Below are 134256 nucleotides of genomic sequence, written 5' to 3' on the forward strand. Positions count from 1 at the left end.
ATGTAGACTGCATCGTAGCGTTTTATGGCATTTTTTTTTATTTGTAGTTTAACATAATTTTATGTTATTAGATAATACATAATAATAAATTAACACTCTAACTTTATTTTTATAGGCTACCTCAGTTCAGTTCGGAATAGTAAAATATAAAGTCACCTAATTTCCATCCGCAATGTTAGTAAAATGCCAATACAATATAGCAGCTTTTCCAACACATAGCTCACGTCTTTAAAATCTTTTTTTTTAATCTTTCTCCAATTACTTACTGCACGCGGTGAATTTAAAATGGCTTTATAAATGATATACTCCAAGCATACATCGATTAAACAGGTTTGTTTTGAATTATAGCGCAGCGCAAGCTGTGTCTTTAAGCGGGGACTTGTGTTCGCCCGACAGGAGGCGTGTCTCCTCCACAGAGCCGAGCGAGCCGGCTCCTCCATCTGAACACATGAACTACTGCTCCCACTGTACTCACACTTCATCAGCTTGAGCTGCTCTCAACAACCGAGGTAAGGGCATTTATCTTCACCGTCACCACATTTTTAGCGGCTCTTACGTTGCTTTTAAATTGTTATCTAATTTAGACGCTGAAACGACTAAAGTCCATCTTAAATTTCACAGATGAGACGGAACAGTTGATCTGATGTGACAGCTGCATGTGCTTATTTTTTAACTTAAAAACACAAATAAAATAAAAGGTTTGTGGTTGTGGCACCTTTTTTTCCCGTCTCTCGTCCACCGTAATTACAAAGAGGGTTATGATGATTTGTAAGTTAATAAATCATATTAAGACCTGCAAAATCTGCACCGACCCCCCCCCCCCCCCCACTCCTTCTGAATCCACATGCACGTTATGTCTGTTGAGAGGCTGAAAGAAGCAACACTAAGTTATTCACTGTGCCCTTGCCATGAAATAGTGTGACTGCTGTTGATGAGTCTTTTATCATCACTTGAATGACTTTTGTGGGAACCATCACTTATGGAGAGACGTTTCATTTCAGACTTTAACAACGATCTTCTGAATGTTTGAGCAGATGAAAAAATAGCCTATAACACAGAAGTGTAAGAGATCCAAAAGCAAAACTATGGGTAAAATAACGTATATCCTTAGACTATACTCAGCAAACATGACGTGTCATACTGTATGAGTTGTCAGAGTGATTAGTTAGCAGATCATCATCTGGTATGAAAACACACACACACACACACACACACACACACACACACACACATTTATCATTATGAAATAAAATAGTTTTACTATTTTCTTAAACATAAAAGTTTAATACATTTTTATTTCCGTATTTTGCAGAAAATTTAAATCAAAGAACACACCTCTTAAATTGACACATAAGGTGAATTCATTTCGTTTGCATTTTATTGGTTTGGCCTGTATACAATACTCGGACATTTCTTGGAACAAAACAAGATCTTAATGGTCTATCTGAAAGGATAAAAAGAGTGTGTGTTCCTGCAGCTGTGAGGGGATGTCAGCTGATTCCGTACAAAGGGACGTGAATGTGGATACTGATGAAATACAGTATAGTGGATTGAGGAGCGTCTGTCGTCGCTGTCCGTGGTGCTGAAAGCCACCAGCGCTGCCTTGAGCTCAAGGCAGTCTATTCTAGTGCACATCTTAAGCCTACTTTGAAAATAGGGGCACAATCGAGGTCTTTTTAATTTAAATAGAAGAAGGGCTCCTCCTCATTAGTCTCTTTCCTGCTTTTAAAGGCCCCCAGACCTCAAAGAGCTGTCGTCATATATGTATGTATATGACATGACAGAAATTAACAGTTCTGAGACCTCGTGTGTGTGTATGTGTGTGTGTGTGTGTAGCAAGTTCGTCGGAGACAGCGTTGGTAGTTCAGACAACCTTTTTGTGGAATTATAAAACAGCAGAAGAACTTGCACGCACGCAGATGCACACACACACACTCACACACACACACACACGAGGTCACATAACTGTTACTTTATGTCATGTCATCAGATATATTTACCATGGAAAACAATTAGGTTTCAGACGTTGTTTAGTTATTGTTATATGCATGAAAAACATGATACAAATAATAAATCATGAAAAATACATGGGATCACCTTTCCGAATACTGATCAACAACAGTGAACAATAGCAAGTTATAATTAGTTTTATTGTAGCTAACCTGTGTGCATTAATGACCCCCCCCCCCCTTAAAAAAAAAAAAAACATAAACAACAAAAAATATTAAGCTATTTGGTATTATTAGTCTATTATTTGCAAAGTAATCGCAGTTTACGAGATATGTAAAAAAAAAAAAATAATCATAATAAAAAAGTGTAATTTCAACATTGCCACGAAAACACGTGCGCTGTAGGGTTTCGTCTGACCCAACTGTAATAATTTGTTTCTAAAACTATGTGAAAAAAAAAAAAATATCTCGTATGAAATACACGAGACAGCTGCGGGCACAGCAGAGAGCTCACGGACAAACGGCTGCGCATCAAGCATCAAGTGAACATGTTGTCCATGAACAGAGATGTTACATCCATGAGCAGCATTCTCTTTGAGATGTGAAGCATGTTAGAGTAGGAAATGGATGTTGTGAGTGGTCAGTGTGGCGCTCGCGTTGCTCTCGGCGCGACGTCAGTGTGAGTGCAGCAGTGCAGTAGACAGCATTACATGAGCAGCCCGCGCTCCTCGCTGCCGCTCCTGCCTTCTGCATGTCAAGGTATCCGCTACACTAGCTCGCATCACTCATTCTCGTATTGCTCCGCTCTTTCAGGCCACCCGTACATGGATTTCTCCTGGATTTCCCATCTCTAACATGGACGCCCGGGCGGAAGGTTGCTCCTTTGCGCAGTGAGACGGACATGCGGAGCATCGCTGATACGGAGTGTCCTCTTCTGTCTCAGTGACCATGCCGTGATCACATCGCTGACAAAAACACCTCCAAAGCAGAAATAAGTGGGAATCTTACGATCCATCCAGTGGAATGACATGCAGTGTATCGCAGGCTTCATGAAGATGTGCTCTCCTCTGGTAACTCATCAGAGATGGCTTGGACTGTTGCTGCTCTTACTGTGTGTGGGATATTCTCACGGGATGCCACATGTGTTGAGATTCGGTAAGAGCCTTTTAAAACACATTTACAGGGCGACTTTTTTCCGTTTTCGCCGCGAAGCTCTTGCTGTTTAAATGTTGCCGCTCCGTGTGCATTTCATCTAAAGCTTGGATGTTGATTGAAAGATGCCATCTTACCTTAACTTCCCACTCAAAAGAATTAAAAGTCTTTAAAAGGATTTGTAGAGAACGCTACTTTTCCAAACACAGAACTTTCTGAGCCTCAATCACACATGCAAAAGTTGCGTACAGGTTGTGACGCAAACCCCCTTCCAAACACTGAATACAATGCGTTGCATATTGCATCGTCTCTTGTTGTTGCATCTTATCTTGTTTCATATCGTTTCTGAATGTTTCATGAGGCTGTGTGGCTGTGAGGTATTGCAATGACATATTTTGTTCCGTTCTTGCCTAAGGGGATAAATTCTATTCTATTCTATTCTATTCTATTCTATTCTATTGTTCAGGTTACACTAAAAGTCACAAATTGTAAAAATTGGCAGCATATTGGTAATATATCAGTGATTTTAATTCATATTTTTGACTAGAATAAAACCAGTAAATACATACCTTGCCAATATAGGTTCCTATTTTTCTTTTGACTTTCAGTGCAGATAATACTTTTTGATAAATACAGTTTTGCATTGTACTGTCGTGGCATTTTCTATGATTAATATTTTAGACATCACAGAAAAAGTTAGACACGATCTAGTGCTTTCCCTGCATAGATGTTCTCTTGCATGTTGCTATTAGCAACCATTTAATGAATGCTTTGAGGAAGGCCATCCAAGCTCAGCATCACCAGCATCACCTCCCGGAACTGAGTCACAAGGTGTTTTTTTTTTTTTTTTGCTTCAGTCTTATTATGGTCAACAATGAAATAGGAAATTTCCCTGCGAGAGGAAATGTCAAAAAAAAGAAGAAGAAGAAAAAAAAAGAAATCCTTCAGCAGACTAGTATCAAAGCTGTTGCTCTCTGGGGTGAGGCCTGTCTGATGTGCTCCTATTCCAGTCTCAATCAATATACTCAAATGATGTCAAATGCACCTCAGGGATTCCCATTGCATAGCCCAGGGCTTCCTTTAATTATGTGATGTAATAAGCTGTTTTTCTCACTCCAGGACACCAGCACAAACTCAAAACGCATCACATAATCACACACACCAGCAAGATTTAGCCTTCAAGTCCTGTTTCCTTAACTGATTTCCTCAGACGCTGCCTTAAACTGTGGAACTAATGTAACATAATGGAGAGATTTTCCAAATTTAGTTTATCATTACACTGTGCATGGTTTGCAATTAGCGGAATGGGTAAGTACGCTTCGTGCCACAAGGGAATTATTTGAAGCCTGCAAACAAACATTCACAGCTTTTGCGCTTTAATTGTTAGAACGCATTTGAAGAAAGAAGCCTGTATGTATTTAAAAAAAAAGTTGCAAATATATAACTGAAAAATTTTGCATGTTTTTACACATTGTAAAGTATGCCTTCTCTAAAATCGTATATCATCTTCCACTTTTTCATTTAATTAGACATTTATTTGCCATGGGATTGTAAAAAACAGTAACAGTGATTTTAACTGGCAGAGATGCACATATATGTTACACTTATTATTGTGGCTATTGTTCATGTTGGTTTTTTCTCATTATATGCTGATATCCACTGCAGAGCGACTGGATGGTGTGTGTGTGTGTGTGCGTGTAAAAATAGTACGGTAGATTGCATTTCTTCCTAGTTCTGGTGGGAAGTATTCTTGTGGGTGTGTAAGTGGCACAGGTTTGTGTATCTGCGTTATTATATCATATCCACAGGACCACAGCCATGTAGGTAGGACAGTTGAGGTCTCCTCTTCTTGTGCAGAGAAAATACACAATGTTGGATGATGGGGAGAAGGGAAAACTGAACGAGTGCAACTGAAAGTGAAAAAAGTGAAAGTGACAAAAAAAAGTGAAAGTGACGTGACATTCAGCCAAGTATGGTGACCCATACTCAGAATGTGTGCTCTGCATTTAACCCATCCAAAGTGCACACACACAGAGCAGTGAACACACACACACACTGTGAACACACACCAGTCTGTCTTTTGTATGTGTCATCACATTCTCCATCCCTACATTAGGAAGCAGCTGTCTGTGAAAACATCTGGCTCACAGCCACCGTCCCACCGTCCTTTGTGATTCCAGCTGCCCTTCTCTCACTCTCACACACAATTCTCTCCACGCCTGGATACACGTTTTATATTTATTTCTGACAAATACTGCTTTTATTTCAAACCATTTGATACATTTACACTCAGAATTTTAAATGGAAATGCATTTTAGTTAAATAATAACATTCCTAAGGAGAACATGTACACTGTAAAAAGTGGTAACTTGTAATTGTTATCGTAAAGAGCCATTTTATACCTGATTTAATGCATAAAATGAATTATGTTGGTATAATTCATGTATTAAGGTGAGCTCAGTAATGTCAGGTAACATTTTATGACATTAGTAAAGCTAATTAATCCAGATAATTTATAGGTTACCACTATTACAGTGTAGTATGTATATAATGTTGTTTTTATGCTCTTGCTTTTTTTTTTTTTTTTTTTTTTGAGGAAATGAGGGAAGGCTAATTAGCTCTTAATGTGCTGACTCATATTAGTTTTTGTCTCCCTTCTTTTATTTGGAGACATTGCATCTTTGCGTTTGCAATCACAATAAACTTCTAATGTCAAGAGAAAATGTTACAGAATAATGTTGCGTTAATGTCAAGAATAAGATAGAAGTGAGAAAGTCTATATATATATATATATATATATATATATATATATATATATATATATATATATATATATATATATATATATATATATATATTTCACATTTAAAAATATTGGCATTCTTAACAGTACATACAATGCATTTTCCAGCTTAATTGAGTTGCATCTGAGAAAAGAAATGCAGTAGAGACAGAGCTGCATTGCTATTAACAATGATCTCTTTAGCAAATATTAACAATGATGTTCCACAGAGAGAGCTGATCAGGTACTATTACAACATAAACATAATCAAAACAAAGAGCTGTCTGGTCAAAAACAACACAATTCACCAGGGCACATTCTTAATGAGCACAGCCAGGCTATCAAGACATGAAAAGTCTTTGTCTCTACTGTGTTAGGAGTGCAAGGAAAAAAGAGCTAAAATGACTTAAAGTGCTCATACATTCGCTGCATGCAGAATATTATAATATGTAAATCCATTTCCATTTTCAGTTCAACCCCATGATCAAAACAAAAAACTTTTTAACAAAAGACAATACAACACAAATGCATCTTTATTCGGAACTATGCAATGTTTTTATTTAAATTAATTTATCCTTTGATGTGTCATTGCCAGTATTCTTAAGGATAATGCCTCTACAACATCAAACAGATCTGCAAAACATTTCCAAACACATCCCTTATACGTCCTTTTTAAAGCAGGTCATCCCACCTCAAACTCATAACATTAGTTGAACCCTAAGTTGATATATTTATGATTGCGATTCCATTTGATGGAATTTCCACTTCAAATCAGGACAACCACATTGAATTGAAAGAGCCTAATTGTTAAACACATTTAAAGTAGCAAGTGTTTCCCATCAGTGAGGATGTATGCTGTCCTTCAGTAGTGCTGATTCCATGACCTCAAGGTGGAGGCATACTTCATCAAGGACATACGAGAACCTGAGAGACAAAGGAGAGCATGTCACAGCCATCTATATTTGTTTATATGCTGAGCACAAAGCTTACAGTTCATATCTCATGGTTCAATGTTGTTCCTAAAGACACAAAAGTGTGTTGTTATATTACTGTCCACTGAAACACTCTGAAGACTTTAGAACAAGCCTTTTTGTGTGTGTGTGTGGTTGCTTAGCTCCAGTAATACTGAGTCTGCATTTGTCATTTAAATAAATAAATTGTGAATGGATCATAACTGATGAGTAAGAAGAGTAATTTCCATGTTAGTCCTAACACTAAAAAAAAACCCTCTGCAAAAATGAATATCTGCTGATAAAGGTTTTTAATCCAACCAGTTTTTTGTTACTTTGTTTTGTGTATTTTTTGTTTGCCAATATCAACACGAGGCGAGCCAGTCTATGGAGTGCTTGTCGCTTGCACTACCAGGAGTTTGGAGTTTCTCCAGCAATAACAAATAATTAGTGTTATGGTTTCTGTCCAGTGGGCCGCCAAAGCACAGCCCACATCATTTTTCCTGCAAACTACTACACAGCAGAGTGATGGTAGTCCAGTTCACTTCAGTTAAAACCATTTTTACCCTCCCACAGAACTTTTTAGATGAATTTGACAGAATAGACTTTGTTTTAGATGTTTTAGAGTCTAGCACCGTATCTTCAAAGCTTCCTACTGCCTCTTTTCCACTTTGTGCACTTGTTATATGCACCTTTATATGCATGTGTTGTGATGATGACAGTATTCCTCATCATGGGCTGATTGGAAACATGTATCTGAATTTTTCAAAACTCCAAAAAACATATTACACACAGTACAATTCACTGGGATTTCTATGTGAAACGAACACTAGAGGCAGTAAAAAACCCAACAACCTTTATTCCTTTTAACACAAATTATAATTATATGGCAGATAATTCATAGAGACTTATTTCTACATGTTATTTGCATAAAATTATGTTTTTACCTCAAAACACTTTTTACCATATTGTTGATTTCTAAGCGAATACATTTTTATGTTTGTGGCACATAACCAGCTCCGTATGCCTTTTCTCACATTCTAAACATTCTAAAATAAGTAAAACAGTCCAGTGAAACACCAGTCACACTAAAAGAGCTCAAAGACTTGTAGAAGCTAACTAAAACTGCATGATTTATTTAGCAGATGTGTTGCAGTCTCACATTTGTTTTTGTTAACACTATCCAATTAGGTTTAGGATAAGTAAGAAATACATTATTTTCAAATGCAGTATAGTTTTAATCACTTAATCACATGAGACATATTACCTTGAAAGTGTTGAAATGCATGGAAGAAGCAACCAGTTTTGGGGAAATTAATTTTAAAAGTAATGCATTACTAATTGCGTATCAGTGAGCTTGGATATGTCTTTCATCCCCTGAATAATGCACAACGCTCACAACCACCAAAGTCTTGATCTTCCAGTTATATTGCACCTATTACAATCCTTTCCCTCAATCCCCATTGTGTCCTCATACTGTTTCTATTTGCCCAACTACAGGTTTGTCCCTGGGTAGAGCTTAATGTAATAGTGTCTCTGCGAGCAGCAGTGGCTCCAATTCTATTTACCTTTGGTATCCTTGAAGCCCTTGTGTCTGTACTTCCATCCTCGTACAAGCTGGACTTTGAGGCATTGGCCATGTATTGCCTCTTGTTTCCACTCGTTTTTACTCTCCACTAGACCACTTATTGAACAAAAACAAAACCTAGATTTAATCACTATCATCAAGCCACGTGAATCCATTTTACTCTCTTCAGTTATTCAGTTGTTCCGATCTTTCTCTGGATCAGTGATCATAGCCGCACTCAAAGGTTTGCCATGCTTCAAGGCACAACCAAACAGCTTCTCATTTAAAACCTGCTCAACAAGCACTCATTTCATAGTTGTCAGTTATTATTCTCTCTTAGCAGTCAGTAAACCGCAATAAGCCATCTTTTTTTTTTCTTTCTTCAGGGCAAAGCAAAGCTCTTCGCGTATTGTTGATAATACTCATCCTGTAGCCACTGATACACATTACCTGCTCTGGAGTTCAGTTTGCAGCTGCATGTTGAAATCTCTTTACCGTTCTTCTACACACCTAGTCTGTACTGACCTCATTTTAGTCATGTAAACTTCCAACAGCTACCTTAACCGACACAACACGTCTACTTCAAAACCCCTGAAACTGATACAGCACCAGAGATTCTCTTTAGGAAGCTTCTCCAACTAAATTATAGACAGACAGCTAAACATGCTGATTTTTTTTTCTACACCCCGAATGTGATTTTCTAAAACGAACTTCCACAAAAATGTTCAGAATTGTTTATACAGTCCCACATAACAAAATGCTAACCAGTGTTGTAGTTAAGATTAGCTCATTCAAAAGGTACAAATATAGACCATTTAGGTACTAATACGTACTTCTTTGCACCCTTTAGGAGTTAATATGGCACAAAGGTGTACCTTTTGAAAAAATACTACTCTGTTGACAGCTGAGAGTGTTGAGTCCCAGTCAAGAATGAAACATAAAGAAAATATTGAGTCTAGAGTCCAAAGGCTGCTGAGTCCGTGACAAAACCAACACTATAAAAATATGGTCTTGGACTCGGACTTTGATTACAACTCCCCCCACCGCCTTTTAATGTAGCCATGTTGGATGCTGTAAAAAGTGGCAGTGATTGGTGTTAAAAGTTTTATTTGCCAAACAACAAAGCTAACTGTCTAGCAAATCTTCATATGTGTATAACAAAAGGTCAGAATATTTTATTTTAGTAGCATTATGAGGTTGAAACATAACCTTGTTTTCCTAATCTTTGAGATTTCCTTGGGTCAGTTTCTAGACTTTGCTCAGTAAGCATAAATAATACATGTTAGATGATAACAGATTAGTTTTGTACAGTGTGTAAAGTGATGGACCTGAGGATGTGCCACAGGGATATAAATCTGGAGCAGTTTGCTATTTGCAGTGGCGGTCTCACGGCAGAGAATTACTGCAGGTGTGCAATCGGCACATGAAACCTGCAGGACGATCAGCCGTATAAATAGGAGCTAAGCTGCACCATTTGATGAGACCAAAATATAGTATAAGAGGATGGGCAGCACAAAAACACTGGAAGTGCAGGACACGTTTGAATATGATGAATATTAAAGTGCTTTTTCTTGGCTCTGAGAGAACTGAAGGTTCTGCAGCTCTGTTGGAGGATTACCGAACAGGAGCAAAAGAGTTAATGCAGATTTACTGATGCACATAATTCAAGAATTGTTTGGATCTTGTAATACTTGTTGGTTTGTTCCTTGTGAAAAAGTGCACTTTAGCTTATATATATATATTTTTTTTATGGAAATATGTTTTAAAAATAATAAACCTAAATGTGATCTGAATATAATGGTTCATTTAATTATGATAATTGCAATTAAAGTAAAATCTGATTCTGTTGTAGATTTAATTAGTATTAAAAACATATTTGCCTGCATTTGTTTCTGAAGTAGGACCCAAGTATATCTTTATTTGTAAATTGGTTATTGCTTCTGTAGATTTTGAAATGTGGTTTAAGTGTACTGCTGAATATGAATTTATGCTGAACTAGAAATACTCTAAAGTCAGTTCAATTGAAACTTGTCATGTATTTACAGCCTGGACTGTTATACAAATGTTAATGCAGGGATTTCAGTATTCATAATGATTCATTTGTGAGTCTATAAACTTGTTCATATGTCAGTATTGTACATTTTAGTGTCTGTGCAAACGTAAGTAAATGTAATCTAGGTTACGTTTTGCAGAACCACATTTTACGTAAATTACATACCAATTGTTGGTATTTAACTATTTGTAATTACACATGATGAAGTTGCAATTTACTACATTTACTATAAATGAACTTTAATACTGACTAACACACTACGATGTAATCAAGTTCTTTGCATCTGCTTTGGCATATTAGTCAGCACAAGTTTTCTTCTAACACAATGATTTCAAATGTACTTTGAAGTAAAACTTTAATTATGAAGTTCACTCTTTAAAAATCTTGTGTCTTTAACTGTGTCAAGAAAGTGTACTCATGAAAGTGTACTCTCTGTAAGTAATCTTAAGTGCCCTTTTATCTCAATAATAAATTATCTGCAAGTACAGTTTTATTTGTATTTTTCTTTTACAATTTGAAATACTAAGTGCACATTCAGTACCATTAAGCACCCTTCTTTTTCACCAGGGGTGGCTTGTTTGTAGCATGTTACATCATTAGTTGAATGTGTCATGTTTTACTCTGGAGCAGAAACTTGTGAGGGACTAGTGGTAAATACAAAAAATAAAATAAAATGTTCATTCTTAAATGAGATAAAAATAATTAGTTAAGATAGGGGCAACTGCAATACAGCAAGTACTAGACCGGCTGGCTCCACAGCAGGAGTTGCATTGGAATTGCTTTAGAGGCAGAGTTGCAGGCGACGAAGCAAATGGTAATTCCATTTCAGTTCACAATATTTCGTTCTCAGGTTGGCTGAGTTGAAGAGCTCTGTGGGTAAAAATGTTCTGTTCCTGGGTTATGAAGAGGCTCATGTCGCAAATCTGTGAGTGCGTATATGTGGCTGACCAGGGAAAGATTTATATGTGGAGTATTTTCTAAGCTCAAGGCCATTTAAAATATAAAACAAAAACAAAATCACACGTGTATGAATATTAACTAGACAACAATTTAGATGTGTGTCAAATTAACCAAAGATACCATTGCTGGCCAGTAGTGTTGGATATTTTAGTCTTTCCCTATTAACACAGAAAAGGAGCTTTGCTTGCATGACTGTAAATAATGGGGAAGTATATGACTGCACAGTGGACTTGCCTTATCCAGACTTTGATATGATATCAGCAAGTTGATAAGCAAATAGATCTCTGAAATGTAAATTTGGTCAAATGCACTGATCTGTTAAGACTAAGAACACAAAGACGGGAATAAATTAAAACACTGGTGTGAATCTGCAGGAAGATATAAAATACATAGCATATTCTAACATAAGACTTCACCCTTAGATTGATGGGATTGAATTATTGGAATTCCTTTTTTTGTGTGTGTGTTTCTGTAATGAACACAAAACTTGATGTGCATTTTGAAGAATGTTCCTTGAATAAGAAGCGGTCAGAATCACAAACAGACCCACAGTGTTCTATGATTCAGTCAATAATTCATCTTGATGAATTTGAATAATCTCACTGTAGGGTATGTACACTCAGGCCTGTGTTCACTACAGAAACATGATTTAAAATCTGCTCCAAGAAATCAGTATGGATGCAACGCCAAAGGGCTAGATATCGGAAAGTCGTTCTTTCACTCTGACTAGGTAGTCTTGGGAATTTCTGCTCATATGCTATAAATCCAATCTGAAATGTCATATTAAATGTGGGATCTGCGTTTAGAATGTTAGCAGTTCTCTGAAGACATGAGGTGCATGCCAGTACCTTTTTTGACACTTGTTGGCCACTTCTTGAAGAAGTTTCAAAAAGACTTTTAAACTGAGATTTGACACATTATGAAGGGAATGATGAATGTGTGGTATTTACCTTGTTTGTAGGAATCACTGATGTTCCCTATTCACTGCAGTTGCTAGACTGTACACAGTCGAATATCCAAACTGAGTAAAGTTTTATGATGTATTAAATGATTGCTATTTATTATTTTCTTTATATTCACTGAATATTTTTATCTGAAGTGCATTTTCCCCCTCAGTTTGTTTAAAAGCAAAACTGTGCTCAGAACACATATTGGCTAGCTTTTTTGTAGATAACAGAAAATATGTAGTATATTTTAAAAAGACATTACAATGGGCATTTATGTAATTTGAAGTCTTTATTTATAGTAAATTAACTAAATTAAAAATACAAAGATTGTATATTATAGTTAATTTAGCTTTTGTTTAAGGCGTTTATTACTCTGCTGGTGATAGCACTTTATGGAGCCAGTTCCAGTTTTCTTAGTTTAGTGATAGTCGTGCCTTGCCTGTTTTCCTGTGTTCATATTCTTGCCTGTGTTTTCGGGTTACCCTTTTTTGTCTTCCTGTTTCTGTGGTGGGCAGAGCGAGGCTTCATGAAACACTGAAACAGTCGAAGCAAATGTGCCAAGGCTTTGAAACAATTTGAAACCCGTCTCTAACCTAGTGGTCAGTTTCCAGTATTACCTGTTGGATACTGTTCACCATCAATCGATCCACGCCTGTTTATTGGACTGCTCTTGTGTTTTGCCTGTACCATGCCTGTTCGCTGGTGTTTCAACCCTGTCTGTGTTTGTGCTTTGCAAATGGATCTGCACGTCTCTTGTCTTGTCGGCTACATGTATCAAGAACATATATCTAGTATGGTCTTTAAGATAAATTATATGATTAATACAATATGTAATTTTATTTTATATCAAAATAAAATTTAAGGATTGATTCAATGTAAATATATTATTTGAGACTTTTGTCTTTTTCTTTATTTTTTCTGTTGTTCTGAAGTACAATTTCTTTCAATGTGTTTAGTTTGTTTTTAAATATCTTCTGCCGGACATCAAAGTCATCGCATTATGTCAGTAATTCTGTTCTGTTCTCAAAACTAGCATTACTGTAGGTCTTTTTAACCGAGTTTTTTGGTCGGCGTTGTTCCTTTGTGATATGTTACTATGTAGCAACTATGTAATAACACAGTCGGTTACATCATCTATTGGTTTCCAGGTCAGAGTAAATGAGAGCTGGTTCTGAAAGATGTCCACAGATCCCCCGGCTGATCATCAGCCCCATTTCAGTGGAGAGAAGATCTTTAAACCTTTCTTTGTTTTCATCATTCTCCCCCTCACCCCAAAATCAATAGCATGTCCAGTACCCTACAGCCCAAACAGAATCATCACATTCACCAGCAGATGGGAGCGAATCAGGGTGCTTATTAAACCCGACATTTTCGACAAAGATCTGAAAACAACAGGAAGGGAAAGATGGAATCACAGACGGAGAGGCTAAAAGAGACACTTACATTTTTTTTGAACAGCTCAGAATTTGAGATGTTCTTCTCTCACAGGCCTTGTGGGAAACATAGATCTGACGTAAACCATCTGCCTTTGTGCCCTGACTATCAGGTCACACTCTGCGGAAATTTCACTTGCCGAATGTCGATAGGTCAAGCGTAGTGTAAGCACTTTCATTCCAGACCATTTGCATCATACAGGCATTTAGAAAGGTCATGAGTGTGTGTGCATGTGAGGTTTGCTGTGGTACATGGTAGTTTGTGTGGATATGGGAAATTGTATAGAATTATTTGAACATATGTATATTCCTCATGTTGTTCCACACTGATCTCCTGTTGAACAATAACGTAGAAGTTTTGATGAATGTTCACACTCTTTTCTACACAATGGAAATGGATGTTGATCTATAATGTCAAGCTCTAGAAAAGGCAAGAAATACAGGCATAAGTAGCACTTTGTGTGCTCTCTTCCATGTGTTTGAAAGCATTTTACTAGATCGTTGTGATTAGCCTTTAGTCCCATCTGATGTGAATTGCAGGCAAAACTGGGACTTACGTTCAATCGGCCTAGTAAGCTCAAATCTGATTGGTTGTCTTATTGGTTGAAATCTTCTTGTTTTGACATTCTGGAAACTAAAATGAAGCTGATACAACAAATGCTTCTTAGCTCGCTCTCATCAATCTTTAAACAGTTTTATTTTTACTATTATTTGGATGCTTTGCATTGCAAATGCAAGGTTTACTGCATCTTCTATGTGATACAATCTACAATCTGCCCCTGTAATCATATTTTGTTTAAAAAGGAACAAAAGTTGTTTGTGGTTTATTGCCACTAGTATTTATGTGAATTGAATCTATATATATGTTTTAGGCATTTTGCCAAACACTCACTTTTGTGTGTGCATGTCTCCACCAGTTTCTTGTCAAAACAATTTTACAGTTTTGTCGTTAATGCTGTAATCTAGTTTCTCTGGAAGCCCGCAGAGAATGCTATCAGCCTGGGAGAAAGAGAACTCAATATGACTCCTCGAGCATTCAGGGTTGGGTTGAGAGGAATCACGGATTGAAAGCAGTGTGCTTTCATGTGTGTGCACATTTGTGTGTGTGTGTGTGTAAGTGGGTTCTTTTACCATAGGACTCTTTGTTTTGATTTCCCCAGATGTCACAGTCAGGCTTCATCAGTCCTTTGGAGGAGAAGACTTTAGAGGAGCGAGACTTGATAGAGAGAGACAGTTAGAGCTAGAGAAAGAGACAGAAAGAGAGAGGGAGAGAGAAAGAGAGAGAGAGAGATAAATAAAGGATGTTTCCCCTTAAATTAAACATAATTCTAAAATGCTTGGAGAGACTTTGGGGACTCCTATAGCTCAGTACTTTCTCGACTAGAGAGCGTGCTGTTTATCTCGAGTGTCTCAGATTATGTGTGCAGTTGAAAAATGTTGGGGAATGTAAATAAGTGCTGTATACTTCAGGGAATTCAGCAGAGTGGATGTTTGAAAATCTCAACAGATCTGTAGCGCAGTAATAGGATATTGAGTCAGATTTTACTGCTACGATTGTAACGATTCATCTCCACTGTGATACAACTTGATTCAGATTCTGTTTAATGTGATGTGGATGCTGTTTTATGTGGTGCTCTTGGCAGACCAAACAGCCTTACATTGAGATTAGAAAATAAAAAATCACTTCATAGAGCTAAACTATTTGTCATAGGTGTTTGTTTTCTTAACTTTAAATGAATACATGGCAAAAAATCAATGTAGAGCAATAGTGATAAATATGGATAGACTGCAGGTTATCTAGTGATGAATGAATGTTGTCAAGACAGTGGTGTTGTAATACAAAGCCACCATAAAAATAGCCAATCGTGTGCCATGCTAAATTATTCTTACTGGTGTATCATTGTATTGTATTCATTGATTCCTTAAATGCAGTTTACTCATTTACTTGATATGAAACTATAACATTTCATCTTTTCTGTGTGACTTCTACTGACAACTCATTTCAAAGGAATACAAAATGATAAACAGGAATACAATTGAAAACTGTAGTGACATAAAATATTTGTAAATATTTATGTTTCTTTAGCTGTATATGCATTATAATGTTTATGTTTTGGATGTTATCATTTACATTACATTTATTCATTTAGCAGACGCTTTTATCCAAAGCGACTTACAGATGAGGACAGTGGAAGCAATCAAAAACAACAAAAAGAGCAATGATATATAAGTGCCATAACAAGTCTCAATATGTACATATTTTATGCTTCAGAATCTATCCAAAGCCATTTTTCCACCATCAAGCCGAACAATTCTCGTTGCTTAACCATTTCATAGACATACTTTAGTTTTCAACAGGGGGGCTGGTAACAGAAAAGGTATGATATGTAAATAAAAATCATTTTATGGAGGATGATCAGATATTTTGGGTTTTATGAAACCACGATAACGGACTGAACTGAAATGTGTGAATGAATCGTGACTTTAGGCAACTGTTGTTATGTGTAATCTGTATTTTTTGACAAAAGCTTTTGGTAGCCTTTTTTTTTTTTTACCTACTAGATGTTTCCTGTACTTTACCTAAATGTAATTCGTTCATTAGTGTTGAAGGATATGCGAGTACATTGAGCTCTCCCCTCCTGACAGCTGATCTTTAAACTCTTTCTGTTGGTAAATGAGTGTTACATGATATTACGCACATGTCACAGCTATTGGGATCATTCACAGCTCATTATTACATGGGTGATGATACCTGCTACATAATTCAACTCACAGAGGCCTGTGCTGCATGACTGGAAGAATCTGTCAAATGTTTAGCCGTGTATGGGACTAGCCTTCATTAAGAATCACATTGCCACATTATGAGGAGAGTTCAATAATTATGAACTGCCCGCTGATACACTGTGTTGTTTTAGCAACACAGAAGGAATTATGCAAATCAGGTTCAGGCTCTTAAAAGGTGTGCTTATTTACACACACATCTGGATATTTGCCTGGCAGGGGCATTTCATACGAGGAGGCAAGGGAGGCATTGCCTCATCAAATTATTAGATGAGAAAAAAATATTTCAGATATTACAAAATATACGATTAAAAAGTGTATAAAAAGTGTATTTTTTTTCAAAGAAATACCGTCCAATGGCAACACCAACAGGTAAAGTAAAAAAAAAAAAAAAAAAGTTTATATATATATATATATATATATATATATATATATATATATATATATATATATATATATATATATTTCTGATAGTGTAAGCAATGTTTATTTAACCAAGAAAATGTGACTAGGACATGAATTAATATTTGATAATAATAATAATAAATGCTCTTCTCCATTGTTTGATCATCATTTGACAAATTACTGTTGTCATGTTCAGTAGTAAATGTACAGAAGCTGAATGTTAAAATAAATTCTGTATTGATGAGGGACAGAGTAAACAAGTCAACTGACAAGAAATTGTGAGAAATATGCAAAACAGGTGGGATGAAATATTTTGTTTTCATAAGCATAAAAATAAAATAAACCTTTCAATCAATATAAAGGGAAAGGCATAGGAGAGATTGATACCTCAGTACAGTAGCTTTTTATTTATTATTGTATTTTTGAAGCATAACCATTGTAATTGTTCCATACAAATGTAAAGCACTGGGTGAGTTCACTGAATAATTGTTGCACTTCTGCATGCTGTATCTCAGGATAAAAACACTGTGTTTAGTTTGACCAGCTAAATGTGCTGAAATAATGTGCTGAAATTGAGACATTATTATTCTCTTATGCACAAAAAACATCTTGTTTCTATGGACAATGTGCTATTACTGCAAAAACAGACAATTGTTCATAGAAACAAGAGGATAATAATGTCTTAATTTAAAAAAATTAAGCTCATACATACAAGCCTGAATTGGCTTCCAAAAGCTCTTCACATTCCCTTCAACATTTCTATTTGTGTTGATTTATGCTGATCGGTCTTTTACTTGATAAATAATAATAATGATAATAACTGATACAACTAAAACTATTTTAGAATAAATGATATACAAAAAAATGATAAATTCTCAATTGCAGACTTTAAGTGAATTCATATGGGATGTTTGTGGCAAAAGCCAATAAGTGAGTGTGAAGTGGAGTTAAAGCGCATAGTTGTCCTTCTTTCTGCTCATCAGGTAGAATTTCCTATTCTGCCACACGCTTGACCAGTCGGATTCACTCGGCTAACAGATCAATGCTGAAAACCCAAGCATAGCTAAATGAAATTACTCTTACCCAGTTGCATGAGGCAAAAAATAAAATAAAAGGACAAAGCATGAACACAATGCAAACAGCTTTCTTTTCAGGTTCAGGAAACACACAAAAATAATCTCAAGGACAGTACACATGCATCCACGTAAGTAACAACAAGCACAACTTTGTCTACCTTTCATCCATTTGTTCTTAACATTATATTTTATTCAGAACTCCTTTCCACATTTATTTTATTTTCTCTTTTATCTGGGCATTGAGCTTGAATTTCTGTCCTCAAAAAACTATGTAAATAAACCTTTCAGCAGATTGTAAATCAGTCTGTCCATTACTTACCCGACCAAGTGTTTCCTCTCTTCTACTTATTTGCAGTTGTTTTGGCCATATTTTGTTGTGTTGTCATGCTTTTGACTCATGCATATGCTGCATGATTCTAATTTTGTGTGCTCCAACATCCTGTTTCCAGCATTAAGGCCTATTAAAATTCCAAAACAGATGTTGATGTCAGTTCCAACGGCACGGTCAGTCAATAATCTTATTATTTCTACAGCCCTCCCTCTGTTCTTCTGGTCTTCTATCATTATCTTCAGCTGCTCAAATTTGCTTTAATTATGACCAACTTGTCTCATTCCCTTTCACTTTCGAATCCTGAACCTCTTAATAATGGATGCCAGAAAACATTAAGTACATTAGCACAGAAATTAGCACTTGACCTTTGCTTTCAAAAGACGATAACGTCTGCTCTGCCACTGAGGAGAAAAGCTGGCCATTTCCTCCCATGAGGTTAAGACGAAAGACATTACCATTCTCACCTTTGACGAGAGACAGAACTGACGGCAAGCAAGAAGGTGAAAGAAGGGGGAAAAAAAAGAGCAGACGAGATGACTTCAGTCTTTCAGCTTTCTTGTTTCTTTCTTTTGATTGATATTACCCCCAGAGGTTCCGGTTTACATTTCCGGCACATCCGGAGACTTTTTAAGCTGTCGTCGAGCTAATACCGAGCACTAATATTATGAGATATACACGGGTGACCAAAGTACAGAAAAAAATTGCCTCAGAATCCCTCTGATGAAAGTATTAACATCAAAACAGATCCCCCAGGCAGCGAACACTGAAATAAAGTCATGAAGCACAAGAGTTGGGGGATATATTACAGAGGAGGCAGCTATAAGACAGATAGATTTAACAAAAAGGAGGAGAGAATGGAACTGGAGGGATCGGAATCATGATTTCCTCTTTTCAGCCGATAAGAGCTCAGCGAACGGAGAGATAAAGGCCTATTCACAGCCTGGCGTGTGAAGTAAGAGGAAATTAGGGGGAGGGGGACACGCGAGCACAAAAAGGCAGCTTTCATCGGCCCACAAGGCTGTGGATTTCTCCAAATACACCGTACGTCTCTTTGCATGGAAAGTAGAGCACACTGAATAACTTTTTTTTTTTCATTTACAGATGACAAATGGTGACACATTTTTGTGATTGTGAAAGAGAACCAGAAAGATGTGAGTCAGAAGGCAGGTTGAGAGAGGCTCCTGCCTCAAGGCCTGCTGGGAATCAGATTTCTTTTGAAAGACGGAGAGCAAAAGAGGGCCGAATTCACTGACCTTAAGAATAAGACAAATACATATTTCCAGTGGGGGAGTGTGATAGCTTGTGTTTTGTTTCAGCAATTTATTTGCTCGGTGCTCTGTGTGCTGGTCATTTCTGCTGAGCTCTGTGAAAGGGGCTCGCGGGGAGTTTTGGCAGAAGGAAAGATGCTTTTCTGTAAACATCTGCACCTCCTCATTTGTATTCTCTCAGCTCCTAAATTTAACATGATAAGACTAATAAAATAATTTTTTAGAAAGCAGCAATATTAGGTCACCATCTGTCACCTGCACAAATCTGTTCTTAACTCCACATGAATGATGCAGCTTTAAAACACATACTAAATGACTCACGTGTGTAGGCCTTCTTATGCTTTGGCCTAGAATGTATAAGCGGGGTAAATTTACTTGTGGGATAAAATAAATAAATAAATAAATAAATAATTGCCTGATATTTCATGTATTCCACAATATTCTTGAATTCATAGGAAAATAAATAAATAAACAACAGCATAAACTCATTGGAAAACGATGTGTTACCACCATCATTTTTGAAAACTGTAAAACACCAATAAATATCACTAACTTTTATTACAAAAAAAAAAAAAAAAAAAAAAAAAACAGATTAAGGGCAGATTATTGATCAAAGATTGAAGTCATATTTTCCAATGTTTTTTTTTTTGTAAAATAAACCTCAAAAAAGTTATGACCTCAAAATATTTTACCATGGTGCATGGTTTGTAAAGTAATACATTCTGGTGTTTGAATCACATAACCAGCAACATATATAGGTTTTTTTGACATAGTAAACTTGTTCTGTAGCTCTTGAGTATGAGTCCTGAAAAAACATAAAAAAATAAAACATTTAAATAAACTATCCATTTTCACATAGAGACAAAAATAAATATATTTAATATTAAGTCTTATAGGTTTGGAATGACCTGAGGGCAAGTGAATAATTATTTGTGTGAACTACTCCTGTAAGAAAGGAAGACCAAGAATGATGACTCTCCAAATCAGAAAACTCCAAAGTTGGTTTGGGTTCTGCAATGGAAAACACAGACATCAATGGTTTTAATTAATTGAGAAAGCTGAGAAAACCGCCTCACACAAGCAGACTTCTGTGTCTTTAAAGGTACAGGTTGTAGGACCTGCCACTGGAGGGCGCACTACCAAAACAATAACAATTGTGTGGTTTGATGATGCTAAGAAGGAGCGTGGAGTGATGGGATTTGTTGTCTTCTACCTAACCGCTGACGGCCATCAATCAGACAGAAAGATAAATCATGGATTTAACACGAGTTCAACAATTTGCACGAGTAGATTACATACAAAGTTAAATGCAAAGACGCGATCAGACTATGGATCAGACGCGCCCTCGTGCGGGGGCAAATCATGGATTTAACGCGAGTTTGGCGTGTATGCCCCATAATACTAATCTTGTTGATCGTTATAATAGCATACGTTTTCTGTAAAGATACAAATCAAATCAACTCACCAGTCGAATAAAACACAAGCGAGATCGGCATCTCTTTCTAGTTGAAGTTTGTCGAGCAGCTACTTCCGCATATGTCCAGACACTGTTGTCATGTGGTTTCTACATCAGTAAAGGCGGTAACAAAGGGTAACTGACGTCATTGACAGGTGACTGCACTGCCCCGTGTCACTGTTTAGAATGGGAATTTTCTCATGATTTACAAGTAGTTGAAACAGAGATATTTTAGTAATCAGCTGGACAAAATATATAACACTAGCCTAGTGGTTTTTGGATATTTTACTGCAAATATCTTACAAATTGTACCTTTAACTCTCAACGTGGGCACAATGAAGACACAAGGTCAACAAGTCTGAAATATTACATGGAAAACATTACTTTTAACAATTACCACTTCAACAGAGTCAAAATAATTATTCTAGTCTTTATTACAAAACGCCGTTTCCTTTAGGAAACTACATTCGGTTTAACTGCGAAAAATAAGATAACAAATTAACATGAAACTGTCTATTAACACCTCAAAGTGCAGATATTGTGACATTTTATTTAAATATGACATAAGACACTCAAGGACGTTATTAAAAGTAACTTACCTCATCCTTTCAGTAAAAGAGGCCATTTCTGAGGCAAAAACCGCGTCCGTGTATTTTACAATAAAAGCTCTTTTATTTCCGCTTTCCATGAAACCAGCGCCACTAGGTTATGATCAAGACCAATTTTCAACCCAAAATTGGGTTGAAACAACCCAATGTCCTGCCCAGCGGTCTCAACCCAGCATTTGGATTGAAAAAATAACCCTGTGATTTTTTAGAGTGTAGAACTATAAGAACACTGCAGCTCCCGTGAAACAAAATAATATCTAACACCTTGATTAAATCTCCACAGACAAACAGCAGAAGAGGCTGATTTGTTTTCGTCAATTTATACATGCAGTGTGAAGGAAATCCTGTCATTTTTCTCAAGTGCCTTTTTTTTTAACAGCAAAACTGCAGCCAAAACATCCTTCATGCAGCAGCTCAATGGCTGTCAGCTTGGTGATAAATTATTGTATGTTTGAGAGAAAGTGAGAAAGTTTATGAATGCTAACCTATATCAACAATATTAAATGCTTAATAAATAAATGTATTATTTTATTAGTATTAAATTACTTTGAAAATACAACGTATTTTACGTGCTCGTTCATGATAACTGCATATAAGAGACGACTTATTCAGTCTCTAGCACCCCAGACTTTATGGTACGCATTTTCTCCAGCTCAGTGCACATTATGAATGCAGTATAGAACACTCATTAAAGTCAACGGGTAATGTAGACCGCAAGACGTAACACAATTAAATCATAAGGTGCCCTAAAGACACAGAGGCAAACGTAGGCATTGAATATCTCTGTAATTCAAATGTACCGCCGATTATGCTGGGAGTTTGGAATAATGATTTGTACAGTATCTTGGTAGTGAGGTACCTTAAATAAAACAGATTTTCAAAACCCTGCAGTTCTGCATTCAGGTTCAGCATCCAGTGCAGCAGAATGAGGTTATGGTTATACTGACCTTTGACTGGAATCAGTATTATTTGAAGGTAGCTGTGTAAGTCTGTTTTTTTTTTTTTTTTTTTTTTTTTTGTGCGTTAGGTGCTCGCTGTTTTGATTTCTGTCACTGGATGTGATGGCAGACCCGTGGGCTGGAGTCGCTCTGCTATTAGCGTTTTACATAAGCACTCAAGTATTAAGTGGCACTTCTCCAGAATACAGGATTTTCTGTAAGAGAGTGAGAGGAAAAATGAGAGAGTTAAAAAAGAGTGTATAATGACAGTTCACAGGGGCTACATTCACACAGCCAATGTTTTTCTAACAGGGTCTCAAATTGCCCTGTTCAAAAAACAGATCACAGTAGCATTTAAATACTGCGTATGATGGATAACTGAAGTCGGTACTTTTTCGATTGCCATTTATTCCAGCATCCATTAATAATCCCTGTAACCATAGTGACAGACTAAAGTAAATATCAAAGATGCATCCATAACACTGTAAAGTCTTATCACATATGACACAATGGTATTTAATATGAGTCCACCCAAGATATGAGTCAGGAATTTTTAGTTTTTACTAACTGACAATTTTGAATTATTTTTGTTTAATAATATGAGTTTATAACACATCTCTATTTAAAGACTTGATCTAAAACCTGTGGATGACAGCTTTTACACTATCATTCAAAAGTTTCACTGATGATTTTCTGCAGTCATTACTCCAGTCTTCATTGTCACATGACTGCAGAAATAATTCTGATATGCTTATTTGATGCTCAAGAAACATTTCTTATTATTATCAATGTTGAAATCAGTTGTGCCGTTTAATATATCACATGACTGATGACTGTTCTACTGCTGGGTAAGTGGATGTTTACATTTACATTTACATTTATGCATTTGGCAGATGTTTTTTTTTTTTTTTTACAAGTATGTTTGAGCAAGCTAGTTCAGGTTTTACAATATGAGAGAGAGAGAGAGATTTTGTGGTTAGATTTCATTTGGCACATACTATTTTCCTCTGGAGCTTCCCAGCAATTCAGCTGACATTTAGCCGCCGTTTCCCATATGAGCTAGTTTTTGGTTTCTAAAATTGCTAATATGTCGAACAAAGACTTTTATAACCTAACAAGCCTGGCTTAATAATTTGTCTTGGCTCCCATCCGTCCTTGTGATCCTTTACTTTGGGATGATATGAGGAACAGAGGTTGAAGTCCCAGGCACAGGGTTTATGCCGTCCCCCTTTCTGATGGAGTCCTGAGAGGACTAAAACACTGCATGAATGATTGCATTGAAAGGGGTGTTTAACTTTGTGAGAAAGGCCATATAAAATAGGCACGGGCTCAGCCAGTCAATTATGGTGGGTTGCTAAGCCCTACTTGAGCAGGAACTTCCCTATTCAACAGCTCAAAATAAGATTCATTCTCATCTGATTGGATCAGATCCCATTGATGTCACAGGCAATGTTAGCAGGTCATTTCCCCCATGAGAATGTGTGATCACGATGTTGATTTTGGGAATTTGTAAGACAGCAATTCAGTGAGTGCTTGCAGGATATCAATCTATAGTTGTGTGTTTGGGTGGTGGGGGTGGTGGGGGGGTTGGCAGGTGGTTGTTGTGAATATTTATAGCTTATTTTGCCCATAATAAGAATGTGTGCAATAATAATGTGTTAGTTGTGGGTTTAGCATCAATAAAATATACAGTAAGTTTGAAAGTAAGGTTCTCAAGTAAACATCAGTAGTTCTTTTAGGCCTGTGCATATAGCTTGGTATAATGATGGACAATCTGTGCATAAAAGATTAGCACTGTTGGTCGAATGTGTTGATAATTCTATCATTACTATGCTGAAGTTGTTGATGCTGTGGACTTTTGTGAAATTGTCTAAATGTTATTTGGCAGCACATTTGTGGTTCTTTTGTTGACACAAGTCTAGATGACTAGATAACAGCCGATGTGTGGCTAATGCTTTGGGCATGTATTATGACCATCTTCCAGCTAGTGCGATTTATCCTCTCCGGGTGAACCAGAATACATGGCTAATCTGGAATTCAGCCAACCCAAGATGACCCATGTCACACTTTGTTATCTCACTCACTGGCTAACATTACTAGAAAGCTACAGGCAGGTGAGTTTGATCAGGGTTGGAGCTAAATTTTGCAGGAAAGTGGATTTTGGGGGTGCAGCGCTGCCCAGAACTGGAATTGCACCAGGAGACAAACAACAATCAAGAAATAACACACCACTTCCTTAGAAATACATTTATAACAATAGACACTTCTTCATTCATGTTCTTCTTCACTAACGTGTTCTGTAAAGTTATTTGTGGGCTTTTCATCACCGAGTTACCTAATACTCAAGAAGTGAATCTATCTAATTTCCTGATACCTGTAGCTGCCAATGCTGATTTAACCATGACAGGGCACCAAAAGTAAAAAAAAAATCCTAATAAGGAGTTTACCATGTGGAGGGTATACAAATTCCCAACATATGTCTGATGCTTGACCATAAGTTCCGACCTCTGCTTAATTTTTTTAAGGGTAAAAGGGAGCGCAACAGGAGGAAGTCTGCAGAAGACAGCGGTATTCTGGCTTGCAGAGTTAATTGTATAATATCAGACCAGGTGTTCCACAGCACTGACATAATTGGTGGTCTGTATAAAACTGATTTGCAGCTCTATATACATAAGTACATTGCCACACTCCTTAAAAAAAAAAATATATATATATATATATATATATATATATATATATATATATATATATATATATATATATCTATATATATCTATATATATATATATATATACTGTATATGCATTGGAGCCAATGGTATTATATCAGGTAGGAGACAGTTAACAAAGCCTTGACCAAGCCATGTGCAGATACATCTAGAGAAACTGCATGGGAAAATAGATAGGAAGTGCTAAACTGAGTTGAGGCTCCTTGCGAAGACAAAGTAAAGGGGAAAAACGATTCAGGGGGAAAACAAGAAATCTCTACAGATGTTTTGGTGGAAACGGAGAACAGAACGGAACTTCATAGCAAAAAATATGTGAAGATGATAAAGCTTCTTGACTTGGTTCCAATGAAATTTTAATTGACATGCTGTCTTTAAAAAAAATATATCATCTGCATATATACATACTGTAGACCAATGATTTAAAAAGTCCCACAGATGGAATACCTTGACTTGGACCCTAATGTATTTTGGACATACTAACACAAGCTACAGTAAAATGACAATATGGACATGAGATTAATTTGATGCATTAACTGCCACACACCCACACACCCACACACACACACATACACAATGCTAAAAAAAAACAAACACAAACTTTTTTACTTTCCAGAGTGATCACATAATTAACTGCTCTGTTAGGCTTTCCTCACACATGGTTCGACTGCTTGGTACCACCATGAGTACTAACAGCAGCTGTTCACCACTGTCACTTGGTAATGACTCAGGAGGGCAAGGCACCAGCTGCTTTACTCAAGTTTTTTCCCCTTTGGTTTTACTGCAAAACTTTATCTTCCGTCTACTAAAGCTGAATGTGGGTTGAATCTGCTGTGAATGTAAAGATGCGAAGAAAACAACTGTAACTTTTATGAAAACATATACAATATACCATAATTGGAAAATTATATGTCGAAGTACAGCATAATTGTGTTTATACCGATGACCAGTATACCACAGAGTTTTTGATGCCCGGGTTAAGTGTTTTTGGTTAACGTGAAAGTGAAAGTCCTGGTAACACTTTATATTAAGGTGTCCTTGTTACACATTACACACCTACTATAATAATAATAATAAATTACACATGCAAGTTACCCTAAACCAAACCCTAATCCTAATCCTAACCATACAGTAAGCATATGTAGTAAATTAATATTACTCAGTAATGTATAAGTGCACTGTAACAAGGACACCTTAAAATAAAAGTGTAACCAAAGTCCCTTTTTGAAACCAAAAGTCATTCTTTACTCTCGTATTCCTCAATGCTCCAAAAGGCATGTCTAAATAATTTAAATTATGAAACGTATACAACCTAACAATTCAAATGTTTTCTAAAAATAGGGCTATGTTAAATTGTCATTCAACTATAACATTTTTATATATTACAAATTTTACAATAATACAAGTCATGTGTTTAAATTTTTGTGGGTTTATGATGTAATACAAATTTATTATCAATTATTTGTTATCAGTAACAATCAAATGATGGCATATAAACTATATATATATATATATATATATATATATATATATATATATATATATATATATATATATATATATATATATATTTTTTTTTTTAATTTGGATTGTTACAAGCTCATGGTGTATAAAGAAGATCTGTAAAGTCTTAAATCCAAGAGGATATTCTTTATAAAAGTTAAGAGTCAACCACGCCCTCCTAAAATGGCTTGATCTAACACACCCCCACGTCTACGTCATAATGTGGAAAGATTTGCATAATGCAAATGTTCACGCAACGAAAGAAGGTGTAACTTTTATTCTTACAGTTGCTGCCGCTGCCGCCATGTTGTGGAGATGGTGTGTTTCATTGTGAAAGCGAAGCTACATTGTTTGCCCTTCCAAAAGAGGACACAACTAGAAATCAGTGGTTAAGTTGTATTTACAACTTCGTTTTCAGAACAATTCAAAATATTCAGATGTGTGCAGCACATTTTACTGATGACGAGGACTGTTTCCTGAACCAGTAGCCTACAATGCTTCTATGCATTATCCATAAAGTTGGCAATTCCAACTTTGCAAGGACAGTGCCAGTAAGTACATTTACATACCGTATTTTCCACACTATATGGCGCACTTAAAAGCCTTTCATTTTCTCAAAAAACAACAGTGCGCCTTATAATCCGGAGCACCTTATATATGGATCAAGGTGCTCTGTCAAAATGTTGACATTCCCTTTATCACAGCTCAATCTGGTGGATGCATAATGCAAACCCAGTCAAACGTTTGACTGCAGTATCTTCTATTCTATGCGCTTTATAATCCGGTGCGCCCTATAAATGAAAACAGTAGGCCATTCATTGAAGGTGCGCCTTATAATCTGGTGCGCCTTATAGCACGGAAAATACGGTATTTAAAGAATTTACAACTGATTGTTCAAATGAAGAGTTTTGACATGCAGACATGGTTTTATTTTTACGTGGCGCAATATGCAATGCAGTGTATAAAAAAGACTGTCTAAGTAAAATCATTATAATCAGTAATTATGTCCCCACTGGATGCAACAAATGCCTTGTTTGTAATGGGTGTTATTGGTTTTGTCTCGTCATGCCGGGAGACGGCAGCACAGTATTTTGTATGTGTACAGTATGTACACACTTGAGACATTCAGCCAATCACGACACACTGGATAGCTGACCAATCAGAGCACACCTCGCACACCTTTCAGAATGATGAGCTTTGTTTTTTGAACCTTAAACCGCATAAGCACATTGCACTACACCAAATACACAAAATAATGTTCTTTTTGGCAACGTCATATAACCTTTTTTAATTAAATTAAATAAAAAATTCCTTTTATTAAAATTTTTTGGGCAAACAAAGTTCTGCACAACAGATGTTTACTGTTAAAACGTAACAGAAATGCAACTGTAATATATTTCTGTTACAATTTCTTCAAATTAAATCAAACTCTTATTTTGATGGGTTGTAGTGAATAATTTTGAGTTTTTGTGTGTATCTGACTATAGTTTTCTCAAGTAAAATGGCGAAAATGCTGATGGAGTGACTCTCAGTGCGGCTCTGGAGTTGGAAGTTTATGTGTTCAAGTCTTCATATAGTGAAACAGCAGAAGCTGAAAACAAAACATCACTTGTGCTTATGTACATGTAGTAGTAGAATCCATTGCCTGCTAATGATTTGTATTAGAGAAAATCTGGTTAACAATAAAAGCATCTACTTCATGCTGAATTATGACAGTGACCTCCTTCTATCATCAGTGCTGTCACCCAGCTCCATAAACACTGCCTCAGGCCACACTTACAGACATTTAGGCTGGACAAACACTTTGTTTCCACAGAGTTTAAATACAGTTGACACAGCAACCACTCAGACTATTGACTAAATGTAAAATTGACAGATTTGTACACAGTATTTGACGGGACTTGTTCAATTATTCATTTGGCCTATTGGATTTTTCCTGCTAGACAGGTTGGACAAAGGAACGCAAAAGCTCCTGCTGGTCTTACTCTAGCCGCTGTGCCCTTAGTCCAAACTCTAAATAAATTGCACACCATCTAATTTAATAGAAAGCTAATGTTATAGATTAAAGAGATTGTTCATCCAAAAATAAAATTCTGTCATTTACTCACTCAAGGTTCAAACCTGTTAAGTTTGCTACTTCTGCTGAGCACAATAGAATGAATTTTGAGGAATGTTGGTAACCAAACAGATGATGTTAGCCATTGACTTAGTATGGAAAATTTTTTTTATACCAAGTCAATCTATCGCAGATATCACAATTAGTTTGAGAAGACCTGTATTGTGATTCCACTCAGGGAAAAGCCTTAATGTTCTTTTCCTTATTAAATATAGAAGATGATTATGTACCTAGTCATTTATACAACCAGCTGATTTTTTGGGGCCCACCCAAACTTTGGACTGTTCTCCGTCTTTCTCGGTTTTGAAGGGAAATTGGTTCCTTGCTTAAATATTAATCCTCTTTTACAGATTCTAAATTCAGTTTTCTAATCTGTGCCTCATTAAAAATGTATGCTGGAACATGCTTTATTTGAATGGAGTGGAGACGTGGCAGGGTACACATGCCGCCAGTATGGCAAGAGAAGCCAGACAGAGCGGCTTCCGGAGCTCAGGGCTTTGGTCAATGGATTAACATGGTTTTTACAGGAGCACTTCTGGAGAGCTTAGCATTTGAGGGAATATACTCTTTGAAAGAGAACGCTGTTCTAGGAATGTGTAACCTGTTTTCTTCTTGAGACATCTTTGAAGAACCAGCCCTCTTATGAAAAAACACTTCTCTCTCTCTGTCTTTTTTTCTTTAAGCTTTAAGGGTCTACTTGAGCATTCTTTAAAAGACCAAAAAACCAAAAAGTCGACCAAGCTTAAAAGTATTTTTTTTTTTTCAAATCTTGTATATATACATATATGTATATGGTTAAGTTATATTGCTTTTGTCACTTAAACTTGTTATTCTTATTCATTAATCATTCTTACGATATTTTATATTGGTGACTATTATTATTGATTATTAGTGCTGACTTTGACATGTTAATTGAGGTGTGATGGACTGTGAAAACAGAATATTATAAAAAGTGTATTACAATTTATTATCATTATTTATGATAATAAATATTAACATGATTAACCATATTTTCTAACTATAGCCTAGTGAAATTTCGGAGAAAAAAAAATCCAAAGCTTTAAATGGCATTTGTTTTTTAAAGCAGTACTCATGGCTCAAGACATACATTAACCATAACCAAATATGTCTGTTTGTTGCATGTGTAGATCAAATTAATTCATTTGTAATGGACAGAAATTGATGAATGAATGACTTTGTTTAATGATTTTAAATAAAATAAGCATCAGACTTCTAAAGCTAATTTTGCAATGATTTTTTTTCATACTTAAAAGCCAATTTTTTGTCAGTGATTCATTACAGATTAAATGTGTACTCAGTAAATACAGTTTCACACACAGGTATTATTTTTTTTTTAAACAAGATAGATAGAGGTGGGAGGAGCAAAGGACAGACAGTGGTCGTGGCGTTTTAAACAAAATGGAAAACAGGGAAATAATTGGCCAAGGGGGGAGAGTGTCCAAAACAAACAGGGGAGCTGGTGTCCTCGTCGTGCTGCAGTGTTCATGGAGGAAGGGTCCAGGTAAGGAGCGGAGTCCAGCGGCCGCACGTGCTCCCCTCTTCGGTCCGGGGCGCGAGGGGCGGCAGGGAATCAATCCGGATCGCGGGCCCAGCAGCTCACGTCTCTGGTGGCGCGGGAGTCCTTCAACGCACACTTCCTGGACCGACGAGGACACCAGTGTGCATATAGGCCTATATATATATATATATATATATATATATATATATATATATATATATATATATATATATATATATATATATATATATATATATATATCAATATTTCATAATATTAATGTTTTGCTGTATTTTTGACCTAATAGATGCAGCCTTGGTAAGCATGCAAGACTTCGTTCAAAAAATTATAATTATTCCAAACTTTTGACCAACAATGTGTACGTAGATCCACGAACCTAAATGCTTGCAAAATCCTCTGCAGACCCTTGAAATAAAATGTGTAAAATTGTATGTGAGTGACCTACAGTACTCTGAACCCAGCAGCATTACTTTCCAACTCCATCTGGATTACAACAAACTGTGCCATAAACCATACTGTCCAATATTTTTAGCCATTCTATAAATAATCACAACCTTGTCCCATATATGATGCCCATAACACTTCTCCTGAGATGTCATCGTTGCGATGTAAAGATTCTCTGTCATCAGTTAATGTCATCATTTTTTTCTGTCTCTAGACAATCTATAGACTCAGGTTGAAGAGCACTGGACGTTAGATTGAGTGCTGTATTTTAGGTTTAGGAGCTCTGGGGTGATTGATTGATTGACTTTGTGTATTGGTGGAGGCATTTATTGATTGATAGGTGGAGCCTTGAATGAGTAAGGTGTGCACGGCTGAATGCGGAGTGTAACTGATGTAAAATACTTACGACTAAAAGATCACGGTGAGCCATTGGATTACATATTATAGGGTCTGAGCTTGACTGCAGCAAGCACTGTCTTTGTCATTATACGCTGTTGGTATTTTTCCAATCTTTTAGATTTTAGATTATGTCAGTGTGTTGAATGTATCATGCACCACACACATGAAACATTAATGAACAAGAGCACAATTATTTAAACATCTGAACAGGTATGCAGAACTGCTGTTAAAATCATTAAATATGCCTGGTTTAATATTGTTATTAAGTGATTTGATCCCCAGCGGATTTTTTTATACTAGTGTCAGTTGAAATAATGATAAACAGAAAATAATTAAATAAGGTTCATGTAATGTAATTCATGTAATAAATGTATTAATTTAATCAATTAAAACTTCTTTCAAGCTCAAATTGAGTGAATTATTATCAATAAATGTTAAATATCATCCCTGAAAATCAAACTCAATACTTTTTTTTTCATGACATGTCCATAGAACAGATCTGTCTTCTTTTCTGAACAAATTGTATAAATCATAAAAGCATGTATGCATGAATACAATAGCTATAGTCCTCCCAAATTAAGAAACAACTGAAAGAAATTTACCTGATGTCACTGCAGAACTTTACAAGCAGGACATGCATTACTGTAATCTTGCTAATGGCAACTGTCATATTTTTAGTAAAACTAAGAGGAGAAAAAAATCTCTAAGGATAAAAGCAATTGCTTTAAACAGCAGCTAACTTATCAGGGATGCAACCAGTATCAGAAAGTAGAATGCATTAAGATATGTTTTAATAGCACATCTTGAGAAGCACTTCATGATCTTGATGTGTGTGAATCAGATGGCATGGTTTTGCTTAGTTTAAAGACTGTCCTGTTCATTTTAGCAATGCAATATGTGGTAGCCCGAACTGCGAGAATGTGAAGGGACATGGCTTGTTGTATTTAGGGTTACAGACTGCAGTTGTGTAGTTTTATTCTGAGACATATAAAGGGAAAGCATCATACTTACTGCTATGTAGTCAGCAAGTTGCTTCCATGAATGTATATTATAGGCCTATCATAGTGTTTCTGAGCATGTGTGGGTGATGTCTAATGCAAACTCTTTTGTGTGACTGCGGTGTGATATTGATTGTGGCAGTTATAGTGCTGCAAGGACTTTCATTTATTTCCTTCACCCTAGAAAAAAAAGAGTGCTATTTCCAGACAGGCATCCAGCAGGACTGGCTCTCTCTTGCTGCAGTGTTCAATGAGGAGAGAACCGCACACAGCAGCTGTGAGTGAAGCCAGAGCTGAGTGCTTATACTTAATGAGAGAAAACAAACAAGCAAAAAAATCCATATCCATTTCGCAAACCCATGTTAAAACCTGATGTCCTGGATGACACTGTGAGATTATATTTATGAAATGTATTCATAATTCTTTTGTATGCTTATGGTTTTTATTTTTATTTTTATTTTTTTAAGTGAAATGAAAAAAAAAGATTGTTATTTGTAAAAGTCAGATTTTTCTTAGAGCTATGAAATACATATTTTATATATAATACAGTACATGCGTAATATATAATGATAGATAAATCACAAAATATAGTTGTAAAGATGAATAAATAGATAAACATTTTATTATATCTTAATGTAGACTGTGAATATTTTGAAGTAAATCATGACTATATCATTATTTCTAAATATACAGTAAGTATAAATATATAAAAACACAGAGTGAAAGACCGGAGAGTGAATGTGTGTGTGTTTCAATAGCACTCAACAGACATGCTCAGATGTTGATGTCACTCCGACAGAGTGTGAGGCCTAATTAGATGCTGCTGCGTCCTCATAAATTATCACCCATAATGTGTCTGTGACATACCTCCCATCACACAAACGCTCACTGTCTCTCGTCACCGAATATCCAAACATCGTTTTCGAAACACACACATACAAACACACATGTGTGCTTTTATCTTTTCAGCTCACCACACTCACAAGAACACTCTCCTTGCGCGCTCAAACTGCGTCCTTTCTCCCCATGCGTCCCTGCGTTTGAATAAATAAGCAGCATTATGCAGAACAGCAAAAGTGATTACTCACTTTTAAAAGCCTTTATGAATATTTATAATCAGTTACTGTCACCGCTTACTTCCGAGGCTATTTTGTTATTCTCTTGAGAAGCACTTTAGATTTTTTTTTAGCAAATCTTTGATGCGGTGTATCAGGCTGTCTGTCTGCTCAGCTCACGCTAGGGTACATTAACACACACTGGTGGCAGGCTTTTGTGCTCGCTGAATGGGATTGGAAAGACCTGGTGGCAGATAGACATGGAGAGAAAGTGGATGGATCAACGCAGAAGAATAAACAAAACTAATTAAAAGGAGGAAAGGAAAGAGTATGTTTGGAACAGAAAAATAGCCTAGTGCTCTTCTTCTGCGATATACAGTGTGTGAATTTTTAGGATGCGTGGAATACCATTTTTTATGTGCAAAATGATAACTGGACACCACTCACATGTGCTGTGATGAGGTCACATGCTATGGTGAAAATTAGCATTTTCGCATTTCATGCAAGTGTTTGCCAATCTGATCATGTAATGAGCTAAAAAAAAGAGAGCGGATTGTCTTTTTTTGTTTCTCTTAAATTGTGTTAAGAGTAAAAAACTGTTCAGTTGCATCCAGAGAAAGGAGTCTCTCAAGCCTGATGAAATCCAACCTGTGGTCATTATAGACAGTTTTTCTGGCATATCATGGTATGCAGTTATTTGGAGCCATTTTTAGTTTAGTTAAGACTTCACAAAAGTTACATGGCAAGACCCATTTTGAGATAATGTTTGCTGTTCAAAAGTTAAGTCAGTAAAATTGTCTCTTATGTTCACCAAGGCAGCATTTATTTGATTAAATGTACAGTACTGTAATTATTACAATTTAAAACAACTGATTCTATTTGCGTATATTCAGAGATGTATAAAGTACTAGAGAGGGGTGGTGTTGGCGCAGTGGATAAGATGCATGCCATTGGTCGGAGAGACCTGGGTTCGAATCCACTGGTTGACACCAATGTGTCCCTGAGCAAGACACTTAACCTCTAGTTCCTCCAGAGGCGTGCAACCTCTGACATATATAGCAATTGTAAGTCGCTTTGGATAAAGGCGTCAGCTAAATGAATAAATGTAAATGTAAATGTAGAGACCCAGACTTGAGTAAAAGTACAAGTGCGATATCAAAAAAGTGACTTGAGTGGAAGTTGAAGTGCTCTTTAAGCACCACACTTAAGTAGAAGTACTAAAGTATTTAAAAAAATTTTGTACTTAAGTATTGCAAGTAGTCTATTTTAAAATTTACTACTCAAGTACTGAAAGTAAAAGTACAAGTATTGTGTTATGTAGTTATTCACTAGTTCACGCTTACATATAATTAGCTGAGGTATGGTATGCGTATTTGGCGTGCTGTCCGGGGAAGGGCTCCGAGCTCGGGAATTGCCCGAAACTAGAGTACCCCCCCTTCCCCGTATATTGTAAAGTGAACTTGAAGTGAGGAGATGGGGTGGAGGAGGGATGCTGATAAACCGTCAATGGATAGAGGTAAGTCAGCGATATTTATACTGTGGGATTGATTACTTGATTGTGGTCCACCTGTGATGATTAGGCTAAGTATCTGACGCGCTCCTCCCGAATCTTCATTGATAATTACATTTCACTAGTTCACGCTTACATATAATTAGCTGAGGTATGGTATGCGTATTTGGCGTGCTGTCCGGGGAAGGGCTCCGAGCTCGGGAATTGCCCGAAACTAGAGTACCCCCCAAAAAGGCAAATGTACAAGAGGACAGCCGCCAGTTTAAAGAATGCCCCCCCATAAAAGCAGAGTACTGGCGGGGGCTGATTTGGTTTCTGAGAAGTCATCTCGTTGGCAGGCTGGAAGGGCCTACGTACTCCGGAGGGAGCGACATGGGAGTTGGGAGAGTAGGCCCTACCGGCTGCAGCTAGTGAACTACGTGGTTGTTGGCGCCCGGTCGGTAGGGCTCGGGCCGATGCTCAACTGGAGCTTTTTGGCGTTGGAACGGTGAGCCCTACCGGCCGATGAGGAGGAGCAGCGTGGTTGTGGTGCCCGACCGGGAGGACCCGAGTTGCCTCGACCGGAATAGGTCACGGTGTCGGCGTACGGGCCCTACTGGCTGATAGCCCCTGCTATTCAGTGGGTGAAGGGCCTAACGCTGACCGAGAGGGCCCATGAAGCCTCCGACAGGAGATTGAGACTCAGGATGACGGACGTCTGGGTCCTCTCGGTTTGGCAGATAAAAAGCTTTTGGGCTAGCCGACAAGGAGGACTCTGGCAACATCCGAAGGGAGATCCCGACTCACGGCATCGGATGGATGAGACTCGCTTGCGGCTGGCAAGCATAGGCCCGTCCGGGAGACTCTCGCCAGACGTCTGAAGGGAGCACACGCGACAGACGGGTAAGCCTCGGCGGACGGGGAGGGTTGGAAAGGAAAACCTGACTGGGAGGACTCTCGCAGCATCCGATGGGGCCTCTAACTCAGAACATCGAACGGGTAAGCCTCGCCAGACGGGGTTAAAAGATGTGAGAGTAGCTGAGGGTAGCTTTTTTTTTTTTTTTTTTTTTTTTTTTTGCAGGATTTGGTGAGAGGGCGAGAGGATGAGACTCGTAGCGTCGGACGGTTAAGCCTCGCCTACCGTCAAATGGAAAGGTAAGTTGCGTGGCCGAGAGACTGTTACCGACGTCCGAAGGGAGCACACACATCGAACGGGTAAGCCTCGCCGACCGTAGAGTGGAAACGTAAAGCAAGTCTGTCCAGGAGGCTCTCGCCAGCGTCCGAAGGGAGCACACGCATCGAACGGGTAAGCCTCGCTGACCATAGAAAAGGAAAAGGTAAGGTTGTCTAACCGGGAGGCTCTTGCCGGCGTCCGAAGGGAGCACACGCATCGAACGGGTAAGCCTCTCCGGATGGCGGACAGAAAAGGTAACGATAGGTGGCCAGGAGGCTCTTGCCAGCGTCCGGCGGGGACAAAACTGGGTGAGCCTCGCAGGCCGTAGGATGGAAAAGGTAAGTTTGTGTGGTCGTTAGGCTGTCGTCGGCGTTTTAAGGGAGTTTGCTACTCCCGGCATGAGACGGGTTAGCCTTGGCGACCATAGGAAGGAAGGAGAGTTTATTGTGTGTTTGGTACTTGCAGCATTTGAACAGCTTGCTTGTAGGTTTGTAACCTAAACCACGCGGTAAGGTCGTGGTTGGCTGGCCAGGAGGCTGTCGCCAGCGTCCGATGGGAGCACTCGCATCGGACGGGTAAGCCTCACTGGCCGAGGGTGGAAAAGGTCAGGTTGTCTAGCCGGGAGGCTCGGACCGACGTCCGATAGGAGCTTAGCTCCAGGAATCGAACGGGTAAACCTCTCTGGCTGAAAGACGGAAAAGGTTGTCCGGCCGGGAGGCTCTTACCTTCGTCCGACAGGAGCTTAGCTCCCGGATAGAACGGTTAAGCCTCGCTGGCCAAAGGACGGAAAAGGTAAGGTTGTCTAGCCGGGAAGCTCTCACCTACATTCAATGGGAGCCCTGACTCCGTGCATTGGATGGGTAAACCTCTCCGTACGTAAGACAGAATGGCAAAGCAGGTAGCCGGGGGCTTTCACCTACGTCCAAAGGGAGTGTGAGCTCCTGGCAACGAACGGGTAAGCCTTGCTGGCCGCAGAATGGAAAAGGTGAGGTTGTCTGGCCGGGAGGCTCTCGTCAGCATCCGATGGGAGCTCAAGCTCTTGGCATCGAAGAGAGAAGCCTTGCCGGCCATAGGATTGAAAAAGGTAAGGTTATCTGGTCGGGAGGCTATGGCCAGCATCCGGTGTCTTTTTATTTATTAATTTATTTATTTTCTATATTTATTTTTATTTATTATATTTATTAAAATTTGCGACACCAGATGGGTAGTCTCTCCAGCCATCGGAGGGAAAATTTAGATTGTTTTATCTGCGAAGAGCCCGTTAGTGTTCGGCGAAAGCGTAACTTGCGGTATTGGATGGGTACATCTTGCCATCGGAGGGAAAATTTGTTTGGGCTGCAATGTACTCATTGGTGTTCGATAGGTAAATGTCGTTTTTTTTTTTTTTTTTTTTTTTGGTTAATCGGCCTATTTTAATCGGGTAAGCTTCGCTGGTGGTCGGATGGAAAGTCCAAGATTGCTTAAGTGGGAAAGCATCTGGCGGGATTTTAATACTTGCGATGTCAAACGAGAAAGCTTTGCTGATAGTTGAATGGAGAAGGCAAAGGTTGGTTCAACCGGGAGCCCTCTTGCAGGGACTGGCAGGGAGTTCGATACTAAAGATGATTTATTTGTCTACGAGGGTAGACGCTGTGAGGCTTACTTGAATAATTGTTTAGCAAATCCAATGAGCTGCTTCCGATAATGAGTCCGAAAAAATCTTGGTGCAGTCATAGTATCCGAAATTAAGCTTGCAAAAATAAATTGGATTTCCTGTGCCAGTGTACCCCAAATAGGTGCCATGTATCGGCGATGTGGTCATTGTCAGCACGTGAGATCGATGGTACATATCGACGATGTAATCGTGCATGGGTGGAGTAAGAGAAAGATTCTTTATACTGTCTGAGCTTACTATTTACCATTTTGACCATGCAGGTGCACGAAAAGAGCCTATGGAATCACCAATAATCAGAAAATATACTTTCGGACGTACTGATACGCTGGTATTAAGTATAAATACTATATTTAAATACTGCTAGTTCATGTAGTCGGCACTACGGTCATCTCGCTTGTCCAGTGAATTTTTTTTTTTTTTTTAAACCTACGGGCTCACATCATCCTTTGAGAGCACGGGCGAGCGGGAAATGCAGTGCTGAGATGGGATAACGGAGCGGTTTGATAGCCGATTTAAGGTAGGCCACCTAATGATTATTATAAAAAAACGTTGGTTGGAAAATGGGCCTAATATCGTCTTGGCTATTGTCGATACATGATGCTATCACCGCAACCTCGGATGCATGGCATGCCTTTAGGCGGAGGTGATGTGTGGTATTTTTAATTTTTTTTTATATATATTTAGGTGTAGGAAAGGCTCCTGCGGGAGCAGACGCTGCTACGGCAGTGGGGAGAACGGGAAAGGCTCCTGCGGGAGCAGACACTGCTACGGCAGTGTGGAGGTATAGGAAAGGCTCCTGCGGGAGCAGACACTGCAGCGGCAGTGAGGAGGTGTAGGAAGGCTCCTGCGGGAGCAGACACTGCGCGGCAGTGAGGAGGTATAGGAAAGGCTCCTGCGGGAGCAGACACTGCGCGGCAGTGAGGAGGTGTAGGAAGGCTCCTGCGGGAGCAGACACTGCGCGGCAGTGAGGAGGTATAGGAAAGGCTCCTGCGGGAGCAGACACTGCGCGGCAGTGAGGAGGTGTAGGAAGGCTCCTGCGGGAGCAGACACTGCGCGGCAGTGGGGAGATAAAGGAAAGGCTCCTGCGGGAGCAGACACTGCAGTGGCGGTGGGGAGGTACAGGAAAGGCTCCTGCGGGAGCAGACACCGCTGCGGCAGTGAGGAGGTACATAAAAGGCTACTTGCTTCGGCTGCTGTAGATGTTGGCTGTGGGAAAAGTAAAAAGTGTTAGTAATATTTGATGGGGCAAGCTAAAAATGGATGGGTAGCCTACTGTGTTACCAGCTTAGCAATTTGTTGCCTGATTTGACAATTCCTCAGGCCTTGTCCACCTTATTATGTTCCTGTTGGAAAAGCAGCTTTCCTCTCATTTGGCCTCCGGGCTCTTTAGACGGACTCCCGAGCGGATACGTTTGGAACGCTGTTTTCACGTTGTATTATGGACTGTGGAAACAGAGGCCTTTGGAAACGATTGAGCATGTTTTTTAGTCTTGTAAGGCGCTGTACCGAAAGACATGATTATAGCAGTAACGTTAACCTCTTACCAGACACCCCCCATTTTTGGCATGGAGGCAGAAATTATATACCCAAAATAAAGATGTTTCTGTTCATGATTCTTTCTGACTAGATCCATGATCAACATTTGTCCACGAGCTAACACTTTGACGTTTACCGTTCAGGAATAGGAATAGTTTTCCTGACATGATGGAAAATTAATCACTGGAATTATGTTTTAGCGAAATATTGGTCAAATATAAAAGCCAAAGTCTTTGGACTTCAATTGATGCGCGGTTTATCCAGATCAAGTAAGAGAGTGATGTTTAACGTGCTGTGAAAATGAAACGTAGACTGGGGCCGTTGGCGATGCTTGCAGCAAATGGGTTAACAGCAGTTATGTGCTATTTGCTTCCAAGTGGTTTCTAAAGAGATTTACTTTCCGGTTTTTTCGGATTACGGTCCTTAAAAGGCGATGGTAATTTTACTCACGCTTGCTATCCTGCATCTAAACACGAGGGCAGATGCGTTTATCATTTCGGCGAGGTTTAAACGTGCGCGGTAAGGCGAATGTAACAATAATAATAATAATAATAATAATGCATTTTATTTGTAGAAACAAACACCAAAAGCAATACAACAATTCATTAAAGACAGACAGTCTTGGATAAATGTGACTTAATCAACTTTTTAAAATCGCCCAACATAGGTGCATATCTGACGTGTAGAAGAAGTACATTCCATAGCTTAGGGGCTTTATATGAAAAGGCTCTTTCCTCCATGGTCTTTAGCTCACATTATGGCTGGTGAAGTGAAAGAGAGTTAGTAGAGCGAAGAGAGCGTGATGGAATATAAGGACTGATGAGTTCACAAAGATACTCAGGTGCAGTCCCATGAAGTGCCTAGTATGTTAAGATAGAAATTTTAAAATCAATTCTCACGTTTACGGGAAGCCCGTGTAATTGTGAAAGAACCGGTGTAATGTGTTCGCGAGGAGAAGTACAAGCGTGCGGCAGAATACTGAAGCTTGCTCAACGATTTAGCTGGAAGGCCTGAGAACGAGGCATTACAATAATCTAACCTAATGCCTTTGGCTTCGTGGTTAAAAAGTGGCATCATCATCCGACGGAACGGTGTATCTGTAGTCCAAATCTATGCGGGATCAACACCCCGGATCAGCGGGTGGCGGTAATGCACCTTTACGTTGGTTTGCCAAAACCGCCATAAAACGCTACTAGAAGAAGACGGAACTACGTCAAGACGTAGTTTAACAAAACTTTAGCCGCAAAACTGCTTTTAGATGCAACACTTTGAATGCAAACTGCCGTAAAGATCCAATGAAGAAAAAGAAGAACCTGTTTTTTTAGCGTCTTCCCCTGGAAATGTATTAGTCTGCGCCGCTAGAGGAAGCGGCCTCAAACTGCCACTCGGCCGGAACGCCGTGGTGAAAGGCTGAGCCGTGGTTGGATTCTTTCTGCTGCAATCCAGCGCTCGACGAGAGCTCGGTCTCGGGCGGCACGATCGTGTATCGAGCAAGACAAGCTCGGAGTTGCACGGTCTATTGGCCACGATGTGTGGCTTGGCGAGGATAGCAGCTGTCGCGATGACGCTTAATGCTGCTCGACGGCCGTGTTTGGCTGGGTAGAAATGATCTCGGGTCCGGCAAAAGCAGCAGGTCTTATAAATCCCCTGTTTAGCGCTCTTCGTTGGTACGAAAATTGGGTCTGTGATAATGTGACTGACGAAGCGAACCAGCATGCTGATAAACCGTCAATGGATAGAGGTAAGTCAGCGATATTTATACTGTGGGATTGATTACTTGATTGTGGTCCACCTGTGATGATTAGGCTAAGTATCTGACGCGCTCCTCCCGAATCTTCATTGATAATTACATTTAAAGAAAGTAGTCAAAAGTTTGAACATATTGTTGTTACTATTTCAAATGATTAAAGGGGGGGTGAAATGCTATTTCATGCATACTGAGTTTTTTACACTGTTAAAGAGTTGGATTCCCATGCTAAACATGGACAAAGTTTCAAAAATTAAGTTGTATGTTTGAAGGAGTATTTCTGTTCCAAAAATACTCCTTCCGGTTTGTCACAAGTTTCGGAAAGTTTTTTTCGAGTATGGCTCTGTGTGACGTTAGATGGAGCGGAATTTCCTTATATGGGTCCTAAGGCACTTCTGCCGGAAGAGCGCGCGTTCCCGTATAGCAGAGCACTGAGAGCACAACATACTTCACTGATCAGAGCGAGAGCGTCGCGAAATGTCACAAAAGGAGTGTGTTTTTGGTTGCCAGGTCAAGACAACCCTGCACAGATTACCAAAAGAGAAACAGCATTAAGGGACCAGTGGATGGAGTTTATTTTTACTGAGCATCAACGGAGTTGTGCAAGTGTTTGTGTTTGTTCCCTGAATTTCGAAGATGCTAGTTTTACAAACAAGGTCCAGTTTGACGCCGGATTTGCACATCGTTTATTTCTCAAGGATAATGCAGTCCCAACGAAAAAGGGTCACGATCGTGTGTTGGAACCGCAGGCGGTGAGTAAAACTGCTTCAAATATCTCTGTGTTATTAACTTAGCTATCCGCGTGTAAGCACATCAAGTAAACAACATGCGATGTTTTCATCAAACTGCACGAGTAAAACTGCTTCAAATATCTCTGTGTTGTTAACTTACCTATCGGCGCGTAAGCCAATCTAGTAAACAACATGCGATGTTGTCATCAAACTGCACTTTCCACATGTACAGCTTAAAAGAAAAAAAAAAAGACGACAAAGAAAGTGGAACTTAGTCATTTTCCAAAACCGCTAAGCAAATATATACAGTTTCAGTACATACCACATAGAGACTGATTGCTGATGCTGCTCTTGTTCAATTTCAGCCTCTGAATCTGATTCTGGATCATAAATATACGCTGAATCTGACTGTTAGTCGTGGTTTGTTTTGGTTGGTTTTATCCTCACAGTGTCACAGTATATCGTACACACAGTTTCAAAATGATGTCATTAATAACTTACCCTCATGTAGTTTCAAACCTGTATGACATTATTTTTGGAACACAGTTTAAGATATTTTAGATTTAATGTTAGTCCGAGAGCTCTCAGTCCCTCCATTGAAACTGTGTGTACGATATACTGTCCATGTCCAGAAAGGTAAGAAAAACATAATCAAAGTAGTCCATGTGATATCAGAGGTTTTTTTTGAAGCATCGAAAATACATTTATCCAAAAATAGCAAAAACTACGACTTTATTCAGCATTGTCTTCTTTTCCGTTTCTGTTGTAACAGTTGAAAACAAAGCAGTTTGTGATATCCGGTTCGAAAACGATTCATTCGATGTAACCGGATCTTTTTGAAACAGTTCACCAAATCGAACTGAATCATTTTAAACGGTTCGTGTCTCCAATACGCATTAATCAACAAATGACTTAAGCTGTTAACTTGTTTAATGTGTCTGACACTCCCTCTGAGTTAAAATAAACCAATATCCCGGAGTAATAATTTACTCAAACAGTACACTGACTGAACTGATGTGAAGAGAGAACTGAAGATGAACACCGAGCCGAGCCAGATAACGAACAACAGACTGACTCATTCACGAGTCAAGAACCATTTCTGTCAGACGCGTCCGATTCATGAACCGAATTCTGTGCTAATGTTATGAGCCCAGGTAAACCGAAGGCTTGGAGGCTTGCGGTCAACGCCAATGACGCCATTACGTCGAGCGCAAAAGAATCGGTGAACTGTTTTCTTCAACCGGTTTATTGAATCGAACTGTCAGAAAGAACTACTGGTGATCCCGAAAACCGATCCAACCGGTTCTTGACTCGTGAACGATTCATTATCTGGTTCGGCTCGGTGTTCATCTCTCTCTTCACAGCAGTTCAGTCAGCACGCGCAGTCTCGCTTGATTCGCTCAATGATGTGCCAGCTTCATCAAACCTGTGTAACATTTTTATAATTGTAACGAGTAATGATGCAGCACATAAAAAAAATATCGGAGTAAAAGTATTAAACTCAGCGAAAATATGTACTGAAGTAAAAGTGGAAGTAGGAGAAAAAAATAATACTTTAGTAAAGTACAGATACCGCCTTTTAGTACTTAAGTACAGTAGTGAAGTAGTTCTACTTCGTTACTATACATCTCTGCGTATATTTCATAAAGTATTTGGTTCTTTGATTAAGTTCAAAAGAACTTTATTACAACCCAGACTGTTCTAAAGTATAGTATACAGTATATATACATATATAGGGCTGCTTTTCCAATTGTTTTTAGAAATGATTGACACTTAACTTGGGTTGTGTAGGAGTTATAGCTCAACCGTTGCAAAGTGTGAGCCTTGAGCCATTCCAGTTGTCTCCTTGATTATAAAACTTAACCTCTGGTTGCTGTCTAGAATCATTTTATGGCATTCTTCTACAGGTTCAGTGGTCAAGGCAGTAGTTCAGGCTTCTATAGACATGGGTCTTAGCTGATCCAGTGTGAAGTGTTGTTTTTCATATTGATATATAAGGATATCTTATCTTGTCTTGAGGAGAGAAGACTGGAGCACAGGTCATCGCTCTGCAAACCTGAAATAAATGTCACAGTGTCTATTGAACCACTCCGGTGGATTGGAAACTCACAGTTTCATCCAGCAGCAAGAGAAGTTTTGCTCATGTTTTCTAATAGCTATTGAGTAGCACAATAATTCTGATCATTTCAAAATGATCAAATATTTGATGACTTCTATTGGTCTTGCTGATCTATATTGCTCTTTCAGTAATGTATTTCTTTTTAAGGACCTGGGAAACGCATGATATTTAATGCATATGACTGTTTGCCAGAAAGCAGCCTTGAGCATTACTTCCAGTGCCAGTTACATTAATAGATAATGCCGGATTTATACACATTTAACCCAGATTGTATAATTGAAGAATTCAGTACCAGTTGCACGAAATCCTGCTTATTATAACAGCAGAAAACTAGTTATATGGTTTTCATCCTTCATTCTCACCCACACTGTTCTTTAGTTTTGTCCAGGGTGGAAACTGTGATCTTGAGTTGCCCCTCGTGCACAACACCCTCCTCTACAGATAACAAGCAATCTGTATCTGATTCCTCAACCCCTCGTATCTTTTAAATGAACATGTGAACTGGTGAAATATGGAATCGAGCTGTAAAGGATTTTTGTCACAAACTAAGTGGGATTGACATGAATGTGGTCGCCATGGCCGCTTTTCCTGTATTTAATCAGGGTCCGTACACACGGTAGACTAGCCAGGCATGTGTGCAGACGGGAAAGGGTTAACACTTTCTCTCATCTGTTCCCGTCTGAAAAACCCAGGGAACAAGTTAATTACTGAGACAGCTCCCTCATTTCACCACATCCATCAGACTTTGTTCCATCTCAAAGATTCCCAAAGAACCTTCTAGAAGCAGTGGCTCGCTTCAACCGGTCAACGGTTTGATAAAGATTCCTCTGTTGCCATGGAACCCACCTGGCCGTGACCTTGAGGCTGATCCGGAGTCTATTAGTCACAAAGCGTCGCCATGGTCCATTCACTTTGTCAGGGAGACTGACCAATAGGAGCCATCCGTGCAAGTGCGAGGCCATCTTCTTGTTACCAAGAGTCTGCATAGCGACAGAGTTTTTGTCAAGTTCGTCATACTTCATTAAATAGGAAGACACAGATATATTGGCCGCACACACACCTCCTGATGTTTTCCGGCTCTGTAAGCAGCTGGAGAGAAATGATCCTTCTCTTCAGATGTGTTTGTTGTAGCTGAGCCTCACAGTTCCATGCTTTATCTCTTAAACACTTGAACCATCTTAGCTTTCCATTGCAATTCAGTGCACAGTTGACATTTGTTTTCGCCACAAGAAAATAGAATTTCTGTCAGTTTGATTTGCTATCCTTTGTTTTTTCATTATCAGAAGTACGCGTTCTGCAGAGTTCCTCTTGCCCAAAACACTCCCTTTACAAGTTCATAAGTCACAAAATACTAATTTGCGAGGAAACTTATAGCGGTCTCCACAACAAAAGTGCAAAAGGTTAAATTTTCTTGGCTGCACTGGAGCATATTCAAATGAATAAGTAGAATATTGGCCCAAGTTCACAGGGAAATTAATTCTGAACAAGACAACAAATGTTCCCAGAATAGTTTCGACGTATAGATTGAGGCAGATCCCCTGTGTGCCGTCTTTTGGATCTTTACTTTTTTCAAGCTTAAAAGAAGTGACTGTGGGCCTAGAAAAGATTCAAACTATGTGCCTGTCAAGGTGGTTTTGGGACAGTTGTGGGATGAAATGTAGCATTTTTCTCTTTATGTTTTCTTTCAAGATAAACCAGGAGGAGAACATTCGCTTTGTCGTGGAGCCTTTTTTATAGAGACTGAGGGTTTAGGATTTCGTGAGGCAGGTAAAAGAAATGTCAACAGATACTATACTGTACTTTGGGGATCCAAGCTGAAAGACTTCTTCCCCAGAATTAAAAAATCACAATTGATCTCCAACCGACAAAAAGCCCCCACAGACCACCTCTAATGCAAAACCTTATGTCTCAATTTATATCGGCCGCCCAGCCTGAGAGTGAGCATTCACCACACAAACCTAAATCAAAGCTGATAACTCATAACTCATTCGATCCAAGGCCGATCTCTTAAATGGGAAAGGATTATTTTAAAATACTGATGGGTTATGGGCCAAAACTTATTAGAAATGAAAGAAAACCACATCCAGCCACATCTTCCTATCCTCATCTTCATTCAAGATCATTTCAAACACATGACTGCTAGTGGTAAATCAATACACCACTGGCCAAGTTCAAAAATAATCTTCATTAAAAATGGAGAAGGCTGCACAATTCCAGCTTTCTGTAAATTGGCCCAAAGTGGATGAGTTAAGCTGGAGGGATTCTTATCATTGTTAAGCAAATCGATCTGCTAAAGACCAAAGAAATGGAAAGTAAAGAAAACCATAATAAGATTTATTCGGAAGCATATTAACAAAGTGCTGCTGCACAAAACGTAAGCCAAAAGCTCACCTCAACAGTTACAAAATGAGCTGTGTTAATGCCAGTATGTTGCATTGGACTCAAAGTCATTTTTTTTGGAGGCTGTCTTCTATTCCCTGGTGCATTCATAACTGTGTGATTTATTTATTTTTTCTTGAAAGCAAAGTGAATAGTACAAATGTGTGCAAGCGGTGTGTTTGAAGATCGTGAATTTAACCATCGAGCCTATTTTGTTTGTTCTGTCACACAAGGTCTACCTTACTTAAGGTACCATGTGTTTTGTTTGCTTGATTTTGCCATAGACATAGAGCTTTCTAGAAGTTTAGCTTAAAAACAAAACATTTTCAGGCGACTATCCCACTGTGGTGATATTGTTCAAAGTAAGTCTTTAGTAAAGATGTAGCAGTGATTATAATAATGAGGAAAACAGGGATAGGCAGATGGTGAGGGCGAGTGATTTTGTGACAGCTGGAGTAAGAAACAGGCCATTTCTCAAATACAACTAATTTGGTTCTTTGTCACAAAATATGCTGGAGTTTCCTAGGGGCAGAGAAATTATTAATACATGCAATTAATTAAAAAAATAGTTCTATTAAGCTCCATGATTACCAACATTTGTTGCAACAACACCAACATTGTATTTTAAATGGCAACTGGATTGAATGAAGTGCTGTACTGGGATTTACCTGGGCATACTGTTAAAGTTGAAAAACTTATGGAGCAGTTTTAAAGCAGTTTTATTCTGCATAAGGGTATCCCTACAGTGTGTTTACAACAGTGTCACATGACCAGCCAGATATCTTGGTAACTCCCCAGTGCAAGCCACTTTCTTTTATACAATGACATCCATAACTGAATACTTTTTTTTGTGTGTGAGGTTACATCTACATAAGTCCAAGACTAGTGTTGTTTCACTGAAGTTTTCTATTAAAATTTGCATTGTTTATTCTTTTTTCACACAAATTATATTTACGAGGCAGATTATCAATCAATAGGGATCTATTTTGCATGGTTGCTTGCATATATTGTGACCTCAAAACACATATACATGGTGCATGATTTGCAAACTAATACATTTTCATGTTTGTATCACATAACCAGCTTTAAATGCATGACTTTTCTGATGTAGCAAACTTACTCAGTAGACCACCCGATACAACATTGTACTAGCGATGTGTAGCATTCAGTATGAATTCAGTACGAGTCCCATGAAACACAAGTCACGATAAGCAAGCTCACAGACGTGTAGAAGTGAACAATTACAAGATTTATACTGCAAAAGTGTTTTATTATTACTATTATTTTTTTTCTCACGTTTGCTTTTGTTATCGCTATTGGTGATATTTGCTGTAGGATATGGTTTATATAGGTGGTACATAATGCAATAGAGTATAAAACAATTTGAGACACATATTAGACATTTAATTTCTGAACTTCCCTGATATGTACAGTACAACAACTAATAAAATAAAATGTTGCCACATACACATTAATCTGTTTTGGAGAAAATTTTACATGGTTGTAGCACCACACACTGGACATTTCACTTGGACATGCCATGAATATAATTTTGTTGAAAAGTCACCACAGACAGTTTTTTTTTCCAATGAGCCTGGTTTTGTTGATTTATTAGTCCTTGTCCTGATATGGTCCTCTGGTTTTGTGGCCTTGGTTGAGCCAGAAGTAGACAATCTTTTAAAAGAGCTGCAGAGTCACAGTGTTTACAATCTTAAGAAAGTTAACATACCAATGGATAACTGAAATGTTTGACTCTTCTCATTAAACTGGGTTTGAAGAAAGTTTTTTAACACCACATATGGAACATAGCAGCTTTAAAACAGTTCAAAAGAGCAAGCTAGTTTGAAACAGACATTTGGAATTTTATCTGAAATGAATTCATATAGCTTCATGTATGATTTTGTGTTCCTCGAGTACACATCTTTGAGCCATGCTGTATGCAGAGACTAAGCCCTGTAGAAACATGCTGTTCTTTCTCAACCCAGAGTCCACACTCCCTGTCTCCTGCATCACGGCTCCAGGCTTGATATAGATGGAACGTGTCCTACAAGCTTGTTACGCTGCACTACGCATCCCGATATGCCAGGCTGATAATCTGACACTGATGGCCATCAAACTGTCACCACTGGGGAGAGAAAATACTAGCATGAGCACCTTATTTTCCACATAAATAACCTCTCTTCCGTAGATACATCAAACCAAAACTAGCTTAGTAATTAATTTATCTGTGTAACTTTTTTCCACGTCCTCTTGAATGTTGAGATAGATGTTTCACCTTTAGATCTCTGCGCATATATATAAGTCTTACTGAAAGCTCGCTCACCAGCTAACTCAATTAAAACTTTTACCGCTGTCTGCAGATTATTATAATAATTATAATAAGCGTGCACATTATTTTTGGTGTGACTCGTTTTACTATAGATTATCACTTAGTGTTTGTGTTTTTAATGTGCTGTCAAGAAAAAAAATACTATTTTGAATATACAGTAAAAGTTTGTCTAAGGATTCTGTTGCATTTATTTGTGGTCCATCTGGCTTTTTTCACTGTAGTGTGAAAGTGGCCTGTATTTGTGTGTGTGTTGGCTTACTAATTTTAATGAACACATCCTGTGTGTACAAAAATGCTTTCCTATGCGTTTAGTGCTGCTGAACATGATACTATACAATTACAACAAAACAAAGCAAAACAAAAAGTCCTGATTTGTCACATTTTTTATTTCTGTAATAGTCCTTGGGTTCAGTTCATAATCTTCAAAATGGTACTTCAGTGATACGGAGAGAGACAGAGGAGACGAATTGTTGAATAAAGTCATTGTTTTTGTTTTCTTCGCGTAAAAAAAAGTATTCTCGTCGCTTTATAACATTGTGGTTGAACCACTGATGGCAGATGGACTATTCTAGACTATTTTCTGGACCTTTACAGTGTAATTTACTTGCATGTTAATGGGACAGTCACAAGCCTCCCAGTTTTCATCCAAAATATCTTAAATTGTGTTCCAAAGTTGAACTAAGCTTTTACGGGGTTGGAAAGACATGGGGGTAAGTGATTAATGACACAATTTTCATTTTGGGGTGGAGTATCCCTTTAAAATTATTTCTGAGAACTGTGAAGTGAAACTCTGAACAATATAAATTTCATCTGTAGTGGGCTGGAGAAATGAATACCTTTCATATCCTGTAATTATCTCTAGTTCAAAATACATTTATGTATTTTCTGATCCCGTCCTGGTGGATAATTGAATAAATTTCCATGCTGGTCTTGGTGATTATTGCTAGATTGATACTGGTCCAGCACATAGCTATGCAACAAATGCTTGTCTACCAGTATGATCTTTCTGGTCCACAGCTGTGAAGACCAGCAGACTTTCTGCTATCAATTCTCAGCACATTTCAATAAGCTATAAAAGAAGGGTTGAACTTATGATAAAAACAACATGAATCAACATTTAAGTGGATGAGATTTCACACCCCTCATCTGTTTCCCTCTAAAATCCTCTTATGTCTCCCTAGATAAATCTCACCCCAATTCAGCAGCTCCACCTGGTTCCTTCCCACCACCTCCTGGGACAGCATCTAGTAAACACATCGCCAATAATACCATCAATAATATTCATCAAAGTTAACTTCTGACAATACTAGATGAAGAAGATTCCCTAGGACTGTGTTGTAGAGAGATAGCAATAGCAAACAGAAAATAATATGCTCATCTGTTAGTCAGTCTACAAGAATATCATTTTGTATGTTTTCACTTTCATAAGATAAAACTGATTATTATTTTTAAGCAATCACTTGGATATTGAAAAACGGTGGCTTTTTTTACATGCTGGTATGGGATGTATAAATATATATTAGCCCGGCTAACAGGGAACCTTTTCCGAAAAGTTCTGGCAATGTTCTCCCAAAGTTCTAAACAAATCCAGTAACATTAATAAAATTTCCCTGCCAAGATCAGGTCTTTTTGTAAAAACGTATATTTATTTGTTGCTATAACCTTATTCAATTGATTAATCGATTACAACATTTGTCCAAAACAGTTTTTTTTTTTATTATTATTATTTTACTGTTTAAATGTTTCTATATGTCCTATAACAGGCTATTTAATGGCATGTTCCCTGTATATTGTGCCAACGTGCCAATTCCTTTAAGCCTTAAAGGTAGGTGTCTATTCTGAAATGGACGTTTTAACATAAACCTAACAGAGAAATATCCAATGGAGTAAAATGTGTGACAACTCGCGCCATTGAAATAAAAAGAGATGGAGGATTAGAATGGTCAATCTGTAAATTACATGTAATTTGAAACTTTTTATAGATAGAATGACTATACAAAAACCCAGAAAAAATATGTGCCAGGTACTTGAGAGATCTCTTTGAGAGACTGACATTTCCCCAAAGGAAATTGATTCATTATGTCCTACATGTCCCAGTTTATCAATGTCAGCGCTCGCCCTATGAGTTACGAGATGGATGATGGATATTTAACATGTACGAATGCTTTTCCTGAGGGTAACCTTGTTGTTACCTCCCTAGTCTCTTTGTTATAATATTAGTTGATGACATTTAGTAACCTTAACTTTGCTTTCATACAGAAATGTATTATGTATGTATATGATCAGCTCAGTATAAATATAAAGTGATGATTTTAAGCATACACAGAAAATAAGCATCATTGTTGAAAAAAAAACCTAAAAACATTTTTTGAAATTTGATGAGTATACATCCAACGTTATTTCTATATATATATATATATATATATATATATATATATATGATCTATACATGAGTGCTGTGTAAAAGCTGAATGTCAGAAAATATAACTCAGTCATACTGATGGATGAATACTCTGTTTAATCATTACAATACATTATTGTGTTTCACTATAATGATCATAATGGACAAGCTATGCTCATTACATCAGGCATTGTCTGATCAGGTACTTTTAAGGGAAGTAACCACGATGGTAGTGAAAACAGTAACACAAACCTCAGACACAATTTTAAACTGGACTACACATTGCCAACTAGAAAAATATATTTTGCTCATACAGTATTTTAGTAAATCCAGACAGAGAGGTTGTTTGATTATGTTATCTTGTATTCCTCTTCTCTTTTTTTGTGGTTTTGTTCCACCCACTCTCTAGTCATTTACTTTCTTCTTCCTCTCTTCATCTGCAGTTATTTTTACTTTTCACAAACCAACTCATGTTTTTTTTTTTTTTTTCACTTCATATATATATATATATATATATATATATATATATATATATATATATATATATATATATAACAATACATTTACAGAAAAAGATTTGGACATTTTCTTTATAAGTACATTCAGGTGTCAAATTGTTGTTAACTTCTTAACTAAAAAGGCTAATAACAATATTGGTGAAGAAAACATCCTTTCAATACGTTTGTTGCACTTGGTTTGTTTTTTGCCGGGGTTTTTTTTTTTTTTTTTTTTTTTTGCAGTATGCTATGATGTTTGAAACAACAACAATTACTAATACTTGTTCTTGTCCCACACGTTGGACAGTAGAGAGTCGTGTAAAGACCGGTGAAATGCTTTTATTTGTACTGTCTTGAGGGGCCATTTAAATGATGGAGCCTCCAGCGAGTGTAAGTAAAACACTGAATCGAGCTCTAGTCTAACATATGGTGAGTCAACAGGGGCAAAATGCTGACTGACCCAAGCAAAACACTTCAATCTCTCCATGCTGTGCTTCACTGCTCCCCAGGGCTTGAGTGATTGATTCGCCAGCCAATCAGAACACATCAGTCCCCAACACTAAAGGCATCCATTTATATAAAGCCTGTCAAGCAAACTCACAAAGTGAAAGCTGTTGTGTAGCTAGCACTCAAAAACATACCTTCTGTAAGGAGCTTGGATATATATCTATTATATGCTCAAATAGGTTGGGTCAAAATCAAACAGTCGTTTATTTTTCCTCATCCAACTTATTACATAACACTGTTCTTTGTAATCCACTGCACTTTGATGCCATATCACATATTTCCCTGTTCTTTTATTTATGCTGATATTTCTACTTGTGCATTACAGTGTTTCTACCTCAAAGGTAAATTAATTTGTTTTGTGAAAAAAAAAGTGTTCATTTGTATTATCGAATTTGCATTTGTAGTGTACTTGTCATTACAAATGTCCAATTACAAATATATAATGTATGTATTGATATGTACTGTACAAATACATGACATACAAGCACACAAGTTTCAATAAAAATGCGTTCATGTATATTTTAGTTTACCATAAATGCATGTTAGTGCAATCAGCAGTTAACTTGAACCATAATTCAAAGACATTAGAAGTTATGACATTACATATAAAGATGAAGTGAAGTCCTACTGGGTCAAAACACTCTATTTTCATTTAATACCAATTCAAACTAAAATACATTTTCATTTAGTTCTCAACGTGATATTTGTCTTGTGGATTTCTATGGAAACCAGAGCCAAGAAGGTAACCGGTCAATAAAACTCTTTTTCTCTTTTTTTTCTCTCTTTCTTTTTTAGGGGGGATATTTGAATCCATCGAAAGTGGCCCATCTGGTGCTGAAGAACTTGCCTTTAAGTTTGCTTTAAACACAATCAACAGGAACAGAACTTTACTGCCAAACACCACACTCACATACGACATCCAAAGGATAAACATCCATGACAGTTTTGAGGCCTCCAGAAAAGGTAATGCCATCTCCAGCTATCAGCTGTCTTCAGCGAGACCCTACACGATTAGAAACAAATGTGCTGTGAGATATATGAAGAGGCACATAGGCTTTAGATTGAATTCATTTAACCACAGGGGAAAATCAGTTGCTGTCTGGTGCACATGCAGAGATAACTGATTGGTTTTAGGTAATGAGTCAGAAGGGGTGATTCAGTGAACTACTGATACCCCTGAGACAGGTTCGCAGACTGTAATCATATTTTATTTACACGCTGGGGAAACATCAGAATTTTCTTATAATGATTATGCACTCCATTAGCCGCTGCTGTTGGAACTGTGCTTTTTTTCCCATGCCAGTTTATTTAAAGATTACAAAGAGACAATTAAAACAGTGGCTTTGGCAAAAAACTATAGAAGTTATATAGAAGTGTTACAATTTTATTTTGGAAACTGTGAGTAACTATGAATTTGGCTCTGGTGTTTCTATTATAACAGAATAACAGAATAAAACAATGCAAATGACCATTTCGTCCTCTGTTTCCAGCTTGTGACCAGCTCTCTCTGGGTGTGGCGGCCATTTTTGGTCCCTCCCACAGTTCTTCGGCCAACGCGGTGCAGTCCATTTGTAATGCTCTGGGGGTGCCGCACATCCAGACCAAATGGAAGCACCAAGCGTCAGACAACCGCGACTCCTTCTACGTCAGCCTTTACCCAGACTTCTCCTCCCTCAGCAGAGCCATTTTAGATTTGGTTCACTTCTTCAAGTGGAAAATGGTCACTGTGGTTTACGATGACAGCACAGGTGAGAGTTCGACGCTTTAGTGCTCATAGTGTGTTGTGATTGTTCTTCAGCCTTCCTTAGGCAGACTGACCCTTTGGCCTGGACTGTGCACCATTCCCTGGTCTCCGTCTGGCCTACAGTATGGCCAAACCTCCCTGGTTGACAGGCACTGTTAGAACAGTAGGCAGCAAGTGCTACCACAGTGTGGTGTACATATGCCATATGCCAGAGGTCGCCTCAGGAGCAAATTGCCAACTAGAGGATTTACTGCCAGATTTCCCAAAGCATTTAGTCAGCTTTATTCACAACTCTGCAAGGCAAAAAACACAATTATTCTGTGACACTCTGTTCATATAAATGTAGCACTGAGGCACATTGCTTAGACTTACTAATGATTTTTAATATTATTGGAACTCAAACTGTCTGTTTAGTTAAACGATGAAAAGCTAATTTCCCTATCCAATCAGTATATTATTCACTGATATCCGTAATGGAAACACTTTAGAATAGGCAACACTTATTCGCTATTAACTATGAGTTTTCCCTCAATAAATTCCTAATTTGCTGCTTATTAATCGTTAGTAAGCTAGTTGTTAAGTTTAGGTATTGGGTAGGATTAGGGATGTAGAATAAATCAATTATATGTGCTTAATTCTTGTCCCGCCATTGACGAGTTATCTCGTCATTTAGAAGACGACGCTTCCTCACCGTTGACAAGTTGTTTTTTTTACGTCTTTTCATGTTTTCACTGTTATACACTTGGGGGCGCTATTACACATCTAAACGAGTACAAAACCTCTCGAACAAAAACACACATGAACAGGACAGAAAAACGAGTGTTCTCTTATGTAAACAGATGCATATGATAAATTATGTGATTATCAGCAATATACAGCATATAAATGACAACTGCATAAAGTTGTGGAGTAAAATGATCTTCCAGAAAGTGGTTTATGGCTGTGCAAACTTGGGAGGTGTTGATGGAAGCTATTTACTGGATTTATACTTTGATAATCATACTGAATATTATCGAGATGTAGTTTTTGCTCAAAATTATAAAACTGATATTTTTGTTTAAAAGTAGAGGCTTTTATCTTTATTTTGGTGTATGGTATATTCCAATATTCATACAGCAAAATATATTGTAGGCCATCAATTATTTTGTGAAAATCATTAAAATGGCTTATGCTGGCTGGCAACTTAAAAAAAAATGCTGGAGGGGAAAGAGTTAATTAGTACTAATAAATGGTTAATATTTTAGTAATATGCTTGCTAATAAGTAACTAGTTAAGAGACCCTAAAATAAGTGTTACATAAATTATTACTTATTATTGAATTTCCCATATGGTGCGTTATAAAACAACTAATTATACATTTCTCCCCATTACACTTCATTGAAAAGCTACAAAAAAGGCATCTTTATTTGACATACAGACTGAAATGCTTTAAAGGGTTAGTTCATCGAAAAATCTAAATTATGTCATTAATAACTCTTTATTCATCAATGTGTTCTCTTCCGTGTTTGTTGGGAGAGAGTTCAAAACAATTTGTGATATCATGTTCGCGAACGAATCATTCGATGTAACCGGATCTTTTTGAACCAGTTCACCAAATTAAACTGAATCGTTTAAAACGGTTGCACTGTGAAGAGAGAACTGAAGATGAACACCGAGCCAAGCCAGATAACGAACGAACGATTGACTCATTCTCGAGTCAAGACCCGTTTCTGTTGGACGCGTCCGATTTGAGAACTGAGGAGCTATTGATACTGCACATGTGTGATTCAGTGTGAAGCAGAATGACACACAGAGCATCTGAACCGAACTGATTCTTTTGGTGATTGATTCTGAACTGATTCTGTGCTAATGTTATGAGCGCGGGTAAACCGAAGGCTTCAATGAACTAAGGAACTACTCCGGGATATTGGTTTGTTTTAACTCAGAGGTAGTGTCAACCACATTAAAAAAGTTAACAGCTTAAGTCATTTGTGGATTAATGCGTATTGGAGACCCAAACCATTTAAAATGATTCAGTTCGATTTAGTGAACTGGTTCAAAAAGATCCGTTTACATCGAATGATTCGTTCGCGAACTGGATATTCACAAACTGCTTTGTTTTGAACTCCGTCCCCACAGACCCGGAAGAGAAGACCATGATGAATAAAGTCATAGTTTTTGCTATTTTTGGACCAAAATGTATTTTCAATGCTTCAAAAAATTCTAACTGACCCTAGTAATCCTTTAAGAACATGTTAATAAATAGAAAAACACAAAGATATTTCTATTTGCATCTAGTTAAATGTGTATTTTATATTGGTCACGTTGTACTGTTTTCAGTTAAATTGATTTCTACCATGCCCAGCAGAGGTGGGTAAACAAAAAATTCTGGGTGACCACATCGTTGTCACGGTAAGGTGGGCCACTGCCTACCAGTGTATGTGTATCTTGATGACATCACTATAGGCAATCATTTGATATTACTACCAAGGGAATCACTGATTATTCCCTCATGTAGGTCACACAATCACTATTCAATTAATCTAAGTTATTGTTAAAGAGACTCAAGAAGGAATAATAAGGTTGAAATCCATAAAGTTTACTAAATGATAAAACAGAGAGAACAATTTTTTTTTTTTTAAAGACGAATAGAGAGGGAGATTTATATCCAGGGGTTCCAATGCAATGCACTTGTACGTAATGATTAGGGATTTTGGATTATTTTAATAGTCGATTAATCTGTTGAATATTTTCTCAATTAATCGGTTGTTTGGTCTATAATATGTCAAAAAAATGTGGATCAGTGTTTCCCCAAAAGCCCAGGAATGGTCCTTAAATGTCTCGTTTTGTCCACAGCTCAAAGATATTCAGTTGACTTTCACAGAGGAGAGAAGACACTAGAACATATTCACATTTAACAAGCTGGAATCAAATAATTTTTTTTTACTTTTGTCTTTCATATATTTTATCAATGACACAGACTCCAATGACTCAGACAGCTTCATTGTAGAAGGACATCCTTTTGGTCACGTGGTTCACGTGAGATGATTGACAGCTTTACAAACTAATGATATCGCACTGATGTCATAGCTGACGCGGCTCAATAAGAGGAGAGTAATCGCTAGCTCTGTAAGCTGTTTTAGCTCTTCAGATCACATAAATCAGTGTAAAATGAATAGAAATGTTATTCTGTATGACGAAATATTTTACAAACATGTAATAAAATTATTATCTATTCAAATGTGCGCACCATTGGACTATAGCCCTGGCGGATCGTGGATCTTGTATGTATACGAACACAATGATGTGATGATTTCTATTCAAAATAACGAACGTTATTATTATTATTATTTTTATTAATTGTCGGATATTCATTTTTGAATCTTGATGCAGTCAGTTAGGTGTCGTTCATTTTGAACGAATCTTTAATATGACTCAGGGCTACCGAGTTGTCTCAGAGAGTGATTCGTTCATTTTGTGTTGACCGCAAATGCGCATTACACAACACATGGGTTCTGAATCGACAGGTGAGGTCCGAGTCTTTTATTCTTCCTGTCAGTCCCATAGAGACGGGAAGAGAAAAGATTAGTTCATTTTGCTGAACGAGACTCAAAGATCCGAGTCAGTAAAATGATCCGAACTTCCCAGTACTGGCAACACCGCAATTAATTGGTCAACACTTACAAGTTGCAGCGCATTATGAAAGACTTCGTCTTTAACAACAAACAACCTATGAAACTAATAATGAACAATATGAAACTAAAACGACATAAGCTTAATTTAAAATGTCATAGGAACTGTAGGCTATTTAGAGGTGGATGAATGCACTTTGGAGGTGGGTAAACGTTATTTCCGAATTTTGGGAGGTGCGTAAATGGCGTTTACGTGAGTTTAGCCTCCACTACATCCCTGATGCCCCGTGTAAAGAGGTGGTTACAGTGTTGTCTTTTTGAGAGTCACTTAATCACTCACTCAACCGATTTGTAAAAAAAAAAAAAAAAAAAAATGTTTACATTTATCCTGGAACAAATCAAGTGACTTTCTTCATGAGTGAGCAATTTAATAATTCACTGGTTCAAAAACTATTGAAGCTTATTTCCACCAAATAAGAAACAAAATGCAGTAATTCACAACTATGCATAGTGTAAATATGATCTACAAAGTCAAAATTGTACTAAAAGTACTAATTGTGAGACACACTGAGGGAGTGGAAAGTTTTTTAATGCCAAAAGGTTTGCACTGATGCAAGCTGTTAGTAAATCTGGCCCTAAGTCAATTATGTGATTAAAAAGTTACAATTATTAGATAAAAATACATAATTATGACATAAAAGATAGAATAAAAAAAAAAAAAAACTTAAAACACAATTATCTCATAATTGTCACTTAGCAGATTTTTTTATCTCATAATTGTGACTTATTATCTCTTAATTTTATATGGTTTCTCATAATTTCAACATAGTATCTCATAATTCTGACCTTTTCCCTCATAGTTATGACTTAGTATCTCATTATTTTCTATATTTCACATTATCTTGCTTTTTAACAAAAGCCCTTTTGTCCATGATGAGTGTTGGATGCCAAAAAAATACAAATAATGGGCTAGGTAGTAATGCAGCTAAAAATAATAACAGTAGAATGGACAGGATAATGGTTAAATGATCACACGCTGATTCCACAAGCGGTATCTATTCTAAACGCTGCCTCAAAATCACAACTGGAGTCTTTCAGTCCACCAAAAACTTCATGAATGAATGCAAACAAGCAAATCAATAGTCATAATAATGTTCCCTAATGGCTTAGCTCTGAAATGGCAGAAGTGGACTGGCAGCCTGCAACACAAAGCTCTGTCAACACTGCTCAGCTGTTAAATTCAATATTGTGTTAGAAAAGAATGGCAGGGGACATTTTTTTTTTTTAATTTATTTATTTTTACATGACATATTCTTAAAAATAAATGTTCCAAAAGTTTTTTTTTTAAATGATGTCATAGAATAATGATTTTGGGGTCCACAAAAAAACCTTCAGTGATTTTTCTTAGTGTATATAACTTTTTTCACAATATAAAAAAACTTTTTTTCATTGTCCAGGGGAATGGCTTCATGGAAGATAAAGTTCATTATGGAACTTCATACCAGTAAATAATCTTTAGACAAAGCACATACTGTTCAGTGTTAAACAAAGGAATCAAACCTAGGTTTAACCTAGCTCATTTATACAAGCACCACTGTTGATGTGAGTAAAATTAACTCTATTAGCAGGATGTGTCAGCTAAAGAGCTCTGGTAATTTAAACTTTGATATATGAATTATAAAAGCAAATGTGAGCTGTCTAACGTAGTGTGTCTGCAATGCACAAAACAAATGTTGCTCAATTATTTAATTTGTCAAGGGAATCACATTAATAGGTTATGCATATGCAATTCCTGGACAAACCGCATTAGCAGAGAGGAACAGTGTTTACAAATCAACATGCATTTGCAAGAGTAACTGATTAAAAAGTTGCTAAATGCCCCAAAAGAAAAGCTTCATACATTAATTATGTGACAGTCTTAAAGGAATATTCCGGGTTCAGTAAATTAAGCTTAGTCAACAGCATTAGTTGCATAATGCTGATAAATTTGGAATCGTCCCACAGTAAAAAAAAATCAACAATCATGTTGCAATGAGGAATTTATACAATTGTTTTTGCCATAAGGATGTAATGCCTAAAAACAAATTTAAATAAAATAATAATAATAATAATAATAATAATAATTACAGCTCAGGTAAGAAAGAAGGCAATATAACAACAAATTAAAAGAATAATTACAACAAGTGCTTGCAAAATTACAGACCTTACATTTCAGTAAATATTCCCTACGAAAACTGGTCCAAAATACGTAGCCCCGCACATGACATTAAAGAAAATAAATACATTGTGCGCACGATTTAATAATACGTTCCCTCACTGTAATTAAACGTGAACATGATTACTATTACGTTCATGCGCACGATTTAGCAAATCGAGGGAACGAATTAGAAAATCATGCGCACAATTTATAAATCAAGTGAACGTAATAGTAAATCGTGGGAACGCAATAGTAATTGTGTGCACATTTTAGTACATTGAGGGAACGAATTAGTAAATCATGCACACGATTTAGCCTACTATTTTTTCCTGCATGTCATGTGCGGGGCTCCATACCAAAACTGTATTTTATTTATTTAGATAAAAAGCAAAACAATAGGACAAATACAGTTTTTTTTTTCAGTAAGGTTATCTAGCCGTAGTATTCAGGAATTAAAAAAAAAAAAAGTACTCTGCATAGCACTATGAATTAAATACACAGTGATCCTTAGCCTGTTCTACGGAGATTAATATACAGAGATATGAAGGATATAACAAATCTTATTGGATGTCATAAGTCATATGATGGCTTTGTGTAAAGAACAGACTAATTAAATTAAATTGTAATTCTAGACTAACTGAAGTTGTAATTAATTTTAAATCTTGAGCTCTCAAATCACATTCACACTTGTAATCAGTAAACATGAACATCTGTATGGGATCAGATTCCCACCAAATGTATTGCTGTCACGGATAAAAAACAAAAAAAAACAAGCATGAAACTAAAAAAAAAAAAAAAACGTAAAGCAAGGTTTTCAGAATAGCAAACAATCGTTTCGGATGAAAAAATAATGAGTGTGAATCAAAACTTTAAACTAATTTAAAATCATATTGCACAAAACTGAAATAATATTGCAAAATTATCCGACTTGCACACAAAATCATGTTTTCCTTGGTTTTATTTCTCTATTTTCTTATGATCTCAGACATTTTCTGCTCATATTTTGTATTTTGTGTTTTTCACTTCACTCGTTTCCACGTTCTGCACTTCTTCTTCCAAAATGTTGAGGCTTAAACATCTTCATTGGTCCACTAGTTCTTGATTGACAGCTCCTCCTCTAGCCAATCAGTTGAAGAGGGGCGTTAATGTCATTCCAAAGTGCCTACTGCCGATGCTCAGCATTCACTTGTACAGGTGAAAATGGATAACTGTCAGCTGGGGTAACATCTTTCCATACAGGACAACATTATATGTGTCTGTCTGTCACTACTTTGCGCCTACCTAGCGATCCACAAACGTTAAAGAGCCACACAGATGGGAAATCAAAAATTACCTGTATCACAGTGTATGATGTAGCTGTCCATCAGTGTAAACAATGTGCAAAGTAATTAAACCAAAAAGTACACGATTTATAAAGTTATTGGCTTCTAAAATAAGGAGTCGACTCTAAATTGCTGAAACGAGTCGTTTTAGATTACAAACCTTTTGCCCATCTCTATGAACGTCACTAGAACACTTTGCATAATAATCTCCGCCTACCGTCTTGGGAGAAATTAAACTCTGACCTGCCCCACACAGACGCTCTGGCTGGTGTGATAGCATCATGTCGAGGAGACGGTTGTTTTATTTTCACTGCCAAAGAATGAAGATCAGAAAAACCAATGGCTAAAATTCAATTTTACCACAATACCAGAGCAGTACAACAAATCCTTGTTGTGTTCACAACATTTCACTGATGACTGCTTTTCTAATCTCGGTGAGTACAAGGCGGGATTTTCAAAGCATTTGGCCATAAAAGAGGGTTCATTAGCAACTTTATTTGGACCAACAAGCATCTCCGAATCACAACCTGTAAGTATGATAATATAGTTATGTGTTTGTTTTCTCCCGAGTGTCTTATCGGTATGTGAGCTGTCTGCGCTGATCTTCATTTACAAACACGTCATTAAAATGAAGTGTAACTCCGTGAATACTCAACAAAGAGACATGAGAGAGATATCTATAGAAAGCTTGACATGTCTACTTTAAAACTAAACAAGTGCTGCCGAAAATAGTCTGTGATAAAGTAATCCATATGAAAACAACGCGATGTCCGTTTTTCACGTCTCCCTTCATTATATCTAATGTGACCACACCCCCGCACTGAACGCGCTATTCAGATTCAAACTAAAGCACGCGGCTTGAATACACCCACACAGAAGAAAAAGCAGCGAGACTGTTCAAGTTTTTTATTTTACTGTTTGCTTCGTGATGAGAGGAATAAGTCATAATTCACCCCAAAGAGATGCTAACGCATTGTTTACTGTGAAGTTGTGTGCGGAACAACCAATCAAAACTGACTATGTTAGTTGACCAATCAGAACACAGTATGCTACCGAAAGGTGGGGTTTAAGGAAACTGAATCTTTTGAACAGCTTTGCGCAAACCGTTTGGGGATCTCTGAGAATTGAGGTAATTTTAAAATGATATTTTGACAAAATGACAATGTTTTTAACCTTGGATGGATTTAAACCTGTTGTATAGGACTTATAAACAGTGATAGGAAGCTTAGAATTTTCATCTTACTGGCTCTATAAAGTCACTGTTATATATGGCTGGCTTGCCTAGCCTATACCTAACTGATAATAAGTCTTGTTATTATTATCATTATATTGCAGGTAATTGTTAAGTAATCTGCATGCAATATTTTGCTTTTTTTTTTGTCATGTAGTTTCTTTGAAAGCATATTAGCAGCTTTTTGTTTCATGCATGTCATTGAAAAGGTTGATGGTTTTGTGAGATTAATCACATTTTATGTTTCTCTGAGATTATAAAATTTCATAAAGTTAAGCATTATCACATGAGGAACAGCGTTTTCCAAATATCTGGACCATTGCAAATGTTTACTGAAATGTAGTATAAAATCATTATAATGAAGTCAATTTTGAGTGAATCCAAACAAAACCAGAAGTGTCCTCTACAAGCAACACACAACAGTCTTTGTATTGAATGATTCACTTTATTCCTCACTAAATCATTCATTCAAACGGCTAATTAATTCAATGTCTCTAAAGATAACTTGCAACTTGCTTCCACCTACTGGCTGTTTTACTTTAATATTTTACATCAAACTTTATAAATTAAAACTTTAATATGATAGTGTTAGGCAGTTATATATGCAACTATGTAAATAAATCATATGCAAATAAATCATTGTGCATATCAAATCCACCTCACCTCTGTAACACTATGGTTTTCAATGCAAAATCATTCAATCAATTCATAATTATTTTACCAATTTACTCATTTAACGTTAACGGATCGCCAGTTAGGCGTATAGCAGTGAAAGACAGACACATATAACAGTGTCCTGTATTTCCCTTTGAAAAGGCAGGCTAAAAAAAAAACAAAAAAAACAGAATGCCTGAATCTGATGTCAAATCATTTGAACAAAATGCATAAGAATACATTAGATATACACTCATTTCTACATCACATCCAAGTCAGATCTTAACTTAAAAGAAGGAGCTTTTATCCTCAAAGGATGAAGTTTTCAAATGTTTTCCAGATCTCAGAATGCCTCTGGTATTAATGAGAAAATGGGGGTGTAGATATTTCTTCAAAGTGTAAAACCTTTGCATTTTGTCATGCCTGTGACATGATTTTAATCTTGATCAATTTGCTCTGCACATTCAGACACACATAAATATAGTCAAGGATATATTAACCTTGACCTTCCTGTCTGGAGAGCTCAGAGCTTTGAGTTAGAAGTCAGTTTTCATATTCATATTCAATTAATGCCATAGGGAAGCAGTATTCATCTCACATCACTACCTCATAGCAGCACTCTTCTGGAGGAGGACCAGACAACCACATAGGATTACAGGTCAGACAGAACATCATTTTAATTTTTACTTAATTAATTAATTTATTTATTTATTTTATTTTGAACAATGCTGTCTCTCTGTGGATATTTATCACCTGCATTTTGCATGAACTGGGTCTTCCAGGTGGTATTAAAAAAAATTGAGCTGATGAAATACATTTGCTTTGTTAAATATGAATCAACATAAGGCTGGAAGGTATTAGGCACACTCAATAAAGGTCACCACATATATTTTTTCATTTATACAAAAGGGTAAAAGAGCACATCTGCCTCAGTGACACACAAAGCTTTATTAGTTATCAAAAACTTCTGATCAGTGCACAAAATGTAAATAAACTATGCTGCTAAAGTGTGTGCATTTTAAGCATTGTTCATTTTATTTCATTATTGTATATAGTATTAAGTGTAAAAATCCATTAGTATTGATTGGTGGGTTAATTGCCTTCTTAGTTCTTGCATTTTCACATCTGCGCAACAATGATAAAAACCAGGATGCCGTCGCTGAAAACCAGCATCATTATGGAATTGTTTTGTAAGATAAGGTGCATATTTTCATGAACTGGGGCTTGTCTAATGGTCAGGCTTAAAGATTAGATGGCCAACCAGCCAAATCAGCAAAACTGCCAGCTTGGTAAAATTTTATTTAATCAAGTTATTTATTAAATTATTTTCATGCAAATTGTTAGGCAGCCAGCTCTCAGCAGAACTTGTTTTGTTCCTTTTCCCTTCAGGAAAAACGTCTCAGGTTACGAATGTAACCATGATTCCCTGAGTAGGGAACGAGATACTGAGTCCTATAGGGGGGCTATATGCGTAACACCTCGTCATGACCCATGTCTGAAGCATACATTGAAAAAAATGTACAGCCTCTGACGTTACTACCGGCACGACTATAAACAGGCACCGGGAGAACACGTCATTCACTTCTTCGTCTGAAGCTTGCGTCCGAAGCATGACAGGGAGCTAGAGGACGCGGTGTCTCGTTCCCTACTCAGGGAACCATGGTTACATCCTTATAAGGGAAGTGCAGGCCAGAATCATGGCGAGCACTAAGTACCAACTCTACCATTTCCACAGGAGTTGCCCCTGGGACGTTTAGACGGCTGTCTGTGACAGTACCCTTACGGCCAAAGGCCTAGGCTTAATAACCAACTTTATTGTTAGGGTCTCGGCCCAGGGTAGAGCTGAAAGCTTGGAATCACCAAAGATTCCTTTAAAGGGATACGGCTAAGAACCTAGCATTTTCTACCAAGTCTTGCTTGTCACACAGCGGCTACCGCTAGCTTACGCATAAGCCTCCTGAAAGAGCTGTCTCAACAGTTCTCTTGTAGCAACACCCTGTTTAGATAGGTATCTGAGGATACATAGGTGGAGTGGCACCCAAGTTGAATGAGACTTTTACCAACTCAAAAAAGGGCACGAAGCAACTGTGCGAAGCCCTCACCATATAGGATTTTAGAAAGAATGCAGAATACTAGCATGCAAACTTAACACAGTGTGGATTTCAGAAAGTGTGCAAAGACTTCACGTGCACACTTACCATAGCATGGATTTTCAAATACTGTTCTAAGGAGGGGCTCTCGTGGGACTCTGATAGAGCAGCTCGTAGATGTAATGTTGCATCTCAAAACAGTATGATTGAGAGTCATCAACTCGATCTATGGAAACAATACTGGAGCGCTCTGGGGAAAAAACAGAGAACTCGGTCTCATATGAGAGGAGAACTCCGGGCTCAGAGTAGCGCGCTCATAGGCGATCCTTTTTGAAAAAGGGGAGCGCTGCTAAACTACCATGAGAATCGCCCAAATAGCCCCTCATGTTGAGGGAAGCGATGCTTGAAGTGTATAAATAAATACACACTGGCTGAATGAAGCCCAAGGAGTCTTGTGTGCACACTTACCACTTACGTGGATTTTAGAAATTGTGCAAAGTGGTCAACGTGCACACTGACCACCATGTTGTCTTGAGAAAGTACACAAAGCTTTGCGTGGGTATGTAAAGGATCTTAAGCATTGCAGAGGCGCTGAATCGCACGCGAGAGGCAAGCTCAATTTTACAAACCTGGGGCAAGGGGAGCACCACCTGAGGCAGCATATACAAGAAGACTTCTGTAACTGCCACCTCCCCTTCCCGCTAGATGTGACAGCACCACTAAGCCCGAGGGGTCTCCTGGCTGGACATCCATGAAATTCCCTGCAGTGCTGTGCCAGGCCTGATGGTCAAGGAGGCTCCCGCAGAAGCCTGTGATCTCAGCCACCTAATACCGGAACAAGAAGTCGGATGGCTGGTGCTGGCGAGTGTTAAGTAAACACTGTAATTGAGCACTGCAAAGGAAACTCACAGAATTTATTAGTAGACACATAACCACCAGCATAAACAGAGAGGGTTACATACTCACCCATCCTCCTGCGCTGGAGGAGACTGCACCTCCTTTTAGTCTGGACCATCAGTCAGGTGGTTGCTATCAATCAATCAATCAATCACCTTTATTTATATAGCGCTTTAAACAAAATACATTGCGTCAAAGCACTGAACAACATTCATTTGGAAAACAGTGTCTCAATAATGCAAAATGATAGTTAAAGGCAGTTAATCATTGAATTCAGTTATGTCATCTCTGTTCAGTTTAAATAGTGTCTGTGCATTTATTTGCAATCAAGTCAATGATATCGCTGTAGATGAAGTGCCCCAACTAAGCAAGCCAGAGGCGACAGCGGCAAGGAACCAAAACTCCATCGGTGACAGAATGGAGAAAAAAACCTTGGAAGAAACCAGGCTCAGTTGGGGGGCCAGTTCTCCTCTGACCAGACAAAACCAGTAGTTCAATTCCAGGCTGCAGCAAAGTCGGATTGTGCAGAAGAATCATCTGTTTCCTGTGGTCATGGTCTCCGCTGTCTTTCAGGGCTGTAGAGGTCCTTTCTAGGTGCTGATCCACCATCTGGTCTGGATACGTACTGGATCCGGGTGACTGCAGTGACCCTCTCATCTGGATACAGACTGGATCTGGTGGCCACGGTGACCTCGGAACAAGAGAGAAACAGACAAAACATTAGCGTAGATGCCATTCTTCTAATGATGTAGCAAGTACATAGGGTGTTATGTGAAGTGTTTCCGGTTCCGGTTTACCTAATTAATGCAGCCTAAAAATCCTTTAACGGATTTGGATATTAAAAGCATATTAGTATGTTATGTGTAAGCCAGGTTAAAGAGATGGGTCTTTAATCTAGATTTAAACTGCAAGAGTGTGTCTGCCTCCCGAACAATGGGTCTCATTCATGAAACATTCGTAAATATACGAGTAAATATCTGAGTGATTTGCACGTAAAGAGAACTTACCGAAAACTCTTCTCCTGATTCACAAAAACTTCGTAAACGTCAGATGTGATAGTGAAATGTGTGTGTGTGTTAATGAATTCCAATCAGTCGTAAATGGGACGCGCGTGCACGCTCACTCTCAATTACCATAAATCCCGCCTATTAAATCCGACTGACAACTATATGTGAGCATCATATTATGACACCAAACGAAGGATTTCAACATGTCTTCTCAAAATCGACTGAAAAAGAAACATTTCTCATCTGCAGAAATTGAAGTTTTATTATCAGAAGTTCATTCAAAATGCCACATTTTATTTTCAAGTGTACTAGTGGTGTATCAGGTCCTAAAAAAGGAAGTTTGGCAGCATATTACAGATCCTATTACTGGCTCTCATAATAAAAGTTAAAAGAAAAACCGTATGTAATTAATATATATATATTTTTTTCAAAATGCTGTGTAAATATGTACCTGATTAAGCTGAATTAAAATGCAGCCGTATTAATGAGCAAAACATTCAGAAGTTAAACGCACTATTTACGCGTGGCTGGGAGCAGGTGTAGATTTTTTTTCGTACCAACTAACATTTGGAAAATATGAACGTTTTAATGAATCCGAAAATTTACGCCAAAACCACTTTACACGCGATTTACACAAAAATTCGTTCTGCTCGTGTTTCATGAATGAGACCCAATGTTAGGTAGGTTATTCCAGAGTTTAGGTGCCAAATAGGAAAAGGATCTGCCGCCCGCAGTTGATTTTGATATTCTAGGTATTATCAAATTGCCTGAGTTTTGAGAACGTAGCGGACGTAGAGGAGTATAATGTAAAAGGAGCTCATTCAAATACTGAGGTGCTAAACCATTCAGGGCTTTATAAGTAAAAAGCAATATTTTAAAATCTATACGATGTTTGATAGGGAGCCAGTGCAGCGATGACAGGACCGGGCTAATATGGTCATACTTCCTGGTTCTAGTAAGAACTCTTGCTGCTGCATATTGGACTAGCTGTAGTTTGTTTACTAAGCGTGCAGAACAACCACCCAATAAAGCATTACAATAATCTAACCTTGAAGTCATAAATGCATGGATTAACATTTCTGCATTTGACATTGAGAGCATAGGCCGTAATTTAGATATATTTTTGAGATGAAAAAATGCAGTTTTACAAATGCTAGAAAACGTGGCTTTCTAAGGAAAGATTGCGATCAAATAGCACACCTAGATTCCTAACTGTTGACGAAGAATTTACAGAGCAACCATCAAGTCTTAGACAGTGTTCTAGGTTATTATAAGCAGAGTTTTTAGGTCCTGTAATTAACACCTCTGTTTTTTCTGAATTTAGCAGTAAGAAATTACTCGTCATCCAATTTTTTATATCGACTATGCATTCCATTAGTTTTTCAAATTGGTGTGTTTCACCGGGCCGCGAAGAAATATAGAGCTGAGTATCATCAGCATAACAGTGAAAGCTAACACCATGTTTCCTGATGATATCTCCCAAGGGTAACATATAAAGCGTGAAGAGTAGCGGCCCTAGTACTGAGCCTTGAGGTACTCCATACTGCACTTGTGATCGATATGATACATCTTCATTCACTGCTACGAACTGATGGCGGTCATATCAGTACAATTTAAACCATGCTAATGCACTTCCACTGATGCTAACAAAGTGTTCAAGTCTATGCAAAAGAATGCAGTGGTCAATTGTGTCAAATGCAGCACTAAGATCCAATAAAACTAATAGAGAGATACACCCACTATCAGATGATAAGAGCAGATCATTTGTAACTCTAAGGAGAGCAGTCTCAGTACTATGATACTGTCTAAATCCTGACTGGAAATCCTCACATATACAATTTTTCTCTAAGAAGGAATATAATTATGAGGATACCACCTTTTCTAGTATCTTGGACAGAAAAGGGAGATTCGAGATTGGTCTGTAATTAACTAGTTCTTTGGGGTTTTGGGGACATATCCTAATGACAACCAGGAATTAATATTAGTCAGAAGAGGACCTATGACTTCTGGAAGCACCTCTTTTAGGAACTTGGATGGTATAGGGTCTAACATACATGTTGTTGGTTTAGATGATTTAACAAGTTTATACAATTCTTCCTCTCCTATAGTAGAGAATGAGTGGAACTGTTCCTCAGGGGGTCTATAGTGCACTGTCTAATTGTGATAATGTAGCTGACGGCTGAATGGTTGCAATTTTATCTCTAATATTATCGATTTTAGAAGTAAAGTAGTTCATAAAGTCATTACTGCTGTGGTGTTGGGAAATGTCAACACTTGTTGAGGCTTTATTTTTCGTTAATGGCTCTGTGTGATGTTAGATGGAGCGGAATTTCCTTATATGGGTCCTAAGTGCATGTCTGCCGGAAGAGCGCGTGCTCCCGTATAGCAGAGCACTGAGTGAGAGCACAACAGGCATTCACTGATCAGAGCGAGAGCGTCGCGAAATGTCACAAAAGGAGTGTGTTTTTGGTTGCCAGGGCAAGACAACACTGCACAGATTACCAAAAAAAACAGCATTAAAGGACCAGTGGATGGAGTTTATTTTTACAGAGCATCAACGGAGTTGTGCAAGTGTTTTTGTTTGTTCCCTGCATTTCGAAGATGCTTGTTTTATAAAAAAGGCCCAGTTTGACGACGGATTTGCGTATCGTTTATTTCTTAAGGATGATGCAATCCCAACGAAAAAGGGTCACGATCATGTGTTGGAACCGCAGGCGCTTAAAATATCTCTGCCTCCTTGTTAGTGCGTCCGCCTCCCATGCCGGAGACCCGGGTTCGAGCCCTGCTCGAAGCGAGTCGTTGCTGCTGCTGCTCTCATTCAGTTTCAGCCTCTGGATCTGATTCTGGATCATAAATAAACGGCTGAATCTGACTGTAAGCCATGGTTTGTTTTGGATGATGGTTTTTCCCTCACGGTAATGTCACAGCTTCCACATGCTCTCAACGCAAAAGCCTACTGGCGCTCATGATTCTTTAGCTCCGCCCACACGTCACCAGCCGGTCGTGTTTTTCCGGGAAAAATCGGTATAGACTATCTTTCTCTTATGAATATAATACAACTAAAGACTTTTTGGAGTTATGAAGGATGCAGTACTACTCTGTAGGTACTCAAGATTAACAGGATATTGAGTGAAAACAAGCATTTCACCCCCCCCACCCCTTTAATTTAGCCACTGTATTGAATAAATATGAACATAAAACCAACCAAAAACATAGATCCAGTATAGGAGACTTATGCAAGAGGTTTCCACCTAACCTCGATCAGGTGGAGAGCTGGTGATTACAGGGGAATTAGGAAGGGGAGGATAAAAGCAGAAGTAAAAAATCCCTGAAGGGAATGAGTAGATTCCTTGGTATCACTCTGATTCAGATGAGGACACTGCCTCGTCTGGATCACATCTTTTAGGTTCTGCTTACCTCCATGTGACCCACGATTCCTCTTACCCCTGCCTGCTGGTGGGGGAGGAGCGTGAGTCGTGACACTAGCCTTCTGTGCCCGCCTTTGATCCTCAGGTTGAGACAGGCCAGGATCCCTATGTTGTTCGGGCTCGGACCTGGACCTTCCTGGAACGAAGGATCTGAAAGCAGCAGAGTGCGCCTTTGTCTCCCTGAACTCCTCGATCACAATCTCAACAGAAATACAGATAAGTTTAGAAGGCGAAACCTGAGTATCGAGAATAAAGCCTTTTCTTTCTTCGAAAGGTCTGCCAGGTTCATCCACAGACATCTCTCCGCTGCCACCATGGCCACCCTAGATAGGTCCGTGGTGCGGCGCGGCTACCTGATCAGGAGAAAGACCCTTGCCTCCATCCAGGTCTCTTAGCAGATCAGCCTGATATGCTTGAAGTACCGCCATCGTGTGTAACAAAGCCACAGCCTGACCTGCTGCTGCGTATGCCTTGGTATCTAAGCCAGATGAATTTCTGAAGGGGCTAAGATGGCAAGGAGGGAGCTTAACCTCTTAGCCAGCACCCTGGTGCCCTCGTCCTGAAAACCCCTAAACTTGCACGTGTCAGTGTTTATGAATATATTAAATGAAACGGGACAAATTTAATCTTGACAAACTATGTATCATTATAAAGATCTAAGCCTCAATCATCGACGACAGATCGCTGTTTTTCAATGGAAAGCTTATAAAGACTGTATTTGCTACATTTGAATAAGCAGTACATATACAAACATGAACAATGGAAATGCTGTACATACCAGATCCGTCTTAATAACGAGTCATAAACACATCCACAGCTGTAAATCCCGGTTTAGTTAGAATGGTAAGGGTCCACTGAAAGACATCTCATGGAGCACGTTTGGTCAAATGAAGCAATAAGGTTGTAATATGGATCATAATTCCTTTGTTTACGTTTCAGTTCTTCAGCGACAGAACTGTTTGTGTCCATTATGGAATAACTCACAGTTGGAAACGGCATCTTGGTAGTAAAAACGGAATGGTTTTGCAGCGTACAGTGTCACAAACAGAATGAGATGATCCACTGAGAATGAATGAAAGATAGGCAAAAGATAGTATATTTGAATTTTGGCGCTCCCTCCTGAGGGCTCGTGACGCGCCCTGACACACCTGTCAGCTGATGGAGGCGGAACTTATAACTATCGCCTTTTTATTTGTTTGTTTTATTTTTCAACAGTTTTTATATATGTGAGTCTGTTTTGTGTTGAATGTGAATGTACAGTATTGTTCAAAATAATAGCAGTACAATGTGACTAACCAGAATAATCAAGGTTTTCATATATTTTTTTATTGCTACGTGGCAAACAAGTTACCAGTAGGTTCAGTAGATTCTCAGAAAACAAATGAGACCCAGCATTCATGATATGCACGCTCTTAAGGCTGTGCAATTGGGCAATTAGTTGAATTAGTTGAAAGGGGTGTGTTCAAAAAAATAGCAGTGTGGCATTCAATCACTGAGGTCATCAATTTTGTGAAGAAACAGGTGTGAATCAGGTGGCCCCTATTTAAGGATGAAGCCAACACTTGTTGAACATGCATTTGAAAGCTGAGGAAAATGGGTCGTTCAAGACATTGTTCAGAAGAACAGCGTACTTTGATTAAAAGGTTGATTAGAGAGGGGAAAACCTATAAAGAGGTGCAAAAAATGATAGGCTGTTCAGCTAAAATGATCTCCAATGCCTTAAAATGGAAAGCAAAACCAGAGAGACGTGGAAGAAAACGGAAGACAACCATCAAAATGGATAGAAGAATAACCAGAATGGCAAAGGCTCAGCCAATGATCACCTCCAGGATGATCAAAGACAGTCTGGAGTTACCTGTAAGTACTGTGACAGTTAGAAGACGTCTGTGTGAAGCTAATCTATTTTCAAGAATCCCCCGCAAAGTCCCTCTGTTAAAAAAAAGGCATGTGCAGAAGAGGTTACAATTTGCCAAAGAACACATCAACTGGCCTAAAGAGAAATGGAGGAACATTTTGTGGACTGATGAGAGTAAAATTGTTCTTTTTGGGTCCAAGGGCCACAGGCAGTTTGTGAGACGACCCCCAAACTCTGAATTCAAGCCACAGTACACAGTGAAGACAGTGAAGCATGGAGGTGCAAGCATCATGATATGGGCATGTTTCTCCTACGATGGTGTTGGGCCTATTTATCGCATACCAGGGATCATGGATCAGTTTGCATATGTTAAAATACTTGAAGATGTCATGTTGCCCTATGCTGAAGAGGACATGCCCTTGAAATGGTTGTTTCAACAAGACAATGACCCAAAACACACTAGTAAACGGGCAAAGTCTTGGTTCCAAACCAACAAAATTAATGTTATGGAGTGGCCAGCCCAATCTCCAGACCTTAATCCAATTGAGAACTTGTGGGGTGATATCAAAAATGCTGTTTCTGAAGCAAAACCTACTGGTAACTTGTTTGCCACGTAGCAATAAAAAATATACTAAAAACCTTGATTATTCTGGTTAGTCACATTGTACTGCTATTATTTTGAACAATACTGTATCTGCATGATTACCATCTGTTTGAGTGCAAATCAGCCCAAATCAGCTCGCTATTACTGTATGATCACGGCTATCAAAGTGAACGCATCTATATGAATAGAGAGAGTGGATTATTTACTTTTATGGCAAATTTGTGTTATTACCATTTGTATAAGTGTTTCAGCACATCAGCACTTATTTGCATCGTAATTCACTGTAAATGCTGCATTTCAAGCAATCTCAGGATTTTCTGTATTTGGCAAACAAAGTTAAATCTTTTTTTATTTTTATTATTATTTTTCTTACTCAAATTATTCTTATTGTATTTTTCTAGTTCTCAAATAAACCACTTATATGATGAAGTTTCTGTTTTATAATTGAAAAAAAAAACTATTAAGTGGTATGTTTAGCCTTCTTGGGGGGGTTGGGGGGGGGGTCTAGACATAGTCTCAGAAAAAATATCTCATTTTTCATGACATCTTGAGTCTCATTTTTCATGACATCTTATTCAGATTTGAAATAGAAACTCATGAGACATGTGGCTTTCAACCCATTACTTTTCTAGATTGCTCCAGGAATCATTTCATGTATTTTTATATCAAATAAAAACATATTTAAGTGTAGTAAAAAAAAAAAAAGAATTCAAGGCACTTCAGTGTCTATAACTTTTAACTTCCAACTTTGCCGTGGTGCGATCGATAACCTCTAACAGCTCTACATACGCAGGGCAGGAGAATTGAGAAGGCTCAGGCTCAGCCTCTTCACCATCCTCAAATATCTCCTGTTTTCCCTGGGTAAACCTCACTAACCTCAGTATCAGATAGTGTTAAAGATATAACATCATCCTCCTGAGGCTCTCTCTCATTTGCCGCCATTACAAGCGCGAAAGGGAAAATCCCTCTTTAAAATATTCAAACAGATCCATCTGTATTCTCACAAGCTCATTCTCCTCCGTGCCTCAGCAGCGACAGGTCCTGAACCGCAGGAAGCTTTTTTCCGGAAGAGAGACGAACGAGAGCGGAGCTTTTTTACTTGAAAAAATGCTCACAATGCACGCCGATTGCCTCCTTAAAGACATCATGTGCGTTCTCTTCAGCCAAACAAATGACACAAAGATTGCGTGTGTCATCAGGTGTCAAATAACGCCGACACGGATGCACACATTGTTTAAACGCTTGCTAGTAGTCACCATGATATACAGAGAAAGATCACTCTTACCAGTCCTTTCAGATGTACGCTTCAAACAGAACAGTCAGTGAAAACGAAGAAGAGAATGACGTGTTCTCCCGGTGCCTGTTTATAGTCACGCCGGTAGTGACGTCAGAGGCTGTAGCCGGCCAACAAGTTGGAGTTTTTTGTAATGTATGCTTCAGACACGGGTCACAACGAGGTGGTCCCCATAGCGCCCCCTAGATGATGCAGTTCAAAGTTACCTTGAAAGGGAATCCTGGTTTAAGCTTGGGAGCTTGTCTTAGTTGATTTAGAAATGGTTTTACAGCCTGACCAAGATATTCCTTAGATATAGCTAGACTCCCAGCATGACCAGCTAAAAAAAAAAGAAAAAAGGAAAAAACCTATACATCTGTAAACCCACCCTAAAACAGGGGAAACCAGATAAGGCCAACAAACCAGCATAGACTTGGTCAATTACTTTTTAAGCAGTGTAATAATTGAAGCTGATACTACATACCAACTGTTAGCTTCAGGGAATGAGGGTTGGATACATAACCGAGCCGTTGCTTGTAACACAAAAAGCAAACAAATAAATATAGAATTATAACACTGAGGAGCCAGCTATTGCTACTATGGCACATCCAGTGGGCCATCCTCTGCTTAGAGACGGCATTCCCCCTCGGCCGGCATCCATGACAGACAAATAGCTGGTCTGAGGTTCTCAAGCTTTGTGTCCTGTCTACGTAGCATCTCATTTCCCAGACACGTCAAAGCAAAACTAGGGCTTGCAGTCTCACCACCTGATCCCTTAAGGGACTTGTGGGAAACTTGGGAACATAGCTGTCCTGGGGCCTCAGAATTACCTGGGAGTCAGCTGGCCGAGACTCTAGCCACGAATCGTCACTGAAGAAGAAGGCAAAGGCCAATGCAAGCAGGAGTAGAATTTTCATTTGCATAAACTTCAGCTAAACAGACTGCAAAGGCTCAAATGGGCACTGCTATAGTCTTCTGAGCACTAGAGAGAGGTCCCAAGAGGGTATAGAGGGGGGCCGTGTACGATTTGTCCTTCTCGCGCCCCTGAGGGGGGCCTTGTAAGCGCCCTTTCAGATGGATCAGGGCAAGGTGAATTGCCAGCTACTCCAGGCAAACTGATGTGCCAGCGCAGTTGGGGGCCCGTCCAAACCAATGACAATGTAAGCCCATCAAACATGGCCCCCCAACCAGTGGTAGAGGCATCCGTTTGAACCAAAGCATGCCTGGAGACCTGATCTAGGGGCACTCATTCCCAGATAATTTCAAAGTCTGACCACAGGGGCAAGTTTTGGCAGTAGGATGGTGTGGCTTGGACCCGGTGAGTGCCACATTGCCATGCCCACTTTAGGACTTGGCCACGTAGCCATCGTTAAAGCGGTCTCATAATAAGCTGCCCCTGCATATCACTGCCGCTGCAGCTGCCATATGTCCCAGGAGCCTTTGAAACTGTTTCAGTGGGACCGCATGCCTGACCGAATCCAACTCCATACTGAGAAAAGAGATCCTCTCCAAGGAGAGTTGGCTCTTTTCCCAGTTGACCCAAAGGCCCAACCAGCAGAGTACGAAAGCACCAAGTCCCTGTTTGCACACAACTGATCCTAAGACTGGGCTAATACGAGCCAGTCATCAAGGTAGTTGAAAATGTAAACACCCTGTTCTCTCAGAGGTACAATTGCGGCCTCTGCAACATACATGAAGACACGGGTAAGCCCGGAAGGCAGGACCTCATACTGATATGCTCGTCCTTTAGACGAAACAACAGCAGTGGTCTGTGGTGCGAAGGATCAACACAACTGCCTTCCAGCCAACAGTTCCACCGGGGGGACCCCCGTATACCCACTAGCTGCACCACCATTAAGAGTGGTGAGGGAAGAGGAGTTAGCAGGTCGGTTTCTGGTAGAAAAGGGTGCCATCCATAACCTGGTTAGCCCCTCATGCACCTCCAGGAAGAATGCATAGCCATTATATTCAGATCTGATTCAGGCATTCCTATAGTCCTGGAGGACAGCAGCGCAGCCGAATCTTCCTCTCCAGAAAGCTACTGCCTGAAGTATCCTCGACCTGACTGCCGCCATGACGAGAGCTAGATCGAAGCAGAGGCAATGGAGGTCTGCCCCTTTGAGGAAACAGAACTTGGCCTGCAACTCCAAGATGAGAACATTACAAACACAACTCAAACAGTACCTCAGAATGCTAAATGCCAAGGCATGTGAGACAGCGATTGTGACTATCACCCAGCACCAGGTAATAGTCTCAACCAGAAATGCCTGGGTGATATGTTGTCTATAGCAAGACCCACATCGTCTTTACAAAGACGTAACATCGAGTTTGCCATGCAACATCATCTTTAGCTATTTTAAATGCTCTTCTGAATAATCTTTCAGGGAAAATCTTTTAGCCTGCACAGGGGAGATGGCCGCCTGCAACACAAACATGGGATAGTGCTGCCTGATGTGTGCAACATTCTTGACATGGGAAACCACCACAGCTGAAGTGCCGTTCCAGCAACACAAAAATCTGTCAAAGAGCTTAAAAGTGCACCCGGCACAGTGCATGTTAGCTTCTGATGGATCCCTACATATGGCAGAGAGACATAGCATCTTGTTACACTTCTTGTTTTACACGGCACTTGTCATGTCGTTTCGTTCCTGTGATTCATTCGGTTTGGTGGGAAACATTCATTCATTCGCCAAACCGAATGAACGAGTGGCGGCCAATTACGACATCACAGGCTTGGTCGCGCCAGTGCAGTGCAAATGGAAGCTGGCGAAACCATTGTCTAGCATGAATAGGTTCTTCTTTGGGTATTTAAGTCTTGGAATGAGTGTTAAATGCATTATGTGTGAATTGATTATGCGTTTATTATATAATATATATATCAGAAATTCATGTTGCAGGTGACAAATAGTTGTGGTATTTGTTTGTGTGTTAAATGTTATACTTACCTGAGATTGAGATGGCCCAGAAAGGGGGCGGGGTTTGGCCTATATAATCTGAGGTCAAACCTAAAACGGGACTAGTTTACCAAATCTAAGCGAGAGTGCAACTGCGGTGCCTCAAGCAAACCTCCACCCTGTGTATTGTGGATACGTGTTACCTGTACTTAAGTTTTTTTTTTCTCTCCCTGTTTTGTTTCCCACTTTTGTTGTTTCTTTGATACATTTTGAGTTTTTGTTTTATTGTACACCTCTAAATACTTCACTGCGGACTACCACTTTTGGCAACATAAATAAATTACACCATGCACGAAAGTGTGAGAGATCTTTTTTTTTTTTTTACATCTTTTACAAACACTTTTCACGTCCTAAGCGAGCTGGTGGCGCTCACTTTATCACAGGGTGCTTCTCAGTTCTTATCTGTGCATCCTTATTTATTTTCCTCATTTCATTCCCCGTGTCTTTGTTCCAGCCCTGCCCTTATGTTGTTAAAATTTGTTAAGACATTCATAATAAATATTAATTAATGAAGATGCCCTGTTTAAAATATATGACATGTATGGTCTATTTAAATTACAAAGGTAAAATATATTAGGTAAAAAAATATATTAAAATTATTAGAACAGATGTGGTGGATGAGAATTTTTAGGTTAAAAAAATGTTCCAATGTTAATGTTCCATTAAGATATCTTCAAAACGTAATTTGTGATCAGTAATATGCATTGTTAAAAACTTAATTTGGACAAATTTAAAGGTGATTTTCTAAGTATTTAGATTTTTTTCTTGCACCCTCAGATTCCAGGGCCCATATTCATAAAGAATCTTAAAGCAAAAAGTAGCTCCTAGTGACAAAATTCTAAGAGAATTCTTAGAAATGTGGGCATTTTCTCTTAAAATTAAAGAAAAAATCATAGTAAAGAAAAAAGTAATTCAAAAAGCATCTTAACCCTTAAAAGAGGTCTTAAGGTCAAACTTGTTAGGAGCACAGACGAGGACTTTTAAGAGGCTTAAGAGTTTCTTTAGCAGAGGAGAAAATGGCAGAAAGACGATGAGGCAGAAGAAATGTGTTGCAGACAATGGATGACAGTGAGTTAATAAAATGCTATAGATTAGATCATGCAGGGATCATGTTTGTGATTGATCTTATTAGAGACGTGCTAACATCTCAGACACAGTGCAGAAATGCCATAGCACCAGAAATTGAAGTAATCACTACATTATGATATTTGGCAACTGGGAAAATGCAACAATGCAATAGTGATGATTTGGGTCTGTCACAACCTTCTGTAAGCAGAGTGATCACACAAACAATTACAGCACTTTCATAACATCTTATTGTGTCGCAGTTCATTTCGTTTCCACTGGACATTCCCATCTTGCAGGCTCAAAAAAACTGCATTTATGAATATAGCAGGCTTATAGGTGCGCACAAGCAGGGGGAATGAACTGTTAATAGTTTGTGCTATACGCTCCCGTGTCCGCTTCTTGTCCCTTGCTGTGACACCCGGCCCGAATTTTCCTTTAAGAATGGCCTTGTGTTCATCCACTAACTGGGCTAACAGTAAACACTGTTCCTCTGTCCAGTTGGGCTTTCTCACCCTTCTTGGTTTTGATTCCATGTTTGCTACATTAAAGACCTGTGGGTCGAGCAGGTGTCACTCATCTCCAATCACTCCACCGACCTCGCCTCATTCCCACGGCTCTCGGCCCTGGCCCACTCGTCACAGTGTAGTGTGAGAGTAATAAGTCGAAGGGAAGAACCCAATATTGGTATTCTTCCCCAAAAGCAAACCTCAAGAACTTTCTGTGTTGAGGAAGGATGGATACATGGAAGTATGCATCCTTGAGATCTATCATAACAAACCATTTTGACCTGATCTGAGGCACAATTTGCACCTTGAACCAAAAGCTTTTTGAACTATTTGATAGCATGGTTCTATGGCCTCCTTCCTCAAGAGAGTGTCCACTTCTTTTTCCATTACCAGCCATTACATGCTCGGTGCCCACTAGTGTGGGGGACAACAAAGTTGAAATGGGGTGTGTAAGAACCAAATTTGATTCTGAAGCCTCTCTCTACAGCCTGCAGGATCAATTGTGAGACATTTGGCAGAAGGTTCCATACTGTCAGTAAGTTTACTAAGGGAACCAGCCATTACAGGCTGGCCTCTGGTATGGCTAGAGGAGTGAAGAGGATAACCAGGAGGGAATGACTGGGGGATCAGGCACCATATACTGAGATTTCTCCTCTTCAGGGAGGTCTGCCGTCAAAGCCCTGACGCTCATCAGGACTTCTTGGCCAAGGTCTTCCTGGTGAGAATGATGGTTCACAGATCTGCTTTCTTCTTAGAAGACACAGATTGAGAGCAACACCCTGACCCCTGCTCTTTCTGCTGGGAGGCAATGGGTAGCAACACTCCATTTCTGGTCTTGGTTAAATGAGGAGCTAGGGAAAACAGGGGCTGCTCCCACTGAGCAGCCCTGGGGACCCGAGGACAGTGAAGGAGGTACCATTGGAATACCACCGTTTGCTTCCTTACCTCCTGAAACTTTTCAATAACCGTATTTAATGTGTTGCCAAAGAAGCCAGAAGGCGTGAGTGGAGGAAGAATCCAGAATGAAGAATCTGTCCTCATCTTGCAGCACAGGCAGATTCAACCACAGATGCCCCTTCTTAGCTACTAGGGCTGCCATTAAAAAAACTGATGGTTCAGGCCATTTCCGTTGTAACTTGGAGAGAGATTCCTGGACTGATGCAGTTTGCAAACAACACTGGAAGCTCCCCTCAATCTCACTCAGGTCCTTAAGCAGGTCGGTCTGTTATGCCTGTAACACTACCATAGTGTGCAGAAATGCACCGGCCTGATGTGCCATTATATAAGCTTTCGCCAGCAAGGCCTACATTGTTCAGACCGACTTGGTGGGAGACTCAGGGCCTTCAGAGACAAGCAACCGTCCTCATGGTTCCATATCACTGCTCATTCAGCTCTAAAATATTAGAATAGTCAGAAACCTTGGGGGTGTAGTGCCAGGTACCAGGATGAATAGAGATTATTCCACAGCCTCGACACTTCAGTATATTTATATATATATATATATATATATATATATATATATATATATATATATATATATATATATGGAAAATTTTTCTTATTTATTTTTATTTTTTTTCAGCTGATTACCTTTTGAGGTGGGAATCAGATGTCTCATTACATTAGGAGGTGGCATTTAATTGACAGGATTGTGCAACATTTCCCTGAAAAGTAGTTTATAGAGAAGATAAATATATAATGAAGGGCCATGCAATTTAATTATGTGGTATATTATGACTTTAAATATTTAAATAATAAACATTTCTTATGTTATTCTTATTACAAAGATTTAGAGAATTTCGTTTAAAGAATTAAATTAATTGGACCTTCTATATAGATGGCTTCAAATTATATTTCAAATGCTCTGTTGTACATTTAAAGGAATGTTTTAACCAAAAAAAAAAAATTCTGTTATCATTTAATATCATCCAACTTTTTTTTTGTTGAATTGAACGCAAAAGGAGATTTATTTATTGATTGTCCAAGCTGCACTCCTTCATACAATAAAGGTAATTAACAAATATAATTTGCCTTATTTCAGACTCATCACAGCAGGCAATTTTATGACAATATTTGGCGACCATATAAATTATATTTATCCATATGTGTTCCATGAAAGAAACAATGTTTTTGTAAGAACATCAGGGTGAGTAAATAATGACAGAATTTCCATTTTTGGAAACTATTGGTACAATTGGAGCTATTCCTGTAATTCTGTAATAGCCTAATTTATAATCTCTCTCTTTCTCTCTCTCTCTCTCTCTCTCTCTCTCCCTCTCCCATTTAGGTCTGATTCGTTTACAGGAGCTCATCAAGGCTCCATCTCGTTACAACATCCGATTAAAAATCCGGCAGCTACCAGCAGAAACAAAAGATGCCAAGCCCCTTCTTAAAGAAATGAAACGAGGAAAAGAGTTTCATGTAATCTTTGACTGTGGTCATGAAATGGCAGCTGGCATCCTTAAACAGGTGAGTCACTTCCATTATCTTTAACTGATTTTATATATATATATATATATATATATATATATATATATATACTGTAGCATGCTTTAAATGCTGATTTGACAAAGCATAGTCTGAAATTGTAAAACACCTTCAAAGTTTGGAGGATAGCAGTCAAACAAACATTTTAATACATTTTACACCTGTAGTATTAGCTTTCCACTCTGACAAATCTACTTACATCATTTTATTGAAAAAAAAAAAGAAACAGAACAAATCGTCCCCTTGGAATTACAAGGTTCTATCTGACATTTTTGTCAAAATTGAGTTATTCACATATTCTTATTCTGTGACAATTTATTTACATTATGTGATGTTTTATTTTAAGTTGTGTACATTTTGGGATTTTTTATTGAAAAAACAAAAAGGTTCTATCTACAGAAGTCTATGGAACACAAAAACTTTAAACCAACTTTAAAAAAAAAACTTTTTGTTCTTCAGTAAATTGACATACATCATTCCATCCCCTTGTTTTTATGCACATATCACATCAGAAACAAGTAATGGAAGTGCAAAAACAAAAAAAAAACACATTTACTGTATAAATTCCTCCATGCACATTAAAAACTCATGTTGACTTTGCACAATAGGGTGGCACAACCTGACTAAGCAGTGGACCAGTCTCGTTGCACAACATCTCAAATGTTGTTTTGGTCATTTTGAAATGCCTGAGCCAAAGTATGTCTTCAAAGTATTTCTGTATTATTGCCTACTAGAACTGTCTTACAAGACTGCATTCCCAAATAGCAGGCTTTCTCCTCCAAAAGCAAATTAATTATTGTGGTTTCATCTGCTCGCTCTGAGGCAAGTAGTGTATTATATATGAAATTATTATATTCAGTTGCTTCTCCTAATTTTTTTAGTGATATGTAGTGCCAGTTTATCAGGAAGTAACGATTTTGTTCTCTTTGACTCATTGGACTGAAACAGCGCTTCATTCGCAAATGTTTTATGCGATATTCCAATTATATTCCAATAGTGATTGACTGAATGACTGATTTCAGCACTCTTATCATTTAAAAGTCTTTAAACAAATTCACATCCTTGGTTTAACCATCATACACTTGCGCTTAGGCAAGAGGAAATCCTCTATAGCCGCTTTAGTGCATCGCCTCAATTGTTGGCATAACTCAATGCTGAATCCAGTGGATGCAAGAAGAAAACGGCTCTTACATTTCTATACTATCTCTGTATGGAGATCAGGCAGAAATAGAAGGATCGCCTGAGCTGGAGGGCTATGGTCAGAAAGATAACATTTGTCGAGATGACCTCGCGTATCACCTTGCTTCACCTTGCAGCTTTCCTCGAAAAGAGAGACAAACGAGAGCGTAGCTTTTTCATTGAAAAACGCACACAATGCACGCAGATTGCTCCCTCAAGGACATTGTTTAATTCATCGTGTATGTCATCGGGTGTCAAATAACGATGACACAGATGCACACACCTACACTAAATGCAGTTCAAAGTTCTCTTCTGAAGGGAGCTGCTCTTTCAGCTGAAGTGTCCAGGGGAATCACTGCTGTACTGCGCTCTCACACCAACCAGGAACAGCTCTTCACAAACACAAAGATGAATGGCTGTGTAGTGAATATATATCATTGACTACTCGGCTCCGAAGCAGAAATCTGAATGAGTGAATGGACTCTGTCAGCTTATATATCCGTAGGCACGAGGAATGGCTCAGCATGCAGAATCCACTTTTCATCTGCGTTTTCTCTTAAACTCAGAGATGATTGGCCTCCCGAGTGAGACCACATATGCTGTTCGACATAATTCATAGTGACCGACAGATAGGGAACCTGATTATAATTGATCTTCTTTTCTCAACTGAAGCTTTATGATAGTATATAGATAAAGCACTATAATATACTAAACATTTTGGGGTCCTGGTCCCAGTGTCTGGGATAATTTAGCAATAATAATCAGTAGATTGTAGCCTACAGTTTTCACCTCATTATTACAACATGTTTCACCTGAGGCTGCAATTTAGAACTATTTTGATCAATGATTAATCTATTGATGATCACTTTGATTAATCAGGTTTCTACAAAAGACATTTAACAACAATAAAAAGCATCAGAACCATTTAAGTGCCAACCTAAAACATTTCAACTAACACTATGCAACATATGTAATATTATTTATTGGTATGAAGAGCCACATTCATATGTAATCGACTTTATGGCAAAATAAGCTCAAAGTCTTGTCTCTAAGATCATCTGAATGGAATTGTAAGCGCTGATATAATACCGCAAAATATTGTATTCGTTTTATGATGTTTATCTAATCAATATTTTAAAACTCTATTGGTACATAAAAAAAAATAAAAGGCTGTGTAATGATGTGCCATAAAATGCTATACCAAAGTTTGTACTGTGTACTTGGACCCACAAATGGATAAATACAGCCCTTGTAAAACACAGTTTTATTTGCATGCATAATCTATTTTGTTTTTTAATCAAAAAAGTAACTCTATTTTGGAAATTATAATAATAATAGCTGTATGACAAAACAAGCACAAAGGTTGAATGAATTAGTGATGAATTAGTGCTGAAAAGGCATGGACAGTTTTTATTGCACCTGACCTTACTGAATATGCATTTGCAGGAGTTTTCCTTTCAGACACAAAACGTATTCATCTGGTCAGCTTCATGCTCTCCTCATCCAGGAGCGCGTCAGTAAACCCAAACTCCTGCAGTTCATGAGCGACATCAACCCACCGTCTACAGGCTGGCCCACTTCACCTGGGACATGGTACACCAGAAGCCCTTCTGCTCTGGAAGATAGATGGGATGGGGACAGGCGCACGAGAGCTAAAAAGAGGAGCTGAGATAGCTAATTAAAACTCTATTAAAACTCTATCAATTCCCCTCTGAATACTGTTCTCCGCCTCCATTGGTCCAGACAGACAGACTCTCTTGTCATGAGCTACAGTCTCAGCAGAGAGAGATGATTTCACCTTCCCTAATAAATCAATTATAAATCAATTAGTGTCAAGGGAGATAAAAAAGAGGATCCGCAACATATACAGAAAAAAAAAAGACAAAGAAAAGCTAAAACGCATATGAACTATAAGCACAATAATTTAACAAAACTACACATTTATTTATTGTTAAAATCGTCATGGCTAAAATAATTAATAATAATAATAATAATAATCAAAATATGTAGTATTTAAATTTACAAAATGAATACAAGGTGTATTTTACAGAACAGTTGTAAAATTACAATACTAATATTTGTGTCATAATTGTCTTAATTTTCAACCATTAAACCAGTGATCCTTGATTTTGATTAAATCTAAAAACCATGCATTATTTAGCCCCAATAAAGTGATTATTTATTAATTAAATTTAGTAAAGACCATGTTCCATGAAGATATATTGTAAAACTCCTCATAAAATATATTAAAACCTATATATTTGAATAGTAATATGCATGGCTAAAAACTTAATTTGTCCAAATTTAGTTTTTAATATTTGTTATATATATATATATATATATATATATATATATAAATATTGGAACTACTAGTTAGTCCAGCAAAACCGATAAGACTAGCAAACCAGTTGAGATTAGTTTACACCGATTTCTTCAAACACATTTATAAATGTTCACTTGGACTTTCAATCTGGAAGTCAGTCTTAAAGTTGTGTTCTTCCACACTTTCCAAACTAAAAAGTTGAAAAACACTGCCACAAAGTTATTCAGGATGTCGGGCAATTTTTAGCAAGATAGTTAACGTCACCAACAGCACCTTTAAATAGATCGAGACAGAGAGATGATGGTTTAGAGTTTCTACCCACAATCCTCTCTGCCCTGAGCTGATGTATTATTTCTAATAAAGTTTCACTGCTGAAGCAGATTTGACTTTATTGACAGGCAGTCTGTTTAAACTTTCAGAGGTCTGTCTTGTTGGATAAAGACACAAGGACTGTCAGACACTGTTGAAGATCTGCCATCTTCAGTAATGAAAGCCTATTTAAAACTCTGTCCCGCCCAGACAGCGTTCAGCCAATCACAGTGACCGGCTCTCAGTCCTCGTCCAATCACTGTCAGTCTCTCATCTGTCCATCTACCACTCTGACTTTCATAGTAACGCTGCTCTATTGGCACATAGATGAGTGTGTAAATCAGCCATCTTATTCTGTGCTGCTTCTGCCGCTTCTGTGAGAAATCACTCTCCAAGTCTTGAGGTTTCCATGCCTGAAGATAAGACTATTGACAGATAATGATGCTGAGGAAGCTCAGTAGAGCATCTCCTGAGTGTTTGTCGGCGCGCTCTATTTTACAGTTTTTCTTCAAGGCATGTTCAACACAGTCCTTAAACCTCCATATAATATATTGAGTCACTCAGGAAACAAAAGTTGCACTCTATTCTGGTTTTGTTTTGTGATAGACATCTTATTTTTTCTTTTCTTTTTTTTGATGAATAAGTAATTGACTTGAGTCACACGGCCACATTTTTTAAACAGTTTTTCTTTCATAAACTAAGAAACCCTGATTTAGTATTTATTTATTTTTTTTATCTTTTGTGATCACTTTTGTGAAATAAGTGCACTTAAGTGTGTCAAATGTGCACTTGTAGTACAATTCAAATCTTAGACTTATATTACAAAATAAGCATTATTTGCAGATAATATAGTATAAATTAAATACATGGCCACTTAAGTGACTAAAAGAGTTTCTGAACACACTTAAGCACATTTTTAAAAGTGACCTCTGTGAAGTCAAATTAAAAGTTTAACTTCATTTTGAATCATAATATTCTAATAACCTTCTGTCATGTTTTAAAGAAGTACACTGTAAAAAATTTCCTGTAGAAATTACAGTAACTTACTGGCAGCAGTTTGCCAGTAACTTACTGTAAATTAAACTTACAGTAAAAATACTGTATTCATATATACAGTACCATTTAACTTGCTGTAAATGTATTTGCAGTAATATATTTTTTTACTGTAAAACACAATTATGTTTTTTTTCTCCTTTTATATATTTTAATACAATAAAATATTACTTTACACTGTGAAATTTACTGTAATTGGTTCACTTTTATTATGTATTGTAAAACTTTTACAAATTATTGTATTTCAACAGGTCTCATGTCTCAGTAGTAAAAACTATAAAAAGAAACAAAAGACTGTTTAACTTCTTTTATTGGTTTAATAGTTAAATTGTAATACTTGAAATAACATTTTAATATTCTTGCAGATTGTATTTTCAGTTTTCCAAAAAACTTGAATACATTTCATTTATACATAAAAGTTTCATATTAAAAGCATTTTAAAACAACAGACATGAACAGATTCAGTCATAAGAACAATCTTACAAATTTACTAATTTAGAAAACTCCTGTGTAGAATGTATTTGCTCTTAGTAGCTTAATAGTTTTGCCAGCTGAAATCCAGAAACTCCTTAAAGGGATAGTTCACCCCAAAAATCTGAATTAGGTCATTAATAACTTACCCTCATGTCGTTCCAAACCCGTGAGACTTCCGTTTATCTTCAGAACACAGTTTAAGATATTTTAGATTTAGTCTGAGAGCTCTCAGTCCCTCCATTGAAGCTGTGTGTGTGGTATACTGTCCATGTCCAGAAAGGTAAGAAAAACATCATCAAAGTAGTGCATGTGACATCAGAGGGTCGGTTAGAATTTTTTGAAGCGTCGAAAATACATTTTGGTCCAAAAATAGCAAAAACTACGACTTTATTCAGCATTGTCTTCTCTTCCGGGTCTGTTGTGACACAGTTCAAAACAAAGCAGTTTGTGATATCCAGTTCATGAATCATTCGATGTAACCGAATCTTTTTGAACCAGTTCACCAAATCAAACTGAATCGTTTTATACTGTTCGCGTCTCCAGTACGCATTAATTCACAAATTACTTAAGCTGTTAACTTTTTTAATGTGGCTGACTCGTGAACTAGTCAGTATTGTGTTCGTTATCTGGCTCAGCTCGGTGTTCATCTTCAGTTCTCTCCTCACAGCAGTTCAGTCAGTGTACTTTTTGAGTAAATGAATTACTCCGGGATATTGGTTTGTTTGAACTCAGAAGTGTCAGCCACATTAAAAAAAGTTAACAGTTTAAGTAATTTGTGGATTAATGCGTATTGGAGATGCGAACCGTTTAAAATGATTCAGTTCGATTTGGTGAACTGGTTCAAAAGGATCCAATTACATGGAGTGATTCGTTCGCGAATCGGATATCACAAACTGCTTTGTTTTTGAACTCTCTCTCACAACAGACACGGAAGAGAAGACAATGCTGAATAAAGTCGTAGTTTTTGCTATTTTTGGACCAAAACGTATTTTCGATGCTTCAAAAAATTCTAACTGACCCTCTGATGTCACATGGACTACTTTGATGATGTTTTTCTTACCTTTCTGGACATGGACAGCAGACCGAACACACAGCTTCAATGGAGGGACAGAGGAGATAAATGGAGGTCTCACGGGTTTGGAACGACATGAAGGTGACTTATTAATGGGTGAATTAATTTTTTGGGTGAACTATCCCTTTAATGAAGGAGGATACATGAGGGTTCAGACCAGAGTTCTTCCTTTGCACCATCTTCCCACTGCTTTTGATGACGTGGAACTTTGAGGAGCACTTGCTGTTGTCAGGGTTAACATTCAACCTTTACATAACAGAAAAAAAAGTTAGATCATTTGATGTGAAAAATGTCTAACAAAACAACCAAATACTCACAACACAACCAAATACAGAAATGCACTGCAAATGGCACAGAACACAACGGAAATATTTCCAGGGGACAAAATATGTGACGAACCCGGATGGAGCATGTTTAGTACTCAACGTCTACTTTTGTTTTCTTGCAAAAAATACAGAGATTACATATTTATGACATACAACTTTATATACAATATAAAAAATGTAAAAAGAACACGAGGGTGAGATATTAATCTATACATTAGTAACATTGTAAAAAAAATTGTAATGTTATGTTTAAATAAGTTTCATAGGTAAGAAATGTAAGGTAATGTAGGGTCCAAAGATGAAACAGCTAATTTTAAAGTTGAGACACACACAGATAAATAAAGCATATTACGAAAACTTTTTTTGTATAAAATGTATTTATTTGCAACAGTTATGTTAACAGCAAAAATAAGACATTTATGTCCTAAGTACAGCTATTAAGCTGATAGACACCATGCTGCTTTGTCACGAGAACATCCCAGGTTAAAATAATGAGGAAATTACGTTGGCTAAATCCGAAATCGCCCCCTTAACACTCATTCACTCATTTCTACATTAGTCCACTAATACGGTTCACTTGAAGCTGTGAATGAATTCGGACAGCCGTTGATCGCGCATTGGATGTACACAGTCGGGTTCGTCACTTACTGGGGTCCCCTGAAAACATTTCCATTGTGTTCTGTGCCATTTGCGGCGCATTTTCGCGAACGAGATTATGTTATTCTCCCGATGCTGATGTACAGAACAAATGTTACATTTGAAGTAGACATATTTTTCTCTTGGTTGTTTAGTTTCCTTAACTTTATGTGTTTGCGGGTAACGTTAAATGTGAGAGTGAGGGGCGGAGAGGCTTCGGAAAGTGTATGAGCATTCAGGAACTGCACACGAAAACCTTAAATTCGCCGTGTTTTTATGTCCTTTGGCATGATTAATAAAGGCGTATAATGTCTCCACAGAGACGCCAGTGTTTGCACACGACACGAACATTGCGGGTTTACTCTAGCACTACAAGCATGACGTGCATTTATATGGGGTAATCAGTTAACAGCAAGCGATAATAGCGGGAAAAAATCTGACTGACTTTAAGCTAAATCCACGAAAGCTTTGTTGTTCGGCTAACAGTTCACATGAACACTCACCAGCTTCTGGAGTGGTCAAACCCAAGGCAGAGACCCGTGAATGTCCATATTTTGACGGTGAAACGTTCAGAAAAGGGAAAGAAAGGAAAGAAATATGAATGTTTGCACAGTGTCACCACAACTGTCTTTAGCTCTCTTCACAGCATAAATGTGAGGTGACTGCGCGCCATACAGTGGCAGCGTTTTTTTTATTTATATTTTTGTTTTAGTTAAACCAAAGATATAATATATTTAAAGTAAAAGAAGTAATATTTGTACCCACCTTTGCATCTGACTGGTTCTTTTCGCATCTGTGTGTCTTGTTTTCTTCTTTCTCCAAGTGGGAAATAAAACTTGATCTGTGATTGGTCAGGTTTCGCGCTCATTTTTTCTTTACTGTATTTAGATTTACAGTAAATTAAAAATACTGTAATTTAGTGTCGCCAAGAGGGTATTCCCCAAAATGTAACTTTAAAATACAGTAATATGCTGTATAACTGTCCTACAGTAAAATACAGTTCATTTTACAGTTAAATACTGTTAAATTTACAGACATTTCTAACAGTGTACACTTAATTTTGTGTGTTGCAAAAGCACGTTAAGTTCTTGATTATCATTTTAATTGCACAGTAGCGATATTCTTTATTCGATATTACTTTTTTTATTCATATATTTTAAATATACTACATTACAACTTCATAATTGCAGGTATTTAAATACAGATATAGTTAGTTTCTGAGTGGGTCAAAAACACTCTGAACTTCAGCATTTTATATCAGTTTAAACTACAATACATTTTCATATAATTGCAATAACCATGCAGTTGAGTGCCTGAAAACTACATAACACTATATATTCTTTTAAAGTATATCATTTCTAAAAGCATGCTAAAGCCCTTGTTTTTGAGGAGATATAGCGTATATATTCCTGGCAGACCTGGTAGTCCAGCTGTGTGAGTGTACAGATGTTCACAGCAGTGTCTGAGAGTTTAGTTTGTGTGATCTGTGATCAGTGAGAGCAGCTGTCTGTGAATCACACTCTCTCATCTGAGAGCAGACAGGTGTCTCAGGATGGATCAGTCCTTATAGACACACATGTGATCACCTATTTAACCCTATAGAGCTAGAACATCATATCTGATTCATAAAGGTCCTCTAAATGATCAATATGATCAAAGCTTTGCTGAGAAACCTGTTGCTCTCAGTCTGCCCCAGGCCTTCAGTCGTCTGATTGAGAGTTTAGATCTTTTTTTTTCAGCTTCAGCTCGTGCTTCACGTGTCTTTCTGCTGTCAGATCTTTCTTTTTATCAAGTAAATATCCGAATAACATTAATCAGATTTCCAGAAGAACACTTACTTGATTCTTCACAAATCATTTTCTAGAAAAAATCAGTGTGTCTCAAATCTGATCTCAAATCATTTCTTAAATAACTTCTTAAAAATTTGACTAAAAAAAAAAAAAAAAAAAAAAAAACAATGCAAAATAAATAAATAAATATTTAGGATTTGGTGGGTGTTATATAATATTATTTCTAGTAAAACAGCACAGTTTGTTCCTGATAAAGTGCTGGTTTTCCGGGTGTTGTCACACACCTGAGGTGTTCTGGTGTTGATCTTTGACATGCAGCTGATGACCACAGCTCAGTGCGATCGATGATCGATGAGCGTGTGTGCCTGTGTATGTGTGTGTGTGTGTGTGTGTGTGTGTGTGTGTGAGTGTTGTGTGAGTGTGTGCGTGCGTGTGTGAGTGTGGGTGCGTGTGTGTGTGTGTGTGTGTCTGTGTGTGTGTGTGTGTGTGTGTGTGTGTGTGTGTGTGTGTGTGTGTGTGCGTGTGCGTGTGTGTGTGTGTGTGTTCCATGCAATTGGTTAGCTTGTGAAAAAATCCCTCTAACACACACACTCACACACACACACTCACACCAAGGGCATTTTCAATATACTAATTATATTTTTACAAATAATTCATTACTGTCCATATATGGTACAAAAGTTTTGCGTTGTTAAGATTTATAATGCTTTTGAAAGAAGTCTCTTTTGCTCACCAAGGCTGAATTTTTATATATATATATATATATATATATATATATATATATATATATATATATATATATATATATATATATATGCAGTAAATACAGTAACATTTTAAAATATTACAGTTTCAAATAACTGTTTTCTATATGAATCTATGCTAAAATGTTATTTATTATTCCTGTGATCAGAGCTGTATTTTCAGCATCATTCCTCCAGTCTTCAGTGTCACATGATCTTCAGAAATCATTCTAAGATGCTGATTTACTGCTGAAGAAACATTTCTGATTATTATCAATGATGAAAACAGTTGTGCTGCTCAGTATTTCTGTGAAAACTGTGATACATTTTAAATCTCAGGATGATCTGATGAATAGGAAGTGCTATTCAGATAAATAGGTATCTTCTGTAACATTATTAATGACAGATCTTACGCTATGAAAGCATTAATTCATAACAAATGGCACAGTAATAATTATAAAAGAGGCCTGTTTGATGCTCAGTGTCAGATTTTTTATCTCTCCACTCCAACATTATTGTATATTCAGCCATCAGTGAAGATTATAAACGGCTTCTCCTTTAGTGCCTCCTTCAGCTATTATTAGACACAAACTGAAGACATGAAATATAACAGCAATAATTCATGTATTTTAATGTGCAGATTATAAAGTGCACTAATGTAAAGCTCTAGAGCAAAGAACAATATATACACAATAAATCACAGCTCAATTTCAAACATATTGTTAACCAATCAAAATAAAATAACAGTCTGGATGACTATATTTATTTTCACGTGTGTATTTAAGATAAATTATATATATATATATATATATATATATATATATATATATATATATATATATATGCATGTGTGTGTGTGTGTGTAAAAAAGCTAATAAATAAATAAATAGATAAAAATAAAGATATAAGTTGTTGTATGACTTGTATGATGTATTATTTATTTATGCTCACTTAGTCTTTTTTCTGATTCTTTTTAGAGGCCAATAATTTCAAACCTTTCAACAAAATAAATAAATAAACAAACACATGCCAGTTTTTGAGGTGATACAGTACAATAATAAAAGCTTGAGTCATTATTGAGAAGTGAAAATGTGATGCTATTTATATGTATCCGCTGCAGGTTGTGTTGATGGCACTGATTAATGTTTCTTCACACCCACAGAAATAATGATATGACTCTGGAGACTCAGACGCTTTACAGTTTTTCTGGTGTGAGTGCTAACAGTGCAAACACGTCGATCAGCAGAATATAAATACAACAAACCTGCAGATTCAGACCAACTTCTGTTTTCTTGACTGGAGTCTGCATCTGAGACATTGCTCAGGTCATATTTATGAGTTAAACTCACATGGACATCAATTACCAGTTATGTGCACGTCAGGGAGAAATCATGCCAGACGCAATAGATGCAATAGATTTATTAATGGTAAACAATTATTATTATTCATTTCCAACACAGTCATCTCAGTCTTGTGTACATTGTATTTTTCAATTGTAATGCATTATATACTGATTCAATTAACGGCACGTTAAAAAATAAATAAAAAAGCCAAAACACACACCCAATGGACATTGTTTATTCATCATGTTATACAGAATTCATTGTTTATTATAAAATAAAAATTTAACTGAAATAAATTACAGTGTATCCAATAAAATAAAATAATAATAATAATAATAATAATAATAATAAAAACTAAAATTAAAATAAAAAGAGAAAAAATACAAATAAAATACAATTCAAAATATTATATAAACTATAAACTATTAAAACAACAAATCTCCAGACATTGTAATTATGACTTCCCAACTCATAAACACAAACTTAGGAGAATAATTAGTTAGAGTAATATGCATATGATCACAAAGCTCTGATCTGATTGGCTGGAGTGGAAACTCCACAAATAATTACAAATGCATGTGGTTCTGCAAAAGTGGATCTCATTTTGTTTGTTTGAGAGACTTCTTACATTTATTTGTGGATTTGAAACTCTTTTCACCCAAAACCCATCGCCTGAAAGAAAAGCTGAATGAAAATGATTTGAACTTTATGAATCGCATTATTAATAATTTCTACCTAGTCTCTGAGGGAAAGTTTTTCTTCGAGATGTAGCTAGGGACAGTTTCATTCTCAAAGTGCAGCTGACACACACACAGAGCAAACACACACACACACACACACACACACACAGATGAAAATGTGTCCTTGAGGATTAAGGATAAAATGAAGAGCTGAATAACGATAGGAAAGATTAAAGAAGAAAAGAAGACGGGACTCGAGGTCACTCTCGGGACATTTTGAATGTATTTCCAGGCAGATTTAGCATTCAGCGCACACTCGTGCCTCTGTTTGCTGGCATTAAAATCTCATTCCCCCTGACGGAGACTCATATGAAATAATCCACGTTCATAACCTGCAGAATAACTCCTGACTGGCTCTCTGTGGATGCTAATTAAAAGCGGCATTATGAGGCAGGTGCTCTCAGCTATCATCATTTAGTCAATCTGTCATACGGGGTCAAAGGTCACACGTCATCATATCTTTATGTAACGTACAATTGTGTTTGGAATCACATTCAAACATGCTAACATTCCATTTTATTACACATAACTTAATTTTTTAACTTATTCATATTGTTTTCTTTGTATGTCAGAATTATTTGTGTTGTTATCGAATAATTTCATGTCAAAAGCACCTTCAGTAATATATTGACTGAGAAAAATGGTGACACAATCAATACTTATTTTGCACGCTGTATATAGTACGAATACTGTGTATAGTATGCAAATCTGATCTATTTAACATACAAAACAATATTTATGATGTGACGCTCAGTAATTTACATATGCAGAGTAATGAGGTCATGTGACTGCGCTGTATCATAAGGCTGTTTGACGTGTTTCTCTGTGCATTATGCATACTGATCCACATACACTGTGTGTGTGTGTGTGTGTGTGTGTGTGTGTGTGTGTGTGCGTGCGTGTGTGTGTGTGTGTGTGTGTGTGTGTGTGCGTGCGTGCGTGCGTGTGTGTGTGTGTGTGTGTATGTGTGTGTGTGTGCGTGCGTGTGTGTGTGTGTGTGTGTGTAGACTACCCCACCACCGGTATGGACCCAAAGGTTGTATCCTCAGCGTCATTAAGAAAGACAAAGGACTCATAGACATTCTATATTCTATATTTCTATAACCAACTCTGAGTAAAAACTTGAACTCTGAGTTGATTTACTCGGAGATGGGAAACTCTGCCCAATGCATTACCACTGAACGTTGTTCACACGCGTCATATTTAATCTTGTGTGACATTGCCGGGTGGAGCTACGGTAGATTCGCACTTAGTAATAGACACTCTAAATAATCTTGTTTTCCAGTTGCATTGTGATTATTTTTATTACCACACTGGCATATAATTGCACTTAAGTAAAATGCACTTAATTTAGATCCCCCCAGGAAACACAACTAAATATTTTATATCATTTTCCAATATAGAAAATCGTACTTGACATAAAAAACTAAAAATAAAAACTGATTAATCTGCATCAGCCGGCGATAACGACACACAGCTTTACAATTCCTGGCAACATGACACTAATTGAAGAGTTTTAGCTGATGTTCTTTCGTCCCTGGTTTGGCAGCAGATGAGTTTGTTTGTGTGACTGTGTCTCGTCGGCCGGCTGTGCAGGTGAAAGGCTTTCATGAGCTTCATAATGAGTCTCATTTGAATGCGGTTGGAAGCGGATCCTGAGCTCTGCGGTTTCTGATGCTTTGAAGGTGTTTCTCAAGAGATTCATGCTGAGAAACGGCCAGAATTAGACCAAAACATTCTGGAAACCTGCCCTAATGCTGTTAGTGTGTGTGTGTGTGTGTGTGTGTGTTCTCAGCATGGAGGAGTGTATTTTAGTCTTTGACTTTCCTAAATTGGCCTATATGTGCACTACCATTCAAAAAGTTTGGAGTCAGTAATATTTATTTTTATTTTTAAAGAAAGTAAAGCAGGGATGCATGAATAAAAGTATAATTTCAATTTCAAATAAATGCTGTTCTTTTGAACTTTCTATTCATCTGTGAATCCTGCAAAATAAAAGTTATCACAGTTTTTCAGAAATGTGAAGCACAAGTTAAAGGAAGAGTTAACCTGAAATAAAAATATGCTTAAAATTCACTCATCCAAGATGTAGATGAGTTTGTTTCTTCATCAGGTTTGGAGAAATGCAGCATTGCATCACTTGCTCATCAGTGAATGCTCTGTAGTGAATGGGTGCCGTCAGAATGAGAGTTCAAACAGCTGATAAAAACATCACAATAATCCACATCACTCCAGTCCATCAGTTAACAAATTACTCTCATTCTGACGGCACCCATTCACTGCAGAGCATCCATTGGTGGGAAACTGATGCAATGATACATTCCTACAAATCTGATGAAGAAACAAACTCACCTACATCTTTTATGGCCTGAGGTTTAGCACATTTTCAGCATTTTTTCATGTTTGGCTGAAATATTCCTTTAACAATTTTCTTGTACTGAATTCAGTCGTCACTCGATGTAAAATATGACTCTGTTTCAGGCCTTACACTTACTATGTGTCTAAATTTATCTGTTCTCTCTCTCTCTCTCTCTCTCTCTCTCTGTATCTCTCTCTCGGTTGTAATTAATGATTGTGGAGGTGTGGGCATTAATGAGTGAAGAGGCAATTAAGAGCAGCTCCCTTGATCGACCCTCCTCTCTCTCTCTCTCTCTCTCTCTCTCTCTCTCTCTGTGTTTGTCTCTCTGGTTTATCTTTTCTTGTTCATGCTGTCTAATAGAGCAAACAGTACGACAAAATCTACAGTTTTCCATCACACGCCGACTCTCGCTCCACCTGCAGGCCTACCTCCTTCAGTCCTTCCTCTCCTCTCCTCTCCTCTCGTCACCTCGTCTCTCCTCTCCTCGTCTCTTCCCTCCTCTAGTCTCCTCATCTCTCCTCTACTCTCCTCTCGTCTCTCCTCGTCTCTCCTCTACTCTCCTCTCGTCTCCTCTCGTCTCCTCTCGTCTCCTCGTCTCTCCTCTCCTCTCATCTCCTCTCGTCTTCTCTCCTCTCCTCTCCTCTCGTCTCTCCTCGTCTCTCCTCTACTCTCCTCTCATCTCCTCTTCTCTCCTCTCCTCTTGTCTCCTCTCGTCTCCTCGTCTCTCCTCTCCTCTCCTCTCCTCTCATCTCCTCTCGTCTCCTCTCGTCTCCTCGTCTCTCCTGTACTCTCCTCTCGTCTCTCCTCGTCTCTCCTCTACTCTCCTCTACTCTCCTCTCCTCTCGTCTCCTCGTCTCTACTCTCATCTCCTCTCGTCTCCTCGTCTCTCCTCTACTCTCCTCTCGTCTCTCATCGTCTCTCCTCTCCTCTACTCTCGTCTCGTCTCGTCTCCTTGTCTCTCCTCTCCTCGTCTCTTCCCTCCTCTCGTCTCCTCATCTCTCCTCTACTCTCCTCTCGTCTCTCCTCGTCTCCTCTCATCTCCTCGTCTCTCCTGTACTCTCCTCTCATCTCTCCTCGTCTCTCCTCTACTCTCCTCTCCTCTTGTCTCCTCTCGTCTCCTCGTTTCTACTCTCATCTCCTCTCGTCTCCTCGTCTCTCCTCTACTCTCCTCTCGTCTCTCCTCGTCTCTCCTCTACTCTCCTCTCGTCTCTCCTCGTCTCTCCTCTACTCTCCTCTCGTCTCCTCGTCTCTCCTCTACTCTCGTCTCCTCTCGTCTCCTTGTCTCTCCTCTCGTCTCCTCATCTCTCCTCTACTCTCCTCTCATCTCTCCTCGTCTCTCGTCTCCTCTCGTCTCCTCATCTCTCCTCTCCTCTCGTCTCCTCTCGTCTCCTCTCCTCTCCTCTCCCCTCGTCTCCTCGTCTCTCCTCTACTCTCCTCTCATCCCCCCTCGTCTCTCCTCTCCTCTCCTCTCATCTCCTCTCATCTCTCCTCGTCTCTCCTCTCCTCTCGTCACCTCTCGTCTCCTCGTCTCTCCTCTACTCTCCTCTCATCTCTCCTCGTCTCTCCTCTACACTTCTCTCATCTCTCCTCATCTCTCCTCTACTCTCCTCTCATCTCCTCTACTCTCCTCTCCTCTACTCTCCTCTCCTCGCGTCTCCTCGCGTCTCCTCTCCTCATCTCTTCCCTCCTCTCGTCTCCTCTCCTCTCCTCTTGTCTCCTCGTCTCTCCTCTACTCTCCTCTCATCCCCCCTCGTCTCTCCTCTCCTCTCCTCTCATCTCTCCTCGTCTCTCCTCTCCTCTCGTCTCCTCTCGTCTCAAATTCAAATTCAAATTCAAATGAGCTTTATTGGCATGACTTGCACAGTATTGCCAAAGCATTGTACATTACATGAATAAGGAATAAACAATTATATAATACATAAAACAAAAACAGATTCGTAAAATAATTAAGTATATGTATACTTTCTCCTTTTTACTTTCTCTCGTCTCCTCGTCTCTCCTCTACTCTCCTCTCATCTCTCCTCGTCTCTCCTCTACACTTCTCTCATCTCTCCTCGTCTCTCCTCTACTCTCCTCTCATCTCCTCTACTCTCCTCTCCTCTCGTCTCCTCACGTCTCCTCGCGTCTCCTCGCGTCTCCTCTCCTCATCTCTTCCCTCCTCTCGTCTCCTCGTGTCTCCTCTCCTCTCCTCGTCTCTCCTCTACTCTCCTCTCATCTCCTCTACTCTCCTCTCCTCTCGTCTCCTCACATCTCCTCGCATCTCCTCGCGTCTCCTCTCCTCATCTCTTCCCTCCTATCGTCTCCTCGTGTCTCCTCTCCTCGTCTCTCCTCGTCTCTCGTCTACTTTCCTCTCCTCTCCTCTCCTCGTGTCTCCTCGCATCTCCTCTTCTCTCCTCGTCTCTCGTCTACTTTCCTCTCCTCTCCTCTCCTCTCCTCTCCTCGTGTCTCCTCGCATCTCCTCTCCTTGTCTTTCCTTGCGTCTCCTCTTCTCTCCTCTCCTCTCCTCGTCTCTTCCCTCCTCTCGTCTCCTTGCGTCTCCTCTCCTCTTCCTATTCCTCTCCGCTCCTCTCCTCTCCTCTGCTCAGCTCTTCCCTCCTCTCCTCTCATCTCCTCTACTCTCCTCTCATCTCCTTTACTCTCCTCTCCTCTCATCTCCTCTCGTCTCCTCGTCTCTCCTCTACTCTCCTCTCGTCTCTCCTCGTCTCTCCTCTACTCTCCTCTTGTCTCCTCATCTCTCCTCTACTCTCCTCTCGTCTCCTCGTCTCTCCTCTCCTCTCATCTCCTCGTCTCTCCTCTCCTCTCGTCTCCTCGTCTCTCCTCTCCTCTCGTCTCCTCGTCTCTCCTCTACTCTCCTCTCGTCTCTCGTCATCTCTCCTCTCATCTCCTCTACTCTCCGCTCCTCTCATCTCCTCTCGTCTCCTCATCTCTCCTCTCGTCTCCTCTCCTCGTCTCTTCCCTCCTCTCGTCTCCTCTCCTCTCCTCTCCTCTTCTCTTTTCTTCATCTGGTAGGTCCTCCTGTGGTGTGTTTCTACTGCCATCTGTAGGACCCTCACACATGCAATGACAGTTTGGAGATTAAATATATCCATTTCACTTGATTTAAAAAAATCAACAAATTTTATGCAGTGGTAAAAAAACAAACAAACGAAAAAACATACAGACAACAAACTTATAAATAAAATTGAACTGTAAATTTATATTTAAATATATAATTTTGTGAGCTGATTTTGAAAATATTTTTTGAAAAAATTTTGTATATATAAAAAATGAACACTTTTAATATGTTCTTCATCTTCATCTGATTGTTCTTCTTCTTATTATTATTATTATTATAACAGCTACACACAAAACAAAAACACAATCACACATTGCTGTGTGTCGTGGATAAAACATGGAGAAAAATAATAGCCTCTGCATTGATAATAATGAAATTACTTTAAACCATATTGTTGATATAATATGATAACCTTATAACTTATATATGGACAAAAAGACAAATGCACAAGTGAACCTGATCTAAGTTGCGTACTAATTCGATGTGTAACGCTCAGACGTGATCTTGGCTCTTCTCATAACATTTATTTTATTTTTACTACAGACTAACATACTCAAAGAACTGCAATATAATGATAAATTAACATGTTTATGTTTAATCTAAAAATGAACCGATGTACAATAAGTATGAAAGTTCTTAACTGTTACAATAACTTAAAACTTCATCCCTCATAATATGTAACATTACATGATTACAGCATGAACTATGTTATAGGGACAGTTCACCCAAAAAAGACAATTCTGTCATCATGTATTCAGCTTCAAGTTGTTGCAAACTGAGATTCTTTCTTCTGTTGAAAATGAAAGAAGAATGTTGGTAACCAAACAGTTGGCGGTATCCATTGACTTCCACAGTATGGGGTGAAATATACTATGGAAGTCGGTGGCTACCATCAATTGTTTAGTTCTACACTTTATTAAAATGCTTGGAACAAGTTGATGGTGAGCAACAGATGACATAACTTGATTTGGGGGGGAAGGGGTTGTCTCATTAAAATGTCCAAATATTGTAACTTCACAGCAAGTGTAACTCAAACACAACCCAGTCATTATCGGTGTGTGCTTTTATTATTTTTAGCGCAAGCAGTTACCCTGATAAAATCATATTGAGGCTGAGTGTTTATGAACACAATCCCTTGAGTAAACACACACACACACACACACATAAACAAACACAAATGAACTGGTGTCCAAGAAAAGCATCTGAAAGCCTGTCAGTCGCCAATCAAATGCTCCATTTCTAGATTCACTCAGTGTTTGTGTGTGTGTGTGTGTGTGTGATCCCACACCTCTGTGTCTTTGTTCTTTTAACAAGAAGGATAAAAGCACTGGAGTGCTTCTAATGTACATCAGTGATGTTAAGAGCGGAGGAAGTTTTTATAAGACGGCTACATTTCGCTGCAATCTACTGCTGCACACTTTACACAGACCATAAATCTGCTCCAACTCTTCACACATCCACTGTTTAGGAGGATGACAATATAGATACGCCGTTTATCTCTGCTGCTTTAGGTGTGTATGTGTGACACGCAAACCTGACTTCTTTCATGGAACTGAAAAGAAAGCTGCCTTTTTTAAACAATGAACGTAAATGTGAACTGAAACCCAAAGAAAACGCTAATGCGGGTTAAGCATTGAATTATTATAAGTCATAAAGCCATACATGGAAATGTTTTCACCACAAAATAAAAATAATAAATTAAATGTACTTGTGATTGTCAAAATCTGACTTGTTTTCCTCACAATTCTGAGTCAGCATCTATAGCTCAGCGATAGCTTTATGATTAACACAAAGTTGTGGAAGTCAAAATATGCTGTAAATATAAGGTTCTGAGAAAAAGGCCAGAATTGCACATTTATAAGACACTTTTTACTTTATTTCTCACAATTTTGAGCTATCATCTTGCAATTCAGCCTTTTCTCCTCATAACTGAGAGATTATATCTTGGCGTTCTGACTGAATGTTAAGGACTCTAAGATGTATACAGAAGTATAAGATGTTAAATCTGAATCCTGGAATAAAAGTCAGAATTGGGAGATGTTAACTAAACGTTACTAGAATAAATTAGGATTGCAACATTAAAGTCATTTTTGAAATAAAAGTCAGGGTCGGAAGTTTCTATGACACATTTGACTTTATATTTTATTGTTAACAATTTTGAGCTAATAACTTGCAATTCAGCCTTTTTTTCCTCAGAATTGAAGGTTATATCTTGCAATTCAGGCTTTTATCACAGTCTTATTTCTCTTTTAAGGCAGGATTGTGGAATGTTAACATTGAATAACTTTGGGATATAAACTAAAAATCCAGAAGAAAATAAGTTACAGTTGCAAGATGTTAATTCACAATTGCAATAAATAAATAAATCCGAATTTTGAGATGTTAAATCTGAGAGCCAGTTAGAATTTCGGCATGTTATTTAAGAAGTCAGTGAAAAACAAAATTGAGGTATTAACGCATATTGAAACAAAAATTCAAAACGATGAAAAGTCAGTCAGAATTGTGAGATTTACTCAAAAGAGTGTGTGTTGTGAGATGTCTGTTTGTTTTGGATGTTCAGCACCGAACACATCCTATGTTTTTATCAGATGGTGTGCAGGAACTTTTTCTTCATCTTTGAAGCTTGTGGCAATGTTGTTGAATTCTGCTTCAAATGATCTGTGGTTCATATGTGCTTTGATCTCAAACTATTCCATGTTGTGAAGAGTTATCATCTGCACACACACACACACACACACACACACACACACACACACACACACAGATTAAAAAAAATTACCCTGAAATATTTCAGTGTCAGTCAAGAAAAATGTAATAAAATTAAAATTACATTAAATTACTAAAAATGCCTCATTGGCTTCTTTTAAAATAAAACAGTATCAATACATCATTTTTAAAGGCTAGGAATTGCAGTAATACACAATGTCTGCATTGTAGAAAAATATCTACAAATGTCACTAAATGATGTCACTATAAAGAGACAGAAAGAGATTGACATTTAGAAGTGAGTGGTTTCCTCCTCATCTGACGTGTTTCTCCATCTCTCAGGTTTTTGTGAGTTTCGTGCGGCAGCAGCGTGATGAAGAGCGTTTGAGAACGACGAGGATCTGAATGATGAAATACAAACATCAGCCACATGAATCAAACATCAGTCAGAAGAAACCAGGCACTCTGGCAGAGTTATTTATTTATTTGACATCCAAATCTCCATGTAGGCTACCAAGATTTAAAGCTTTAAAACATCCAAGAACAGAGAGAAAACTTTCAGGAAAAATCATTTTCATACAACATTATAATCAGTGAAATATCTAATATCAAATTTAATCTGCGTAACATTATATGTTCCATATTTTTTATGTCCATGCACATTATATTTTTGCCAAATGCAAACAGATTTGCACTGTATACTGTAACAAAAACTGAAGAACTTGCACTTATTGAAAGACCACATGCATTAATTTTTGCTTTTGAATCCCAGGACTAAAATGTCATGCACTTTAGAGCAGCGTTTCCCTTACTGTATGCACTCTTAATCCTGCCGTTTATTCAGCATTCGTATGCACTCCCATGATCCTGTGCGTCTGCTGCTCGGATGTTTGTTCTGCTTATTGCTTTATGCACAGACACACATTAAACATTTGCACACTCTGCCGAGCCTCGGCTTTCATTTCACAGATTCAACCTTTCCTGCTGAAGACACATGCTTCGGCTCATTTCTTGTTTCTTTTTCCAGTCATGATCTTTAAATAGCTGCTTTTCTATTACACCTTCTTACAAGAAGCCACACTTTTGTAGCTGGGTCATCCTTGTAATACATTAGCTTTTCCCTCTGTAGCATATGCTTGTAAATGTGTATGAAGTGAGTCTATCTAGTAAGGACTAGAAGCAGAGGCTTTAACACGGGCCTGTAATTGCACAGAGAACGGTTGTAGCCTCATAAGCTGATATCTGGACGCCAGCCGAGGCCGCCATTAGCGAGAGCAAATTCCAGCATCACTCTCAGTGTGTGAGAGCGCTCAAGTCCCGACTTGAAGAACAATTATAGAATAGCGGATGAAACCGCTTAGTCCTGTTCACAGCGCCAGCCAAACTTGGCATTTTGCGTGAAAATGCAAAACTGGTAATGGGAATAGTGTGAGATGAAAGGAAAATTCAATTAATGCTTTTGATGGTGAAAAGTTTCAGTACTTTTACGAGGAAATGCAAAAGCATTCCTTTCCCCTCCCATCTTTCAGCGTTTCTATCACCATGTACGTTCAGGTGGATTTAATGTATATCATGAATTCTTGATGAATAAAAAGAGAATTAAAAAAAAAAACTAAAACATTTCATTTGCATGCAAAAATTAGTAAGGAACTTCACATTTGTGCTTCCTGAGAAACTTTACGCTTGCTATAATAAGTTCAGCATTTCCCCAACATATGTTGCTCTGACACAAGATTTGCATTCCTCCCTGATCAACTTTGCAGTTGCACGTAAACAAGAAACCTTGTATGTGCACACTAACGTTTTGTTTCCCCACAACTTTATTTACATGCTAAAATTGTCATTCCCCACATCAATCTCCACGTTTGCTTACAAAAGCTTTGCGCTTCCCAGAGAAATGTTATGCCTGTGGGAAAACTTTTCATTGCCATAGACTCTAAGATTTAAGATGTTATGAAACATGAAAAACTCTCTAAAAATGCATTTGAATTGAAATAATGTGTGATCCTGGACTGGAAAGATCATCATTCTTGGAGTTTTTTTAATTGTTAGTATTGTGATGTTATATCAGAGGAAATTACGCAGCACTAATGCTGACCGACCCTGGAAATATTGTTGTTTTCTTTCTTACTTTCTTTCTTGCCATTACAGATTGTAAGCAGTGATTCAGCGACTGAACTCAAATACTGAACCATCCCTGCCAGGAACATGCTTGGTTGTTATGGCAACTGCTAAGTCACACTGATACTGAGACAGTAACAGCATCTTGAATGAGGCAAACTATTTTGGCAATCAAACACACACACACAGAGACTCACGTTCATTCAGCTAAACATCGCTGAATCAATTATCCTCTGCTGTAAATCAGTTTGGCTTTAACGATTTCCCAAGGACCACATCAGTACAATTAATGGATAAGAAAAATCATTTTAATTACATGATCTATTATTCATTGCGTCTTCCTATTATTAAATATGAAAGTGCATTGCACTGCAGCTCTCTCTGTCAGTTAGAAAATGGTGTGTAACTTATTCAGCTTCTGCGAGGTCAGTTAAAAGTGGTTTATAACACTGCAGTGAATCTGATGCAGTCTGAGAGACGAGAGAGTCAGGAAACACAAACTAGCATCAGACCCGGTGCACAGCAGAAAGACGCTGATTACAGCCTTCGCTCTCATTTGTTTTCTATCTCTTTATCTTCGTTAGGTTTCACTCCACATGAGCCGTGGCACACTTCACATCGGTGTTCAAGCTTTGGTTTGAGGAAGCAGCAGGTGTTTCTGAGCCGCAGGGGTCGATCTGGAGCCTGCCGGCGGTATTGAGGCTCTCAGCGTGTGTTTGGTCGACACACATTTATACAAGCTGCCACCAAACTTATGCTTGGTTCATTCCATTACCTCCGAACATCTCTGTTAAATGTCAGGTCCTTCGACTCTGCAGGGATGATACCTTCACCTGTTACTATATTGGGCTAATATGGAGATTAAAGTCTATACACTTCATTATCAGCATTTTATTTGACTTGATTGCACAGATACTATTTAAACTGAACTTAGCTGGATGATGACATCATTGAATTCAACGTTGAACTGCCTTTTTGCTTTATTGACACACTATGTTTTTTTACTTTTCTGTGAATCCTTGTAAAGAAATACACCTTATCAAAAGAGAGGACTTGTGGAAATAATTTCCTTTAAAATATATATACTGAAAAATAAAAAAACTAAGTATTTTCAGATATTTAAGTGCACTTTAATCACAAATGAATTCAAATTAATTATAGTTTATCCATATACCAAATGCAATTAGTTTAATTAGTGTGCTTTTTAGACCCACTTTACATTTTTATATGCCATTTCATAATTAATTATATTGTCTTTCAGATCTTATTAAAGTACTGATGATTGTGCTGAGCTAAAATTATTTGTCTTGTATTCAAAAATGTATAATTGAAACTTACTGTTACCATTGTTAACTTTAAATGTAATATCGAATAACACCCTACAATTAGAATTATATTCATACTTAATAAAGTAATAGTATTTATTTGTGCTTTAATGTTAGTTAACACACAAGTGTGCTTCTTTAAAACACAAGATCATTTAGACAAATTAGAATGTACTTTAAAACTTTACATTTTAAATTTTTACAAAGTAGAACAAAGAAGTCCTTTTTTGTTTGGTGTTTTTTTTTTTTTTTTTTACTTTTCAATGAACTATTTTACCATATGAAGAATAATAATTTAGCATACTGTTAAATGAGCACTTATTACAGAAATAATATTAAAGAATATACTAGAGTTGTTGTGTACATTAAGAACATGAGAGGGCCAAGCCCCGAACCCTGAGGTACCCCAGTGTTTAGCTGCTAAGACTAAAACACTCAGCCCCTGCAAAATACCTTGAGGCTTTTACTCATGAAGTAGGACTCAGACCAGGGAAGTACAGATCATGTAAGGTGTGATGGAGCTTTTCAAAGGGCAGTGTGTTGTAGTAGATTCGTTTTTGTTTTGAAAAGGCATCTGGATGTTTTAATAGCAATGCACTGCCCACTACTAAAATGCCTCGTTTAAACACGCTCCCACACATCTACGTCACTATGTGCAACTATTTGCATAATGCCGGCCAAATGTTCACACAAAGAAAGAAGGCATGGTTTCCGTGTAGAAAACAACTGGGTTGAGAGAGGCGGGGCATAGAGGACCTACAATAATTAATTCATTCATTCTACAATAATGTACAGTATTTGAAATATATATATATATATATATATATATATATATATATATATATATATATATATATATATTTTTTTTTTTTTTTTTTTACATTAAAGCATGTCAACATATTCTGTTACACCACATACGCAAATACTGATTTAAAAAAAAAAAAAAAAAAAAAAAAAAAAAAAAAAACATTATATTTAAAATCTGTCTTCATGGGCCAAGTTGCAACTTTTGTAGGAATTGCTGATCAACAGTGTCTGAAGGATAATGTGACACTGAAGACTGGAGTAATGAGCAAAAATAAAATAAAAATTACTATTTTACATTTTAATATTTTACAGTTTTACTGTTTTTACTAGAATTTGATAGGAACAAAAGAGACTTTTATAAAATCTAAACAACTTTTTGTTTTTGAACAGTCTGAATGTATGCAGAACAAATGAATTAAAGTTTTGAAAAGCATAACTCTAAGTGTGTACACAATACTTGATTTACTTTTGATTTTATTCATTTCAATTTGATGTATTTTGTTTTAGTGAGCAGAAAACTTCTTTCAAAAACATATCTTACTGAGACAGTGTTGTGTGTTCTATCAAATATTTATTAGCCATAAAGCTGTATTTTATATATTTTGTACGTACTGTTCATTCATTTATATCATCAGTTGCGAGTGACAACATTTTGTCCTCTTTGGTAAGTCACTAAATGAATAACTAATTCCAGCCATTGGCAGGTGTGTCAGAAGTTAATTTTGGTGTGTGTGTGTTTAACAGCTGTGTGAGAGTGTGTCACTGGCCTTCTATCAGAAGTGCTTTTGCGCTCCTGCTGGTGAGTGTGGCATCAGGTTCACAGGGCAGGACTGAATGTCCCACAACAATCTGTTCACTCTCTCTTTCTCTCACACACACACGAGTCCTTTTGTGCCATATGGATGCAGAGCTGCTCATGTCAGATCCTGAGATGAATGTGCATGGAAGATGAGATCGAGCACAACCTGTTGAGAGAGAATCATTCCAGTGCTTCAGAGTTGAGATGCCCTTGACCCATAAAATATGCATGGGAAGAGTCATCTGAATGGTGTACACTCAACTCACACGGAGACTGTACCCTTAATAGTTCACTGTAATTTTTTAATATATATAATATATATATATATATATATATATATATATATATATATATATATATATATATAAAAAGTTATATATAGGTGTTCCTGTAGCTGAGGTAGCTGTTTTTGCAGAATGTGATATATCCGCTCAACCAATCCTAGCGCAATCATGTTGAATAAAAGGGAATGTCATTTTGGAATTTCTGTGGTCTAATGTGATCTTGTTCATGTTATTGTTCATGATGAAATTGTATTTTATTGCTGTAATTTATAGCATTAACAAGATGACCCACTGAATTCATGTGTATATAAGATTAGTATTGACCAAGTTCAGAGGCTGTCATATGTGGATCAACTTAATATGTTGTGTATTATCATCAGTTTAGATGTAAAACATTTATTTATTTTTTTTGCATTTTGGGAAAAGATAAAAATAAAAAAAAATAATCATGGATGTGTTGGACATTTTGGGGGAAAAAATACATTTTAGAATAAATCTTAGAAAATCAAACCTGCATTAAAAATGTTTATTTTATTATAACCTATAGATCCTATGTGAAGGTTTGAAACAGAAAATAGTGGTTGTATTCTTGCCACTTTATTGGTAAAGAAAACAATTTTACTTAAATTAATCAAAATGCATTTTGGAAGCAAACTCTTCATGTGTGTGTATATGTATGTATGTATGTATGTGTGTGTATATATATATATATATATATATATATATATATATATATATATATAAACCCCAAAAATACACTGGTTCATTATTGATTGTTGATTCATCACATGATTGATTATGCTGAAAAACTGTCACAAAATGAATTGTGAAGTGATTGCATATAAATACATAACATGAAAACCAACAACATGAATTAGGATGTGATCGTATAAAATCCAGAAGAATCTAAGAAGTTCTAAATATATATATATTTTTTTTAACTAACAAATTTCACAAAACCTCATTTACTGAAGTTGGATATTCGCGAATCACTGATTCCAAACAAAAGATTCATAAAGGTGCTTCACAGCAGTTTCAAAGGCATCCAAAAGTTACTTCTATCCGAGGAATTTGCATAAAACTACTTTGTTAGAATTTGAAAAGCGATTGGCTCAGTGTGAAACTGCTTTAACAACAGGAGCTTGTGCAGGTTTCCTGCTGGTGGTGGGTCCCAAGTGAGACGCTACATCTCTCTCTCTCTCTCCCTCTCTCTCCCTCTCTCTCTCTCTCTCTCTTAAATGAATCTGGCCAAATAAACAGCACAGGGACATAATCACTGTACTATATGAAAATCTCATCTGACAACATTCCCACACAAACTAATGCTGTTTCTGATTACAGGTGTGAGGAATGAAAACATGGATTGATCAGGTTTCTGAGTAGGTAGTTGAGTTGTGTTTCTGAAGATCGTTGTGATGTGAGGTATGTGTGTGTGTGAGAGAGAGAGAGAGAGAGAGAGAGAGAGAGTAAACCAACCCTCATCCTGTATAACCAGCAGGAAAGACGCACACTTTCACATCAAACTGAGCATCTGTCAGATTCAGCTCTACTGAAGTGCAGCTAAACAAATGCACTCATTCTCAAGTGGTTACAGTGCTGCAGGTTTGATGGTTTCCTGTCTTTGTGTGATGAAACAGCACCACTTAGTGGTCAGTCTGTGAAGTGACTGATTCTTCTGCTCAGTCTTGTTATTGTTGGGTCTCTACCCATCACAACCTTTATGTGGACTGGAAAAGCAAAGTTGGTCCAACTAAATGTTTTCAGACAAAGTTTAGAATTTTAGTTCAAAAGTTTAAAAAGCCTTTAAGCTTGAAAAGCAGATAGATAGACGGTGTCAAATACGTTATAATCCAATAGCACTGATAGAGAGATATAACCACGATTAGATGATAAGAGCAGGGGCCTGTACCATGATGGTAGCTGAACAAATTCAGAGTTACAGGATTAGTTTTGAGTTGACAAAACCAAACCTCTCCAATCCGGCTTTGTTGGTACCATGATGCTGTTCATCAACTTTCTTTGTCAATTCAGGCTTTGATCCTGAGTTTGTGGAGCGCGTGCACATGAATGTGTGACATCACTGGCGAACAGCCAATCACGAGCCTTGCAACACAAAGCAAGTTTGATTTACTTCTCGAGAGAGACCCAGCGAGGTTCAAAACTAAAGGTTAAAGGTTTTGCTAAAGGTTAAGAGATTGAAGAATATGACAAATTTAAATGTCATATGAAAAATGAAGGAGGACTAATAAAATAAATGATCTTGCTCCATCAGTGTAGTCACAAGTGGAACTTGTTAACTTAGTTTATACATTTGAAAATATATAGTGATAGAGACTTGAACATGTAAGTTCAGATTTGTAATTTTTTAAAGAGTTCAATCTTTTGATACTACAGCTTATTTATATCACATGATCTGTATACATTAATATTTATTTAAAATAATGTATAATAACTGTTAAACTAAAATTGCTTGTGTGTAAGAGATAAATAATAATATGAATCACAATAATGATATAAATCAGAAAATGACTCAGTTATTATCATTAAAGCCAGACTTCTATTTATTTATTTTTTTTAAGCATAAGTGGCCTTTAATTTGGAGCAAGATAAACTGGAGTTACTTTGTGTCAGACATGTGTCACTTCTCTCACATCTGATTGGTTCACCTTCAGTAATAATGCTTTTTAATTTTTTTTTTATGCTTTTCTGTTGGATGAGATACTTTCCCTCTATGCAATATGAAATACCTCTAGTTTTGTTTTCTTCCAGCTGTGCCCCCTTTTCCGGGCTGCTCTCTTTAGGATGTAAGTGTGCTCATTATACCACGGTGTCAGGCTGATTTCCTTAATCTTCTTTATGTGTAAAGGAGCAACCGTGTCTACAACATCAAGTTGTTCTGAGTTTTTGGATGTGCTGAGGAATTGGGATACATCAGGAAGATTACACACAAAGCAGTCTTTAGTGGTACAGTAGAATTGATGGTTTCACTGTACTTATAACTAGAAGCAGAATGTACAGTTTTAGCTATATGGAGTTTGCACAAGACTAGAAAATGATGCAAGATATCATTGCTCTGCTGCTCTTCTAGGTGGTTGTCCTGCTTCGTCAATAAACAAGCTACAGGTAGTCCAAAATGCAGCAGCTAGAGTCCTTACGAGGTCAAGAAAATATGATCATATTACCCCAATTTTACAGTCTCTGCACTGGCTACCTATTAAGTTCCGTATCGGTTACAAATTATCATTACTTAGCTATAAGGCCCTAAATGGTTTGGCTCCTGCGTACCTAACTAGCCTTCTACCACGTTTCAACCCATCACGCACCCTAAGGTCACAAAACGCTGGACTTTTGGTAGTTCCTAGGATAGCAAAGTCCACTAAAGGAGGTAGAGCTTTCTCACATTTGGCTCCCAAACTCTGGAATAGCCTTCCTGATAATGTTCGGGGTTCAGACACACTCTCTCTGTTTAAATCTAGATTAAACACGCATCTCTTTCGCCAAGCATTCGAATAATGTATCTTTTAAATTGTGAGTGTAGTTGCATCTGATCAAATGTGCATTTTTATTCATTAGCTTGGGTTAAACTAATTTTACTTTGTTGGATCAGCAGCTATGCTAATGATGTCTGTATTTTGTTTCTATGTTTCGCCACGGGATTCACATCCCATGGTAACTAGGATTTACACAAGCTCCAGTCTGGATCCAGAACACCTGAGAAGAGATGATGCTGACCCTCAGAGGACCCCAGATGATGCTAACCTTGAATCAACAAACAGAACTAACAATTATTACTACATGCGTGACTGAATCATATAATAACTTAATTAATAATATTGATAGTTCATCGTCTAGCTGACTACGTCTTTTATTATTATTTGTATTTTTTCTAAAATCCTGTCAAATGTGCACAAACTACTAGCTACTACTAAATATTGTAGAAACATAATTTTCTGTAAAGTTGCTTTGTAACAATTTGTTTTGTAAAAAGCGCTATACAAATAAACTTGAATTGAATTGAATTGCTGCAGAAATTCAACACCGTTAACAATCTATGTGACAGTATTAAATCTAGAGTTTGATTTTGACAATGAGTAGGTCCTGTCACCACTTGTTTGACCCATCCCAATAGAGTTCAGAATGTCTAGAAATGCTGATCCCACTTTTCATTATCAACATGGATATTAAAAATTTAACCAGGCTTTTAAGATATACTGAAAATATTGTTATAAATTGTAGCAACACTTCCCCTCTACCTTTTGTTGGATGCAGCTTATTTTCATAATCATGTTCATAACAGTAATCTTGGGGGGTATATTCATTTAATTAAGGTTCAACAAATAAAACACAGATGCAATATGGATAAACAAATGATAAAGCTTGGATTATTGAATATCAGATCCCTTTCTACCAAAACACTAAATATGATATGATCACTGATTATAATATAGATGTGCTCTGTTTGACAGAAACATGGCTAAAACCTGATGATTATATTATTTTAAATTGTTACTCTTAAATTGGTTTGGTCATTTTTTTGTATTTTCCAGATCGGGGAACTATGAAACCGGTGTTATTCTGCGTGCACCACTTAGACATCCAGACATTGAGTGACGACAACCTGCTATGCATCTCTTCACCACAGTGTCTGCAAGTCCACACACCTCTTTGATGTTATTTTTAGTGATCTCCGACTTGCAAAGTCAAACATGAATTTATGTTTAGCATTAGAAAGCAAAGGTATAGACTTCTTAATTCATAAAAAGTTGTTCATGTGTGAAAACTTGATGTGATGAACAAAACGTGTACAAATACATTTTGATTAGTCACAAAAGCATAATTACTGCAATAATCCAAAAGCCAATGGTAAATAATAAAAAATAAAAAAATAAAAAAAACCTACTACTGTATTTTGTTGAGGTTGAGGATAATGTACAGCTCGTTCTACAGAAGTGCATCATCAGCATGACTTTAACTGTGAAAGAATGATTTTTCAAAACAAAACAAAAATTGCATGGTGTCTGAATCTGGAATAGCATAATACGGTTTCTGTCATATTAAGATGCATTCGCAGGATTTATTCTTACAAAGTCTGCAATTGTGGTACATTTCTCAAAACGAACTGAAGCCTGATAATTGCTGAAAATTTCCCAAAGTAGGTTTCGTGAGTAACTCTTCGAGCACACTGTAAGAAAGTCATGGCAACACATCTTTCCCCCCCATTACTTTATTATTATTTAACAAATGTCAGCTTATTTTAAGCTATTTTAAGTTAAATATGATTCTACTAAACATTTAGAAAAAAAAAAAGAAACGGTAAAAAGTTAAAATGACTTATACAGGCAAGTTTTACAGTTAAACTTTTAAAGGAGAAACTGAGAATAAGTTTAGATATGTAAATGAATGCCAAGGGAATAATTATAATAATAATAGATCATGGTAAAAAAAAAAAAACTGTAATAATTCTACAAAAACTGTGATTTTAAGTAGGTTGCCTTTACTGAAAAAGTCTGAGGCAGATTTGTTGGAGGCAGTAATTTCATAAAGTAATGAAAAAGGTTATCAATGTTAACCAAAAAAACAAAAAAAAAGTTAAAAATTACCTTAAACTTACCTAAAACCTTATCTCCTAACAATACACACCCAACCAAAAGCTTCATTTGGTTCAGACAAGGTGTGTAAAACGAAAAAAAGATCACACAGACATTCCAGAGAAGTAGTGAGACATCAGAGCAGTCCTGGAGCCGCACAACTCTGAGGAGCTCACGTCGTGTTTAAACACTTCACTTCTGAGACTCAGTTCAGTTGAGTCACATCCAGTTCCCAGTGGATTTAATCCCAGATCCACCCTTCAGACGAGCGGACGGCACGCTGATTAATCGCCAGAGAATAGACTGCAGGATTACTCTGGTGCCGCTTCATAACTGGGCGTGAGACACACATATTTCTCAGCCCATAAATATCTAAATATCAAGTAAAATATCTATAAAAAATAAAAAACGCCTTGTTCTTCAGATGCCATGTTATTATTAGATTAATTAATTAGATTAATTATTTTATTTTTTTATTTTTTAAGAAATGTGGCAGCAGTTCTGCTGTTTTCAGAAAGTTACGAGCTACTTTTTCATGACAGAAAGGGGTTTTAGTGAATCAGTACATTTATGTTCAGAATTCACTGATTAAAATCACTGAACAGAAAAATATTAAGGTATAAAATATTCTGCTATGTGTATTTTTTGTTCAGTAAAATTGTTTAGTTTGTTGCCCATAATCAAGACTCATTCCTACAAAAACATAATTATATATAATTAAATGATTCAGTCACACTTTATTTTGAGGTCCAGTCCTCACAATTAACTATGACTTTTGCACTAAAAAACAGACAATATGTAAATATGCATGCTAATAAGCAACTAGGTAAGGGTGAGAATTGGTCTTTATAATGAAGTGTTTCTGATACATTTTTAAAATATCACCTCTTTAGATTCAGTTCAGTCAGAAACTTGATTTTTACTTTTTTTTTTTTTTTTTTACTTTTTACATATCACATCCTATTAAAAAAAATAAGGCTAGTAATTAATTATATGGTGAACTGAGGTAAAATATGAGAAAAAAAAACAAAACAGACAAACTGTTCAGTTCAACGATGCAATTAAGTATAAATTAATGATTAATAAATAATAGTAGACAGCTTAATATCATCATTATTGTATGATCCAACAGATTTAAATCAGAATAAAAAATATAAAACTAAATCTGGTTTGTGTGTGTGTGTGTGTGTGTGTGTGTAACTGTAAATGCAAATAACCTCACATTATATAATACAAATTAAATAAAACATGACAATTGTTTAGTTTAGGGAACATATATTGTTGGATTATAAGAAAATGTTACATAACATTAAAAAAAAAAGACTGAATCAAAGTAAAATAAAATAAAAAAAATTAAATATCAATCTCAGTTTAGTAACTAATATAAAATAATTTAGACATGTATTTGACACATGGCAGCATAAACTAAAAACATCCACTGTGGATTAATGATAATAATAATAATAATACACATTTTTTATAACATCTTGGTGGCATTTCTTTTTGCTGTGCAGACATTGGAAGTAAAAAAATGGCAATATGGAGGCATAGCAGGACCATAAATAGAAACAGCTATGCCAACATCTTGCCAGATTCTCTCTCCCTCATCTGAACTCGTTGTCGTCTCCTCTAGACCTGATCAGCAACTTCACATCCACACGATTTCACAATTACCTGCTTTAAAACCTGTCTGGCTGGAACATTAAAACATAATGTGCCACTATATATATATAAGACTTAAATTGACTGAATCAACCTGAGGCTATTTTCATAGCCCTACAACCAAAGCAACATCAGAATAACTATATAATATACGAAGTAATATTCTATATTTCTCAAAATGCACCAGTTTGACTGTTTTCACCAATATCATTGGTTGTTTTAGGTTAAAAGTAAATCATTGTAACAATAGCCAATAATACAGGTAAAATTGCACCTAAAAATATTTTGAAAGGTCAGTCTACTATCATCATACCTAGACTTTATTAATCACAGTACATCAGGACAATTCTTCTGTATTAAAAGTTTTCTTAAATATGATGTTTAACTGTGAAAATGAGGTGCTAAATATACTCTAATTTACAGAGATTTAACATAAATGTGAACACTGGATAAAGACATGTTGGAGGTAAAAGTTTTTACATACAGGATTTTGTATTTATTTTTAACACTCCATAAATCAGAAAATACAATCAACAACCGGGAAGAAGAATAAAATCACCATGTGTTTAGGAATAAAAATTAATTCAAGTGAATGCTATAAAACACTGTTTAAAAAAATAATAATAATAATTATATAATTATATATATATATATATATATATATATATATATATATATATATATATATATATATATATATATATATATATATATATATATATATATATATATATATAGTTTGAGTTACGTGTACACATACATACATACATGAATAAAGCATTTAAATAATACTTTATTTTTCTTTCGGTTTTTTTTTTTTTTTTTCGTTCTTACTTTCTCCCGCTCAGTTTAAAACTAAAAACTAATTTTGAGAAAACATATGTCAAAGATAATTGATTGTAGGCTAATTTAACTCTACTGAAACATAAACATAATTAAATAAACACTTAAATGTGGATGTTTTCCTTACGGAATCAAAACTGACCCGTGCATTGAAAATAATGTATTTTTTACACTTAAAAGGGTTAATGAGAAAATCATACTAATGAAGAGCAATAAAAATCAACGTGCCTGCGGTTTTTGAGTCTGGAGCACATCTCCGTGCGCTAGATCGGTTCAGGAGTCTCTCTGCTCGCGAGGCTCCGGCTGGACTGAGTCGAGCTGCTCCTCTGAATGGGTTTTTCTGAATGAGGTGAGTCAGCAAACTCCGGCGGGCTCAGGTGTGCTCAGGTGTGTTCGGCGCGATCACGTCAGCGCGGGGCCGCGCCCGGAGCAGATTGCGTCATGCAGGTGTCCGCGCAGAAGCCTTTCAGGTTACACTGGACTGAAGATGATTTCAGATGCTTTTAAAAGCTCTGCTTCTTCTTCTTTTTCTCACACACTCGTCTGTGTGAATCACGCGCGGTCTCGGTCTGGACGGGGTCCCGCTTCTCTCGGGATGTGAGCTAGACTCTCGGAGGGGGTCTCTGACTCAAACTCGATTATATGGATGATTCATTTAATGATTCGGCAGAATTTTTTCTCCTGCTGAAGCTGACCGATGCCTTGTCAACCATTCACAGTCCACACCTTTAGTAACTGGTGCATATCACTATGTTAGCATGGATCACAAAACCAATAATAAAAGGTTTATTATTATTATTATTATTATTATTATTATTATTATTATTATTATTATTTGTGCACCAACTGAATGTTGAATAAATAATATTTCCATTGACGTATTGTTTGTTAGGATTATATTTAGCTGAGATAATCTGGAATCTGATGGTGGAAAAAAAAAAAAAAAAGAAAGGAAAAAAATATAGAGAGATATATTGGCTATTACTACAAATATACCTGTGGTACTTATGACTGCTTTTATGCTCCCGGCATTAACACCCGAATGAACACTGTTTCTCATTTAAAAGTCTTACAACATCGGATATCCTTATTTTGAAACGTGGACTGTGCAAGAATTCCGATTAAGTAACTGTTATAAATAACTAGAAGAACATAACAGCAACCATTTGTGCTATAAACCAGTGTGTTTATGATTAGGATAATGGATAACAGTTTCCAGATGCAGTATCAAGCAGCATGATGTTTTCGTTGGTAAAATGACTCAAAGCAAGCGACACCGGAAGTCTCGTACATTCAAATTACAAAAATGGCGCGCACCTCTCATGTTAAAAATAACGTGGAACGAATCTGAACTGAAATATTTGCACTTAAAGGTAAAGTGTGACGTTTTGGATACAGTTATTTCCTATGTCTCAGTTTGTTTTGCAGATTGACTTTAACTAACATTGACTAGCTTACTATAATCTATATAAGAGTGTTTACTGATAGTTCATGAAATGCAACTGTTCATTGTCAAACAATGTAATTGCCAAACACCTTGCCATAAGGTTCCATTTGTCAACATGCCATGCCTAAAATATTATATATTATTATATAAAAGTAGCCTAATGCATTTCTTATTTATTTATTTATTTATTTATTTATGTCTGTATTAAGGTATTTATTTATTTATGTATGTATTTATTTATGTATGTATTTATGTATTTGTTTATTTATTGTGAGATTGGCTAATGCACTAAGCTATTAAATTCAGAAGTTTAATAAAATGATATGGTAGCACCCTACGATAAGATGGAACATTTAAGATTATTTATCTTATTTATGTTAGTTAGCATGAATTTTAACACTTACGAATACATTATTAAATCAAAGATGTATCTGTTAATATATGGACCTTAACTAACAACGAACAGTTGTAATTTTATTTAACTAATGGTAACAGAATTAAAGAAATGTATTGATAATTGTTAATCAATGCTATAGTTAATGCATTAGCTAATATTAACAGATAGGAGCTTAGTAAAATGTTGCCAGTATGGGTATCAACCAAAAAATCTTGAAAGTTTTCCGGAAATGTACCAGAAATGTTCCGCCCCTTTGAAACCCTAGTAACCAGTGATATAAACAGATACATGTTAATGAACTAATGCTGTTACCTAACCAGATGTCTGACCTGCATCCTTGTCTAACATCTCTCTAATGCCTCAAAGATCCTGAAAATCACTGATTATAATAATAATAATAATACTCCTCAGACTGTTGGCCTACTTTCTCGCTGAGGTGAGTCACCTCCTGTGCCGAACCCATTTGCTGAATCCCACCTGGATCCTCCCACATTTCAAGCATGAAAGACGTCCATCCGTGTGCAAAACGGCAAACCCAAAAAAAAAAAAAAACGCCCAGCAGCAGCAGCACGGCCCTCCACTTTCCATTACAGCAGAAAAAACACACTGTGTCAGTCTATACGCCTTATTTTCTCACGCAGTAAGTGTGTGTGTGTGTTTTATTGGCATAGTTACAAACACATATTTCCCCATAAAGGCACTCTCTAAAAATCTACTTGAGAGAGAGAGTAGCAAAATCTAATTAAAGATTTTGTTGAGTTTCATATTGGATACATAAGGCTTTTCTGGCCCATTATATATATATATATATATATATATATATATATATATATATATATATATATACATACATACAGTAGAGAGAATAAGGAGGAAAACAGAGCTCAGTTTTATTCAGACTAAAACTGAGTGGTGCATTAATTATATATGGTGAAATTCTGATACTTGCAATATAAATCAATGAGATCTTTAGCAGTGTAGCAGATACTACAAACTACCATTCGTCACTCTATATATCCAACACTATGTCTTGGTAAGATGAGATTTAAATGATCTGAACATGATCCAATGCACTGATGACTGAGGGATGGACACAGTTCCTCAACAGTCTCTTGATCAGATTTGAGCCTGACTCATTTTTCTAAGAAATGATGCCTGGATAATCAAATAAAGCCAAGCTGCTTCAGTCCATTAAATGCTCATCTGGAAATATGAATAAACTTATTCTGACGTTTACTTGATAAAGATCAGTCAAGATTTCAGCAGAAAGACATGTGGAGTAAAAGCCGAAGATGTTTGTACAAGAGCTTTTACTTGATAAAAAGTGTGAACATGTATTGTGTGCAACAGGTCTAACAGCAAAGTTTAGCTCTTGTGATGCAGCAGCACTTCAGGCCCAGTCTGCTAATGCAAGGGCTTTATTTGTGAGCTCAGCAGAATGAAAGTCTGAATCACACACACTTCACGGTACTTTGAGCTCCACGTGTGAATCACCTTCAGTGACCCAGACGGGCTGATCTCCAGTCCACTCCGCAGGCCGAGGCTTGACTCACCGAAAACAACCCAAACTGCCGAGTCTGGCCGTGTGTCATGTAAGGGAAGCTCATGTGGGCATCATAAAGCTGCTGGCGCGGAGCTGGAGCGAGTCGGTCACACCGCTGCATTCGCTCATCCACACATGTTTGTGATCAGACACTCGTGACGCACGTTTGCTCACTGCATGAATCAGCTCTCGAGCGGCGGACACACGGACGGACGCTGTGATGTCTTACTTTTATGTGTTTCACTATGTGTTCTTATCATTGCTGGCAAAAGTTCACGCTATCCGTGTAGCTCAAAAATCAAAGGTCAAACAGATATGACCCAGTTCACACTACACAGCACACAGTGGGGCATGTCGTCACACTGTATGGGATAAACTGTCTCTCCAAGGGAACTTGAGAAATATAGCTTCATTTATGAAAGCAATCTAAAACATCTTCCACAACATATATTTAAAAGAAATTGTAGTGACTACATTACATAACATAACACAACATAAACGTGACAACTTGCCCCATCAGAGAAAAGTTAAAATCAACTTCAACCTTTCTTTCTTTATATATATATATACACATTTAAAACAGTCAATCATTTAAACAACAACAAAACATTTGGGATTTTTTTTTCCCCTGTATATAGTTTATTAAAGTGTATTACAGCCTATACACGTTTTATAGCCCAATTAAAAATGTATTAACATTATCGCAAATCAAATGTCAAATAAATATAATAACCAGTTTTAAAATGTAGCCTATACTGAAGTAGACACGCGCACGCAAACATTTATTAAACACGAGATTATACTGATTCACGTCCTATCATTTAGCGTCTATTAAAATGATCGCAAAAATTAATGACCGCATGTAAAATACATACTTCTTCCCTATTTCCGATGTTTATATATATATATATATATATATATATATATATATATATATATATATATATATATATATATATATATATATATATATATATATAATATTAGCTCATATATCATAAACTCATAATTTCATCTGAAGGTGAAGTATCCTCTGGGTTATTAAGCTCACCTCGTCTGGATCCGCTGCGGCGTCCGTGAATCCAGATCTGCGCTGAAATGTGGTTGTAGACACCTGTAGTTCACCTGATTCTGATCGCAGCCCATTCACAGAGCCTTATAAACACCTTCAGAGGGATTCCCTGGAATCTGGCAGAGACTTTCCCCAGTACTGTCGGAATTCCCCATCGGGATACGGGCGAAACGGGGAGGACAACAACCGAAGTTCAAGACTATTATGTCGGGTTCTTTGTTATTTTGAGGGAAATGTACCTTTAATTCTCAGGAAACGACTCCTGAAACTACAACTGAAAACTGTCAAGATTCAGCAGTGAATGAATGAATGAACACGAAAGTGAAAGTCATTATTACTCGAGCACGAGCACACACTCAACACTAGATGGCGGCAGAATAACAACACATGAGCAGTGTTTGCTTCAATGATATCTAACCTAAAATAGTTTGAAAAGTTATTTGTAATTGTATGGTAGTTTATTGCTTCATTTATGCAGTTTATATTTACTGATTTACTGAATTAAAAATGTACTGAATAAAATACTAAGTAACTTCCCCCTATATATGGAATAATATAGGCTGCAAATAGGCTACATTTGAATACAGACTATTAATATTTTTTCTTTAGACTTTTATAAAACTCAACTATGAGCTCACCATTCAGCACTCTGGCCGTTATAACAAAAATATATAGACGTAGACTATTGTTGATTATTAGTAATTTGTCATTGTAAAGACAAGAGATTGTGCCATAAAAATCCCCCTGTACTTTCCCACAAATCAAATACTTCTGTTAAAATCATCCTTTTAGGAAAATAAACCTTTTTTTTTCTTTCTTATTATGATTTTCTTCAAAGGGGTCATATGATGCGGGTTAAACTTTTCCTTTCTCTTTGGAGTGTTACAAGCTCTTGGTCAGGGGCGTAGCAGCCATTTTAAAAGTGGGGGGGACAGCTGATGTTCATAATAAATTCTAAATAGAATACCAATTGGCATTTTACTTTTTCAAATTTGGGAACATGACATGATAGCTTACAGGAACCTATTTTTGTTAAATCATACCCAAAATGTAAAAATACTGCAGAACTTTGAGACCAATGGGAGACCATCTATAATTTATTTTTTATTTTTTATGAAATAAAGATATTTTATGACATTTACAATATTTCAGTTGCACTACATTTGAACAATAACTTTTCTTTTTAACAGTTGGACAAAAACAGGTGTTAAATGAGTATACAGATTACATCTACAGTAATTTTATACAACATACATTTTATGAAAATTATGAGACAGATAATCTGTGAAAAAATCAAGCTCCTCTGGCTCCTCCCAGTGTCCTATTGCCATTTGCAGAAACTCCATCGCTCCCGGTAAAAAATAACCAATCAGAGCTGCGGTCCGTAACTTTGTTTGTGTTCAAAATGTAGAAAAATATATATAATAGGCGAGTACACCATGAATCCATTTTCCAAACCGTGTTTTTAGCTTGTCCTGAATCACTAGGGTACACCTATAATAAGTGTTTATATTCAGACTATTTTAGATTGCTTCGGGGGTACCGCGGTGGAGTAACCCAGTACCTTTGTGATTCTTCATAGACATAAACAGAGAGAAGTAGTTCCGGCTACGATGTTCTTCCGCAAGACGCAAGCAGTTCTGTTTATTAACCGCTAGAGGGTCAAAAGTTCCCTACCGCAGCTTTAAGATAGTCAATCTGCTTTTTTTTATACAAATCTCACCTGTTACACATTCTGGAGAGGTTGAGCAACTGCCCCCTCTCTCTGCCAGTGACGTCACAGCCTGCCTTTCCTACAGACCAGTTAGCACATAAAGTAACAGTTATGAATTAAAAGAACAAAATTTGATAAAGTATTTTAAGATATTCGTTGCAAAACAAATATGATTGTGAAATTATAATTTTACTCCGCGAGCAGCACGTAGACAAACAAAAGACAGCAGAAACCAATAATATTGCTACGTCTTATTTAGCAGACGCTTTTATCCAAAGCGACAATTAGGAGAGCATTTAACACACTGAATCCGGCGCGACGTGACGAGGTCCATATGGGTTCAATAGGTTAAATCATAACATGAAAACTTTATCGCGCGATTCGTGTCATCGCGACATACTGTAACATACTTACAGTGTGTGTTTGAAAAAAGGATGTTATCGTCCTTTGCTTTTTTTCTGGGGTGCATTTTATCCCAGACGGCCTAATAGCAAAGTGAACAAACGAACGAACGAAAATTCAGAAGAGCAACAAGAGATTTGAAGCTCATAGCAGACGCGCCCAGGAGATGATTCGCTCTGTGATTGACTGAATGTTACTTCACTCAAATCTAAGTAACAAATCAGAGAACGCTACAGGAAATATTCACGCTGGATCCTAAAAAAAAAAAAAAAAAAAAAAACAATAAGCAGGGGTCAGAATCACCTGTTTCTAAAAGTGCGGGGGACGTGTCCCCCCCGTCCCCCCCGGTTGCTACGCCCCTGCTCTTGGTGCATGAAGAAGATGTGTAAAGTAGCAAAGACTAAAGTCTCAAATCCAAAGAGACACTCATGGCCGCGGTGTGTGAAACTGTTTCATTGAGAAAGCGAAACTACTTTGTTTGGCCTTCCAAAAGAGGACATGACTAGAAATCATGTTTATAGTGGGTTTTATGTTTATGTCTCGTCGCTCCGGATGGTCAGGGCATCACACTATGTTAAGGAGCGTAACATTTCCATCACATGCTTGAGGTATTCGTCCAGTCACAACGAGCTGTGGCTAAATTAAATATTGACTGACCGACAGAAAAAGAGCTTAATGAGCTACCAAAAAGCAAGCTTGATGAATGTTTCCTGCGCTAGAGGTCTCCATCTTCAGCGAGTGGATCTCTCAGTTTCCACACAGAAACATAGCGGTCCTGAGAAACTCACGACCTCCAAAGCGGTCTCTAGAGCAGCTAGATCAGCCATCTCCTGCTGGTCCTCTGCTTCAGGGCACAGAACTAACATCCCTAAACACACCAGAGGCCAGTCTCGAGAGACTGGTTCCTAAGTATATTATCTGGAAGTGTGGAAGCTTCTGCAAAATGGGTCCCAATAGGTCCTGCACACTGTACAAAGAGGGTACAAGATTCGGTTTGGGTCACGTCCGCCTCGATTCAACAGGTTATTTCCCACTGTGTTGCGCCCCGAGAAGTCTCTGGTAATGAAACAAGAAGCAGACACTCTCTTGAGGAAGGAGGCCATTGTGGTGTATTTTGTCGGTTCTCCCAAGGATCAAACTCAGTCAGGGATTTTTCTCTCAGAAGAAAAGACTTTATTTTTTGCAAAACAAAGTCGAGAGCTCGTTGCAAGGAGTTCTCTCGAATGGTATTTCGTTTCTCCTTATATACACTATATGGGGCGGTTCCACATGGTAAAACTTTTCCTTTAGATTACACTTTACCTAAGTCCCTAGGGAGGGGAGGTCCTTAATGTATGTCTAACCATATGTTATTCATTAGCCCTGTACATTCCTGCACGTAAGCATATTCCTTTCTATCCATTTCCTATAGGATTATAATGGAAAAACAACTAGCAACAAAAATGGCTAGATTCACATTGATTATTCTGGATTGATTAAAATCTTACTAATAAAAATCTTCCACACCATCAAGGTGGTCCCTTCTTTCGACAGAGAGTCCGAGTTCTACAGCCGTTACTTCATTGTTCTAAAGAAGGATTGGTGGTCCAATTCTAGTATATCTTCGATTGTTGAACCACTCAGTCATGAGACTCAAGTTTAAAATTCTTACAGTAAAGCCAGTCGTCTCTCAAATCATGTCTGAGGATTGGTTTGTGACTATAAATCTGAAAGATGCTTATTTCCATATATCCATCCTTCCTCATCACAGGAAGTTCCTGAGGTTTGCTTTCGGGGGCTAAGTTATACCTTTTGGCCTGCTGTACATGACACCCTTGCAATGGTGGCTCAGGACCAAACGGTTTTCCCCGAGGGGCAACCTGTTTTGCAATGATCAAGGTCACGCAACATTGCTTACATGCCTTTGACATATGCAAGAAACCATGTTTCCTTTCACAAGGCCCGTGTAATAATACTAACTACGGACAGCAGGTGGACTTGATTGCGTCTCGAGAGACCTCACAATGTCCCCTCTGGTTCTCCCTGACTCATGCAGCTCCACTGGGCAGGATCTCCTCTCACAGGTGAGGAGGACTATCTTTCACCCCCACGTTTCCTCCGGGGTACGAGGGAAGTGGTTTCTTTGAGATTTCTTACAGTCGAGACTGTATTTCTACTTGCCATCTCTTCCCATACTCCCTACATCCCTGCGAGGGCTTCCTTCTCAAACCAGAAGCTGACATAGTCTCCACCGCAAGTGCTTTTATATTTCCTGGTCCCTAGGTCATCCCTGCCAATGACATCACCCCAGGATTCCCTCAGAAGGATTACACACTGTTTCAGAGCATGAGAACACAAGGGTGTGTAACCTAGTGATGGTCTGTTTCAACAATACTGTAATGCAGTGCAGGTACAATACTTAAAACCAGCACAAATTAGTTTACCTCATTTGTGACTCTACTGCAGCTGTGAATGGATCATTTCACACACTTCTGGTTTCAATTCATGTGACTTTTGACCGATTTTATATATATATATATATATATATATATATATATATATATATATATATATATATATATATATATATATATATATATATATATATATTTACACACCAACTGATATATTTCAAATGTTTATTTTTTTAATTTTGATGATTATAATCCCAAATTCAATATCTCAGAAAATTTGAATATTGTGAAAAGATTCAATATTGAAGACACCTGGTGCCAAACTCTAATCAGCTAATTAACACAAAACACCTGCGAAGGCCTTTAAATGATCTCTCAGTCTAGTTCTGTAGGCTACATAATCATGGGGAAAACTGCTGACTTGACAGTTGTCCAAAAGACGACCATTGACACCTTACACAAGTAGGACAAGACACAAACAGTCATTGTAAAACAGGCTGGCTGTACACAGTGGCTCAGTTTGGGGCGGCAGTGGCTCAGTGGTTCATGTAGGTTGTCTACAAACCAGATGGTTGGTGGTTCAGTCCCCGGCTCCACCTGACCAAGTGTCGAGGTGTCCTTGAGCAAGACACCTAACCCCAGCTGCTCCCGACGAGCTGGATAGCTCCTTGCATGGCTGACACCACCTCCGTCGGTGTATGAATGAGTTGTGAGAATGGATGAATGTGAGGAAATTTGTAAAGCGCTTTGGATGGCCATGGGTCTGTTGAAAGCGCTATATAAATACAGTCCATTTACAGACCTCTGTGTCCAAGCACATCAATAGAAAAAAAGTGTACAAGCAATAGGGATAACCGCACCCTGGATAGGACCTATTCAAAAATGTGGGGGATATTCACAAAGAGTGGACTGCAGCTGGAGTCAGTGCTTCAAGAACCACTTCACACAGACGTATGCAGAACATGGGTTTCAGCTGTCGCATTCCTTGTCAAGCCACTCTTGAACAACAGACAGCGTCAGAAGCGTCTCGTCTGGGCTAAAGACAAAAAGGACTGGACTGCTACTGAGTGGTCCAAATTTATGTTCTCTGATGAAAGTCAATTGTGCATTTCCTTTGAAAGGGAATCAGGTTCCCAGAGTCTGGAGGAAGAGAGGAGAGGCACACAATCCATGTTGCTTGAGGTCCAGTGTAAAGTTTCCACAGTCAGTGATGGTTTGGGGTGCCATGTCATCTGCTGGTGTTGGTCCACTGTGTTTTCTGAGGTCCAAGGTCAACACAGCTGTGTACCAGGAAGTTTTAGAGCACTTCATGCTTCCTGCGGCTGTCCAACTTTATGGAGATTCAGATTTCATTTTCCAACAGGACTTGGCACCTCATACATTGCCAAAGCTTCCAGTACCTGGTTTAAGGACCATGGTATCCTTGTATCCATGGTAAGGCCACTATCAGAGTAACCTGGTCTCTCATAACACCTGAGCAGTGCCACAGACTGATCGACTCCATGCCACGAAACAAAAGGAGCCACAGCTAAGTATTGAGTGCTGTACATGCTCATACTTTCATGTTCATACTTGTCAGTTGTCATTACTTGTCATTTTCTGAGATACTGAATTTGGGATTTTCCTTAGTTGTCAGTTATATATTATAAATAAAAATGTTAAATATATGTGTCTGTGTGTAATGAATGAATATAACCTACAAGTTTCACATTTTGAATGGAATTAGTGCAATAAATAAACGTTTTGATGATATTGTAATTATATGAACAGCACCTGTGTATATATGGGTGGGGCGTGCGTGGGGCTAAGTGACATCACTACATTAAATCCCACAGTTTTGAAAAGACAGGAAGGCAACACTGCAACTTTTGTACTCAAAGACGGGAAGCTTTAATTTAAGTGCATTTTCATGCTTTGGTTTTTACTTCAAAACACCGTCACACCCAGATTCTCACATAAAGAGTGTAAAACGACACGCTTGCAGCATCTTCTCCTGAGCGTGACTTACTATCCTTCATCTCTTCTAGCTGTCACATGAATGAATGAAGACCCAGGGGAGTGTCAGTGTGGCGACACAGCTGAAAAACATTAAATAGTCCTCCACTTTTCACTAAGATTTTAGTCATTTAACCAAAAGAAAGTAAACAATGGCTTTTTACGTAATTTTAGTCATTTAACCAAAATAAAGTAAACAATGGCTTTTTACGTATAGCTAGCGTGTATATTTCTTGTTAATATAAGTTTTAAACGTAAATAATCATTTTAGGCTACTCTTATTTAGCTCACGCATTATACAAATCATCATCATCATCATAATTTTTTTAGCAAATTTTAATATGTAAATCGTGAGTAGAATTCTACTTTTATTTAGCCAAGGTATTCTACGAAATATTTAATAATAATAATAATAATAATAATAATAATAATAATAATAATAATAATAATAATAATAATAATAATAAACTGTATATTTTAGCACATTTTGATGTAGGAAGATTCATCAGCCAGTCTTATTTAACTTATGCAAGATACCAAATATATTTATTAATAATAATAATAATAATAATAATAATAATAATAATAATAATAATAATAGCATACAATGATGATGATGATAATGATGATAACAACAATCTCTGTATATTTCAGCTCGTTCTAATGTGGAAAATGTTTCATTATTTGTTTTATAGCGCAGCATATCCAAGGATCTTATTGTCATATTTGCCTCGATATGCACGCTTTTATGGAGGCGAGGAATCCGCTGCTTTGACTCTGCGGGAGTTTCGGTCTATGAATGATTAACTGCATTCCTGCGAACATGACGCGCGTCAACCTACACCAGCGCGCGCGCTCGCTCTCTCTCTGTCGGCGCGATGAAGGTGCGCATGCAGCATCAAGGGGGGCGGATTCCGTTGTCATTGACAACCAGGCAGAGATCAGAGCCTGGGGATCGGGATTACATCAGAGGCGCGCGCTGGGCTGGGTCGTGCACTGCGCCAGGTGTGACCAGGCTGTTCTCGTGGGAACTCCCTTCCAGTGGCTCTTCCTGCGGTGCGCCTCCACGCATCCATCGCCCCGGGATATAATGGAGGAATCCCACACATGACACTCGCATTGTAGACGGACTTCATCCGCCTCGAGTCCCGGCGAAACTCGTCCAAGGATCCGGCGCTCAGAGGGAGCAGAGCTCGTACAGAAATGCCTGTGTTTTCTCCAGTTCTGACTCGTCGAGAGTTTCTTCTTCTGCTCCTCATATGTCTTGTTTTATTGCCCCTTTTGCAGTGTGCTGGATCGGTGAGTGTCCCGTATGAAGTTTGATGAGTGCATATAACTTGGTGTACATCTTGGCATACTCTCTCTCTCTCTCTCTCTCTCTCTCTTTCTCTCTCTCTCTCTCTCTCTCTCTCTCTCTCTCTCTCTCTCTCATTAAAGCGCAAGCAGGCACCTGGTATTGATATATATGTTTCCGGACAGTCCAACACTGTAACCCAGAAAGGTATGAACTGTTCTCCAATTGATTGCAGAGAGTTTTTGTTTCTAATAACTCTTGGTTTACTGGATGTGTGTGTGTGTGTGTGTGTGTGTGTGTGTGTGTGTGTGTGTGTGTGTTAGTTCTCACAACAGATGGCAAAGAGTGCAAGTTTCCTTTTCGCTTTGGCGGAGTGATTTATCACCAGTGTATCTCTATGAACTCTCACAAGGCCTGGTAAGTGTTAACACACACCTGCAGAACACACACACACATCCCCAATTGTTATTTTTCAGTAATCACAGAGAAATAACCCCTAAACCATCAAACCCAGTCTCAGGTCACAAAGCCCAAAAACCACAGCTGCAGCATATCACACCCAGACTCACGAAGAATCTGCATGTGTAGAATGTGTTTGTGTATTTAAATCGTTGGGCTAATTTGATGTTTTCACGTTCTGATCATTGCATACTGCTCTCAGACCCATGTTTAACTGTTCAACTAACCAATAAATCAGCAGAGAAAAGTCTGTCCATTTATAACAAGCTCAGATCCGCAGACATTCTGGGCATCTGGTTTGGGATGAGTTCGAATCTGGGTTTTGGGTAGCAAAAAGATCTGGTTTAAGGCAGTTAACCCACTGTACGTCCTTAAGCAGTTAATTTTAATTCAGATCGGAGGGGTTAATATAGTTAACTAAAACTAAAACCAGATATAATATATAAACATATTACATTTAGCTAGTTCCAAAGGCAATATTTATTATTTCTATTTAGTTTAAACTTATAACTTTTTAGCTTTTTAAATTTTAACTTACAACAACACATACTAAATCAAAACAAGATTGAATCAGATATATTAAATATACATTACATTATATTTATTACATTACAATTAATGAAAATAAATTCCTAACTTTATTTCACCTTGTTGCCTAAATTAAAATATTATTATTATTATTAATATAATAATAATAATAATAATAATAATAATAATAATAATAATAATAATAATAATACGCTTTAAAAAAAGGTTAAAATACTTAAACAATTTTATAAAATAAAAATTAAGTCATACTAGTAAAAATGTAATAGCAAAAATAATTTTGTTTGGGAATCTTTAAAATTAATTTACCTAATTTACCAAATGTCTTTTAAATTGCTGGGCTTAAAACCGTTTGTGAATTCTTTACTAATCCAATCCCACATCCCTGAAACATCAAGCCAGAGTCGGACCCAGCCCTGCTTCTGATGTAAGCCTAACAGAGAGCTTGAGTAACCTTTAGCCAGCCCAGACTTAACTCCTGACTCGTCATCATCTGTGCAGCTCTTCAGGATCCTCTGCCATACGTCAGCGAGTGGAGCAGATGACTTCACATATACCCATTTCATAAACACTTCTAAACACTGAGAGTGAGTGAGTGTGTTATCAGGGAGAGAGATCAGGGCCGTGACGAGAGATGAAAGAGTGTGTTATTAATGTCACAGCACTGCCGCTCAACAAGTGTGTGCACATCTCCGTATGGAGCAACTCTTCACTGAGCGTTCACTCCAGAAATCAAGAGCACGGTTTGCTTGTGCTTCAAACACGGCGGTCCTCAGTTTGATTCGCTTTCCAAAAACCTGTCAATTTGTTTTCTTAATCTCCCAAACCCTTATGATACAATCTCTTTCTGTGGAATGCAAAAGAACAATTTTGAAGAATAATCTCACAGCTCGCTTTCATTTATCACCTGTCAAGTTCCCAAATATAGTCTGTACCATTCATGTGCAAAGCATGCAATGCTTTTTGTGAAGAACAGACTGAATTATATAAATCATCTTCCACTGAAAACCATTGTAACTGATTAGTATGATTCTTGAACAGAATCAACTGATTCATCTGATTCAAATAGTGATTCATTTGCAGCTAAAATATAGTTCACTCTGCTTGATCACACAAAGGTTTACATTTACATTTAGACATAAAGCAGGCGCTTTTATCCAAAGTGACTCACAAATGAAGACAATGGATGCTTCTGAAAGACAAACGAGAAGATCTTCAGAATATAGCAGACTTACTGTATGTTGTTTGGAGTATTATATTGTGCTTTCTATTTGTTTTTGACTTTGACTGTGATTCTGTTGTGTAACAAAGTACGCTTTAACATAGGGTTAGTGTTAACCCTAACCCTAACCTAGGGCTGTGCAATAATCAGGGTTGCCAGGTTTTCACAACAAATCCTGCCCAATTGCTTCTCAAAACTAGTCCAAAACTAGCTCAATCGCGTTTCCAGGATGTTGCCCAATAAAACAATAGCTTCCCAGGGTTAAAATATAAGTTTTTTGGCAGGGTTTCCTTGGTAAAATTTGCATTTTGGGGGCTAAATATGACGTTATTGGTATTGTCGCTTCGACCCGCGGACATGAAAAACAACCACAGACAACCAAGAACCAAGAAGTTTTGAGAAGCAACTGGGCAGGATTTGTTGTAAAAACCTGGCAACCCTGATCTGAACGCACATGCTTGAGATATACTTCTAATTACAGGAGCGTCTTTACTGATGAGATGCGCATGAAAATCGCATTCGATTTTTTGCACAGCCCTACCCTAACCCTAACTTAGAATGTACTTTAAGGGTTAGTTCACCCAAAAATGTATTACTCACCCTCATGTCATTCCAAACCTTTTAGACCTCTGTTCATCTTCAGAACACAATTTAAGATATTTTTGATGAAATCCGAGAGCTCTCTGACGCTCCATAGACAGCAAGAATCCTAACACAATCAAGGCTCAGAAACACAATACGGAGATCGCTAAAATAAATCATGTGACATCAGTAGTTTAACCGTAATGTTATAAAGCTCCGAGAATGATTTCTGTGCACAAATAAAGCAAAAATAATGACTATTCAACAATTTGTCTCACATATATAAACAACACATGCAACGTACAGGATATACGTGGATATAAGTTGTTTGCATTCGGTTTGAAGCGTAAATAGCATACATTGCATTGCATACATTGTTTATGTGATATTCTTCAAATAGATTTGGAACGACATGAGGGTGAGTAGACAGCATTTTTATTTTTGTGTGAACTTTCCCTTTAAGTGCAAACTGAATGTAATGTTTTCAGACTCTTATCGTTCTGTGCACAGACTCCTGTGGACTTCGCCCCGATCCGATCGGGAGCTGTATGTGCACATGTGCGCTCATCTGTTTTCAGTGAAGCTAATCGTGTCGTTTCATGTCATCTTCCCACTCAAACTATGACAGGTCCTTTATTGCACAAAGACGGTCATTGTGAAACTGTAAAATGATGAAACTATGGTGTCATGTGCTCTTTTAAACCGTTTTCATAGGTTTCACATTATATTGTCGGCTCAGAAAAATATGTAAATGTGACTAGAAACACCAGAGACCGGAAATGTAAAGTGCTGTTCAAGTCAGACAATACTTTTTCAGAAAAAGGTGGATTAGATTTTATTACATCCACCCCAACCCTAAACCCTGAAATCCTTGAACTGAGGCACATTGTTTGAATTTCTTTAAACATGACAAAATTTGAAAGCTGACAGTCTTGATACAGTACTTTGTTCATGTAGCATTAGAGCTGCATTGTGTATCTGAGTTAGCAATAGTAACTAAGGGTGCTCAATTCCCATTCATGAAGATGTTTAATAGTTTTAAAAGCATTAAGCTGAACTAGAGTGTTTTTATTAATCCGCTTAAGTAGGACTTAAGTACATCTTTATACGTTATTGCACTATTACTTCTATAGTTTAACTAAACATACTTTAGTGTAATTTTTATTAAACTTATAGGCTACAGCATGTCATGTACTTGAAAAATAATAATTTTAATTTGCAGTTTAGTACTTTTAAAATATATTAACTTTAAATGCAGTATTTCGTAAAAAAGAGTTAATCTTTACATGCTTTAGTATGTTAGTCAACACATCAGAATACGTCTACTACTTTAAAATACAACAGAATATTATTGAAATAATGATTTAACATTTACTTTAAAGAAACTTTTAATTTGACAAAGTATACGTAATTGCGTTTAGAAACGGTCTTGAAAGTATCTTGAAAGTCACTTAAGTAGCCTTTTTCATAAATATTATATCATCTGCAAGTACAGTAAAGAAAAAAAAAAGCATTTGTAAGATTTGAAGTACACTTCATTGCATTCTTACAAAAGCTCACAATTACAATACAACACTTGTTTTTCATAAGCGTGTAAAGAGTTTTGTGTTTCATTCAATTCGTGGCAAGTGAACTAGTATTTATTGTTGTCATATCTGCTTTTACCTTTCATAGTTTTGTTTGTTTGTTTGTGTTTGTTAAGAACAAGTGAATTTCGTGCAGTCAGTTCACTGTAGTTTGTGACCCTTGTTTTAGTCTGTCTGGAGAGTGTCAGAGGCTCATGGTGTTTTGGGTTGGTCTTGTGTTGTAGGTGCTCTCTCACACATAACTTTGACCGTGACCAGAAGTGGGGATTCTGCAGTTCACAAGCACAACTCTTTAACGGTAAGAAGTCGTCCTTTCATCATATTAAACCTATTAAGTTAGCATGTGTTCTTCTTTGCATTTGCTTTCTCTCTCTCTCTCTCTCTCTTTTTTTTTTTTTTTACCTTTCAGAGAAACCAAACATTCATCATTTCCAATTAGATAAAAAATGTGTAGAATCAGTAAATTCTCTTTTTGAAACAAACATGACATTTTATAGTTTTACTAAATGAACTCAAAGTTATTCATATGCATTTAGCAATAAATAATAATAAACAACAAATAAAATTTGCCAAGAAATATCTCTAAATGCATTTTAATAAACTAAAAGTATGAACATTTTTGAGTGCTGATGCGAATTAATTATTAAATTACAGTGATAATATATTTGAGTAAATAATATATAAAATAATATGAATCGATTCACAGAAATATATACAATGTATGCTTTAATATTCTTTTATTCATATTTAGATTTGGTTTGTATTTTTTATATGCATTATTGTTAGTGCTGTCAAATGATTAATTTTGATTAATGACATCCAAAATGAAAGTTTTTGTTTGCATAATATATGTGTGTACATACTATGCATATTTACTATGCATATATAAATACACACATACATTTACACACGTAAATATTTTATAATGTTGATTGTATTTTAAATATATTTATATATAATATAAATCATATTAATATAAATATATACATGTAACTATATATATATATATATATACATTTTATTTTTAGAAAGCTTTAATAATCTTAGTACTTCAGCTGACTTTAGTTGAAATGTAAGTATCTCAAAACAAGAACATTTTACTTCACAAAAACAACACTGCATGGAAGTGAACTAAATGTAACTAAATTTAACCAGTTTTCAGATTAAACTCAAAACTACTGTAATGGCTGCTAAAGAAACTTCATGGCTAAAAACCATAAAATCATTGCATTATTCACCCTACTGCTTCATTTTACATCACCAGCAAAGGCGTCAAAATAATCATGACTGTGGAGAAGAGCACATGTTTCGCTCGTGGATGGATTTATGGCAGAGAGTGTGGGTTTACCAGGATGTTTGTCTTTCAGAGGGAGCTGTTTATGTTCATGCATAAATGACACGCTTTGTTTGTGAGATGCACTCCACCAGACCTCTGTGTTTATAACAGCAGATACACAGAGTTTGTGCTCTGGTTCAAACACAGTGCATGTGTACACACTTACCAACAGCAGCGTCATGCTATTTTTTATTGATTTTTTGAAAGGTCATTAGTGGCTTGTTTGGTTTCCTGTGGAAAACTTATACATACATAATACAGTCATGGCCAAAAATATTGGCACCCTTGGTAAATATGATCAAAGAAGGCTGTAAAAATTAATCTGCATTGTTAATCCTTTTGGTCTTTTATTTCAATAATTCACAAAAATGTATCCTTTCATTGGATAATAAAAATTTAAAATGAGGCGAAATATCATTATGAAATAAATGTTTTTCTCTCTAATACACATTGGCCACAATTAATGGCACCCTTTTGTTCAATCTTTTTTTAAACCTACATTTGCCAGTTTATCAGCTCTAAATGTTCTCCTATAATGCCTTATGATGTTAGAGACAAGAGATCAGAGACATCTCCTTCATCCAGAATCACTCCAGACCCTTCAGATTCCCAGCTCCATGTTGGTGCTTCTCCTCTGCAATTCTCCAGCTGTGATCCTTGGAGAGTCTTTAGCTACTCAAACTGACCTCGTCACCATGCAATAGGACGATATAGACACGCGTCGTCTTCCTGGCAGTTTCATAACATTTTCTATTGATTGGAAATTCTTAATTATTGCCCTGATGGTGGAAATGGGGATTTTCACTGCTCTAGCTCTTTTCTTATAGTCACTTCAATAATTTGTGAAGCTCAGTTATCTTTTGCTGCACATCAGAAATATATTCTTTGGGTTTCCTGATTGTGATGGATGACTAAGGGAATTTGGGCTTTGTTTTCACTCCTTTTTATATTTCTATGAAATGGGAACCCAGAGCTGGATGATTTCATGTTTATAATCATGCTGGAGTGCTCAAAATTGTAAATATGAATGGGAATATACTTCAGAGATATTTTACTCATAAGAATTTCTAGGGGTGCCAATAATTGTGTCCGAGTATTTAAAAAAAAAAAAAAAAAAACATTTATTTCATAAAGATATTTACCCACATTTTATATTCGTATTATCCAATGAAAGGATACATTTTTGTGAACTATTGAAATAAAAGATCAGAAGGATTAAAAAAAGAAAGAATGATCACAGCCTTCTTTGATTATATTTACCAAGGGTGCGATATTTTTGGCCATGACTGTAATTATCAAATTAATTCAATAAACTCGTCCCAGAATGTGCTGTGTGAGTTTGAATGGGCAGAGATGCTTCTCATTCTTCTGAATGTGGAAGTTCAGTGATGGGGGCTGGCAGTGATGCAGACTGTGTTTGTTTATGATTGTCAAACAGATAGAGTCTCTGAGCTGATGACTCAGGCAGGGTTTGAGAAGCCAGTGAACTCAGCTGCACCATGACTCAGCTCTCCAGTCATGATGATAAGCATGTTTTGCTGTATTTATCTCTTCCTCTTCTAAGGATTTCTTCTTCCTCATCGCGGCTCGAGTCTCTGTCGGCAGAAGCCGTGTTTGAACGGTGGTGTTTGTGTGACAGCTGCTCATCTGAACTCGTTTGATTGTGTCTGTCCTGATGGATTCACTGGAGCTCTGTGTGAAAACAGTGAGTCAAACACACACACGTGTGATGATCTCATGATGTTCGTGTTGTGAACTTGTAGCGTGCTTCAAATCTTAAAAGTGTCTTTTTAAAAAGCCATAC

At 37.5% G+C, this 134256-nt stretch overlaps 2 protein-coding genes across 2 annotated transcripts in view; both read left to right on the plus strand.

The window, feature by feature from the left end:
* The first annotated feature begins 422 nt into the window (after nucleotides 1-422).
* LOC113059496 (glutamate receptor ionotropic, kainate 2-like) lies at nucleotides 423-83775 on the plus strand. The gene is made up of 6 exons (XM_026228020.1): nucleotides 423-509; nucleotides 2763-3104; nucleotides 52795-52962; nucleotides 53490-53747; nucleotides 80728-80909; nucleotides 83614-83775. The coding sequence occupies exons 2-6, from the start codon at nucleotides 2978-2980 to the stop codon at nucleotides 83773-83775; spliced, it is 897 nt and encodes a 298-aa protein (XP_026083805.1). The 5' UTR covers nucleotides 423-509; nucleotides 2763-2977.
* Nucleotides 83776-126319: 42544 nt separating this feature from the next.
* Nucleotides 126320-134256, plus strand: part of LOC113060040 (hepatocyte growth factor activator-like) — a 17417-nt gene continuing 9480 nt past the window's right edge. Inside the window, exons 1-5 of the mRNA XM_026228826.1 lie at nucleotides 126320-126726; nucleotides 126865-126928; nucleotides 127045-127138; nucleotides 131341-131414; nucleotides 134017-134157. Coding sequence (XP_026084611.1) covers nucleotides 126631-126726; nucleotides 126865-126928; nucleotides 127045-127138; nucleotides 131341-131414; nucleotides 134017-134157 — 469 coding nt within the window. The 5' untranslated portion in view covers nucleotides 126320-126630. The remainder of the gene's footprint in view (nucleotides 126727-126864; nucleotides 126929-127044; nucleotides 127139-131340; nucleotides 131415-134016; nucleotides 134158-134256) is intronic.

This window comes from Carassius auratus, chromosome 41 (genome assembly GCF_003368295.1).
Source record: "Carassius auratus strain Wakin chromosome 41, ASM336829v1, whole genome shotgun sequence".
Taxonomy (NCBI): Eukaryota; Metazoa; Chordata; class Actinopteri; order Cypriniformes; family Cyprinidae; genus Carassius; species Carassius auratus.

What these genes read in the sequence shown, in the direction of transcription:
- LOC113059496 (XM_026228020.1), top strand. Translation starts at nt 2,978, where the DNA reads ATGCAGTGTATCGCAGGCTTCATGAAGATGTGCTCTCCTCTGGTAACT. An exon ending in TTTTGAGGCCTCCAGAAAAG is followed by an intron (nt 52,963 to 53,489) that starts GTAATGCCATCT and finishes CTCTGTTTCCAG; the next exon opens with CTTGTGACCAGCTCTCTCTG. An exon ending in GGTTTACGATGACAGCACAG is followed by an intron (nt 53,748 to 80,727) that starts GTGAGAGTTCGA and finishes TCTCCCATTTAG; the next exon opens with GTCTGATTCGTTTACAGGAG.